Below are 144,179 nucleotides of genomic sequence, written 5' to 3' on the forward strand. Positions count from 1 at the left end.
GTTTTTTCCCCACTTTTTGCACTCCATTGAAGTCTATTGTAATATGCACGCTACCCCACATGCACAAAAAGCTTACTTATAGCACATTTAATATACATAGAGGTGAAAACTGTCACTTACTTTGCATTCTGCCGACTCCAGATAGCAGCCGTTGCTTTCCCAGCTTAAACATGTGCAGCACCTGAAAGAATCCCTGGTGCACAACAGCACATAAAAGTACAAAAGGTAATATCCAGAAAACAGAGGCACAGAAGCGTAGTAATGAAGACGGCAACAATCTTAGCTTTATTTACAGACTTGTCTAAAACTTACAATACACCGGACATGCTGAGGAAGAGTGTAGGTACAAACAACACAGATTCCTACGTCATATGATGCGTTTCATGCAGTTCTGGCGCTTTTTCAAAGATGATCAAATCAGCCAATAGGAATGCAAGGTACCCCATGTTTTAACGTGTACCTTGAATTCAATCCTCAGTGTGCAGCGGTGATCGCACAAAGAGGATCTCCACGCTAGATGACTCCACGGTCGACATCGGCTTGGTCCTGGATGAAAATAGAAGAAGATATCATCGCTTGGAAGACTTTACCCCTTGGAAGAAGACGTTCTCTGCTGGACTTCAGGAACGGTGAATACCTATTTGGGGGTATAGTTAGGATTTTTTATTTTTTTTATTTTTTTAGAATAGGGATTTTGGGCACTGTAAAAGAGCTGAATGTCCTTTGAAGGGCAATGGGTAGCTTAGGTTTTTTAGTGTTAGGTTTGTTTATTTTGGGGGGTTTGGTGGGTGGGGGGTTTACTCTTAGGGGGGGACTTAGAATTTTTTCCAATCTTGCCCATTGTTGGCTATTTTCTGTGTGTATTGTACAAGCACAAAAATAACTGTTTCCTTCCAAATCATCTTGGAATACTCATTACTCAAATATGATGAAGAAACCAGTTGTGCATTTTATCAAATATTTTTCCCTGTTTAATTTGAAAAGAAAAAAAGGATGCCAAATTCTGTTAAAAAGTATCAAGAAATGTAACTGTGATCACTTAAAATAGGACTCTACTATGTTACCAAGTATAGGCCGAACACATTTTTCAGCCTTAACTCGAACAGTGCCTATTGGGGGCTGAAAACAGGCCAAAAAAGATAAGACATATTGTTATTGACCCCTTAATTTCTGTATACCGAGCTCTCAATTAAAAAAAATATATGTTTATTATATATGATACATATTTTTGCTTTAAAATGTCAGCACCCCTAACAGGGTTTGCCTGATTGAAGAACAGTAAACATTATCTGTCTGTCTGTCTGTATGTCTGTCAGTCTGTCAATTTTGTGCTTTTTAGAAAAACTAATAAAATTTTAACATATGGTAAGGTAAATGCTACTTATCATACTACCCACCTGAATACAACTTCAATACATACACAGTTGGTCTCATTCATATCATGTGTCTCACATTTATACAAAGTTTGACTCATGTCACACATCACTTGGCAAACCACTTTGGCACACTTTCTTTGGCATATTTTACTTTTAACATTTAGTTATTCCAAACTTTAAATAGCATATTTAATTACAGTAATATTTTTTAGTAATATTTCAGTAAAGCATCTCATCATTCAGCTTTTACTATTGTACGTTTCTCTTAATACCAACTTGTCAGAAGTAGCACGCGTATTACAACTTAAAAGTAAACACGATAGTTTGAGCACAATTGAATTTAATTCACTTCGGAATAGCGTGTCCTCAGAGCTCTGGTTAACTGTTACGCTTGAATAAAAAGTGTTACAAAACACATAAAAATACATTTAAAAGTACAGTTACACTTATAATAATATCTAATAAAAATTATTTTTTAAACATTGCATTAAAAAGTTATAAACTCAAAGATATGAGGTCTCAAGTGTTATAAATAAAAAGGACTGCAAAAGGATTTATCACAGATATACATACATTTACATGTCTAAATCTGAATATATAAATATATATATATATATATATATATATATATATATATACAGTATATATATGTGAACATATGCGATTATGTATTAATATGTGTATATATATTTACAAACATATATATATATATATACATGCATATAAACTATATAAACACATACATACATATGTATACATATAAACATATACAGTATATAAGTGCTTTTTGAGCCCTTTACAGTCAAGTAGATAAAAACATGTAAAATCACATAGGAGAATATGTTCTAAGTATTTATAAATAGATATAGTCCTATATATATATATCTGTGTGTGTGTGTGTGTACCAAAATACCATCAGATATATGAAGAAATATGTATTTATCAATAAATAGAGAATATTTCACTATATGAAGAGCATTGGAATGTGAAATATTAATATTTTCATGTTGGGCTAGCGCACTTGAGTAAACGCGATCAGTTTTTCTTGCGAGTATGGTGTTAGTTTTTTTCCACTTTTCCCACTCCATTGACTTCTAAGGGGAAATACGGTAACATTTTCCCCCCAAGTTTGGCTTTTTGTGTGCGTCGGGTTAGTGCGTGACTTGTAATACGAGTGCTACCCGACATACCCAAAAACCACGACCGGGAGAGATAAATAGCGCTCCACTCCTAATCTAGCCCAGAATCAGCTGTGATTACAAACTCAAAAAAGTAAATAAGTATATAAGCACATTTTGTCTTTGGATCTGTATTATATATATATATATATATATATATATATATATATATATGTATATATATATATATATATATATATATATATATATATATATATATATATATATATACCAGTTCTGGGTTTGCTTTTCACAAGAAGCATTGCCTGATGTGAATGATGCCTTGCACAAAAGAGCTCTCAGAAGACCTACGATTAAGAATTGTTGACTTGCATAAGGCTGGAAAGGGTTATAAAAGTATCTCCAAAAGCCTTGCTGTTCATCAGTCCACGGTAAGACAAATTGTCTATACATGGAGAAAGTTCAGCACAGCTGCTACTCTCCCTAGAAGTGGCCGTCCTGTAAAGATGACTGCAAGAGCACAGCGCAGACTGCTCAATGAGGTGAAGAAGAATCCTAGAGTGTCAGTTAAAGACTTACAAAAGTCACTGGCAAATGCTAACATCCCTGTTAGCGAATCTACTATACGTAAAACACTAAACAAGAATGGATTTCATGGGAGGATACCACAGAGGAAGCCAATGCTGTCCAAACAAAACATTGCTGCACGTTTACATTTTGCACAAGAGCACCTGGATGTTCCACAGCAGTACTGGCAAAATATTCTGTGGACAGATGAAACCAAAGTTGAGTTGTTTGGAAGAAACACACAACACTATGTGTGGTGAAAAAGAGGCACAGCACACCAACATCAAAACCTCATCCCAACTGTGAACTTGTGAAGTATGGTGGTGGGGGCATCATGGTTTGGGGCTGCTTTGATGCATCAGGGCCTGGACGGATTGCTATCATCGAAGGAAAAATGAATTCCCAAGTTTATCAAGACATTTTGCAGGAGAACTTAAGGCCATCTGTCTACCAGCTGAAGCTCAACAGAAGATGGGTGTTGCAACAGGACAATGACCCAAAGCATAGAAGTAAATCAACAACAGGATGGCTTAAACAGAAGAAAATACGCCTTCTGAAGTGGCCCAGTCAGAGTCCTGACCTCAACCCGATTGAGATGCTGTGGCATGACTTCAAGAAAGCGATTCACACCAGACATCCCAAGAATATTGCTGAACTGAAACAGTTCTGTAAAGAGGAATGGTCAAGAATTACTCCTGACCATTGTGCACGTCTGATCTGCAACTACAGGAAACGTTTGGTTGAAGTTATTGCTGCCAAAGCAGGTTCAACCAGTTATTAAATCCAAGGGTTCACATACTTTTTCCACCTGCACTGTGAATGTTTACATGGTGTGTTCAATAAAAACATGGCAACATTTCATTCTTTGTGTGTTATTAGTTTAAGCAGACTGTGATTGTCTATTGTTGTGACTTAGATGATGATCAGATCACATTTTATGACCAATTTGTGCAGAAATCCATATCATTCCAAAGGGTTCACATACTTTTTCTTGCAACTGTGTATATATATATATATATATATATATATATATATATATATATATATATATATAGCAGTTGGTGTTTATGCACTCCCACCGACTTAGAACAACTGCCAGGATGCTCTGAAGGTATTTGTAAAAGTTCATGAATGAAGCACTCACTGGTCCAACAGCATCTGTGGCAAAAAAACTTTAATATATGTGACGTTTCGGGATAGAAGGAAGAGACTTGTTCTGTCCCGAAACGTCACATATATTAAAGTTTTTTTGCCACAGATGCTGTTGGACTAGTGAGTGCTTCATTCATGAACTTTTATATATATATATATATATATATATATATATATATATATATACATACAGTATATATATATATATATATATATATATATATATATATATATATATATATATATATATAGCCTCCTGTGGAGCACACAGTTCAAACAAGGCAGCTGCTCAGGGTGCAGCACTCAGTTCAAACATGGCAGCTGCCCGGGGGTTCCATTCCATAAATCCAAATATGCACTCCTGTTAGAGATTTAAAAGAAAGGGGGTACAACGTTACTTGTATATGTAAAATCCTGTGTTTCTCTAACAGGAGTAAATATAACTATATATATATATATATATATATATAACTGATTTCTAACTGGAATACAACTATGGACTCCCATAGAATACAGTATCTCTGGTTTAGTTTAACACAGGACAAAAAGAATCTGAGATATGAAAATTATTCTTTTATGAGAAACTTCCAGCTTCCACTTCTAAATGTAATGAGGCATTTCATGAAAACTAATTCCAAATCTGTCTTGTGTGTGTCTCACCAGCATGTTGGCAAAAAGAGCTGCACACAACACTAATTTATGTGTTTTTGGCGATCTTCACTCATTCTGGAAACACATAAAATAAAGTTTAGCCTTTGAATCTATTTGCATCACATTTTTTTAATTTAAATTCTTGTATTATTTCCACAGCCATGATAGAGATTTTAGGGACATACAGGTGCCTGCATATAATTATAAAGTAATATAAGTGTGTTAAATACAGCATAAAGCAAAGCAAAAAGTAAGAACATAAATACTTGTGTGGGTGTTTAAAAGAAATGATGAAATAATTTATTAGATAAGTAATAACAAAATATAAATTATAAAATGTGTTTATCATTAAGAAAAAATGAGTAAGTAGAAAAAATCTTTGTCAAGCATTATTTAAATTTCAGTTTTAAAAAGAGGCATTTTTGCTAATATAAAAGAAAATTTAAGCACTACTGACATCATTCTTGTGCAGCCTATACTTTTAATAGAGATTGTAATCGTGCTAAATAGCGCCCCTACTATTGAAAGTTATACGTTGCTCTTTAGTAAAAGTCAAAACTGCGCTAGAAAATATTTAGCACAACTTGAGACCTGAAGTGTAAGGTTTAAAAATGTTTTTCACAAAACACATTTAAAACATTAAAATTAATTATTTCACTTATTCATGAACTTTTTGGAAGGGCTCCAATGTGTGTGTATGTCAGCATACATATATATAAACATATATAGACATAGGGGCCTAGTTATCAACGCGTCTACTTTACCTGCCTTCGCCGGTCCAATACGCCCGCCTAAGCTCGCCTACCATCGCCGCCACGGACCTTCAAAATTTCGCCTAAGTTATCAAAAAAGCTGTCAAAAAGCCACTCACCAAGTACGGGGCGATGAGCAGCGGACTGTGATAGTTATCACTCATCCGATCTTGCTGCTCTTCGGCTTTTTCCCAGCTTTATTGATACCCCTGTCACTAAGCACCCACACTCAGTACACTGTTCTACCCCCTATACCGGCACCCCCAGAGCCCCCCGCAACTCAATAAAGTTATTAACCCCTAAACCGCCACTCCTAGACCCCGTCGCAACTCTTATAAATGTATTAACCCCTAAACCGCCGCTCCCGGACACCGCCGCCACCTACATTATACCTAGTAACCCCTATCCTGCCTCCCTATACCGCCGCCACCTATAATAAAGTTATTAACCCCTATCTTGCAGATCCCGGACCTCGCCGCAACTAAATAAATAGTTTAACCCCTAAACCGCTGCTCCCGGACCCCGCCGCAACCTATATTAAACTTATTAACCCCTAATCTGCCCCCCTACACCGTCGCCACCTATAATAAGTTTATTAACCCCTATCCTGCCCCCCCTACACCGCCGCCACTGTAATAAAATTATTAACCCCTAAACCTAAGTCTAACACTAACCCTAACACCCCCCTAACTTAAATATTAATTAAATAAATCTAAATAATATTTATCTTATTAAATAAATTAATCCTATTTAAAACTAAATATTTACCTTTAAAATAAACCCTAAGATAGCTACAATATAAATAATAATTATATTGTAGCTATCTTAGGATTTCTTTTTATTTTACAGGCATCTTTCAATTTATTTTAACTAGGTACAATAGCTATTAAATAGTTATTAAATATTTAATAGCTACCTAGCTAAAATAAAGAGAAACTTACCTGTAAAATAAAAACTAACCTAAGTTACAATTACACCTAAAACTACACTATACTTTAATAAATTATTCCTATTTAAAACTAAATACTTACCTGTAAAATAAACCCTAAGATAGCTAAAATATAAATAATAATTATATTGTAGCTATTTTAGGATTTATATTTATTTTACAGGTAACTTTGTATTTATTTTAGCTAGTTAGAATAGTTATTAAATAGTTATTAACTATTTAATAACTACCTAGCTAAAAGAAATACAAAATTACCTGTAAAATAAATCCTAACCTAAGTTACAATTAAACCTAACACTACACTATCATTAAATTAATTAAATAAATTAGTTACAAATAACTACAATTAAATTAAATAAACTAACTAAAGTACAAAAAATAAAAAGCTAAGTTACAAAAAATAAAAATAAAAAGTTACAGACATTTAAAAAATATTACAACAATTTTAAGCTACTTACACCTAATCTAAGCCCACTAATAAAATAACAAAGCCCCCCAAAATAAAAAAATGCCCTACCCTATTCTAAATTAAAAAGTTACCAGCTCTTTTACCTTACCAGCCCTTAAAAGGGCCTTTTGCGGGGCATGCCCCAAAGAATTCTGCTCTTTTGCCTGTAAAATAAAAATACAACCCCCCCAACATTAAAACCCACCACCCACATACCCCTAATCTAACCCAAACCCCCCTTAAATAAACCTAACACTACCCCCCTGAAGATCATCCTACCTTGAGTCGTCTTCAGCCAGCCGACCCCCGATGGAACCGAAGAGGAGATCCGGAGCGGCAGAAGTCATCATCCAGGCGGCGCTGAAGAAGTCTTCCATCCGATGAAGTCATCATCCAGGCGGCGCTGAAGAAGTCTTCCATCCGATAAAAGTCTTCATCCAGGTGGCGTCTTCAATCTTCATCCATCCGGAGCGGAGCCATCTTCAGACGAGCCGACGCGGAGCCATCCTCTTCTTCCCGACGACTAACGACGAATGGATATTCCTTTAAGGGACGTCATCCAAGATGGCGTCCCTTCAATTCCGATTGGCTGATAGGATTCTATCAGCCAATCGGAATTAAGGTAGGAAAAATCTGATTGGCTGATTGAATCAGCCAATCAGATTGAAGTTCAATCCGATTGGCTGATCCAATCAGCCAATCAGATTGAGCTCGCATTCTATTGGCTGATCGGAACAGCCAATAGAATGCGAGTTCAATCTGATTGGCTGATTAGATCAGCCAGTCGGATTGAACTTCAATCTGATTGGCTGATTCAATCAGCCAATCAGATTTTTCCTACCTTAATTCCAATTGGCTGATAGAATCCTATAAGCCAATCGGAATTGAAGGGACGCCATCTTGGATGACGTCCCTTAAAGGAACCGTCATTCGTCGTTAGTCGTCGGGAAGAAGAGGATGGCTCCGCGTCGGCTCGTCTGAAGATGGCTCCGCTCCGGATGGATTTTTCAGCTAATAGGAATGCAAGGGACGCCATCTTGGATCGCGTACCTTGCATTGAAGATTCAGTGTACGGCGGCGACCATATGAAAAGGATGCTCCGCGCCGGGTGTCTTCAAGATGGACTCGCTCCGTGCCGCCGGGATCAAGATAGAAGATGCCGCCTGGATGAAGATCCTTGGCTCTGCGGTTTTTAATTTTTGGGGGCTTTTTTAGTTTTTCAGATTAGGGATTTAATGGGTGGTTAAAGACCTGAATGCCCTTTTTAGAGCAATGCCCATACAAATGCCACTTTAGGGGCAAAGGGAAGTTTAGGATTTTTTAGTGTTAGTTTTTTTTTTATATTGGGGGGTTTGGTGGATGGGGCGGTTTACTGTTAGGGGGAACTTCATTTTTGTAAAGGTAAAAGAGCTATTTAACTTAGGGTAATGCACTACAAAAGGCCCTTTTAAGGGCTATTGGTAGTTTAGTATTAGATTAGGGGTGCTTTTATTTTGGGGGAGCTTTTTTATTTTCATAGGGATTAGGTTTAATTTTTTTATTTTTAAAAAAACTTGCGACTAGATTACGAGTTTTTCGTTTTGAGCTGTGCGGTGCTAACGAGCAGTTTTCTCTCACCGCTTACCTACAGCGCTGGTATTACAGGTTTTTACAAACCTGGCGTTAAAAGGCAAGAAGTGAGAGTTGAGCAAAATTTTGCTCCTTACCGCACTCCAATACCAGCGCTGCTTAAGTGAGCGGTGAGCTGGTCGTACGTGCTCGTGCATGATTTCCCCATAGGAATCAAAGGTGAGAAAAAGTCTAACACCTGCAAAAAAGCAGCGTAAAACTCAGTAACGCAGCCCCATTGATTCCTATGGGGAAACTAAAGTTATGTTTACACCTAACACCCTAACATGAACCCCGAGTCTAAACACCCCTAATCTTACACTTATTAACCCCTAATCTGCCGCCCCCGACATCGTCAACACCTACATTATATTTATTAACACCTAATCTGCCGCCCCCGACATCGCCGCCACATACATTATAGTTATGATATGAACCCCTAATCTGCTGCCCCCAACATCGCCGACACCTACATTATATTTATTAACCCCTAATCTGCCGCCCCCAACGTCGCCGCCACTATACTAAATGTATTAACCCCTAAACCTAATTCTAACCCTAACACCCCCGAACTTAAATATAATTTAAATACATCTAAATAAAATTACTATAATTAACTAAATTATTCCTATTTAAAACTAAATACTTACCTATAAAATAAACCCTAAGCTAGCTACAATATAACTAATAGTTACATTGTATCTAGCTTAGGGTTTATTTTTATTTTAAAGGCAAGTTTGTATTTATTTTAACTAGGTAGAATAGTTATTAAATAGTTATTACCTATTTAATAACTACCTAGCTAAAATAAAGACAAAAGTACCTGTAAAATAAAATAAAACCTAACCTAAGTTACAATAACACATAACACTACACTATAATTAAAAAAAATAACTAAATTAAATACAATTAAATAAATTAAATTAGGTAAAGTACAAAAAAACCCCACTAAATTACAGAAAATAATAAACAAATTACAGATATTTAAACTAATTACACCTAATCTAATAGCCCTATCAAAATAAAAAAGCCCCCCAAAATAAAAAAAACCTTAGCCTAAACTAAACTATACTATTAGCCCTTTAAAGGGCCTTTTGTGGAGCATTGACCCAAAGTAATCAGCTCTTTTACCATTTCTGAAGACCCGACATCCATCCTCAAGGAAGTGGCAGAAGTCTTCACCCAACCGGGCCGAAGTCCTCAACGAAGCCGGGAGAAGTCTCCATCCAAGCCGGGCGAAGTGGTCCTCCAGACGGGCAGAAGTCTTCATCCAGACGGCATCTTCTATCTTCATCCATCCGACGCGGAGTGGCTGCATCTTCAAGATATCCAGCGCGGAGCATCCTCTTCAAACGACGGCTTCTTACTGAATGACATTCCTTTAAGTGACGTCATCCCAGATGGCGTCCCTTAGATACCAATTGGCTGATAAAATTCTATCAGCCAATCGGAATTAAGGTAGAAAAAATCCTATTAGCTGATGCAATCAGCCAATAAGATTGAAGTTCAATCCTATTGGCTGATCCAATCAGCCAATAGGATTGAGCTTGCATTCTATTGGCTGTTCCAATCAGCCAATAGAATGCAAGCTCAATCCTATTGGCTGATTGCATCAGCCAATAGGATTTTTTCTACCTTAATTCCGATTGGCTGATAGAATTTAATCAGCCAATCAGAATCTAAGGGACGCTATCTTGGATGACGTCACTTAAAGGAACCGTCATTCAGTAAGAAGCCGTCATTTGAAGAGGATGCTCCGCGCCGGATGTCTTGAAGATGGAGCCGCTCCGCGTCGGATGGATGAAGATAGAAGATGCCGTCTGGATGAAGACTTCTCCCTGTCTGGAGGACCACTTCGCCCGACTTGGATGAAGACTTCTCCTGGCTTCGTTGAGGACTTCGGCCCGGTTGGATGAAGACTTCTGCCGCTTCCTTGAGGATGGATGTCTGGTCTTCAGAGCTGTAAGTCGATCTTCAGGGGGTTAGTGTTAGGTTTTTTTAAGGGTGTATTGGGCCGCAAAAGAGCTAACTGCCCTTTTAAGGGCAATGCCCATCCAAATGCCCTTTTCAGGGCAATGGGGAGCTTAGGTTTTTTTTAGATAGTATTTTATTTGGGGGGTTGGTTGTGTGGGTGGTGGGTTTTACTGTTTGGGGGGTTGTTTGTAAAAAAATGTTTACTGGTAAAAGAGCTGATTTCTTTGGGGCAATGCCCCGCAAAAGGCCCTTTTAAGGGCTATTGGTAGTTTAGTTTAGGCTAGGGTTTTTTTTTATTTTGGGGGGGCTTTTTAATTTTGATAGGGCTATTAGATTAGGTGTTATTAGTTTAAATATCTGTAATTTGTTTATTTTTTTTATGTAATTTAGTGTTTGTTTTTGTACTTTAGCTAATTTAATTTAATTTATTTAATTGTATTTAATTTAGTTAATTTATTTAATTATAGTGTAGTGTTAGGTGAAATTGTAACTTAGGTTAGGTTTTATATTACAGGTACTTTTGTATTTATTTTAGCTAGGTAGTTATTAAATAGTTAATAACTATTTAATAACTATTCTACCTAGTTAAAATAAATACAAACTTAGCTGTGAAATAAAAATAAACCCTAAGCTAGCTACAATGTAACTATTAGTTATATTGTAGCTAGCTTAGGGTTTATTTTATAGGTAAGTACTTAGTTTTAAATAGGAATAATTTAGTTAATGATAGTAATTTTTATTTAGATGTATTTAAATTATATTTAAGTTAGGGGGTGTTAGGGTTAGACTTAGATTTTTGGGTTAATACATTTAATATAGTGGCGGTGACATTGAGGGCGACAGATTAAGGGTTAATAAATGTAAGTAGGTTGCGGCGATGTTAGGGACAGCAGATTAGGGGTTAATAATAACTAGTGTTTGCGAGGCGGGAGTGCGGCGGTTTAGGGGTTAATATGTTTATTATAGTTGCGGCGATGTCCGGAGCTGCAGATTAGGGGTTAAAAAATTTATTATAGTGTTTGCAATGCGGGAGGGCCTCGGTTTAGGGGTTAATAGGTAGTTTATGGGTATTAGTGTACTTTTTAGCATTTTAGTTATGAGTTTTATGTTACGGCGTTGTACCATAAAACTCTTAACTACTGACTTTTAAATGCGTCAGGACTCTTGAAGGGGTAGGGTATACCGCTCACTTTCTGGCCTCCCAGGACAGGCTCGTATTATCGGTAGTGATGACGTGAATAGTTCGCCGGCAAATCGTTCCCGGCGAACATAGCATTTTCGCGTTCGCCGCGGCAGGCGAACATATGCTATGTTTGATCCGCCCCCTATTCGTCATCATTGAGTAAACTTTGACCCTGTATCTCACAGTCTGCAGACACATTCCAGCCAATCAGCAGCAGACCCTCCCTCCCAGACCCTCCCAGCTCCTGGACAGCAGCCATTTTAGATTCATTTGGAAGCTGCATTGTTAGTGAGAGGAGGGACAGTGTAGCTGCTGGTGATTTAATAGGGAAATTGATAGCTAGGCTAGTGTATTCAGTGTCCACTACAGTCCTGAAGGACTCATCTGATCTCTGCTGTAAGGACAGCACCCCAAAAAGCCCTTTGTAGGGCTAGAACATAATTTTTTATTTTTTTAATCTAATTGCAGTTGCCTGCCTGCCAAGCCACTTGCCCAGTGCCACCACTCATATCTGGGGTAACAGTAGTGTAAATTTAAAAAAAAAAAACTTTTTTGACTGTGAAACATCAGTCTGCTAGTGTAATCTAATTGCAGTTGCCTGCCTGCCAGCGTGTGTGCCAGGCCCACTTGCCCAGTGCCACCACTCATATCTGGTGTAACAGTAGTGTAAATTTAAAAAAAAAAACTTTTTTGACTGTAAAACATCAGTCTGCTTGTGTAATCTAATTGCAGTTGCCTGCCTGCCAGTGTGTGTGCCAGGCCCACTTGCCCAGTGCCACCACTCATATCTGGTGTAACAGTAGTGTAAATTTAAAAAAAAAAAAAAAATTTCGACTGTGAAACATCAGTCTGCTAGTGTAATCTAATTGCAGTTGCCTGCCTGCCAGCATGTGTGCCAAGCTCACAGCGTATACTGTGCCCACTTGCCCAGTGCCCCCACTCATATCTGGTGTAACAGTAGTGTAAATTTAAAAAAAAACACTTTTTTGACTGTGAAACATCAGTCTGCTTGTGTAATCTAATTGCATTTGCCTGACTGCCAGCGTGTGTGCCAGGCTCACAGCGTATAATGTGCCCACTTGCCCAGTGCCACCACTCATATCTGGTGTAACAGTAGTGTAAATTTAAAAACAAAAAACTTTTTGGACTGTGAAACATCAGTCTGCTTTTTTGTGTCAGGCTCACAACGTATACTGTGCCCACTTGCCCAGTGCCACCACTCATATCTTGTTTAATAGTAGTGTAAGTGTACATTTAAAAAAAAAAAAACTTTTTCGACTGTGAAACATCAGTCTGCTAGTGTAATCTAATTGCAGTTGCCTGCCTGCCAGCGTGTGTGCCAGGCTCACAGCGTATACTGTGCCCACTTGCCCAGTGCCCCCACTCATATCTGGTGTAACAGTAGTGTAAATTTAAAAAAAAAACTTTTTTGACTGTGAAACATCAGTCTGCTAGTGTAATCTAATTGCAGTGGCCTGCCTGCCTGCCAGCGTGTGTGCCAGGCCCACTTGCCCAGTGCCACCACTCATATCTGGTGTAACAGTAGTGTAAATTTAAAAAAAAACACTAACTTTTTTGACTGTGAAACATCAGTCTGCTAGTGTAATCTAATTGCAGTTGCCTGCCTGCCAGTGTGTGTGCCAGGCCCACTTGCCCAGTGCCACCACTCATATCTGGTGTAACAGTAGTGTAAATTTAAAAAAAAAAAAAAAATTTCAACTGTGAAACATCAGTCTGCTAGTGTAATCTAATTGCAGTTGCCTGCCTGCCATCGTGTGTGCCAGGCTCACAGCGTATACTGTACCCACTTGCCCAGTGCCCCCACTCATATCAGGTGTAACAGTAGTGTAAATTTAAAAACAAAAAACTTTTTGGACTGTGAAACATCAGTCTGCTTTTTTGTGTCAGGCTCACAACGTGTACTGTGCCCACTTGCCCAGTGCCACCACTTATATCTTGTTTAATAGTAGTGTAAGTGTACATTTAAAAAAATAAAAACTTTTTGGACTATGAAACATCAGTCTGCTTTTTTGTGTCAGGCTCACAGCGTATACTGTGTCCACTTGCCCAGTGCCACCACTCGTATCTTGTTTAATAGTAGTGTAACTGTACATTTAAAAACAAAAAAAAAACTTTTTGGACTGTGAAACATCAGTCTGCTTTTTTGTTTCAGGCTCATAGCTTATACTGGGGCCACTTGCCCAGTGCCACCACTAATATCTTATTTAATAGTAGTGTAAGTGTACATTTAAAAACAAAAACTTTTTGTACTGTGAAACATCAGTCTGCTTTTTTGTGTCAGGCTCACAGCGTATACTGTGCCCACTTGCCCAGTGCCACCACTCATATCTTGTTTAATAGTAGTGTGTGTACATTTAAAAAAATAAAAAACTTTTTGGACTGTGAAACATCAGTCTGCTTTTTGTGTCAGGCTCACAGCTTATACTGGGCCCACTTGCCCAGTGCCACCACTCATATCTTGTTTAAAAGTAGTGTAAGTGTACATTTAAAAAAAATAAAAACTTTTTGGACTGTGAAACATCAGTCTGCTTTTTTGTGTCAGGCTCACAGCATATACTGTGCCCACTTGCCCAGTGCCACCACTCATATCTTGTTTAATAGTAGTGTAAGTGTACATTTAAAAAAATAAAAACTTTTTGGACTGTGAAACATCAGTCTGCTTTTTTGTTTTAGGCTCACAGCTTATACTGGGCCCACTTGTCCAGTGCCACCACTCATATCTTGTTTAATAGTAGAGTAAGTGTACATTTTAAAAAAAAATGACAAGCAGAGGCAGGCCACCCCGCAGGTGCCGTCGTGGTTTGACTTTTTAACACAGGACACCCAATCTTCTATATCTTCCGCTCCGAACCTTGACGCACCATCCTCCTCCAGCTTATCTTCGGGCACCTCTCAAGTTACCACTCGCCCGCCTGCCACCACCACCAACACTAGCACCACAGCCGCTTCACTTGATCTGTCAGAGGAGTTTTTACACATCAGTTGGAAGAAATGAGTGATGCGCAACCATCATTGACAGAGGATGTAGATAACAGTGATATGTCTCAGTCAGGCAGCATTACAGACATGGACGTATGGTGTGATGATGATGTTGTACCCGCTGCTGCTTCCTTTGTTGATTTGTCAGATACAAGTGAAGTGGTTGATGATGACGATGCGTCCGTGGATGTCACGTGGGTGCCCGCTAGAAGAGAAGAAGAACAGGGGGAAAGTTCAGATGGGGAGACAGAGAGGAGGAGGAGGAGGAGGAGGAGGAGATGAGTTGGAAGCAGGGGATGGTCATCACAAGGAGCTAGTGGCACAGTCAGACAGTATGCATCGGCACCCGGGGTCAGCCAGACAGCAAGCCAATCAATGCATGCTGTTGCCACCAACAGCATGCATTGTTGCTGAGCAGTGTGGAATTTTTTGTGTGTGTCTGCCTCTGACAACAGCGATGCCATTTGCAACCTGTGCCAAAAGAAACTGAGTAGTGGGAAGTCTAACACCCACCTAGGTACAACTGATTTGCGAAGGCACATGATCGCACATCACAAACGCCTATGGGATCAACACATGAGTAGAAGCAGCACACAAACACAAAGCCGCCATCCTCCTCCTGGTCCAGCATCTTCAGCCACGTCAACCACTGCTGTCCTCATTGCCCCCTCTCAACCATCCGCCACTCCGTCTCTCTTCCGGAGCAGTTCCTGCTCATCTGCCCACAGTCAGGTGTCTGTCAAGGACATGTTTGAGCGTAAGAAGGCAATGTCACAAGTCACCCCCTTGCCCGGTGTCTGACAGCTGGCTTGTCTGAACTCTTAGCCCGCCAGCTTTTACCATACAAGCTGGTGGAGTCTGAGGCGTTCAAAAAATTTGTAGCTATTGGGACACCGCAGTGGAAGGTACCCGGCTGAAATTTCTTTGCACAAAAGGTAATCCCCAACCTGTACTCGATTGTGCGAAAGGAAGTAATGGCATGTCTGGCACACAGTGTTGGGGCAAGGGTCCATATGACCACTGATAGCTGGTCTGCAAAGCATGGTCAGGGCAGGTATATCACCTACACTGCGCATTGGGTAAACCTGCTGACGGCTGCCAAGCATGGAATGCGTGGCTCTGCAGAGGAGGAGTTCGTGACACCGCCACGACTTGCAGGCAGGCCTGCTGCCACCTCCTCTACTCCTCCTACTCCATCCTCTTCCATAACCTCCTCGGCTGAGTCCTCTTCTGCTGCTGCATCTTGCTCCACATCAACGGCACCCCCCAGCTCCGCAGGTACTATTCCACATCCCGGATACGGCAGTGTCACGCCGTCTTGTGGTTGACTTGCCTGAAAGCAGAGAGTCACACTGGACCAGCACTCCTGTCCGCCCTGAACGCACAGGTGGATCAGTGGCTGACTCCGCACCAACTGGAGATTGGCAAAGTGGTTTCTGACAACGGAAGTAATTTGGTGGCGGCATTGAAATTGGGCAAGTTGACACATGTGCCGTGCATGGCACATGTGTGTAATCTGATCGTTCAACGCTTTGTGCATAAGTACCCAAACTTACAGGACATCCTGAAGCAGGCCAGGAAGGTGTGTGGCCATTTGAGGTGTTCCAACACGGCCATGGCGCACTTTTCCGATATCCAGCGGCGAAACAACATGCCAGTGAGGCGCTTGATTTGCGACAGCCCGACACGGTGGAATTCAACACTCCTAATGTTCGACCGCCTGCTCCAACAAGAAAAAGACGTTAACGAGTATTTGTATGACCGGGGTGCTAGGACAGCCTCTGCGGAGCTGGGAATTTTTTTGCCACATTATTGGATGCTCATGCGCAATGCCTGTAGGCTCATTCGTCCTTTTGAGGAGGTGACAAACCTAGTCAGTCGCACCGAAGGCACCATCATTGACATCATACCATTTGTTTTCTTCCTGGAGCGTGCCCTGCGGAGAGTGCTGGATCAGGCCGTAGATGAGCGTGAAGAGGAAGAGGAAGAGTTGTGGTCACCATCACCACCAGAAACAGCCTTATCAGCATCGCTTGCTGGACCAGCGGCAATGCTGGAAGAGGATTGTGAGGAAGAGGAGTAGTCAGAGGAGGAATGTGGCTTTGAGGAGGAGGAGGAAGACCAACCACAACAGGCATCCCAGGGTGCTCGTTGTCACCTATCTGGTACCCGTGGTGTTGTACGTGGCTGGGGGGAAGAAGATACCTTCAGTGAGATCACTGAGGACGAGGAACGGGACATGAGTAGCTCGGCATCCAACCTTGTGCAAATGGGGTCTTTCATGCTGTCGTGCCTGTTGAGTGACCCTCGTATAAAAAAGCTGAAGGAGAACGACCTGTACTGGGTGTTCACGCTACTAGACCCCTGGTATAAGCATAAAGTGCCTGAAATGTTACCGAATTACCACAAGTCGGAAAGGATGCAGCAGTTCCAAAATAAATTAAAAAGTATGCTTTACACAGCGTATAAGGGTGATGTCACAGCACAACGGGAATCTAACAGGGGAAGAGGTGAAAGTAATCCTCCGACTCCCACGACCACACCGGCAAGGACAGGACGCTTTACAAACGTGTTGTTGATGGAGGACATGCAGAGCTTTTTAACTCCTATGCATCGCCACAGCCCTTCGGGGGCCACCCTCAGAGAACGACTCGACCGACAGGTAGCAGACTACCTAGCCTTAACTGCAGATCTCGACACTCTGAGGAGCGATGAACCCCTTGACTACTGGGTTTGCAGGCTTGACCTGTGGCCTGAGCTATCCCAATTTGTGATAGAACTTCTGGCCTGCCCCGCTTCAAGTGTCCTGTCAGAAAGGACCTTCAGTGCAGCAGGAGGTATTGTCAATTAGAAGAGAAGTCGCCTAGGTCAAAAAAGTCTATATTACCTCACCTTTATTAAGATGAATGAGGGATGGATCCCGAAGGGACTGACATTGGGCGATACATTCGAGTAAAAAAGGCCTGATGAGATGAGCTGCCTTGGGCTAAAAATGGTCCACACGGTGCTGTATTTTATCTTCGAATGCCAGATGACTTGCGTGACTTCTCCGCCACCAACTAGGGTTCAAGCCGCAATGTTTTAGGGCACTTTCTGCCTGGGAAACAAACATCAATTTTTCTGGCCACTGCTACAGCAGCGACTGCAACAATACCTAATTTTTCAGGCATGTGTACATGCCAATTTTTTTTTTTAAACTGATAGGAATAGTATTACTTAACACACCACTCCTATCTGGTGGCACATTAGATTGCACGCGCAGTGCCCCAAATTTGAAGTAGGAGGACCGACCAAGCATATTTTTCCATCTCCCGGTTCCTAAAATCCATGCCATATACACGTCCCCTGTCGCCGCAACTGCCTCTGGGAACCTTACCATGGGTCCCAGACCGCACGTCTTGTAATTCTCTGTCTGGGAAATTATCTATCTATCAAATCTATCTATTTATCTATCAAATCTATCTATCGTATCTATCAAATGTATCTATTGCATCTATTGATCTATCTATCTAATCTATCTATCTATCAAATCTATCTATCTCATGGCCGGACTGTTATCTGACAGCCACTTGTGTTTCGGCCAAATGTCCGTCTGCCAAATGTTTGTCGGCTAAAAGTCCAGCCACGATTGCAAGCGCAGTGCCCCAAATTTGAAGTAGGAGGAGCGACCAAGCATCTTTTTCCATCTCCCGGTTCCTAAAATCCATGCCATATACACATCCCCTGCAATTCCCAACCTGTACTCGATTGTGCAAAAGGAAGTAACCTTACCATGGGTCACAGTCCGCACGTCTTGTAATTCTCTCTCTGGGAAATTATCAAATCTATCTATTTATTTATCAAATCTATCTATCCATCTATCGTATCTATCAAATGTATCTATTGCATCTATCTAATCTATGTATCTATCTATCAAATCTATCAATCTCGTGGCCGGATCCTGTGGCTTACGGCTCCATTTTTAACGGCTCAATGGAAACGAGCCTCATATTGGCGATGTATAGTAAAGGTATCCCTGGAATAGAACTGTTGTGTGTCTAACCGCTAATCCTAATAATACCTAAACCGAAGTACCCACAATTGCAAACTAACACTACACTTATAAATATCCAAACCGCTACTAGCCCACCACAAGTACCTATCCTGTTAACCCCTAAACCACCACAAAACCACCACAAGTATCTATCCTATTAACACCTATGCCACCACATACCCACAGCAAGTAACTAAATATTAACCTCTATGCTGCCACATACCCTCCGCAAGTATCTATTAACCCCTATCCCGCCACATACCCCAAACTCAAAATAACTTAACACCTGAACTATTAATTATATTGTAGCTAGCTTAGGTTTTATTTCACAGGTAAGTCGGGGAGCGGCGGAATAAGGGTTAATACATTTTATTAGTGGCGACGATATCGGGAGCGGCAGATTAGTGGTTAATAACTTTAATATAGTGTTTTGCGATGTGGGAGGGCCTTGGTTTAGGGGTTAATAGGTAGTTTATGGGTGTTTAGTGTACTTTGTAACAATTTAGTTATGAGTTTTGTGTAACAGTTTTGTTGCGTAAAACTCATAACTACTGCTCTCAGACGAGACTTGTCATTATAGGGTGTAACGCAAGCTTTTTAGCCTCACTGCAAAACTCGTAATGGCAACGCTATGGAAGTCCCATGAAAAAACGTAATTTTTACGAGTGCGGGACTTACGTTGTGTTAAAGGCTAAAAGGCTTGCGGTACAGCTATACGGACAAGACTTATAATGGCTGCGTTACTGTTTTAACGCTGCAATGGCCATTTTTTCAGCGTTAAAACACAAACGCAAAACTCGTAATCTACCTATAAGTAAATAAAAACTAAATATTAAACCTAACTGGGATCAGATCTCTGGTTAATTTTTAAAAAGTACCCCAATTTACCCCAAAATAAAGGGTCTTTTAGTTTTGTAATAAATAAAATTACTGCACTAGGCAGTTTTTAGGGGTTAAAAGTGTCAGGTGTGAGGTGTTAGAAAAAAAGAAATGGCAATGAAAAGTGCCTTTACATTGCGGTTTATGGGAACTGTGTGTTCCCAGTAAATATATTTGTATATGCTTATATAGATATATAATTATGTGTTAATATGTGTATATAGATATATTAACACATAAATATTAATATAAATATATATATATATATATATACGTATCCAAACAAGAAATGCACTCACAGGAAAATTTGGGTCTCAGAAAACCAAAATTGATTTAATATTTCGGGGAAATTTGCATCCCCTTCATCAGAACCGATGAAGGTTAATAGCAAATTTCCCGAAACGTTAAATACATTTTGGTTTTCTGAGACCCAAATTATCCTATGAGTGCATTTCTTATTTGGAAACGTATTTGGATACATAATTGCACCCAGGTAGTTGTCCCTTGGTTGGTGGATGAGCTTTTTGGACGGTACACTGTATATACTGTATATATATATATATATATATATATATATATATATATATATATATATATTAAATAAAGAGAAAGATTATGTAAACCCTATCCAGCACTCTCACATTAAGTCTCAAATAATAAAAATGTAGAAGCTGCGAGTGTCTCAAAACGAACACACAAACTCAGATGTCAGGTATGATGCAACAAAGTAATTAAATTTCCAAAAAATGAAACAATGTGCATGAAAATAAATAAGGATAACACTATTCATCATGGATGACGAATAGTGTTATCCTTATTTATTTTCATGCACATTGTTTCATTTTTTGGAAATTAAATTACTTTGTTGCATCATACCTGACATCTGAGTTTGTGTGTTCGTTTTGAGACACTCGCAGCTCCTACATTTTTATTATTTGAGACTTAATGTGAGAGTGCTGGATAGGGTTTACATAATCTTTCTCTTTATTTAATTAATTTATTCTTAAACCTCTGTGCACCTGGGTTCTCATCTTAGCATTTAGGGTAGGTGGGCCCCAGATTACAGTCATCACAATCCTAGCTGGTATACTTAATCCATATATATATATATATATATATATATATACACATATATATATATATATATATATATATATATCTTCTTCAATCAAGGACTGCACTCATTGGATTTGGATACAACATTACTTCTTTATTGTGGTAACGTTTCGGGGTTCACAAACCCCTTCCTCAGACCTGGTCTGAGGAAGGAGTTTGTGAACCCCGAAACATTACCACAATAAAGAAGTCATTTTGTATCCAAATCCAGTGAGTGCAGTCCTTGATTGAAGAGGTTTGCTATTAAAATACTGACTTTGCACCCTGGTTGATGGCCCAGCAGAATTTAGAGTGCAGATACACATGGGAGATATATATATATATATATATATATATATATATATATATATATACACAAAAAATGAAGAAAGAATTCGATCCGTAGGTCAGATGAGTAAGTTAAAAACAACTTTATTTGTTATCCATTAAAAGTCCCTGGAGGGGTCCTGCAGCAAAGAAACATAGAGCACTGTGTACTCAAGCTGACATGTTTCGGCTGTGTGCCGTAATCATAGCTTGATTGAGTGCATCAGTGCTAACCATTTAAAAGACAATGTTATTTCTGATTGGTTAAAACATAATTACACATTTTCAATGTTAGAACTAAAGTGCTGAGTTAACCTCTTCCCTACCTGATTTGTTTTATGCTGCTGACCAACTACTATCTTTTATTGAAAAGTTGCATTGTTGCATTAAATATAAGTATATATATGGAAAGATGGGATAAATTATTTGAAGACTTGGACCTATTGCACTATATGACCGTCATTTAAAGAGGGTGAGAATAATTGGGTATTTTATTTTACGTTGATTTTAAACATTCTGTTTAGTGCATTACTACTGTTTTATGTATTCATTATGCCCCTCAATTGTAACACTAATTGATTGAGTACCGTACCTATAGTGAAATAAATTCTTTGTGTAGCTTTTATCTAGCTGCTTGAGAAACCTCTGATAAGTTTCACTAGACTGGTGACTTATTATACATTATGCTTACTACTTGATGTTATGAGATTTTTGGAAATTTGAAAATTTGAAGTACTTAAAGCTGGAATAGTAATAGTGTATGAATATGGATATAATTCTAAGATACTTTATTAATATGTTACTATTGCCAATAGTTTATTAGATCATATTCGGAGTTCAAACCCCTTGGCACTCTTGTTTGGAGCCTAAAGATCCAATACATCTCTCTTTTTCCCAAAATGAGATTCCTGTCCCCACCTCTTAAAGGGGTTTTGATTCTTTCAATGGCTTGCCATCTCAGAGTAGTACTGCTTTTATTGTGTGAGTCTTTGAAATGTCTGACCAAGGGGGTAGTTGCCTCTCCCATTTTGATGGTAGACAAATGATTGCGTATTCGGACATTTACCTCAGTTGAGGTGAGTCCTACATATTGCAACTTACATTCCACACAGGATAGGACATATATGACATAAGAGGATGTACAGTTTAGGCAGGAGGTTATTTTGAACACTTCACCTGTGACTTCTGAATGAAATTCATTCAAAATAATGGCTTTGTCACATGGTTTACATCTGGCCCTACCACATCTGTACATCCCCCTATGTCTTAACCAAGAACTTTCTTCATTGCCTGTTACCCTAGGCAATTCAGAGGGTGCCAAGTAATTTCCTATAGTTTTGCTTTTCCGATAAGAACATCTGAGGCCCCTATCCACACTGTCTACAAGCCTGTCATCAGCTTTGAGTAGATGGAAGTGTTTATTTATTATACCACAGATATTCTTATAATCTGTGCTATAATCTGTTACAAATGTAACTTTTCCTTCCTGAGTGGATGGATTGGAGGGTCTTACTGATCCCTGTAAGAGTGCCTTCCTATCCAGTCTGTCTACCTGTGACTTTGCTTGCTTGACAGTATATTTGGGGTAGCCCCTTTGCAAGAGTCTCTTCTCAAGATCTCTGCTTTGTGCCTGATAAGTGCTCTCATCCGTACAATTTCTTTTTGTTCTGATGAGTTCACCTTTAGCCACTGCCAGTGGAACTTGCTTAGGATGGCAACTCTTTGCATGAAGCAAAGTGTTTTTTGTAATCGGTTTCCGATAAGTACTTGTTCTGACTCTGCCATTTTCAGCAACTGTTAGGGTAAGATCTAGAAAGTGTATCTGACTAGTATTTGTTTCATGAGTAAACCTAAGGCCTATACTGTTGTTGTTCAGTTTGGCCATAAAGTCAGACATTTCATTGTCTGTACCCCGCCAGACAAACAAGAGATCATCTATGTATCGCCTATAAAAGGCGATACATGATTTATGATCATTTTCTTCTCCATAGATGTGGGACAGCTCTCACCAACCCATGAAAAGGTTGGCGTATGAGGGCGCAAATATATATATACAGTATATTTAAAATTGCTGGCCATCGATGCACGACTTACCTTCTTCGCTGCGCTAGTTCTCATGCCATGTCTCACGGCATGAGAATAAGTCTCCCATTGGAGCCTATAGAAGCGCACTCTCTAATGAGCACAAAGTTTCCATGCATCACAGGCCACTTAAGATACCAGCATACAATTGCGTGTGTTGGTTTTACAAGTGGAGCACAAATATTGCGCTCGCAAAAGCACAATCTGGCCCTGAATTTAAAAAAAAATTACAAAAAAATCTAAGTAACAAAAAAATAAAATAATAATCTACAGTATCCAAAATAAAAACCCCACTTTTATACCCAACACTAAACTACATGGCCCATAAAATAAAAAAAACACCCAAAACACTAAAATAAATTACAATAGCCCTATAAATGGTCTTTTTTAGGGCATTGCCCTAAAGTGATCAGCTCTTTTTCCCCCAAAAAAACAATGAAACCCCCCCTCTATAATACAAGTAACCCCAACCCCCTCAAAATAACAAAATCTACCTAAAAAAAAAACTAGCCTAGAAAAGAAAAGTTAAAATAAAAAACCCTATTCTTAAAAATAAAAAACCCACCCTAAAAAAGCCCTTATTAATCCTAAAAGTGGTACACACTGTTGGGTAATCCGGCCACTCTTGATCAGACGTTGGGCCCTCTTCTTCCCGGTTCCTGTCGCTGGGGCCCGTTTTCTCGGCAGGGGACACTTTTGGTGGCTCAATTCCGGCCTTTGCTGAGTTCCAGGACCCCAGTAAGGCCGGCGAGGTTTTGCCGGCCCTCTGGCGTTTACCTCATCTCCTTGACAAAATATGCATTGTCATGTACAATGTAGATTATTTAAAGGGACAGTATACACCAATTTTTATATAACTGTATGTAATAGACACTACTATAAAGAATAATATGCACAGATACTGATATAAAAATCCATTATAAAACCATTTAAAAGCTTACTTAGAAGCTTCCAGTTTAGCTCTGTTTAAAAGGTTACTGGAAAACCCACTGCAAGTGGGAAATAGCAGAGACTCCTCCCCCTTCCTTTCCAAATGAAAAGACCCTTTACACAAACAGAAGCAAGCTGGAGTAGGTATACGTCAGTATTCTCCTAAAACTTTGGGGCTTGGTTAAGAGTCTGAAAATCAGAGCAATGTTATTTAAAAATAAGCAAAACTATCCATTTAAAAAAAAAAAATAATAACTGTATGGGCTATATAAATGGATCATCTAAAACATATTTATGCAAAGAAAAATCTAGTGTATAATGTTCCTTTAAAGTATTGTAGAATAGATATCTTAAAGGTTATTTAATGGTTCCTTTGTATTGCTCCAAACAATAATATATATTTCAAAATATATCTTTATGTTTAAAATAATAGAAAGCATCATTAAATATATTTTACTTGAAATCCAGTCCCCCATTCCTTCCTGAAGGTAGCACGCCCCAAACAAGTGGTATCCCTTGGTGCCTCATGAAATTGCAGACAACATACTAAAAGGGCGACTTTATCCCTTGCACCCTTCTCGATCTGCACCCCTTTTAAGAAGCAGCGGACAGGGGCTCAATTGTGGTCCGGAACAGAGTTCGAGGAGCCTGGCCCTCCAGTGGTTGGCAGTCAGCGTTTTAGCGCACATTATTTAAACATTGACTATAACTTTAGTGACAAAGCTTTATAGTTATAATGGGGAGGTTTATAATTTATAGTATAATTTATTATAGCTAGTTATTTTCCAGGGGAGTGTAGGTTAGACATTACATAAGTATAGGCGGTATTATGGACTTAGCTGGGTGTCCTGGGGGGGTAGGTTAGGCGTGATGTAGGGGTAGGCAGTCAAGTATATATATATATATATAAATCTATATCTATCGATAGATAGATATGGATATCTGTATATATTCATTTCGATATATAGGTATAGATATATTTTAAAAAAAGATTTATATATAGCTGTAGAAATATCTGTTTAAAAATGAAAAAAAACATTTTCTTCTATGTGATGAACATAGGAATGTAAAGTATTCCTAATTTATATCCAAAGCTCAGACATTAGTACACCTGAGTCTTTTGCTCACACCCTACCTTTTCACTTTCAACTTGTAATTCATGCACTCGAGTAAAAAAAAATATAACATGCTGCTTGTAATCTGGCACATTATATTTTCAGTGGCACATATGCTATGTGTGACACCATGCGCAATTAGAGAGCATAATTTGTGTCAAATAAGTCACTGCTGACTCTGAGAAGGTCTGGTGAATGCTGGTCACAAGGCACCCACAGTATATGTGCCTATGCCAGCGAACAACAGTAATAACCTTTACTAGAAGCATTTTTGCTAATGGAAGTGTACTGCAAAAATGCTTCTATTTTATACTTTAAATTACCTTTCTATCCATTTAAGTTGAAAATGTATAGATTTGGAGTGAAACAAAAAGATAATGTATGTTTGTGTACAACCAGCACCTAGGTATGTATTAATAGATTGGTGGTAAGGACAGTAAAGTTTGGTTTGTTCAACACATGAATATATATATATATATATATATATATATATATATATATATATATATATATATATATATATATATATATATATATATATAAATTATAATATTTTCTTCTAGATGAAATTGAGGAAAATAATAAGTACAATGTCCCTCTAATAATATTTAGAATATTTGTGTAATGCCAAGAAATTACACTGCGTTGAAATCAGAATCCTACATTAAATAAATATAAAGTGCTTGAAAATTAGGTAAAATTGTAAAGGGGAAAATTGCTGTTCATCTTAAAGCTGAAGACCAATATCCTGAATATATTTTTGGATGAGAGTGATAGTGTTTGCAGGGTTTTGCCAAACTAGTCATTAGATGATGAATGATGATGAGGAAGACAAGTTTGGCAGCAAAAAGTGTAGAATGATTGCAGATTGGGAAAGATTGAATAAGAGTTATGCAATTTAAAAGGAAGTTGTAACTGTGCATGTTGGGCATCATGGCAAAGTAGTTTTTAAAGTCATTGTATTGTAGGGAATTGTCAAATGTTTATGAATTTAAAGGATATTAAAGTAATTTTAAAAGAAGGTATTTTCTAATGCCTTTTTATTTTAGAAAATTACTGTTCTAGTTTGTGGAAAATTATTTTTGTTCTTAAGCTTGTGAGGCATGTAACGGGATATGGGAGTAATTCATAACGACCAGTGAGAAATCTATGCCTAAGGATGAGTTGTTATTATTATTATTAGTATTATTATTATCGGTTATTTGTAGAGCGCCAACAGATTCTGCAGCCCTATAAACAAATGCGGAGTACAACAAAACAATTATAGGGATCAAATGGGTAGAAGGCCCTGCCAAGAGTCGCACTGTTGTAGTCAGCTCTTAAGAAGGTGATCTACAAACAGCTGGACTCTTAAGCTTACATGCTAAGGGGGTTCAGGGGATAGCAATGGAGGAGAGGAACTGGTATAAAGAAAGTTTAGTGTAGGTTGTATGCATCCCTGAACAGTAGAGTCTTTAGGGAGCGCTTGAAGCTTTCAAAACTAGGGGAGAGTCTTGTGGAGCGAGGCAGAGAGTTCCACAAGATGGGAGCCAGTCTGGAGAAGTTCTGTAAATGGGAGTGTGATGAGGTAACAAGAGAGGAGGAGAGTAGGAGGTCATGTTCAGAGCGAAGGGGACGGGAGGGAGAGTATCTGGAGAAAAGGTCTAAGATATAGGAGGGAGCAGTGCAGTTGAGGGCTTTCTATGTCAGAGTGAGAATTTTGTGTTTAATCCTAGAGGCAAGAGGAAGCCAGTGAAGGGATTGGCAGAGAGGTGCAGCATATGAAGAGCGACATGTAAGGAAGATGAACCTGTTTGTGAGTTTATAAGTTGTTTACAAACACACACATCCTGATTGTTTGTTTAAAAATCAGTTTAAGCAACTTTTAAGTTAACATTTGCTCATGTAAACATATTTTTAGTGGTGCTCTTTCATATGCAAGATATTTCAATTCCCTTTGAATATGTGAATCTTCAAAGAAAGTCTCAAAGACAACTTGCAGACAGTAAGCGTGGATAGTAGATAAAGGGTATGGCAGATGAAGATATATGACATACAGTGGGTATTGAAAAGAATCACCCTCCTTGAAAATAATCACATTTTTTTGCTTTGCAGTTGAAATAAAGACAAACACAGTTTTTGTTTATCCAGTTGTAATTACTCAGTGCAACTTCTACATCCAAGTGAAAGATATAACACCAACATGTCAGGCAAAAATAAAGACAATTCAAAAACAGAATCACTGAGTTGAAAAAAGGATCACCCCCTTGTGTCAATATTTTGTTGAACCACCTTTTGCTTTAATTACAGCCTTTAGTCTGTTGGGATATGTCTCTACTAACTTTGCACATCTAGACTGTGCAATATTTACCCACTCTTCTTTGCAGAACTACTCCAGTTCTGTTACATTTGATGGTGACCGTTTGTGAACTGCAGTCTTCAAGTCATGCCACAGATATTCAATGGGGTTTAAGTCTGGGCTCTGACTAGGCCATGCAAGGACATTCACCTTTTTCTCCTTCAACCACTATGTGGTCATTTTTGCTGTGTGCTTTGGGTCATTGTCATGTTGGAAGGAAAACCTTCCTATTGACAACTTCCTGGCAGAAGGCAGCCGATTTTTCTCAAGAATTTGATGGTATTTTGCCCCATCCATTATTCCTTCTATCCTGACAAGTGCTCCAGTGCCTGCTGCAGAGAAACACCCCCATAACAGGATATTACCACCTCCATATTTTACTGTAGGTATGGTGTTATTTGGATGGTGAGCTTTATTGGATTTCCTCAAGATATATTGTTTGGTGTTGAGGCCAAATAATTCAATTCTAGTCTATTCTGAACATAACACCTTTTTCCATGTGTCCTCAGAATCTCCTAGGTGTGTTATCGCAAAGCTCAGTCATGACTGAATGTGGCCTTTCTTGAGGAGTGACTTTTTTCTTGCAACCCCCCCATACAAGCCACATTTGTGGATAATTTGGGATATTGTTGTCATATGCACACATTACCATTCTTTGTCATAAATTCCTGTAACTGCTTCAGAGTTGCTGTGGGCCTTTGGTAGCCTATCTGACCAGTTTCCTCCTGGCTTTTTTATCCAATTTGGAGCAAAATCCTGATCCATAGAGGGTCTGTGTTGTACCAAATACCCCCCACTTCTTAATAATAGACTTTACTGTGCTTCTAGGCATTGATAAAGCTTTTGATATTTTCTTGTATCCATCTCCTGACTTGTGCCTGTCCACAACATTATCCTGGAGCTCTTTTGACAGTGCCTTGCCACCCATAGTTGATTGTTTGCTACAGTTGCACTACCAGGGACTGAGATGCTCCAGGAAAGTTATTTTCATGCTGAGCTAATCAATATGCTAATCAATATGCCCATAGCTGATCACAGTTGAAGGTCAAGTGGGGTGATCCTTCTTGCAACTCAGTGATTCTGTTTTTGAATTGTCTTTATTTTTGCCTGACATGTTGGTGTTATATCTGTCATTGGGATGTTATAAGTTGCACTGTGTAATTACAACTGGATAAACATAAACTGTGTCTATCTTTATTTCAGGCTGCAAAGCAACAACATGTGATTATTTTCAAGGGGGTGATTCTTTTCAATACCCACTGTATAGATAAATGGTTATTGTGACCAGGATATTGCTGGAAGGGAAAGCAAATGCTGGCTTATAGGTAACAGTAGGGTATCAAGGAGTGGAAAACAGAGAGGTAGTCGGTAGTTAAATTCAGAAAGCGTTAAAGTGACAAGAATGTCAAAATTGGTCAGATAAAAATGATGTAGCTTGCACGGTGACATTTAATGCATTTTTTTTATGACAAAGGAGACAAATTTATGAATGCATATTTTATTCATTTCTTGTTTAGGGCTAGATTACAAGTGGAGCGCTAATTAGCGCTTTGCTAGAGTAGTAATTGCTCTAGAAGTAAACTTTTTGTGTTCGTCGGGTTGCAAGTAAAAAGTTATCACTCTAGTGCTAACCCGACGAGCTCAAAAAGACGAAATTACACTATCACGCGCACAAAAACCTATTCCCCTATAGAAGTCAATGGAGAAAAAAAGGGGAAAAAACCATACTCATGCGCTTACCCAAACTACCATAAGTCCCAACTATACTATTAACCCCCAAACCACCAGCCCCCCACAGCAAAGTATCCCACTACACTATTAACCCCTAAACCCTAAGTCCCCCACCCGAAAGTAACCCATTACACTAGTAATGCCTAAACCACCAGCTCATAACGCAAAATTACCCTTCAACATCTAAACCCCCTGACCTAACATCCCTTAAGTTAACCCAAAATAGACTTACCATACCTTTTACCTAAAAAAAACTAACTACCTTTAAAACATAAAACAACACTAGCATTACAAAATAAAACAAACCCTAACATTACAAAAAATAATAAATAAATGACCAAAATTGAAAAAGAGTTGTGCCTATTCTAAAACCCCAAAATAAAAAATATCCTATTCTAAAACTAAACTACAAATAGCCCTTTAAAGGGCCTTTTGTAGGGCATCACCCTAAAGGAATCAAGCTCTCTTTGTGAAGAAAAAAAAACATACACCTTCTAACATTAACCCCTCACCCACTCTAAAAAGTGCCCTGAAAAGGGCATTTGACTGGGCATTTAGCTCTTTTGCTGCCCAGTGAAAAGAAATCCCTAATCTAAAAAAAACACCCCAAAAAAACAACAACTAATACTAGACCCCAAGATGGTACTCAACAAAGATGATGGCAGCGGCGCTCCATCTTCATTCTGGCAGTGTTCCTTCGTCATCCCGGCTGCGGTCCATCTTCTTTTTTTCATCCTGGCGGCAATGGTCTTCAACCATCTTCAGAGCTTCAACACAGGTCCTCTTCATGCAGTCACCTTTTATATTGGGGTACCCTTGCATTCCAATTGGATGATTTTAATGTTCATATTCAAATCAGCCAATAGAATGGTGTTTTTAAATTACACCAGACTAATCTAGCTGTGGTGATTGACAGCCCCTACTTTTGCATGAATGCAATGATAAATGTTGCCTACTCTCAACAATCATGGGCAGACAGCTTCCCTAATTGGGAACTTTGCTTGCCTGCATATTGATAAATAGACCCCGATACCTGCCTTTAAAATCTGCCAAGATTTTTAGGTTTACACAAAGAAAGATATAACCAAGGTGTCATGAGTCTCCTAGTTCCTATGTTGCTCCTCTGGCACACTGCAGGGATTTGGCTCAGGTGGTTATCTGGAGTCTTGCTGCTTACACTACCTGGAAGCAGTAAATAGTTCATTAATTATCACAGACTGTTTAAAACCTCTTGGCTAGACATCCCGTGTCCCCCGACATTGTTTCTTATTGTTTGTGCCTTTGGGGCCGATTTATCAAAGTGCAGCGGACCTGATCCGCTGTAGTGGATTTTCCAGCTTTTTGTTTGTGGCAGAAATAACGTACGTATTATGAGTTGAAAGTAAACTCGTTCGACTCGTTAGTTGAGTGGAAAACAGAGAGGTAGTCGGTAGTTAAATTCAGAAAGCGTTAAAGTGACAAGAATGTCAAAATTGGTCAGATAAAAATGATGTAGCTTGCACGGTGACATTTAATGCATTTTTTTTATGACAAAGGAGACAAATTTATGAATGCATATTTTATTCATTTCTTGTTTAGGGCTAGATTACAAGTGGAGCGCTAATTAGCGCTTTGCTAGAGTAGTAATTGCGCTAGAAGAAAACTTTTTGTGTTCGTCGGGTTGCAAGTAAAAAGTTATCACTCTAGTGCTAACCCGACGAGCGCAAAAAGACGAAATTACACTATCACGCGCACAAAAACCTATTCCCCTATAGAAGTCAATGGAGAAAAAAAGGGGAAAAAACCATACTCATGCGCTTACCCAAACTACCATAAGTCCCAACTACACTATTAACCCCCAAACCACCAGCCCCCCACAGCAAAGTATCCCACTACACTATTAAGCCCTAAACCCTAAGTCCCCCACCCAAAAGTAACCCATTACACTAGTAATGCCTAAACCACCAGCTCACAACGCAAAATTACCCTTCAACATCTAAACCCCCTGACCTAACATCCCTTAAGTTAACCCAAAATAGACTTACCCTACCTTTACCTAAAAAAAACTAACTACCTTTAAAAAATAAAACAACACTAGCATTACAAAATAAAACAAACCCTAACATTACAAAAAATAATAAATAAATGACCAAAATTGAAAAAGAGTTGTGCCTATTCTAAAACCCCCAAAATAAAAAAGATCCTATTCTAAAACAAAACTACAAATAGCCCTTTAAAGGGCCTTTTGTAGGGCATCACCCTAAAGGAATCAAGCTCTCTTTGTGAAGAAAAAAAAACATACACCTTCTAACATTAACCCCCCACCCCACCCACTCTAAAAAGTGCCCTGAAAAGGGCATTTGACTGGGCATTTAGCTCTTTTGCTGCCCAGTGAAAAGAAATCCCTAATCTAAAAAAAAACACCCAAAAAAACCAACAACTAATACTAGACTCCAAGATGGTACTCAACAAAGATTATGGCAGCGGCGCTCCATCTTCATCCTGGCAGTGGTCCTTCTTCATCCCTGCTGCGGTCCATCTTCTTTTTTTCATCCTGGCGGCAATGGTCTTCAACCATCTTCAGAGCTTCAACACAGGTCCTCTTCATGCAGTCACCTTTTATATTGGGGTACCCTTGCATTCCAATTGGATTATTTTAATGTTCATATTCGAATCAGCCAATAGAATGGTGTTTTTAAATTACACCAGACTAATCTAGCTGTGGTGATTGACAGCCCCTACTTTTGCATGAATGCAATGATAAATGTTGCCTACTCTCAACAATCATGGGCAGACAGCTTCCCTAATTGGGAACTTTGCTTGCCTGCATATTGATAAATAGACCCCAATACCTGCCTTTAAAATCTGCCAAGATTTTTAGGTTTACACAAAGAAAGATATAACCAAGGTGTCATGAGTTTCCTAGTTCCTATGTTGCTCCTCTGGCCCAGTGCAGGGATTTGGCTCAGGTGGTTATCTGGAGTCTTGCTACCTGGAAGCAGTAAATAGTTCATTAATTATCACAGACTGTTTAAAACCTCTTGGCTAGACATCCCGTGTCACACGACATTGTTTCTTATTGTTTGTGCCTTTGGGGCCGATTTATCAAAGTGCAGCAGACCTGATCCGCTGTAGTGCATTTTCCAGCTTTTTGTTTGTGACAGAAATAACGTACGTATTATGAGTTGAAAGTAAACTCGTTCGATTAAGCACAATCTAATTGAATGTGCTTCGGTTAGCGCGACTTCAGAGCTTGTGTAAAGGGTAGTGGTTTGTTAAAAAAAAAGATGGCACAAAAAACAACATATACACATGTAAAAGCACAGTTACACTCATTTAAACACTGAAAAAAAAATTATGAAAAAACAAACTGTTCATGTAAAATATATATCTATACCTATATCTCTGTAGGAATAGATATATAGATATATATAGAAACATTTAGAAATATGTATTTGCAATAAAAACATAATTTATGTAAGAACGTACCTGATAAATTAATTTCTTTCATATGGGCAAGAGTCCATGAGCTAGTGACGTATGGGATATACAATCCTACCAGGAGAGGCAAAGTTTCCCAAACCTCAAAATGCCTATAAATACACCCCTCACCACACCCACAATTCAGTTTAACGAATAGCCAAGTAGTGGGGTGATAAAGAAAGGAGTAAAAAGCATCAACAAAGGAATTTGGAAATAATTGTGCTTTATACAAAAAAATCATAACCACCATAAAAAGGGCGGGCCTCATGGACTCTTGCCAATATGAAAGAAATGAATCAGGTAATTTTTTACATAAATTATGTTTTCTTTCATGTAATTGGCAAGAGTCCATGAGCTAGTGACGTATGGGATATCAAATACCCAAGATGTGGAACTCCACGCAAGAGTCACTAGAGAGGGAGGGATAAAAATAAACAACAGCCATATGCTGAAAAATGAATCCACAACCCAAAATATAAGTTATTCTTATGAAGAAAAGAAAAACTTAAAATATCAGCAGAAAAATCAAACTGAAACAGCTGCCTGAGGAACTTTTCTACCAAAAACTGCTTCTGAAGAAGCAAATACATCAAAACGGTAGAATTTAGTAAATGTATGCAAAGAGGACCAAGTTGCCGCATTGCAAATCTGATCAACTGAAGCTTCATTCTTAAAAGCCCACGAAGTGGAGACTGATCTTGTAGAATGAGCTGTAATTCTCTGAGGCGAGGCCTGACCCGACTCCAAATAAGCTTGAAGAATCAAAAGCTTTAACCAAGAGGCCAAGGAAATAGCAGAAGCCTTCTGACCTTTCCTAGAACCAGAGAATTTAACAAATAGACTAGAAGTCTTTCTGAAATCTTTAGTAGCTTCAACATAATATTTAAAAGCTCTCACCAAATCCAAAGAATGTAAGGATTTTTCCAAAGAATTCTTAGGATTAGGACACAAGGAAGGGACAACAATTTCTCTAATAATGTTGTTAGAATTCACAACCTTAGGTAAGAACTTAAATGAAGTCAGCAAAAACCGCCTTATCCTGATGAAAAATTGGAAAAGGAGATTCACAAGAAAGAGCAGAAAGCTCAGAAAGTAGTTTAATGTCTAAAGAGTGCATAGGCTCAAATGGAGGAGCCTGTAACAGCCTCAAAACCAAATTAAAACTCCAAAGAGGAGAAATTAATTTAATGACAGGCTTAATACGAACTAAAGCCTGTACAAAACAGTGAATATCAGGAAGAGTAGCAATCTTTCTGTGAAATAAAACAGAAAGAGCAGAGATTTGTCCCTTCAAAGTACTTGCAGACAAACCTTTATCCAAACCATCCTGAATGAACTGTAAAACTATAGGAATTCTAAAAGAATGCCAAGAGAATTTATGAGAAGAACACCATGAAATGTAAGTCTTCCAAACTCGATAATAAATCTTCCTAGAGACAGATTTACGAGCTTGTAACATAGTATTAATTACTGAGTCAGAGAAACCTCTATGACTTAGCACTAAGCGTTCAATTCCATACCTTCAAATTTAATGATTTGAGATCCTGATGGAAAAACGGACCTTGAGACAGTAGGTCCGGCCTTAACGGAAGTGGCCAAGGTTGGCAACTGGACATCCGAACAAGATCCGCATACCAAAACCTGTGGGGCCATGCTTGAGCCACCAGCAACACAAATGATTGTTCCATGATGATTTTGGAGATCACTCTTGGAAGAAGAACTAGAGTCGGGAAGATATAAGCAGGTTGATAACACCAAGGAAGTGTCAGCGCATCCACTGCTTCCGCCTGAGAATCCCTGGACCTGGACAGGTATCTGGGAAGTTTCTTGTTTAGATGAGAAGCCATCAGATCTATTTCTGGAAGACCCCACATCTGAACAATCTGAGAAAACACATCCGGATGGAGAGACCACTCCCCTAGATGTAAAGTCTGACGGCTGAGATAAACCGCCTCCCAATTGTCTACACCTGGGATATGAACCGCAGAAATTAGACAGGAGCTGGATTCTGCCCAAACAAGTATCCAAGAAACTACTTTCATAGCTTGGAGACTGTGAGTCCCACCCTGATGATTGACATATGCCACCGTTGTGATATTGTCTGTCTGAAAACAAATGAACGGTTCTCTCTTCAACAGAGGCCAAAACTGAAGAGCTCTGAGAATTGCACGGAGTTCTAAAATATTGATTGGTAATCTCGCCTCTTGAGATTTCCAAACCCCTTGTGCTGTTAGAGATCCCCAGACAGCTCCCCAACCTAAAATATTCGCATCTGTTGTGATCACAGTCCAGGTTGGCCGAACAAAAGAGGCCCCTTGAACTAAATGTTGGTGATTTAACCACCACATCAGAGAGTGTCGTACATTGGGATTTAAGGATATTAATTGTGATATCCTTGTATAATCCCGGCACTATTGATTCAGCATACAAAGCTGGAGAGGTCTCATGTGAAAACGAGCAAAAGGAATTGCGTCCGATGCTGCAGTCATGAGGCCTAAAACTTCCATTCACATAGCCACTGAAAGGAATGACTGAGACTGAATGTGCCAACATGCTGCAACCAATTTCAAATGTCTCTTGTCTGTTAGAGACAGAGTCATGGACACTGAATCTATCTGGAAACCTAAAAAGGTGACCCTTGTCTGAGGAATCAAGAAACATTTTGGTAAATTGATCCTCCAACCATGTTTTCGAAGAAACAACACTAGTTGATTTGTGTGAGATTCTGCAGAACGTAAAGACTGAGCTAGTACCAAGATATCGTCCAAATAAGGAAACACTGCAATATCCTGTTCTCTGATTACAGACAGTAGGGCACCCAGAACCTTTGAAAAGATTCTTGGAGCTGTTGCTAGGCCAAATGGAAGAGCAACAAATTGGTAATGCTTGTCTAGAAAAGAGAATCTCAGGAACTGATCATATTCTGGATGAATCGGAATATGAAGGTAAGCATCCTGCAAGTCTATTGAAGACATATAATGTCCTTGCTGAACAAAAGGCAGAATAGTGCTTATAGTCACCATCTTGAAAGTTGGTACTCTTACATAACGATTCAAAATTTTCAGATCCAGAACTGGTCTGAATTAATTTTCTTTCTTTGGGACAATGAATAAATTTGAATAAAACCCCAGACCTTGTTCCTGAAAAGGAACCGGCATGATTACCCCTGAAACCTCCAGGTCTGAAACACACTTTTACTGGATTTACCAGGATGCGTGAGAGAAAAAATCTTCTCACAGGAGGTCTTACTCTGAATTCTATTTGGTACCCCTGAGAGACAATGCTCTGAATCCATTGATTTTGGACAGAATTTGCCCAAACATCCTTGAAAAACCTTAATCTGCCCGCTACAAGCTGAGCTGGAATGAAGGCCACACCTTCATGCGAACTTAGGGGCCGACTTTGGTTTCTTAAAAGGCTTGGATTTATTCCAATTTGAGGAAGGCTTCCAATTGGAAACAGTTTCCTTGGGGGAAGGATTAGGTTTGTGTTCTTTATTTTGACGAAAAGAACGAAAACGATTAGAAGCCTTAGATTTACCCTTAGGTTTTTATCCTGAGGCAAAAAAACTCCCTTCCCCCAAGTAACAGTTGAAATAATAGAATCCAACTGAGAACCAAATAAATTATTACCTTGGAAAGAAAGAGATAGTAATCTAGACTTAGATGTCATATCAGCATTCCAAGATTTAAGCCACAAAGCTCTTCTAGCTAAAATAGCTAAAGACATGGATCTAACATCAATTTTGATAATATCAAAAATTGCATCACAAATAAAATGATTAGCATGTTGTAATAAATGAACAATGCTATATAAGTCAGAATCCAATTCTTGCTGCGCTAAATTCTCCAACCAAAAAGTTGAAGCAGCTGCAACATCAGCCAAAGAAATTGCAGGCATAAGAAGATGACCTGAATATAAATAGGCTTTCCTTAGATAAGATTCAAGCTTCCTATCTAAAGGATCTTTAAAGGAAGTACTATCTTCAATAGGAATAGTGGTTCGTTTAGCAAGAATAGAAATAGCCCCATCAACTTTGGGGATCTTTTCCCAAAACTCTATTGAAATTGCTGGTAAAGGATACAATTTTTTTAAACCTTGTAGAAGGATTAAAATGAGTACCCGGCTTATTCCATTCCTTAGAAATCATATCAGAAATAGCATCAGGAATAGGAAAAACATCTAGAGTAACCACAGGAGGTTTAAAAACAGAATTTAAACGTTTACTGGTTTTAATATCAAGAGGACTAGCTTCCTCAATATCCAAAGTAATTAACACTTTTTTAAATAAATAAGTAGATTTGTCAGTGTCAATATCTGAGGAAGGATCTTCTGAATCAGATAGATCCTCATCAGAGGTGGATAACTCATTATGTTGTCGGTCATTTGAAATTTCATCAACTTTATGAAAAGTTTTAAAAGACCTCTTACGCTTATTAGAAGGTGGAAATGCAGACAAAGCCTCCTGAATAGAATCAGTAACAAATTCTTTAAAATTCATAGGTATATCATGTACATTAGAAGTTGAAGGAACTTCAACCGGCAATGTACTATTACTGATGGACACACTATCTGCATGTAAAAGTTTATCATGGCAACTATTATAAATGACATTAGGAGAAATAATATTCACAATTTTACAACAAATGCACTTAGCTTTGGTAGAACCGATGTCAGGCAGCAAAGTTCCAACAGATACTTCTGAGGCAGGATCAGATTGAGACATCTTGCAGAATGTAAAAGAAAAAACAACATATAAAATTATCAATTTCCTTATATGCCAGTTTCAGGAATGGGAAAAAATGCAAATAGCATAGCCCTCTAACATAGAAAAAGGCAAGAGGCAAACAGCAATGGGGCAAATAAATAATGAAAAAAATTTGGCGCCAAGTATGACGCACAACGTAACTTAAACTTTTTTTGCCGCCAACCATGTCCGGAAATGACACACTCACGTCACTAACAATGCAACCCTGTGTGAAACCTCTGCGTCAATTACGACGCTGGAAATGACGAACTTGCGTCAACGACGTGCCTTTTGCGCCAAAAAATTCTCGTGCCAAGAATGACGCAATAAAGTGTAGCATTTGGGCACCCGCGAGCCTAAGTCAGCCCGCAATTTGAAACAAAGTAGTCAATTGAAAAAGACTAAACCCCAGGTAAGAAAAATATTTCTTAATATTAACTTTCCCAAATATGAAACTGACAATCTGCAAAAGGAAATACATGAACCTGACTCATGGCAAATATAAGTACAATACATATATTTAGAACTTTATATAAATGCATAAAGTGCCAAAACCATAGCTGAGGTGTCTTAAGTAATAAAAGCATACTTACCAAACCAGTACTGAAACCTTTATCAGTAGAGGTAATGGTATATGAGAGTATATTGTCGATCTGAAAAGGGAGGTAGGAGATGAATCTCTATGAATGATAACAGAGAACCTATGAAATAGACCCCCGTCAGGAAAATCATTGCATTCAATAGGTGATACTCTCCACGTCCCTCTGACATTCGCTGTACTCTGAGAGGAATCGGGCTTCAAAATGCTGAGAAGCACATATCAACGTAGAAATCTAGCACAAACTTACTTCACCACCTCCATAGGAGGCAAAGTTTGTAAAACTGAATTGTGGGTGTGGTGAGGGGTGTATTTATAGGCATTTTGAGGTTTGGAAAACTTTGCCCCTCCTGGTAGGATTGTATATCCCATACGTCACTAGCTCATGGACTCTTGCCAATTACATGAAAGAAAAGGACATTATCCAGCAAATGAATAACATTGGAATGTGAAATATTCATAGTACATATACAGTAAAACACAAAGATACATATGAATATATATATAATATATATATATATATATATATATATATATATATATATATATATACTGTTCTATGTATTTTTAAATATATATTCCTATATATATATATATATATATATCACAAATAAAACATATTCTTCTATGTGGAGCGCATTGGAATGTGAAATGCGGGGCTAAGCACACTTGAATAAATGCGACTGGGTTAGTATGGTCTTTGCTCACGCGCTATTTTATTTTCAACTCATAATACAAGCGCAGCACGATGCAGGCTAAAAGCTTCTGTCTAGAGAAGATAACGCTCAAGTTTGCTGAAATTGCAATGCCTGTTATTTCTTATGGCAATTTCGCATTTTCTTGTGGGTCTGACAATGCTTTTAACATCAAGGCCTAAGTCAGAAATCACCTCAGAGAATAAGCTCCACTCACCTGACCTCACTACACACATTAGGTGGTGAGGTAGTATTTTTTTTTTAAATTATGTGGGACATTTTTAACAGTCGGCTGTGACCCCTAAAGGTTGAACATACCATGGTCGAGATTGGGAATCAATAAAATAAATAATTTTGTAAACCAGGTAAAACATTTTTTTTTAATATTTACATGAATATACAAAAAATATAACTACACAATAAACAAGAAAAATGTAATACTTACTGCATCTTTTGCTTTGTGCCCTTTGCATAAGAACATTCTCCTATAAAAGCTTTCCTGAAAGTTATATAATGTTTGTTATGCACCTTAACAACCATCTCTTGGTTGGTAATACTATTGTTAGCATTTAAACTTTGTGGCTATGTGTTGATTTAAAATTGGAATCCCAAGATATATGCATCATTAGCTGTTATTGGCTAGCAATTACCTTTACAATATCGTATTTAAATGCCCTTTAATCATTAACTGTCATTACAGCAGAACAATACATTGGCAGGACTAAATAAACCAGGTAAAACTGTGCAAAAGAACTTGTGGATAATCAGAATCCACAGCAAAGGGAAGACAAATTTCTGGAATCAAAGGAAAAAACATTAAAGGGCACATTTGGTGGGTGACATGCAGAGAATGTTACTGATACAAACAGACCCCACTGTTTTATGGCCACAAAACAAACTATTAGAGGAAAATCTCGGCTGAAAGCAATGAGACCCTCATCTGCAGAAAAGCCTTAGCTAATTCACTTCTAAATTATTACCCATCTCAAGAATGAGCAGTTCTGTTAAATTCAGCTTAATTTATAAGTAAGGTACTGCCATCTGAATCTATTAGCAGTTTGTCTATGTGACTTCTAATAGAAACTGCGTTGAATTGGTCTGTAGCCCAAAAAAGAATTGCTCTCTTACAGAGCATTATCCAGATAAGTACAAAAATAACTTCTGGCTGTCATTTGAGCTTTGGCGTCAATCCCTCACCCTTTATCTTCTGTCATTGTGCAACAGGACAGTAGAATATTCCTTTGAAAAAAGAGGAACTAGGTTTCTTTTTTTTTTTTCCTCAGGATATGTATATCCAACATTGTGACACTTTGAATGAGTTACATGCCCATTTTCATTGCAAGATAATACAAGAAAGCATCCTTAAAATCTAAAATGCGTTTTGAGCAATAAAATCTGGACACATTGGTTTTCTTTTAGATGACACATTGAGGAACGTCCTTCAAGTGTTCAGTTTAATAAAAATATACACCTAGATTACGAGTTTTGATCGCTATGGGGAAAGTAAAGAACGCAACAAAAGTTGCGTTATTTAACCCCCTATAGTGCTGCCATTACAAATTAAAAAAAACACGGCTTGTGCGGGCGATATGGCTGCGTTGAGCTCCATACCGCACCAAAAACAAGCAGTGTTTTTATGTTCTCGTACACACTTTCCCCATAGACATCAATAAGGGGAGAGCCGGCAAAAAAAAAAGCCTAACACCTGCGATCGCGGAAACAAAAGCTCCGTAATGCAGCCCCAGTGATGTCTATGGGGAAAACGAAAATACAGTTTAATCCTAACACCCTAACATAAACCCTGAGGGGCCCATTTATCAAAGACCGCTGCTCCATAACCCTGTCCGCCTGCTCTGATGAGGCGGACAGGAATTGCCGGAATTCAACCCGATTGAGTACGATCAGGTTATTTGACACCCCCTGCTGGTGGCTGCGAGTCTGCAGGGGGCGGCGTTGCACCAGCAGCTCTTGTGAGCTGCTGGTGCAATGCTGAATACGGAGAGCGTATTGCTCTCAGCATTCAGCGATGTCTGTTGGACCTGATCCGGATCAGGTCCGACAGACATTTGTTAAATATGCCTCTATGTCTAAATCTGCTGCCCCTGACATCGCTGATGCCTGCCTACAGTTATTAACCCCTAATCTGCCGCTCCCGATATCGCCGCCACCTAAATAAAACTATTAACCCTTAACCTGCTGCTCCCGATGTCGCTGCCACTATACTAAAGTTATTAACCCCTATTCCGCCGCACCCCAACATCGCTGCAACTATATTAAAGTTATTAGCCACTATTCCACCGCTCCCCAACATTGCCGCAACTAAATAAATTTATTAACCCCTAGACCTCTGGCCTCCCACATCACTACCACTAAATAAACCTATTATCCCCTAAACTGCCAACCCCCTACATCGCAAAAACCTAAATTAAACTATATTAACCCCTAAACCTAACCCTAACGTAACCCTAACCCTAACACCCCCTAACTATAACATAATTAAAATATAGCTAAATTAAAATTACAATTATTAACTAAATAAACCTATTAACTCTTAAAACGGCAGCCTAAATTAAACTATTAATCCCTAAACCTACACCTAACCCTAACACCCCGTAACTTTAACATAATTAAAATAGATCTAAATTAAATTTACAATTATTAACTAAATAAAACCTATTTAAAACTAAATACTTACCTGGGAAATAAAACCTAAGCTAGCTACAAAGTAACTAATAGTTACATTGTAGCTAGCTTATGTTTTATTTTTATGTTACAGGTAAGTTTGTATTTATTTTAACTAGGTAGACTAGTTAGTTTATAGTTATTAACTATTTACTAACTACCTAGCTAAAATAAATACAAACATGCCTGTGAAATAAAACCTAACCTGCCTTACACTAAAACCTAACATTACAAAAAATAAAAAAAACACTAAAATCACAAAAAATAAAAAAAACTACCATTACAGAAAAAAACGAAAATTATCAACAACAAAAATAAAGATTATTCCTATTCTAATACCCTTTTTTAAAAAACACCCCAAAATAAAAAAGTCAAATCTAGAATAAACTACCAAGGGCCCTTAAAAGGGTCTTTTGGGGGGCCCTTAAAAGGGCCTTTTGTAGGGCATTGCCCTGAGATATACAGCTCTTTTGCTCCAAAAAAAATACAAACCCACCCTGACACTATACAAACCCCCACCACCCAAACTACCAAGGGCCCTTAAAAGAGCCTTTTGTAGGGCATTGCCCTGAGATAAACAGCTCTTTTGTTCCAAAAAGAAATACAAATGCCCCCTAACACTATACAAACCCCCACCCCTCAAACTACCAAGGGTCCTTAAAAGAGCCTTTTGTAGGGCATTGCCCTGAGATAAACAGCTCTTTTGTTCCAAAAAGAAATACAAACGCCCCCTAACACTATACAAACCCCCACCCCTCAAACTACCAAGGGCCCTTAAAAGGGCCTTTTGTAGGGCATTGCCCTAAGTTAAACAGCTCTTTTGCTACAAAAAAAGCACCCCCTAAAAATATGCATTACACAAAATAAAAAACAAATTATCAAAAATTAAAAAAATATTCCTATTCTAATACCCATAAAGAAACACCCCAAAATAAAAAACCTAATTTAGAATAAACTACCAATGGCCCTTAAAAGGGCCTTTTGCAGGGCATTGCCCTAAAGATAGCAGCTCTTTTAGTGAAAAAAATTGCAAAGACCCACAAACATTACAAACCCCCACCCCCCCAGCCCACAAAATAAAAAAACTATCTAAAAAAGCTAAGCTGCCCATTGCCCTGAAAAGGGCATTTGTATTGGCATTGCCCTTAAACGAGCATTTAGCTCTTTTAATGCCTAGACCCTAAACTAAAAAAAAAAACACACAAAAACCCTTAACACTAACCCCCTGATGATCCACTTACAGTTTTTGAAGTCCCACTTGAACAATCTTCATCCCGGAATTGAAGTCCTGATCCAGGCGGTGAGAAGTCTTCATCCAGGCGGCCTCTTCAATCTTCATCCCGGCGGCGAAGTCCTGATCCAAGCGGCGAGAAGTCTTCATCCAGGCGGCCTCTTCAATCTTCATCCAGGCAGCATCTTCTATCTTGATCATGGAGGCGTGGAGCAGGTCCATCCTGAAGACATCCGGCACGGAGCATCCTCTTCATACTGTCCCTGCCGTACACTGAATCTTCAATGCAAGGGACACGATTCAAGATGGCGTCCCTTGCATTCCTATTGGCTGAAAATTTTGAATCAGCCAAAAGGAATTAGGGCTGCTAAAATCCTTTTGGCTGTTCAAATCAGTGGCCCCATACAAATGCCCTTTTCAGGGCAATGGGTAGCTTAGGTTTTTTAAGAATTAGGTTTTTTATTTTGGGGGGTTGGTTGGGTGGTGGGTTTTACTGTGGGGGGGGTCTTTGTGGGGGTTTTTACAGGTAAAAGATCTGATATCTTTGGGGCAATGCCCCACAAAAGGCCATTTTAAGGGCCATTGGTAGCTTATTGTAGTCTAGGGGTTTCTTTATTTTGGGTGGGCTTTTTTATTTTGATAGGGTTGTTAGATTAGGTGTAATTTGTTTTTATTTTGGAAAATTTTGTTTGTTATTTTCCGTAATTTAGTGTTTGTTATTTTTTGTAACTTAATATTTTTTTTGTTTTGGTATTTAGATACTTTGTAATTTTTAGAGTAGTGTTAGGACTTTTAATGTGTAGTTTAGTTTAATTTAATTGGTAGTTAGTTTAATTTTAGTTTAATAATTATATTAGTTTAATTGCTAGTTTAATCTTTGTTTTTTTTTAATTTGACAGGTAAATTTTAATTTAATTTAAGATAGGGAAATTGTAATTGTAATATTAGGGTTATGGTTAGGTTTAGGGGTTAATTAATATATTGCGATATGGGGGTCTTTCGGTTTAGGGGATAATAGTTAAATTAATATATTTTGTTGTGGGGGCTTTCGGTTAAGGGGTTAATAGGTTTATTATAGTGGCGGCGGTGTAGGGCTTAATAACTTTAGTATAGTTGGGGCGATGTGGGCGGACGGAAGATTAGGGGTTAATATTTAAATGGTGTTTGCGATGTCGGGAGCGGCAGATTAGGGGTTAATAAGTTTAAAATAGTGTTTGTAATGCGGGAAAGCCTCGGTTTAGGGGTTAATAGGTAGTTTATGGGTGTTAGTGTACTTTTTGAAACACTATAGTTATGAGTTTTATGTTACAGCTTTGTAGCGTAAAACTCATAACTACTGACTTTAGATGGCGTTACAGATCTTGTCATTTTAGGCTGTAACTCTCGCTTTTAAGCAAAACATTTTACCGCAAAACTCGTAATACCAGCGCTATGGGAATCCCATGAAAAAACGTCATTTTTAGGAGTGCGGTACTGACGTTGTGTTACAGGCTAAAAGGCTTGCAGTACACCTTTACCGACAAGACTTGTAATGGCTGCATTAGGGAAAATGATGCGTTATGGGCCACAATGCTGCTATTTGACTCAAAACGCAAAACTGATAATCTAGGTGATTATAGTTTACTAGTATATTCCAAACCATTCGAAGAGCTAAATTGCTTTCACAAACTAATTTTTATCTTTTTAAAACTGGGTAACCATTTAATTTTGAGAACATTCTAATTGTATTATCTCCTTCAGTATGTGCACACAATTCAAGAAAACATATCCTTTTCAATCATGGTTTTGCATGTTTTGTTTTGTTTTTTACACACATCATATACTGTATATATATATATATGTGTGTGTGTGTGTGTGTGTGAATGTATATATATATATATATATATATATATATATATATATATATATATATAAACCCCAAAATCCAGAATTACAAAATCCAAAATCATTCCAAAAAAACAGACTCTTTCATTGATTTTTTTTTTTTTTACAATTGATAGAAAATAAATTTTTCCCCACCAGCAAGTCACAATCTATTACCTTTCTGAATATAGCACTGTATTATCTTTCTGATGATACTATGAATAACATGTATTAAAAAGGATATAGAACTACCTTTAAGCTGCATGTATAAATGTTATTATGACATCTAAATATTAATAAACATAATGAATGGCATAAGCTATTGTTGTTTACACTTAGGGCCTCATATACAAAGCTGATGGTGTACAATGTTGCAACTTGCATGTGCAATGCTGCCTCTTCTCTCCCATACCAAATGAGTAAGAGAAGGGCCTGTCAATCACATAGATTCTTCTACTTTACTGATGCAATTTTATACAAATACTATACACATTTTCTGAAATCCAAACTAATCCAAAACGTTTCCAGTCCCAAGCACTTTGAATAGAGTGTGTTCTATCTCTCTCTCTCTCTCTCTCTCTCTCTCTCTCTCTCTCTCTCTCTCTCTATATATATATATATATATATATATATATATATATATACAAAACACGGAAAGGGACTGCACTCTCACAGGCCCATTTATCAAGCTCCGTACGGAGCTTGAAGGGCCGTGTTTCTGGCGAGTCTTCAGACTCGCCAGAAACACAAGTTATGAAGCAGCGGTCTAAAGACCGCTGCTCCATAACCCTGTCCGCCTGCTCTGAACAGGCGGACAGGAATCGCCGGACATCAACCTGATCGAATACGATCGGGTTGATTGACAGCTCCCTGCTGGCGGCCGATTGGTCGCGAGTCAGCAGGGGGCGGCGTTGCACCAGCAGCTCTTGTGAGCTGCTGGTGCAATGTTAAATGCGGAGAGCGTATTGCTCTCCGCATTTAGCGAGGTCTTGCGGACCTGATCCGCAGTGTCGGATCAGGTCCGCAAGCCCTTTGATAAATGGGCCTGTCAGACTGGACTGGGTACACATCCCATGGTTCTCAATGGCACTCACAGGAAGCTGTGCTGGCCCCAGAGTCACAGGCAGTTAACCCCAGATGCGGTAACTAACCCTTCAATTTTTGTTTTTAATCTTAGCTGAGATATTGCAAGCTCATGTTCAAAATTAATTGATCCTTGCTTATCCTATGTTTCCAATCACATTCGTAGCAACTTCAAAAACAGTAATTTTTTGTAAAATATTCAAATGTCTGTATTATTATGTAAAAGTAGTCTCACTGTATAGAGTGTGTTTGTCTTAAAAACATTGCAGACAGAAGAAGGCTAAGCCTGGCTCTTCAGACCATAATTCATCTTCAAGGCATAAGAGAAGCAGTTGGAAAGCAGCTTAAACTTATATAAAGTTAAATTAGTAGGTAGTGTTACTGATACAAGCCATCAGCAGCACAAATATACATATATATTTCATTTATTTTGAGGAGTAATAATTTTAACTACATGAACAAATCAAATAAATGTCTGTATCTTGTGTATTTATTGTTTTAATTGAATCAAATAATAGATTTTTAATTTTTAAATGAATACATTGAGATTTTACATGCATCCAAATATTAATGCACATGTCTAATGGTTATATTAATACAGAAGTTGACACAAAAAAATCCAGAACCAGAAATAATTTTGAAAAAAACAGCCACTGTAGCAATACAGGAAAAAACTGCCTCTTATCACACTTATTCTGGGGGCCTATGCTTATTTCCTACTTTCTTCCTTATAGACTGGTTTTACCCCTTATCTTGGCTCATTGAGTGAGATGGTAAATGTCTGAAAAGGGCCTTCTTACATATTTTGGTTTGTATTCTTTCAGGGATGTGTCTATATCCAAATCCTTTTGATTTTTAAATATGATTCAGCATGTTTTAGTTCTATCAAGGGCAAAATATGAAGTCTCCTGTATTGTCATGGAATTCATATAATTTACAGTAGTGTGCAAAAGATTTAAGCAGGTGTGAAAACATCCTGTAAAGTAAGAATGCTTAAAAAAAAATTAGAAATGTTAATAGTTTATTTTTTGACAATTAACAAAATGCAAAGTAAGTGAATAGAAGAAAAAACTGTGTGAGAAACAACCAAACTCTGCTAACATGATGATGTTACTGAAGACAATTTAAGGTAAAAAATCAAACACTATGGCAAGACTGATCACATCCTGATTACTTCCCTTCACAATCAGAAGGTGTCCAGCAGTGCCATGAGCTCAAAAAAGGCAGAAACCAGTAGAACCCTTGTACACCTATCTATTATCCGGGGAAGTCTGGTCAGAAGTGGTCTTCATGGAAGGCTTACAGCCAAAAAGCCATACCTCTAATGTGGAAACAAAAACACAAGAACTGGGGTGCAGATAAATGACAGCAGGTTCTCTGGAATAATGAGTCAAAATTTAAAATATTTGACTGTAGCAGAATGCTGTTTGATCACCAAAGTGCTGGAAAGCAGTACAAGAATTAGTGTCTGCAGGCAATAATGAAGCATGGTGGAGGTTCATTGCAGACTTTGATGCTACACTGTTGTAAATGGAGTTGGGGATTTGGTCGGAATGAATGGTCTACTCAATGTATCCATTATACAATACCATCTGGGAGGCATCTGATTGGCCCCAAATGTATTCTGCAGCATTATGACAGTCCCAAACATACAGTCAAGGTCATTAAGAGCAATCTTTAGCATAAAGAAGAACAAGTGGTCCTGGAAGTGATAATATGGCCCCCATGGAGTGCTAATTTCAACATCATCAAGTCAACTGAGGCTGTCCAAATCCACAAAAGAGCTGTGGTTACTTATTTTGCTCTCTCTCGCCCCTCTCTTTTGCTCTTTCTCTCCCCCCTCTTTTGCTCTCTCACACCCCTCTCTTTCACTCTCTCTCCCCCTCTCTCTTGCTCTCTCCCCTTTTGCTCTCTCTCTCCCTTCTCTTTTGCTCTCTCTCCACCTCTCTTTTGCTCTCTCCCCCCTCTCTTTTGCTGTCCCTGTCCCCTCTCTTTTGCTCTCCCCCCCTCTTTTGCGCTCTCTCAATCTCCCCCCTCTATTTTTCTCTCTCTCCCCTCTCTTTTGCTCTCTCTCCCCCCTCTCTTTTGCTATCTCTCTCCCCCCTCTTTTTTGCTCTCTCTCCCTCCTCTTTTTTGCTCTCTTTATCTCCCCCCTCTTTTTTGCTCTCTCTCCCCTCTCTTTTTTGCTCTCTCTCCCCCTCATTTTTGCTCTCTCTCTCCCCCCTCTCTTTTGATCTTTCTCCCCCTCTCTTTTGCTCTCTCTCCCCCTCTCTTTTGCTCTCTCTCCCCTTTTGCTCTCTCTCTCTCCCTTCTCTTTTGCTCTCTCTCGCACTTCTCTTTTGCTCTCTCCCCCCTCTCTTTTGCTCTCTCTCCCCTCTCTCTTTTGCTCTCTCCCCCCTCTTTTGCTCTCTCTCTCTCTCTCTCTCTCTCTCCCTCTATTTTTCTCTCTCTCCCCTCTCTTTTGCTCTCCCCCCTCTCTTTTTGCTCTCTCTCTCCCCTCTCCTTTGATCTTTCTCCCCCTCTCTTTTGCTCTCTCTCCCCCTCTCTTTTGCTCTCTCCCCTCCCTCTCTTTTGCTCTCTCCCCTTTTGCTCTCTCTCTCCCTTCTCTTTTGCTCTCTCTCCACCTCTCTTTTGCTCTCTCCCCCCTCTCTTTTGCTGTCCCTGTCCCCTCTCATTTGCTCTCTCCCCCCTCTTTTGCGCTCTCTCAATCTCCCCCCTCTATTTTTCTCTCTCTTCCCTCTCTTTTGCTATCTCTCTCCCCCCTCTTTTTTCCTCTCTCTCCCTTCTCTTTTTTGCTCTCTTTATCTCCCCCCTCTTTTTTTGCTCTCTCTCCCCTCTTTTTTGCTCTTTCTCCCCCTCTCTTTTGCTCTCTCTCCCCCTCTCTTTTGCTCTCTCTCCCCTTCTCTTTTGCTCTCTCTCTCTTCCCTTTTGGCTATCTCTCTCCCTTCTCTTTTGCTCTCTCTCCACCTCTCTTTTGCTCTCTCCTCCTTCTCTTTTGCTCTCTCTCCCTCTCTTTTGCTCTCTCTGTCCCCTCTCTTTTGCTCTTTCCCCCTCTTTTGCTCTCTCTCTCTCCCCCCTCTATTTTTCTCTCTCTCCCCTCTCTTTTACTCTCTCCCCCCCTCTCTTTTGCTATCTCTCTCCCCCTCTCTTTTGCTATCTCTCTCCCCCCTCTTTTTTGCTCTCTCTCTCCCCCCTTTTTTTGCTCTCTCTCTCCCCTCTCTTTTGCTCTTTCTCCCCCTCTCTTTTGCGCTCTCTCCTCCCTCTTTGGCTCTCTCTCCTCCCTCTTTGGCTCTCTCCTCCCTTTCTTTTGCGCTCTCTCCCCCCTCTCTTTTGTTCTCTCTCCCCCCTCTTTGGCTCTCTCCCCCTCTCTTTTGTTCTCTCTCCCCCCCTTTGGCTCTCTCCCCCCTCGTTTGCTCTCTCTCCCCTTTCTTTTGCACTCTCTCCCTCCTCTCTTTTGTTCTCCCCCCCCCTCTTTGGCTCTCTCCCCCCTTTCTTTTGCTCTCTCTCTCCCCCCTCTTTTGCTCTCTCTCCCCCCTCTTTTGCTCTCTCTCTCTCCCCCCTCTTTGGCTATCTATATCCCCCCTCTTTGGCTCTCTCCCCCCTCCCTTTTGCTCTCTCCCCCCTCTCTTTTGACCTCTCTCTCCCCTTTCTTTTGCTCTCTCTCCCCCTTTCTTTTGCTCTCTCTCCCTCATTTCTTTTGTTCTTGCCCCCCTCTCTTGCTCTCTCTTCCCCTCTCTGGCTCTCTCTTTCAAACCATTTTCTCTCTCTCTCATGGCCCGCCTGGCCATGCCCCCATCATGACACCCCACCCGGCCACGCCCCTTGCCATGTCTGGCCACACCCCCATTGTGACGCTCCCACCTGACACGCCCCCTGACACGCCGCTTTAGCCTTGCTCTGTTCTCTCTGCTGTCAGGATCCAAACGGCCAGGTATGTTTGTCCTCGTGCAGTCTCTACTGCGCATGACTGCATCTGACAAACATACTTGGCCGTTTATTATATAGGATAATGCTCAAACTTGCATGCTTGTATTGCCTGATGCTTTTAGGTTTTATCTTCATGTTTTTTCAGTGTAATTTTATGGTGGAGTGTGTCTTCAGTTATAGACCATTTCCTTTTATTGTTTCTTCTGTTGCAGTTGTGAATTCCACTAAATTATTTTATACAGCTTAAGAACATTCCATATTTGTCTCTGCAATGAAAACAGGGAATTGGGACTTATTTCCTGCCTAATATTTATGAAATATATGGTTTATTAACATGTGAATTCAGCATGCACAAAAAAAACAAAATCTGTCAAATTGTCATCTTTCAAGGTAAAGGGTACTTGTGCTACACATGTCTTTTTAAAGCATTAAATAATTGGGTTATTGTTAAGTTCTCAATCAATTTGTAATGGTGATTGATCGGAATTGATCTTTTTTCTTTATTGCTATATACTTCCAATCACATTCGTAGCAACTTCAAAAACAGTAATTTTTTGTAAAATATTCAAATGTCTGTATTATTATGTAAAAGTAGTCTCACTGTATAGAGTGTGTTTGTCTTAAAAACATTGCAGACAGAAGAAGGCTAAGCCTGGCTCTTCAGACCATAATTCATCTTCAAGGCATAAGAGAAGCAGTTGGAAAGCAGCTTAAACTTATATAAAGTTAAATTAGTAGGTAGTGTTACTGATACAAGCCATCAGCAGCACAAATATACATATATATTTCATTTATTTTGAGGAGTAATAATTTTAACTACATGAACAAATCAAATAAATGTCTGTATCTTGTGTATTTATTGTTTTAATTGAATCAAATAATAGATTTTTAATTTTTAAATGAATACATTGAGATTTTACATGCATCCAAATATTAATGCACATGTCTAATGGTTATATTAATACAGAAGTTGACACAAAAAAATCCAGAACCAGAAATAATTTTGAAAAAAACAGCCACTGTAGCAATACAGGAAAAAACTGCCTCTTATCACACTTATTCTGGGGGCCTATGCTTATTTCCTACTTTCTTCCTTATAGACTGGTTTTACCCCTTATCTTGGCTCATTGAGTGAGATGGTAAATGTCTGAAAAGGGCCTTCTTACATATTTTGGTTTGTATTCTTTCAGGGATGTGTCTATATCCAAATCCTTTTGATTTTTAAATATGATTCAGCATGTTTTAGTTCTATCAAGGGCAAAATATGAAGTCTCCTGTATTGTCATGGAATTCATATAATTTACAGTAGTGTGCAAAAGATTTAAGCAGGTGTGAAAACATCCTGTAAAGTAAGAATGCTTAAAAAAAAATTAGAAATGTTAATAGTTTATTTTTTGACAATTAACAAAATGCAAAGTAAGTGAATAGAAGAAAAAACTGTGTGAGAAACAACCAAACTCTGCTAACATGATGATGTTACTGAAGACAATTTAAGGTAAAAAATCAAACACTATGGCAAGACTGATCACATCCTGATTACTTCCCTTCACAATCAGAAGGTGTCCAGCAGTGCCATGAGCTCAAAAAAGGCAGAAACCAGTAGAACCCTTGTACACCTATCTATTATCCGGGGAAGTCTGGTCAGAAGTGGTCTTCATGGAAGGCTTACAGCCAAAAAGCCATACCTCTAATGTGGAAACAAAAACACAAGAACTGGGGTGCAGATAAATGACAGCAGGTTCTCTGGAATAATGAGTCAAAATTTAAAATATTTGACTGTAGCAGAATGCTGTTTGATCACCAAAGTGCTGGAAAGCAGTACAAGAATTAGTGTCTGCAGGCAATAATGAAGCATGGTGGAGGTTCATTGCAGACTTTGATGCTACACTGTTGTAAATGGAGTTGGGGATTTGGTCGGAATGAATGGTCTACTCAATGTATCCATTATACAATACCATCTGGGAGGCATCTGATTGGCCCCAAATGTATTCTGCAGCATTATGACAGTCCCAAACATACAGTCAAGGTCATTAAGAGCAATCTTTAGCATAAAGAAGAACAAGTGGTCCTGGAAGTGATAATATGGCCCCCATGGAGTGCTAATTTCAACATCATCAAGTCAACTGAGGCTGTCCAAATCCACAAAAGAGCTGTGGTTACTTATTTTGCTCTCTCTCGCCCCTCTCTTTTGCTCTTTCTCTCCCCCCTCTTTTGCTCTCTCACACCCCTCTCTTTCACTCTCTCTCCCCCTCTCTCTTGCTCTCTCCCCTTTTGCTCTCTCTCTCCCTTCTCTTTTGCTCTCTCTCCACCTCTCTTTTGCTCTCTCCCCCCTCTCTTTTGCTGTCCCTGTCCCCTCTCTTTTGCTCTCCCCCCCCTCTTTTGCGCTCTCTCAATCTCCCCCCTCTATTTTTCTCTCTCTCCCCTCTCTTTTGCTCTCTCTCCCCCCTCTCTTTTGCTATCTCTCTCCCCCCTCTCTTTTGCTCTCTCTCCCTCCTCTTTTTTGCTCTCTTTATCTCCCCCCTCTTTTTTGCTCTCTCTCCCCTCTCTTTTTTGCTCTCTCTCCCCCTCTTTTTTGCTCTCTCTCTCCCCCCCTCTCTTTTGATCTTTCTCCCCCTCTCTTTTGCTCTCTCTCCCCCTCTCTTTTGCTCTCTCTCCCCTTTTGCTCTCTCTCTCTCCCTTCTCTTTTGCTCTCTCTCGCACTTCTCTTTTGCTCTCTCCCCCCTCTCTTTTGCTCTCTCTCCCCTCTCTCTTTTGCTCTCTCCCCCCTCTTTTGCTCTCTCTCTCTCTCTCTCTCTCTCTCCCTCTATTTTTCTCTCTCTCCCCTCTCTTTTGCTCTCCCCCCTCTCTTTTTGCTCTCTCTCTCCCCTCTCCTTTGATCTTTCTCCCCCTCTCTTTTGCTCTCTCTCCCCCTCTCTTTTGCTCTCTCCCCTCCCTCTCTTTTGCTCTCTCCCCTTTTGCTCTCTCTCTCCCTTCTCTTTTGCTCTCTCTCCACCTCTCTTTTGCTCTCTCCCCCCTCTCTTTTGCTGTCCCTGTCCCCTCTCATTTGCTCTCTCCCCCCTCTTTTGCGCTCTCTCAATCTCCCCCCTCTATTTTTCTCTCTCTTCCCTCTCTTTTGCTATCTCTCTCCCCCCTCTTTTTTCCTCTCTCTCCCTTCTCTTTTTTGCTCTCTTTATCTCCCCCCTCTTTTTTTGCTCTCTCTCCCCTCTTTTTTGCTCTTTCTCCCCCTCTCTTTTGCTCTCTCTCCCCCTCTCTTTTGCTCTCTCTCCCCTTCTCTTTTGCTCTCTCTCTCTTCCCTTTTGGCTATCTCTCTCCCTTCTCTTTTGCTCTCTCTCCACCTCTCTTTTGCTCTCTCCTCCTTCTCTTTTGCTCTCTCTCCCTCTCTTTTGCTCTCTCTGTCCCCTCTCTTTTGCTCTTTCCCCCTCTTTTGCTCTCTCTCTCTCCCCCCTCTATTTTTCTCTCTCTCCCCTCTCTTTTACTCTCTCCCCCCCCTCTCTTTTGCTATCTCTCTCCCCCTCTCTTTTGCTATCTCTCTCCCCCCTCTTTTTTGCTCTCTCTCTCCCCCCTTTTTTTGCTCTCTCTCTCCCCTCTCTTTTGCTCTTTCTCCCCCTCTCTTTTGCGCTCTCTCCTCCCTCTTTGGCTCTCTCTCCTCCCTCTTTGGCTCTCTCCTCCCTTTCTTTTGCGCTCTCTCCCCCCTCTCTTTTGTTCTCTCTCCCCCCCTCTTTGGCTCTCTCCCCCTCTCTTTTGTTCTCTCTCCCCCCCTTTGGCTCTCTCCCCCCTCGTTTGCTCTCTCTCCCCTTTCTTTTGCACTCTCTCCCTCCTCTCTTTTGTTCTCCCCCCCCTCTTTGGCTCTCTCCCCCCTTTCTTTTGCTCTCTCTCTCCCCCCTCTTTTGCTCTCTCTCCCCCCTCTTTTGCTCTCTCTCTCTCCCCCCTCTTTGGCTATCTATATCCCCCCTCTTTGGCTCTCTCCCCCCTCCCTTTTGCTCTCTCCCCCCTCTCTTTTGACCTCTCTCTCCCCTTTCTTTTGCTCTCTCTCCCCCTTTCTTTTGCTCTCTCTCCCTCATTTCTTTTGTTCTTGCCCCCCTCTCTTGCTCTCTCTTCCCCTCTCTGGCTCTCTCTTTCAAACCATTTTCTCTCTCTCTCATGGCCCGCCTGGCCATGCCCCCATCATGACACCCCACCCGGCCACGCCCCTTGCCATGTCTGGCCACACCCCCATTGTGACGCTCCCACCTGACACGCCCCCTGACACGCCGCTTTAGCCTTGCTCTGTTCTCTCTGCTGTCAGGATCCAAACGGCCAGGTATGTTTGTCCTCGTGCAGTCTCTACTGCGCATGACTGCATCTGACAAACATACTTGGCCGTTTATTATATAGGATAATGCTCAAACTTGCATGCTTGTATTGCCTGATGCTTTTAGGTTTTATCTTCATGTTTTTTCAGTGTAATTTTATGGTGGAGTGTGTCTTCAGTTATAGACCATTTCCTTTTATTGTTTCTTCTGTTGCAGTTGTGAATTCCACTAAATTATTTTATACAGCTTAAGAACATTCCATATTTGTCTCTGCAATGAAAACAGGGAATTGGGACTTATTTCCTGCCTAATATTTATGAAATATATGGTTTATTAACATGTGAATTCAGCATGCACAAAAAAAACAAAATCTGTCAAATTGTCATCTTTCAAGGTAAAGGGTACTTGTGCTACACATGTCTTTTTAAAGCATTAAATAATTGGGTTATTGTTAAGTTCTCAATCAATTTGTAATGGTGATTGATCGGAATTGATCTTTTTTCTTTATTGCTATATACTTCAGTAACCAAATATGCTTCTAGTATAACATATGACATATTAACAAAGTGCGAGCGGACATGATACGATGTAGCGTATCATGTCCGCTACTCATCAATAAATGCTGACAGCATATGCTGTCGGCATTTATCATTGCACAAGCAGTTCACCAGAACTGCTTGTGCATTACCGCCCCCTGCAGAATTGCAGCCAATCGACTGATAGTAGGGGGTTTCAATCAACCCGATCGTATTCGATAGGGTTGATTTCTGTACCCCGCCTCAGAGCAGGTGAACAAGTTATGGAGCAGCGGTCTTTAGACCGCTGCTCCATAACTTCTGTTTCTGGTGAGCCTGAAGGCTCACCGTAAACAAGAGGCATCAAACTCCATTCGGAGTCTGATAATTCGGCCTCCTTGAATTAATTTGTGTCACAAGCTATTGCACACTTTTTGAGAAGATGTGATGTTTAAAAGCTGCTGCTGAATAACAGTGACTTACTAGAAGCTTTTTTGCTAATATATCTAAAGCATATTGCACAAATGATTCTATTTAAAATTGAAACCCATTCATGTACATTTTAGTTTTGATATTTTTATCTCATTAAGCACTAACAGTTCCCCACAAGCGAAAAGAGGTTTATCGCGTGTGTACAAATTGAAAGTTAACGCGATCGATTGAGCGCAATTGAAGTTAACGCATGTCGGGATAGCGCATCCTCAGAGCTCTGGTTAACTGTTTCACAAAAAAGTGTCCTAAAACACATCAAAAATACATTACAAGCTGTGCAGGGGGCACAATAAATAAAGTCAGGGAAAGGCAGACTGGGACAGAAGGCTTGGATTGCCCTGCTCCATGGATAGTTTACAATGTAAGATAATCATATGGAAATAAGATGGGTGTAACATTGATGGTTTTGTGTTGTTAAATATAAAATAACAGTGACAAGATGCCTTCAATGGTCTAAAGATCTGAAAGAGCTATTCAGCAAAAACTAACATATAAAGATTCTTGAAAAAATTGATTTTATTTTTAATATTAAACATCAATAAAAATGTCCATGTATATTTTTCAAGGACTTTTCACCACATTATTTTTTATAATAATTACTGACAACTTGCAAAAAAAAAGTCAATACCCTGAGTAAAGTAAAATCCATAAAACTTTCTCTCACAGCGTACAAATGTTTTATCCTTGGCTCTATAAACTATAACCACAAGGTATAGGCCTGATCTGTCTCAAATACTTGGCTCCCTTTTGTTTCCACCCATTGAATAGTCAGACAAATTATCGTTTTGATTAGTGTATGATCATTTATTACTTGTTTTTTTCTTTCTAATTTGTCATTGAAGCAATTTTGGAAATAAAGAAAACAAATACTAATCACAACGTTTTTTATGTTAAAGTTGCATTCCTGGCTGTCATAAAAGAAGACAAAGGGCTAAGATTCACAAGGCTTCCCTACAGCTTCTCAGTTCTCTCCATATTTTGCTGTTTTCTCTATTGTGTATTTCACTCAAGCTTACACACCGCTCAACTGTTAAAGTGAATGACCTCCACAGAATTGGGTTCATTGCTTTTTCTCCTCTTAATGGCATAATATATTTACATTTTGTATAGTTTTAAATACTATTTTTTAGGTACTTCCTTTTAAATACTTAAATATTAATCTCTGCCTTTTGCATTCTATGTTTCTGGATGCAGTTGCTATACAAACAATTCCAAGATATTACCATTCAATTATTCAACTTTTATGTATGTTTATTTTAATTACTGGCTTTCATGTGATGCCTATATTTATTCCACTAGAAGTAACTGAAATTAAGCTAATAATTTCTGCAATTCTCTCATGGGTATTCTGCATCCTATCAAGTGGTTCTTTAAGTACTTTCACATATTTCCTTTAGGATTTTTAAAAAAAGTATTTCTGGCCAAAAAGTAACCTAAAGGGGCTTTTCAGAAAATATGGAATGTGGCTCTATGGTACAATAGAAATAAAGCTTTATTAAAGACTTTGAGAAAGTTTATCTGCTAATTGGGTCAGTGTTGCTAATTTAAATCCTGATAGCTCCCAATATTATTGTAAAAAAAAGTTCAGAAGGTGTAATTTACAAATTTGGTCATATAACAGGGAGTAATAATTGTGATTGCAGCAGAAAAGTCAGTAGCGAATGACCAAATTAATACACATTATAAAAATCCCTACTGGTTAAAATACAAATATGTAGCTAGAGAAGAGTTGACATGCTCATCTGAACAGATCAGATCTTCAAAACCACTAGGGAAAGTTTACAAACAACCATGAACTAAATGTATTTCAGATAAGAAAAATAAAATCACATTCTAAAGATAACCTTTAGGTAACATAACATGCTACAGGGTCACTCTCTTTATAAAGCAAAGTTTTGAGCTGGATGTTATGAACATAATAGTATCTGTGTGTATATGGTAAGGGGTCTAAGCTTCTAGAAAATAATGGAGATGTGTCATAAGAAAATGCATAATGGGAGAAGGCAACTTAGATAACTTTAAAGGGACATAAACTTTTTTTAATTTTATTTAGATAGACACTGATGTTAGTGAGTACTGGCACCTATTACTTCAGGGTTTTTTAAGCAATAGTGCATATCTAAAAGGGTCTGATGATCAAAGGATTCTCCAACTTGGAGAGAAATTTTAATGCAGACTTCATTGGGGCTAAACTGACTGAATGCACAAAAGATAAAGGGCGGATATCTCAAGCACTGCAATATCTCTCTTGTTTCTGAATGTGAAGGATAGACAAGCCCAGTGCAATATAGCACTGCATGATATGAGAGTTTTCTTATTCTTACACTTTGTGCTTTGCATTTTTTTTTACATTTCAGATTGGGTTCTTTCAGTATTATTTAATTTAAGCTTTGCACTTTCTTTTTTATATTTTAATACATTTAGAAATTCTAATGTTTTGAAAGATTCTGGGTTACTTTAACAAATTAGGATAATATTTTGTAAATTTCTGTGTATCTTTTACAAACTTTATTGCACTTTGTATTTGCTCAATTGTAAACTAAAACTGAGATTTTCAGAAAGTGGGAGGGAAAGGGAAGCTTCAAGGGCTGTACAGGGAAATTCCAAGGGTATGTCTGAAGCTCTCAGAATTCATTTGAAATGATGTAAGAATTTTATACAAGCTGATCCAATTGATTTATCTCACCAGCTGTATGCAGGTGAAGTTTGCTCAAAATTCACAATACACTTATTTTAACACAAAAGTAATATATACTAAAATATAAACAAAACCTTTCAGTTTAATTTGTAATTGATACAAACGTTGCCTTTATAATAGCACTGGTGTTCTCCAGTTAAATTCTCTCACCCACTTGAAATTTTGTATCCCAGAGCGCTTTATTATTTTCAATAGAAGGTATCTCTCATCTCTCTGGGACTTCCAGGTTCCACCCTCCTTCTTAGAAAATTCAGTAAGTTCAGCCCCTGTGAAGTCTGCACTGTAATTTATCTCCAAACTGGAGAATTTTGATTATCTGTTTGATTATCGGCTATAGAAAGTAATACAGCTTTATGGGAAACTGAAGCTTACAGTTTTTCAACTTTATGTTAAATAGAAGAAATGCAAAATGAAATCTAATTTGTAAAAGATAATAAATACACAGTATGATCCTAATTTGTTTAGTTATACAAAAACTGTAAACTAATAATCACATTTGTAAAATCACAATCCTAAATACACTGCACTACAAATAAAATAGAAAGTGCCAAGCTTAAATGTAATAAACTTAATCTGAAGTGTAAAGTAATATAAAATGCAAAGCACAAAGTGTAAATCCAGCAGAACTCTCATGTCCTTCAGTGCTACATTGCACTGGGCTTGTCACGCCTTTACATACAGAAATGCAGGGAACGCCCCTTGTAGAAGTATAGCAAATTCTGCCTTTTAAGAATTTTACTAGGGATCTCGAAGTGCCAGAGGATAATTATAGATCCTATCACCTGTGCAGAAAACTTTTGATAATCAGGTCCTAAGTGTCGTTTGTCTAAAAAAGTTTATTCTGCAGTTTCTCTCATCAATCGAATACTAAATCCTGTAATAAACTGATTCAATTTTAATGAATACTTATGCTGTGACTAGACAGGTTAAATAGTCAATACTATCAATACAAATCTATAATTCTGCTTATGTATCTCAAATACAGAAAGAGGGCTAAGCATGAAAAATGAAGACAATGATATATGTATTTTCAGTTGAAATTTTCTTTTTGCCAAAGCTATCATTTTAAGTGACATTAAAACAACTATTTTCAATCAGGTAAAAAATATGTTATGAGTAGTGAAAGTAATTGTTAGGAATATTGAGCTAACTTTTTGTGCAAAAGCTCAAATCAGATTTCTTTCTAATTCTGATCTTTATAATCAGGCTAGACCTGCTGACCTGCGGTCATTGTCGTATCCTTGTTAGTTGCAGATGCAATACTGCAATATATAGTGATTCTTTTATTATCTAAAGCTTATATAATTGGCTCATGATTTCATATTAAAGGGGCATAAACGTCAATATTAAACGTACGGGATTCATATAACTTCCCAATTTACTTCTATCAAATTGACTTCATTCATTTGGTATCCATAGTTCAAGTGAATACATAGGCAGTGTTTGCATGCCATATGGAAAATAATTCTGACTTTCCTTTGTATGAAGCTGCCTGGCTGCCATATAGGTGCAGTATTCCCTCATCCTCTCTATTCAAGCCCACAAAAAGCAGATCAGCAGTACCACTGGCAACATAAGTTAAGAGGTATTATATATCAGATACTTCATATGGGCATTAGGTTGGAGAAATGGGGGATTGGGTGTAAGAATATGATCAGAGTTCTGGTTTGGATATATTGAAGAGATAAATGGACCTAGAAGGGCTATACTGTTCTGATCTGATGTATACATTGGTCACTTTGTTGGCATCATGGAGGTTGCAGAAGTCATGCATCTAATTTGTTCTCTCACTTGGCAAAATAGTGGGCAAAATGGTGGTTGCAGTGACCGTGCATCTGATCTATGGTATCAATGGAATATGTAGCTGACATCACAGGGCCTGCTCCAATGAAGAGGCTATATAGGTATATCTGATCTGAGGCTTCAGCTGAGCATAAAGTTGGGATAATGGAATCTAATCAACTATAGTTGATATACATCTGATCTCAGATTGTAAAGTAGTAAAGTCAGTTGCAGAGAGATGCAGTATCTCACAAAAGTGTGTACACCCCTCACATTTTTGTAAATCTTTTATTATATCTTTTCATGTGACAACACTGAAGAAATAACACTTTGCTAAAATGTAAAGTAGTGCGTGTACAGCCTGTATAACAGTGTAAATTTGATGTCCCCTCAAAATAACTCAACACACAGCCATTAATGTCTAAACCGTTGGCAACAAAAGTGAGTACACCCCTAAGTGGAAATGTCCAAATTTGGCCAAATTAGACATTTTCCCTCCCGGTGTCATGTGACTCGTTAGTGTTACAAGGTATCAGGTGTGAATGGAGAGCAGGTGTGTTAAATTTTGTGTTATCGCTCTCACACTCTCTCATACTGGTCACTGGAAGTTCAACATAGCACCTCATGGCAAAGAAATCTCTGAGGATCTGAAAAAAATAATTGTTGCTCTACATAAAAATAGCCTAGGCTATAAAAAGATTCCCAAGACCCTGAAACTGAGCTGCAGCACGGTGGGCAAGACCATACCGTGGTTTTACAGGACAGGTTCCACTCAGAACAGGCCTCACCATGGTCGATCAAAGAAGTGCTCAGCATCATATCCAGAGCTTGTCTTTGGGAAATAGATATATGAGTACTGCCAGCATTGCTGCAGAGGTTGAAGTGGTGGGGGCTCAGCCTGTCAGTGCTCAGACCATATGCCACACACTCCATCAAATTGGTCTGCATGGCTGTTGTCCCAGAAGGAAGTCTCTTCTAAAGATTATGCACAAGAAGGCCTGCAAACAGTTTGCTGAAGACAAGCAGACTAAGGACTTGGATTACTGGAACCATGCCCTGTGGTCAGATGAGACCAAGATAAACTTATTTGTTCAGATGGTGTCAAGCGTGTGTGGCGGGAACCAGGTGAGGAGTACAAAGACAAGTGTGTCTTGCCTACAGTCAAGCATGGTGGTGGGAGTGTCATGGTCTGGGTCTGCATGAGTGTTGCCAGCACTAGGGAGCTACAGATTATTGAGGGAACCATGAATGCCAACATGTACTGTGACATACTGAAGCAGAGCATGATCCCCTCCCTTCGGAGACTGGACCGCAGGGCAGCATTCCAACATAATAACGAACCCAAACACACCTCCAAGATGAACACTGCCTTGCTAAAGAAGCTGAGGGAAAAGGTGATGGACTGGCCAAGCATGTCTCCAGAAGTAAACCCTATTGAGCATCTGTGGGGCATCCTCAAATGATAGGTGGGGAAGCGCAAGGTATCTAACATCCACCAGCTCCATGATGTTGTCATGGAGGAGTGGAAGAGGACTCCAGTGGCAACCTGAGAAGCACTGGTGAACTATATGCCCAAGAGGGTTAAGGCAGTGCTGGAAAATAATGGTGGCCACACAAAATATTGACACTTTGGGCCCAATTTGGACATTGCCATTTAGGGGTGTACTCACTTTTGTTGCCAACAGTTTAGACATTAATGGCTGTGTGTTGAGTTATTTTAAGGGGACAGCAAATTTACACTGTTATATAGGCTGTACACCCACTACTTTACATTGTAGCAAAGTGTCATTTCTTCAGTGTTGTCACATGAAAAGATATAATAAAATATTTACAAAAATGTGAGGGGTGTACTCACTTTTGTGAGATACTGTATATATTTTTAATTAAAATTAAGCTCATGCAACAGTACAAATGTTGTGTTAATTTCCTTAACGCAATACAGGGTATATGCTCTTATTCTAACAAACTTGCAAGTTAAAGGTCTAGTGGGTAAATTGTGAGTTTAAGTTCTGCTGAATAATTTTTAATTCATGATATGCCTGTTTTAATAATAATTTTTTCTGGATAAATAAAAATACATAAAACTATACTGTGTGCTAAGAATAAACAGTTGTCTTGTAGCTTAACATTGAGATGAATGACTTGTTGGCAACAAAGTAAGCTCAAGTCCTGTTTAACACCTCTGATTTCTATGCATATGTTTTAATTCATTATCAGTGCCTCTGATTATTCTATAACTGTCTGTCTGTCTGTCTGTCTGTCTGTCTATCTATCTATCTATCTATTTCCCTGAATAGTCTCATATCTCACACATTTTTGTCTTTCTTACCCCTCTTATAACTTCCCTCTATACCATATATACGAATGAAAGAATGGCCTGGGCATTTTGTCTGTATCATGCACACCAGAGGGGATTATCATAAATGTTTCCATGGTAGCCCATATTTCATTGTTGGGCTTCTTGTAGACATGTACCTGAAGCTTTAAAGGAATATGAAACTGAAAAAAATACTTTTGTGGTACAGACAGAGCAAACCATTTTTAAAATGTTTCCAATTTACTTCTGTTATCAAATTTGTTTCATTCCCATTATATTCTGTGTTGAAGAGATACCTAGGTAGGCATCTGGAACACTACATAGCAGGCAATAGTGTTGCCATCTAGTGTTCTTGAAAATGGATATCATTCCTGCAAAACTGCTTCTATATAGTGCTCCAGAAATGGGCTGGCTCCTAAGCATACGTATCTCCTTTTCATGACAAGATACCAAGAGAACTAAGGGAAATTGATAATAGAAGTAAATTAGAAAGTTGTTTAAAATCACACGCTCTATCTGAATCATGAGATAAACTTTTCGGGTTTCATATACCTTTAAAAAGGATTCATTAAGTCTAAGCTCAGAAGATAAGAAAAAAAGTAAACTATGTTTTTTTTATCTGTAGCCATATTTATTTTTCTCCCAGCATGCACATTAATAACAATTGGTCATTATGACTTTGCTGGGTCTTACGTTCACTCCCTTATATCTGTATTTTTGCAGATAGTCATTCACAGCTCCTCTCTGCTACTGATGTGGGATGTTGTTGACATTTCTGCATTAGCTTGCTTTTGTCAGTCCTGGCAGGCTAAGCAATTCTATCTTAAGGGCTGTTCTTTATTAAATTTGCAAGGTACAAAACTGTGACTGACAAATATTCTCTATACTTATCCGAATGCATAAATAATAGATCTCTATCTGCAGCAGTACAGATTAGCAGAGAGGTCAAGTTTGAAATGCAGTCATTTTCATACAGTTTGCTCTAAGATCTTCAGAAACATTTAAATATATTCCGATGAGAACAATTTTTAGCATCCTTTGATAGGTATCCAGAATGTTAACATTATTTCTGAGGGAAGCAAAGAATTTCTCTGGTTGGCATGTGTCTTATTAAACTTTGCAACTGAATCTGTTATGTGCTTTTATTTGCTATCTGTGACATAATTCCCCCATCTCCTCCTCCTCCTTTTTTTTTTAAGGCCATTATGTATGATAAATAAAACAATGCAATGAAAACACAGAAATCTCTCATCAATGTCTTTGTGAAAAGGGCTCGGATAAATGAGTCTAAGAATCAAAGGCAGATTACATGGCTGACCATGTATCATCCACTATGTATTGAACATCGCCTTTGTAAAGACAGAGCAGCAATAAAAAGTGGTATTGTATGCTATGAAAGGCTGTGTGGGTCTGTGCATGACTAATCTGTCTTTCTGCATTATTTTATTCAATCTTCTCTGACTTTATGCCTTTGACATTTTTGCTACACTCAGTAAATTTGAATGAATAGGCAATTTTAAAGAATTTTTTTCTTCATAGGGTTTCAGAGGAGTCATAAGCAGACTGAATCTTTGTTCTGACTTAACAGTTTAAATATTTCTTTTGTGTGGCGTGCATAGCAATACACAGGGAAAATAAAAACAACCATTACCTGATATTTTATTAAACAATATATCCTACATGTATGAGCTGCAAAAACAATAAAAGTCTAAAAGAGGAAACACAGTAACCTACATTTTGGGATCTACCTTTTAACTTGGCTAATGGAACAGATTAAGTGTATTGTTGTTCAACTTAACAAAGAGACCCAGACATAATTTTTCTGCATTGATGGTTCAGAAAGGATTGAAAACTAAAGGCAATATTGATAAGCTCGTTCATAGTAAAGAAAATGCAGAAATATTACATAGAGATTATATATTAAGACAGTAAATTAAATCATTTTTGAATACAATTGAAGAGATAGGCATTTAAGGCTGCCATTTTTTACATAAATGTTGGCGACCTGAAACTGCTCATCCTATTAATCATTAAGCAACAGAAACAGATATTGCTCCGACACTAGGAATGGCCAAATGTTTCCATTATTGCTTTGATATATTTTACTGAATGTTTCATATGACATTAGTTTGCCACCCTATGACTTGGAAAAACAATGTTTCTTTAAAGGGATATTGTGACTTAAAGGGATAATGAACCCAATTTTAAGCAACTTTCTAATTTACTCCAATTATCAATTTTTCTTCATTCTCTTGGTATCTTTATTTGAAAAAGCAGGAATGTAAGTGTATCAGCCAGACAATCTTTGGTTCAGCACCTGGGTAGGGCTTGCTGATTGGTAGCTAAATGTAGTCACCAATCAACAAGCGCTATCCAGGGTGCTGAACCAAAAATGGGCCAACTCCTATGCTTACATTCCTGCTTTTTCAAATAAAGATATCAAGAGAACAAAATCAAAGTGATAATAGGAGTAAATTAGAAAGTTGCTTAAAATTGTATGCTCTACCTGAATCATGAAATATTTTTTTTTTTTTAGGTTCAACAAAAATGTTAGGGGTGTACTCACTTTTGTGAGATACTGTATGTATATAATTATATATACATATATACATTTATCGGCCACTTTATTAGGTACACCTGTTCAATTGCTTGGTAACACAAATTGCTAAACAGCCAATCACATGGCAGCAACTCAATGCATTTAGGAATCTAGACGTGGTGAAGACGACTTGCTGAAGTTCAAAACAAGCATCAGCATGGGAAATTAATGGGATTTAAGTGACTTTGAACGTGGCATGGTTGTTGTTGCCAGAGAGGCTGGTCTGAGTATTTAAAAAACTGCTGATCTACTGGGATTTCCATGCCCAACCATCTCTCCAGAGAATGGTCCAAAAAAGAGAAAATATCCAGTGAGCAGCAGTTGCGTGGACGAAAATGGCTTTAGATGTCAGAGGAGAATGGGCAGACTGGTTTGAGATGATGGTAAGGCAACAGTAACTCAAATAACCACTTGTTACAACCAAGGTATGCATAATACCATCTCTGAATGCACAACACATCGAACCTTGAAGCGGATGGGCTACAGCAGCAGAAGACAACACCGGGTTCCACTCCTGTCAGTTAAGAACAGGAAACTGAGGCTACAATTTGCACAGGCTCACTAAAAATGGACAATAGAAGATTGGAAAAATGTTGCCTGGTCTGATGAGTCTTAATTTCAGCTGCAGCATTCAGATGGTAGGGTCCGAATTTAGCATAAACAACATGAAAGCATGGATCCATCCTGCCTTGTATCAATGGTTCAGGCTGGTGATGGTGGTGGTGTAATGGTGTGGGGGATATTTTCTTGGCAAAATTTGAGCCCCTTAGTACTAATTTAGCATAATTTAAATGACACAGTCTACCTGAGTATTGTTGCAGACCATGTCCATCCCGTTATGACTACAGTGTACCCATCTTCTGATCGCTACTTCCAGCAGGATAATGCACCATGTCACAAAGCTCAAATCATCTCAAACTGGTTTCTTAAACATGACAATCAGTTCATTGTACTCCAATGGCCTCCACAGTCACCAGATCTCAATCAAATAGAGCACCTGTGGGATGTGGTGGAATGGGAGATTTGCATCATAGATGTGCAGCCAACATTGTTATTGTAATAAATTTCTGTATATATTTGCACACATAGAATGTCTGGCAGATAGCTAGATTAAAAGTAAATTGGAAGAGTTAGTTACAGCATTTGGCCAAATGGTGATATGCAGATCACTTTAAGGTTGCTTCCTCCCTGGGTTCCTAACCTACAGATGCATGCATTCAACCAAAAACACTGAGATACAAACAAGGATAACACAGGCCCTTTCTAATTTCCCTAGATACATACAAAATTTGGATATGAACTACACTTTCAAACCAGACTGGGTAGACATCCCAAGACTTGCAAAACTCACAGCCCTGTGTTCTCACCTGAACACCCAGCCAGCTGCACATCTTTCAGTGACTTACGCAGTTAACCCCAGACAAGCCTGGGTGCAAAGCCCAAATGGAAAATTACAAAACAAATTTATCAACGCAACACTTAGAAAGTCTGGCACTCTCTTGAAAGCACACAGCTAGGTTAAAAGCAAAATGGAAGAGTTAGTTACAGCAGTTGGCCAAAAGGTGATGGTCCCAGGATTATGTCAAAGTCTTTTCATCTCTGGGTCCCTAACCTACAGCCCCACAATGCATGCCTTAAATCAAACACACTGGGATACAAACAAGGGTGACACAGGCTCTTTGTAATTTCCCTAGATACATAGAAAAATTGAAAATGGACTGCACTCTGAAAATGAACTGGGTACACATTCTATGACCCTGCAAAACTCACAACTAAAATTATGAACACAAAACATAGAAAGTCTGACACTTTCTTGAAAGTGCAGTTTCAAAAGGTAATAACACGCTCTTGATGATAAAAATTAACATTTATTGGAACATTAAAAATTTACCAAGCCACCAAGTACAAAAAAGTCTGTGAGGAGCGCAACACAACGGCTTACGCGTTTCAGGAATGTCCCATAATCATAGCCTAACTTGTGCATATCCTAACTAATCTTAAAAACACTTTACAAGTAACTGATTGGTTAAAAACTCTGCAAGATAAAGGGGAGGATCTGGATAAAAGGGGGGGGGGGGCGCTTCTCTACAGAAAACACCTGTATGCTTAGCACGTCTCATCTAATACATATACATCACAGGCTGTTAACTGTTTAAATGGAGAAACAAACATGGATAGAATAGGTTTACATAGTATCGCTACAAGAGGAGACAGAAATGACATACAAATTGCAATTCTGCCATAGTGGAGTAACATGTGATGGTCAAATGAAATTTACAATAATGTTTAAAATTGCTAAATATATCTACACTGCAATGTGTGCAAATAGTTAAGTACATAGACAAAACAGCACAAGAATATTAGCATACAAGTAAAGTTAAAATTGTATGAACACATCATATAAAATGTACAATGATCAACAATAATACAATGTATTGTGTATAATAATATGATATATGACCTAAAAACATGTGCATAGTTGGTTGACATTCTAAAGAGTATGGGCATAGTTAAGCTACTATTAATGGATGTGTAATATCCATAAAGTGTGCAGTATGGGTACCTATACAATTTGTGTGAACAATGGAATTGTGAAAAAATACATAATGCAAAATAAAAAAGATAACTACTTAAAGGGACAATACACATGCTCATATTAATGGGTATACCTGATAATTTATTTATGCTATCCTAAAAATATGTTTCACCCAGTGTATCCTCTCTCAAAATTAAGACAGAAATGGAGAAACAACACGGAATAAATGGGGCAGAAGTGGATAGTGTCAATTATGCAAAAATGACAGCTTCTGAAGATAAAGCTGATCACCCCCAATAATTGATGATATCAAACCTATAAACCGAAATGACTTGCTATACTCTAAAAAAGTTAACGTATCAACTGATAATAATATAAGATTCATCAACACGTTTAATTGTCAGTGGCAAAATATAAGAGATATCCTATCCCAAAATTGGCATCTGTTGTCTTTAGATGAGAACATTGTTGAAAAAATAGGAAAAAAACCTTTGTTGACTGCAAAAAAATCTCCTAACTTAAAGGATAAGTTAGTTAAAAGTAGATTTGTTAGGTCTGAACCTGAAAGGAATTGGTTAAATAAATACCAACAGGTTAAAGGAAACTTTCCTTGTGGACATTGTGTGCATTGTCCATACATGCTAAAATGTAAATCCTTCTCAGCAATACTGAAAAACAATTTGAAATTAGATGCTTTTCAAATTGTAACTCTGTTGGACTTGTGTATCTCTTACAATGCGCCTGTCCCCTGTTCTATGTAGGGAAAATGAAACGAATGTTCAAGGACAGGGTACAGGAGCATAGAGATGACATTCTCTATGAAAGAGACACGAGTGTGGCTCGACGTTTTAGGGATGTCCACAATAGTAGTACTGTCTCTTTAAAATTTATAGGAATTGATAAAGGAATAAAAAATGATAGAGGAGGAGACAATAATAAATGCCTTTTAAATAAAGAAGCAAGATGGACATATATGCTAAAAACAATATCCCCCTTTGGTCTGAATGAAAGAATTGAGTATGTGTCCTTTTTGGGTTAAAAATAATATCAATAAGGGGGGCGGAGTCTGGCCGTCCTGGTGAATGGCTGCTAGACTCTGAAGCTCTGTGCCAGTGTCAGACTCCTTCAATATAATCATAAGATGAGAGACAGCACACAGGGAGAAGAGGTATGTTAAATGCCACTACTCGAACATATAAGCAGCACAGTGAACAAGAGGAGCCCTCACTATCAGCGCAGGTGAATATTTCAATAAGAGCAATACCTACAAACTGAGCAACGCATGGCGTGTTAACACTATATGGCCTTAAAGTTTAAAGATTCAATGACTCTGTGGATAATATCTTACTGCGTCACAGACGACAGGCAGAATTAATAACTCGGGAGGGACCTGCCACAATAAGTATGCAAATAGCTACACCGCTAATACATAACGCTATAACAGGCCCAGGCCGGGACATAGAAGTTTGCTAATAGCTCTCACTTCTAAGGGGCTCTTCAGAATGTAATCCATTTAAAGGCTTGTTGGCATAACCTACCATATAAGCGGGTACCTTTGGAGCAATATCGGAAACACCTGTCATTAAAATACTTGGCCATTCTAACAGAAAATAACAGATCTGCAATCACTGAATATTGCTTTCTTCCTCTGTTCCTTCACAAATATCATGTCTAGAATGTCTGCTAGGCCTGATAAGGTGCAGAAAGCGCAACCATCTAACATTAAACCTGTAAGCAGCTTTTTTCAGGGATCACTATCCCCTAATCAGTCCTTAACGGATCAACCGCTAAATACAAAGGTCAGTTCTAATGAGTCATCTTTAATTACAACCATGTCTGACGACTGTATAAAAGAGCTCAGAGACAACATTGCTAATATGCCTACAAAGGCAGATTTTGACACACTTAAGTCATTGATTACCTCTGAGTTGGTAAATATGAAAAAGGACATTAAAGACTTGGGACACCGTATGGAATATGTAGAAGACTCCCAGGACTCATTGAGCACTATGTATGACAATCTATCTACTTATGCCAACGTCTCCAATTCGCAAATTGAAACTCTGCAAGATAAAGGGGAGGATCTGGATAATAGGGGGAGGCAGAATAACATACGCATAAGGGGCATCCCGGAGGCTATTACATTCAAGGACCTGCAGCAATATATAAAAGGCTTTTTCAAATTTCTACTTCAAAACCCACATGCTCCTTACATGGAGTTGGAAAGAGCTCACAGGGCCCTCAGGCCTCCGCCTCCCTCTGGTTCTCCACCCAGAGATGTTATTTTAAAGTTTCTGCGCTTTACCGACAAAGAAAAGCTATGGCAACAAGCTAGAAAATCTCAAAATCTTATGTATTTAGATCATTCACTTCAAGTATATCTGGACTTAAGCCCAACCACAGTTCAAAAACGCAAGGAGGTACGCTTCATCACCAAAGCTTTGCAGGAAAGATCTATAAAATATAAATGGGGCTTCCCGTTTAGCCTGCATATCTCGCATGAGGGTCACTCATACACCTACAAGTCGCCTGAGGATCTGGAGCTGATATCTAAAGCATTGAACATCAAATTCCAAGTACCTCGAGCCATGGATGTATCACTAAAAGGTTACAACCCTGAGACTCAAACTACAAGCAAGACCAAGAGCTCCACCTGGACAAAAGTTTACTACAAGAAAGGCAACGCTAAAGAACCTACACCAAAAGTGGATCTGAACACAGACTCTGTGACCTGAGCACTACTCCTTCTTCCAGATTGGGTGAGATCTTCTCAGTTATAGATACTATTGCAACCATAGGACATACTGATAACTGTTAAAATAAGTCTATACAATGATAGTTCCTATATGCTTGATCTGCACTGAGTGATTTATTTCAGGGACAGTGGAAATCGCTTCACTGATAGAAGCGGAACCTGACTTGACTTTCCAAACAGCCCAAGGGGCGCTGAATCTCTTTAACATAACAAATTGGTCCTTGAGTTTTAAATCAACATATGTTTATACAGGACCTTTCTAGTGACATGCTACTAATGTTCAATTTTCTCTTGTCTTATTAACTATGTTCACAAGTTTTGTAGTCTGTGCTGAGAATTCCTCCTTCCATTCGTCATGTTTCGTGACGTATTTAATGTTTTTCATGTTTTTTGTTATTATTGTTATGTACTTTTGTGTTATTGTACGTTGAATTTTGTGTTTTGTTCTACAGTAGTTCCAAAATGTCTTGATAAGGTATTTAATCAAGTATTACCCACTTTTACAAATGTTGATACATCCCCATGTTCATCAATATACCCACAGAAGTCCCTGCTGTACACTGGGTCTAGCCTCTGCATATTAATAACATTGACAGTTAGTCTCACCAACCATCACCCAAATGGCTCAGTCCAGTAAATGTTTAAATTTTATAACAACCAAGACTAAAGGGTTAAACTGCCCACATAAACGTAACATAACTATTAGTGACATTATACGCCGTAAGGGCGATGTAATCTTTATGCAGGAGACACATTTTGTGTCAGGTAGAGAGCCAAAAACATTTTCGTATAAGTTTGGGGACACATACTATGCCTCAAACTCAGCAAAAACTAATGGGGTAGCCATATTAATTAGGAGGGGGATCCCCTTTACTCTTATTAAGAAATACAGGGATAAAGCAGGACGCTTCCTCATTCTAATAGGCAAATTGGTAAACACAATCGTCACTTTGATAAATATATATGCTCCCAATTTAAAACAGGACGTATTTTTTAAACACCTTACTAACGTGACTCTAGAGCTGGCAAAGGGAGTTATTATTATGGGCGGAGACTTTAACCTCACCTTAAATCCAAGTTGGGATAACTCAAATAGCTTGTCCTCTGTCCCCCACAAAGTTATCAATTCAGTGAAACAAAATCTCAAAGATCTAACCTTGCATGATGCATGGAGGATTATACACCAAGACTCTAGGGAATACACTTTTTACTCCAACCCACACCGTAGACACTCTAGACTTGATTACTTTATGTTGGATGTCACTAATGTCGCTTGAGTAACTAAGATAGAGATTACCCCTAATGCGTGGTCCAACCACGCTATGGTTGTATGTTCTTTAGAATGGCCACATACCCCTATACATCAATATACATGGAGAATGAACGATACTCTGTTGTTTGACCCGATTGACTCTGAACGAATTGGTAAAGTTATAGAAGAGTACTTCCTTTTTAACAATGACGATGACTTGGACAGTAACCTAACTTGGGAGGCACACAAAGCGGTTGTTAGGGGAGAGATGATTAGCATCGGATCACACCGAGATAAACAAGCCAGAAAGCTAATGGATGACACACTTAACGAGCTTAACAATCTAGAAACACAAAGAAGATCGAGCCCAACAGATCCCATAATATCACAGAACATTGTTAACTGCAAGGCACGAATTAACGACATGTTACACGCAGAATGTAAGAAATATGCCCTTAGACTACAACAGACATACTTTGAAAATGATAATAAGAGTAGCTCCCTCTTTGCAAGAAAATTGAAACGGAAAGCAAATAAAAAATTTGTTCTCTCTATTAAAAGTAATAGAGGGAAGAAGGTACACACCTCTCAACAAATTGCCAACGCCTTCAGGGAATACTATATAAAATTATATAATCTAGCTCCTACATCCCAGAATTCTCCGACAGAGCGGAGACATAAATCTACCCTAATAGAAAAATACCTAGATAACATTACCCTCCCACAAATTAGCTCAGACCAACGGGCCTCCTTGAATAAGCCATTTGGGCAAACGTAGATTCTTGAAGTTATTAAACACCTTCCTAATGGCAAGGCTCCTGGACCTGATGGCTATTCTAATAGCTACTATAAGACCTATAAAACACTGCTGGCACCACATTTACAAAAGCTTTTTAATAAGATATCAGATTCTGGCCCTTTTTCACCCACAGCATTAGAAGCACACATAGTGGTTTTACCTAAGCCTGGGAAAACCCCGGACCGTGTAGAAAACTTTAGGCCTATTTCCCTACTTAACTCAGATCTCAAGATCTATGCGAAAATTGTGGCAAATAGGTTGTCCCATGTGTTACCAAGTATTATAAATGGTGACCACGTTGGTTTTATACAGAACAGAGAGGCGTGCGACAATACTGTAAGGGCTTTACATATTCTAAACTATGTCAATGAAAATAACAAACCATAAGTGATAGTGTCAACGGACGCGGAAAAAGCATTCGACTGCGGCTGTTGGCACTTCATGAGAGCCACATTGGAGAGGTTCAGGTTGGGATCACATTTCATATCTAAAATCATGGCCCTATACAGCTCCCTGATAGCCAAAATTAGAGTTAATGGTATACTGTTTGCCCCGTTCCAGATATCTAATGGCACTAGGCAGGGTTGCCCTCTGTCCCCGCTCCTCTTTGCGTGTTTTATAGAGACATTGGCTAGTACTATTAGAAATAATGAAGAAATCTCCGGGATTCAAATACATAATACCACCCATAAATTACTTTTATATGCGGATGATGTTCTTTTCTTCTTGTCAGACCCTATCTCTTCGGTCCCCAGATTGATGACTGAATTTGACACATTTTTTCATGCCTCAAACTTCCTCATCAACACCACTAAATCGGAGATGCTCACAGTTCACTGTGAGGCTGATTACCTACAGCGCTTATCAAAGATATGCCCCTTCCGTATACAAGTTAAAAATCTAAAGTACTTAGGTATCTTTATAGCAACATCCAACCAGGAAATGTTTAAAGCTAATTACGATGCTATGCAGAGGACCATCACGGCTAACCTCTCTTCCTGGAGATCTAAAGGCATCTCATTATTGGGCTGGATAAATTCAGTCAAAATGAACATACTCCCCAGGATGTTATATCTGTTACAAACACTCCCCATCCCTCTACCTAAGGGCTTTATAACATCTTTACAGAATAAAATTTTTGATTTTATATAAAACAATAAATAAAAAGAAAGCGAGAATTAATAAAACCTTAATGTGTTTACCTGTGACTGAGGGAAGCTTAGGAGTCCCTAACTTAAAAAAATATAGACAGGCCGTTTTCTTACAGAGAGTTGTGGACTGGTTTAGGAACTACGGGACTAAGAGGTGGGTGGCATTGGAGCATGACATAGCAGGAAAATCACATCTGGGAACGATATGCTGGCAATTAACACCACATTTATCTATAGACTTCAAACAGAACACCATATTAACGGAAACCTTAACAACGTGGAAGGAGATATTAAGGAAATACCCGAATATCACTTCACAATTTTCCCCACTCACCCCTCTTACAGAAAACTCTGAACTCCCCATAGGCCTCCTAAAAAAATTCAACACATAGACAACCCTCTAAGAGCGCTACTGTTGTTACATTTGGGTAACGAGACGATACTTTTTAATCTAACTGAGTTGACAGAGAGAGGCTTGACCTGCTTCAGTAATTGGTTTTCTCTTCAACAATGCCATTCGTACATATTTAAGCATCCTGAGAGACTTAATCTGCTTAGAACCCTCACACCCTTTGAGTCCCTGTGTCAATCTACCTCCCCCACTAGAAAGACGTTATCCTTAATATATACAATGCTACAAAAATAATATCAATAAAAATCTACATTTTTTCAACAATTGATAAGATGGATAATATTTATAAAATGGCCACTTTTGATTTCAAACTTGTTAACTGAGTGATGTATACATTCATAATATAATTAACTATCCGTAATTAATAAAGTTTATGAACAAATAAATGAAATTAAAAACAACTAATCTTTTATACAATATTTTAAGTGTCTATGAGCCCTAATTTTGGTCGAAAGATGCCAGCGCATTATAAATAGTTTAATAGTGTTTTTCTAAACTCACGATGTATGTTTAGCTAGTTAGGCTAATATTATATATGTTGATTGGAGATGTTTGCTAGAAATTCAGCATGTATCTGTGTTTTGATACTGCAATTAATTTGTTGCTTTTGTTAGTATTCTCTTTTGTTGCTTTTATTTACATGGTAACATTGTAGCCTAAACGATGAAAGTCACTGAATGTAAGATGTGTAACTAAAGCAAAGGGAGGTGTGATAAAAGAAACTTGCGTGATTGGAAAGCAAGTACACACCTCAGTTACTCCCCCAACAAACAGCAACAAATAAAAGATGAAGAGTTCGCAAGTGATTGACAGTCCTGACGAGGCCCCTACCGCACAGCATTGTGGGGCGAAACGCGCGTCGACACAGTCATTCAAACACAAGTAGCAAGTGTGGGCACCTGAATCAACAAACGGTGTTGCCCAATATCAAGTCCGGAAGCGATTTGGCGGAGGCGACTTAAGCTTACCAAGTTCAACTTGCGTCTCACGGAACAAGGAGACGAAACAGAATGAGTTGGGTGAGATTGGATGTCGGAGGCATGGTCCCGGTCCGTTGCTAATATGCCTCATGAGACGCCGTAATACCTGGACACTGCTACTTCTTTCACAACAACAAGGATAAGGTTGTATGTTTCTTTTGCACACCAATTGCCACATTGTATGGATATGCAAGTCTTTAAGAAGCTTTTACCTCGGTTGTCAGCTATTTAAGGTCACTTTAAAATCAAGCGATAGTGACCATAATGGCCTAAAAATTTTTTCAAATATACATCTACAGGGGGAGAAAGTCTTTGCATCAAGGACTGTTTATATGCTTTGAGGACTGTTCCGGTCAGAATGAACAGTTTTCTTGTGCTGAATGTCCACCTAAATTGCTTGATAATATTGATAGTTGTCTTGTGGTTTCTAGTGCTTTAAGTATTTGTTTGTACTAATACTAGGCTATCCACTGCAGTGGTTTATGTTTGTGATGGATCAGTATGAATTACCTTATTCCTACTAAATGTTGGTTTTAGTAATAAATTTATTGCATTTCAATTTGACCGATATGTGTCTGTGTTTCACTGTTTGATATAATATTTCAGCCTAACATCTACATACTAGATCAAGGAATAGTAATATTTGAGTGCTGAATTCCCCTACTTTATTCACAGCATCTCATATAGCTCTACTGTGTATATATATATATATATATTTTCCTCTTTGAAAAATGTTTGAATCTATATTATAATAAGGGGTTTGCACCAGGTCAAGGATTTGCAATCTTGACTAATTTAAATATCAGAAAACAATACCTTTTTTTCTTAAAGGTTTCTGACTGTTTTCTCCAAATTTTAAATTAAAATTATATTTATATATATATATATATATATATATATATATATATATATATATATATCAAGGTTTAGCACAAGAACTCACTGGACTTGAAGAAGGTGAAATAAAAAGTATTTATTCCATAGACAAACAATAGTGCAAAGTGAATCAAACATTTATACCTATTGAAACCCCACCCACTGTGTAAAAAACTGCCAACTGTAGCAACCATTTGACACAAAAAATATAGTGTTACTAGTACAGTTTAGCTCATCATGTGCTTGTATGATAAAGTGAAACAATAAATATAGTGCTAACATAAGGGGACATAAATCAGATCATCAATGTAGATATTCGATCCTTAGTAGTGATACATCACAGTACATATCATGTAATAAACCTCTGTGTCTGTTACCCCTAAAAGTGGTCAGGGCTGGATCCAGAATATGCGCACTAACCTCATCATGTGCGTAAGCAAAAAATATATTAGATAAGTACAAAAACCCTTACCTCTCATGTATAGTATTAGCATGTAAGCGTCTCTCGCTTCATCTTGCATTACGCCGTATTGGCGATGTTGCTACTCACTGCGTGTGACCGTGACGTCACATGACACACCCTGGCTACAGACTGATCACTGTCAATAGCTGCCCGAATAGCGCTCCTTTGATTGGTCATGCATTTCTTTATATCATCTGTCTTTTTACTGATGTAAAACAGTCCAAAAATGCAACTAAGCATGTATATCACACATTTTGTAGTGCAGGTAAGATAATGGATTGGTGTGCGGATGTCTAAAGTCACTCCCTTGTATCATAGAATGACACGTCGTGCAACTAGGGTACCTGAATGAGCTAAGTTTTTTAAGTTTCAACCAAGTCTCATTTTTTTAACAATGTTGAGAGTCAGTATGTATCAGAAGGTATCAGAAGGTTTTTACCATGTTTAAATCCTATCCTTGGTGGTGCATGTTTATCATAGGGTAATGTGGCGTCACTGTTAACAACATGCCAATCTTTCATCAATGTCTTAGACATCGTCCTTAAAGGAACAGTCAACACCAGAATGTTTGATGTTTTAAAATATAGATAATCCCTTAATTACCAATTCCCCAGTTTTGCATAATTAACACAGTTATAAATATACACGTTTTACCTCGCATTTTAGCCAATCAGAGCTGACTCCATGGTATATTCACGTGCATGAGCTCAATGTTATCTATATAAAACACGTGAACTAATGCCCTCTAGTGGTGAAAAATGCATTTAGATCAGAGGCGGCCTTCAAGGTCTAAGAAATTAGCATATGAACCTCCCAGTATTTAGCTTTCATCTAAGAATACCAAGAGACCAAAGCAAAATTGGTGATAAAAGTAAATTGGAAAGTTGTTTAAAATTACATGCCCTATTTCAATCATGAAAGTTTTTTTTGGACTTGACTGTCCCTTTAACTGAGGGGAATAAATGGTGGTGAAAGTCACTTGTAGTGTTTCATTCTTAGGGGATTTGTATTGTATCAATTCCTGCTGTGTGATGTCACATACTGTTCTCTTGGCCAACACTATGTCCTCATTATTATAACCTCTCGAGGCAAACTTTTGTTCCATCTGTTGCAATTGAAGTGTACGGCAATAATTAGATGTATTGTTGCATGCTACCCTAAGCATTTGTGCTCGGAGAATAGCTCTGAGGAACAGTCGAGGATGACAGCTGTCAGTGTGAAGAATAGAATTGCGGTCAGATTCTTTCTGATAGAGGGTAGTGTTAAGGCCTTCACCTTCTTTATAAATGCGTAAATGCAAAAATTCTATGGACTCTTTATTAGCCGTCACTTTTAGTTTAACAGGGCAAGTTTATTCAATGTCTCGACCCAAGTATTCAACTCCTCCTGTGCTCCCCTCCATATGAGGAGGATGTTATTGATGTATCTGTGATAGAATAAGATCTCAGGACGTTCATATACTTGCAATACATCAACCTCTATGTGTTCCATATAAAGATTGGTGAATGCCGGTGCCATATTGGAGCCCATCGCTGTCCCCCTGAGTTGGAGATAGCAAAAATTCTCAAATCTGAAATGATTGTTCTGCAGGCATATCCTCAACAACTCAATGATAAACTCCGATCGGGGACCAACATATGGATATCTCAGTAAGGTTCTCAGGATCACCTAAATGCCTTCCTCTTGAAGGATCATGGTGTACAGAATATTGACATCCATGGATGTCAATAGATCATCCAGTCTGATGTCTGTCACCTTTGTCAAAGTCTTAATAAGGGCCCAGGAGTCTCTCAAATAGGATTTCATGTTGGTCACAGACTAGTAGGAAGTGTAAGGAGCGCCTAAGAGAAAGGCCAGGCCAATATAAAGAGATATAAAAAGTGAATGAACTTACCAACAATAGCTAGGAAGATAAAATATAAAATTTAAATTTTAAAATATGAAATCTATTAAATAGTAAAATATAAAAATTAAAATCTATTTAATAGTACATAGAACCACATTAGTGACACATATGAAAACAAAGTATATGGATCCATAGTACTGATTAATACAAGATAAAACAATGACAAATATTATAATGATAATAGGATAAAAGCAATGAGGGCAATGACAAAATCAATAAAATCAGATAAAAATAATTATAAGATGAAAATAATTATAATTGGGGTAGAATGTTGTGTGGCCCCTGAGATCAAGGGTATAAGACTTCTTTTTCAAGAAGTCTTGAAAAAGGCCCTATTGGTGGGCCGAAACGCGTTGGCATATATGGTGAGCTATATTCTTATCAATTTGAGCTTATTATAAACAATACTGCTCTATGTTGTACTTTTTCTTTTTTCCACAGGTTTTGGAGTTTTTTGTTCATTAGTGATTTGATTCACACCGGTGATTACCTTCACATAGCCCTACTTTTTGGCACTTTTACACAATTTTTGCAGTGTATTACAGCATAGTGTTTATTTTTTATTTTTATTTTTATTTTTACGTCTTGGAGGACTTACATACATTTTTTGGATTAGTTGGATCACTAGTTTTGGAACACCTGGAATATTTGACTTATTTTGGAACACTTATTTGTGGAATAAATGGAACATTTCACTATTTCACTCTAGATCCACAGGGACTTCTAACACTACTTTGGATTATATGTATTTTGTGTATTTTATTACAATATTTGCTGGATTTGACTGATTGTATTGTCACCTAACACCATTCTTGTTAACATTTGGACACTTTTTTAACACATTTATTTCTGGACACACTTTTTTCACACGTTTTATTATTTTTTTATTATTTTTCACATTATACCCTTGATCTCAGGGGCCACACAACATTCTACCCCAATTATAATTATTTTCATCTTATAATTATTTTTATCTGATTTTATTGATTTTGTCATTGCCCTCATTGCTTTTATCCTATTATCATTATAATATTTGTCATTGTTTTATCTTGTATTAATCAGTACTATGGATCCATATACTTTGTTTTAATATGTGTCACTAATGTGGTTCTATGTACTATTAAATAGATTTTAATTTTTATATTTTACTATTTAATAGATTTCATATTTTAAAATTTAAATTTTATATTTTATCTTCCTAGCTATTGTTGGTAAGTTCATTCACTTTTTATATCTCTTTATATTGGCCTGGCCTTTCTCTTAGGCGCTCCTTACACTTCCTACTAGTCTGTTTATACTCTATGGGTAACTAGAGACCCATTGGTTATAGGAGCTTAGGTCCCTGAGTTAGCGCCGTTAGATTGTTATTATTTGCTTTCATGTTGGTCACCATAGGTTGTAGCATATGTTCCACAAATGTAGCTAGAGGATGAAGAAGTGATCCTCTGGCAGATACAATTGGACGTCCAGGTGGGGATTTTTATATCCTTATGGATTTTAGGTAATGTGTACATGATGGGTCTTATTGGGTAGTCCACTGTTAGCCAATCCTTGGTAGTTTTGTCTATCCAACCATTATTATATGTTCCCTGGATCACTGCATCAATCTGTCTCTTGAAGCTAAGTCTAGGATCTCCTGGCAGCAGCCTGTAAGTACTGACGTCTGATAATTGTTTGATGATTTCTTCTTTGTAAGCTTTGTAATTCTAAATAACAACAGCACCACCCTTATCCGATGCATGTATAATAATCTCCTGATTCTTAGATAGACTCTCACTGCTCAACTGCAGATCTTTCTTCCAATGACATAATGTGCCTGAACTTCACATTCCTACACTGGGTCAGATCCTGTTGTACGAGTCATGTATAGGTACGGATACTGGGGTTGTTGGTAGCTGGGTGAAATGTACTCAGTCTTTTGAAAGGGTATACCCTCTCTTCCTTTGGAGTAGCTTGAAAATAAGTCACCCAATTTGAGCTGACGCTGGAATTTCATAGTGTCAATAAATAGTGAATATTCATCCAGTCGAGCTGTTGACACAAAAGCCTCCTCTCCTTGTATGTGGTCTCCTCCTCTCCATCTTTGGGCAGATCTTGTGTTGACCCCTAAAAAAGATAGGGTTGCTGTTGAGTTTTGTGGATTTTTCCCCTGGGGGTCTGTAATTTCAGTGTCAGACCCAGAACTGGAATCAACAGTATTAAGACTATGATGAGTGTATACTCTCTGTCTCCTCTATCTCCTGGGGTAATACCTCATAAGTTCTTCTGGTCACAAGGTCCAGAGGTAAACACGTTTGTCTTTGTAGTCATCCATGACATATCCTAATTTCTTATTCTTGAAGGCCACCAATGTCATATTGTATTGTTTTAGTTGTGCAGTCAATTTATTAACCCAATTTTCAATAGTGTCCTGTAGTAGTGTGGGTTCATTGTCTGTTTCAAACTGAAGTAGCTCTGTTCTTACCGATTGTAGTAGTGCTCTGACCTCCTCTACCACCAGGAGCATCAGATCTAATGAATATTTCTTTAACACAGCGCACCATCGCTTGCAAAACTCTGGATTAGATCTCCCAATGGTGGGCACATTTTTAATACGAAAGCCCATCTGTATCAGCCTTTTTCTATGGCATTCAGATAATATACTGTAGGTACTGTGTAGTTGCAGATCTATTTCTTTCTTCTTAAATTTCAATTTGTGCAAAAACAAGGTCTCTGCTGTGTCTCATTGTAAACTAGTAGGTAATTCTGTTTCAAATAAAATGCTGGCAGCATTTCCCTCTGTTAGTGTGAGGGTGTCAGCACCTTCAATTTCTGATGGGATAATTGGAGCAGCTTGAGATAGGGTAGTGGATTCCATCCTGACTTAGGTAATTGATGATCAAAAAAGTCCCCAAAAATGTATTCTGTTATTCTGTAGGTACTTGTAAGTCATACTATCACTTGCTCATATTATCTATTTATCATATGGCTACAATGTTGCTTTAAGTACTCACACTGTTACATCCTTCTAACTAGTTTTTATACACTAAAGTCATTCAGGGAGCGTGTCGTGTGACATCACGGTCACACGTATTGAGTAGCAACATTGCCGATACGGCGTAAGGCAAGATGAAGCGAGAGACGCTTACATGCTAATACTTTACATGAGAGGTAAGGGTTTTCTGTACTTATCTATTATATTTTATGCTTATGCAGATGATGCGGTTAGTGCTCATACTCTGGATCCAGCCCTGACCACTTTTAGGGTTAACACTTAGACACAGAGGTTTAATGCTATTTTATTTATTCCAATTACTTTTGAGGTACTACTAGCACTGTTTTTGCCATCCAGCTGGTCCTATTGCAAGAGTTTAGTGATGACTACAGCAGTGTTATTTTTATACTTTTTCTCATTAAATAAGATTTGGTTCAGGTGACAATCTAAACAGTACCACATTAAGTAGTATATATATATATATATATATATATATATATATATATATATATGCAGTGGGGCATTCTAGGGGTTTAGGGGCCAGGTGCAGTGGGGGTTCTAATGGTTTAGGGGTTAAGTGCAGTGGGGGATTAGTATTTAGAGGGTACTGAAAGGTAGGGTCTGGAGGTACAGTGCAGTGGAGGGTCTAACAGAGGATCACATGTTGTAGGCTGTAGTGTAGGAGTTAATCGTGGTGAGGGACCTGGCAGTTTAAGAGTTAATCACTGAGAAGGATAATTTTTTTATGTATACATATATGGCGGTCAAAGAGTTCCTTAATGAGCGGAATAGGGTAAGCATTCTTAATGGTAAGACGATTAAGACCCCTATAATCGATACATGGTCTTAACTCACCACCCTTTTTCTTCACAAAGATGAAGCCAGCACCTGCAGGAGAGCAGGATTTGCGGATGATCCCCCGCGACAGAGCATCAGCAACATAGTCCTCCATAGCACAATTCTCTGCAACAGACAGAGGGTACACCCGGCCCCGGCTTGCAGGTCTATGACACAATCGTAAGACCGGTGAGGAGGCAACGTACCGGCACGCACCTTGTCAAAAACGTCTAGGAACTCTCAGTACTCCTCTGGCAATTGAGATACTGAAGAAGTGCACAAGACTTTAATTGGTTTCCGAAGACAAGTGGAAATACATTGCAGGGACCACGACAAAATTTTGGACTTGCGCCAGTCGAGACTGGGATTGTGCTTTTGGAGCCAGGGTTAACCCAGCACAACCAGAAAATGCGGAGAGTTTATCACCTGGAACTGGAGGGTTTCAAAATGGAGAGCCCGAACAGCCATGGACAACGGAGCAGTTTCGTGAGTAACGAGTGAGGGCTGAAGGGGCCTGCCATCAATGGCCTCAATAGCAAGCGGAACGGACCGAGGCAAAACAGGAATGGAGTGCTTTGATACAAAAGCATTGTCAATGAAATAGCCCACAGCACCGGAGTCAACAAGAGCCTGAGTGACTATGGAGGGGTCCACCCAGGAAAGGACAACCATGACCAAAGGTTTCTCCTTAAGCGGTTCAGGGATGAGGATAAACCACCCAAGGTCTGCCCCCAACAGGACCTTAGGTGTGAGCGTTTTCCGGCCGTGTAGGACAAGACTTCAAAAGGTGGCCCTGTAACCCACAATAGAGGCAGAGCCTCTCCCTCTTCCTAAAGGCCCACTCCACCACGGAGAGACGCGTGAATCCCAACTGCATTGGCTCAGCAGTACCTGGTGACTCGGGACTAGGAGGCATGGGAGGAAAGGGAGGCATGGGTGGGAACGAACACATAGGAGACAACGGAACAGGAGGCTTCCGCAAGCGCTCCTTGAAAGAGGGCGTCTCTCTGAGTTTGATGTCAATTAGGATCAAAAAAGACACCAATGCCTCGAGATCCTCTGGTAAATCTCTGGCAGCAACTTCGTCTTTAATCGCATCAGAGAGCCCATGAAAGAAGGCAGCAACAAGGGCTTCATTGTTCCAACCTATCTCTGCGGCAAGCGTACGGAACTCAATAGCATACTGAGCAACAGATCTTGTACCTTGCTGAATGGACATGAGTCATTTAGCAGCAGAGGAGGAGCGAGCCGGAACATCAAATACCCTTCGAAAGGAGGCCACAAATTCAGGGTAATTTGAAATCACAGGTTTATTTGTCTCCCACAAGGGATTAGCCCAGGCAAGAGCTGTGTCAGAGAGTACGAGATGAGAAATCCCATCTTAGCTCTGTCAGAGGGAAACGCCTGAGGTAACATCTCAAAGTAAATGCCCTCCTGGTTCAAAAACCCTCTGCACTGAATAGGATCGCCTCCATATCACTGAGGTAGAGGTGCAGAACCAGACATGCTCCTGGTAGGCATAGGTGCAGCAGCGGAAACAGAAGCAGCCATAACTTGCGGGACACTTTGGTCCAAATGTGCAGTGCGAGTCAGCAGGGTTTGCAGGGCTAGTGCAAATTGATCCAAGCGGTGATCCTGTACATCCATCCTGGAAATGATGACAGGTAAAGGTGGATTATTAGCACCATCAGGATTCATGGCCTTTGCGTAATGTCAGGGTGCCAGGAATCAGACTGAGACGAAAAGTGCAAAAGTAATCACACCTTTATTAATAGCAAAAAATAATAAAAAGTCCACAAGTCAAATAACAAGCCAGGAGTCAAAACCAGAACTGGTAGTCAGATGAGCCGAGTCAGGAGCCAAAGCGAATAGTCAGACGAGCCGGAATCAGCAACAAGTAAAACAGCAGAGCCAGGAACAAGCCAGGGATCAGGAACCAGGAAGGACGTCAGGCAGCCAGGTAATACACAGGAACTCTCACAAACAGGTCTGAGACAACGCAAAGGCAAAGCATACTGAACAGAGGCCCTTTAAATAATAAGTGATGACATCACAATTCTGAGACTGCATCCTGTCTCACATGGATGATGCACACCAGTCTGGCCATAAAATGAAGTGCAGGAAATGAGCAGCATCCCCCACAATGCACCATAGTCAGGAAGAGAGGTGAGTAAAATGGCTGCCAGCAGCACATGGCAAACAAAACAGGGAAAAAACCCTGACAACATAGCAGAATATGTTTTATTTATTCATAAATACATATTTCTACATATATCTGATGGTATTTTGGTACAATATATATCTATACCTATATATATATATGATTATATATACTAGAACAAGCTGGGGCCAGCACTCAGTAACAATAAGAACAATATGCAGCTTCCAGGGTGCTCCATGCAGAGGATATACACACTTATAACAACAAAGGCAAAGGCACTCACCGTATGAAATAAAGTCGTCAAGTTTAATTACTGTGACGTTTCGGGGTGGTGTATGTCTGTCTGATGAAGGGGCACCACCCCGAAACGTCACGGTAATTAAACTTGACTACTTTATTTCATATGGTGAGTGCCTTTGCCTTTGTTGTTATAAGTATGATTATATATAGGTATAGATATATATATATATATATATATATATATATATATATATATATATATATACACGTATTTATGTGTGTACATTTGTATTTATGTATTTATATGTGTATTTATGTATTTACAGACATATGTGCACATTTAAAAACATAAGTATAGATTTATACATATATTGACATATATAGAAGGGCATTGGAACCCTTTGCAGTCAAGTAGATGAAAACATGTGCCCGCACCCTGGTTGATGCTGAAAGAGGTGAGCTTTCTACTTACAACTATATATATAAATGTCTATTTATAAATACTTAGAAGATACTCCCCTATGTGAAGAAATATTTATGGTAAATACATAGTTAAACACATTTTTATCTACCTGACTGCAAAGGGTTCCAATGGACTTCTTTATATATCATTATATGTATACATATATACTTATGGGTTTAAATGTGCATATATGTCTGTAAATACATAAATACACATATAAATACATAAATACAAATGTACACATAAATACGTGTATATATATATATATATATATATATATACACACACGTATACATATTTAGACATGTATATGTATGTATCTCTATGTTAAAGCCCTTTGCCTGCCTTTTTTTTTCTAACACCTGAGACCTCATATCTTTGAGCCCTTATAACTGTTTTAAAATAATTTTTATTAGATAGTGTTATTATGAGTGTAACTGTACTTTTAAATCTATTTTCGATGTGTTTTGTGACACTTTTTTCTTTAGTGTAACAGTTAACCAGAGCTCTATCCCAGTGCGCATTAATTTCAATTGCGCTCAAACGATCGGGTTTATTTTCAACCTGTAATATGCACTTGCAAACAGGCGCGATAAACTCAATATCGCTTGTGCGCAACTGTTAGTGTGCAACTCGTAATCTAGCCCTTAATTGGAAAAAATATTTACATTACCTAGGTTTTTAGTAATGGACATTTTTGTAGCAACATTTTTTCTGCACGAGAATACTGGTGTGTTAAAGCAGTCACATGCATCAGACGAAAATTTAAACAACTTGCAATCCAAGAATATCAATTGAGCTCTGCAGAAAAGTATTATTTTTTTTTACAAGAATTATGTATTTCTCTCTCTCTTAAAACCAGCGACTTGTCCTCCAAAAGCGACACTGTAGCTATTGGTGATTATGTTTCAAGGAGAAAAATGGGAATAAATAGGTGGTTTTCTGCCATTTAAAAGGAGCTTCCGCAACTGGCATTATTATAAAATAGATTAGACAAAAACCCTTCAGATCATGTGGTTACCGTGGAAACATTATGAGATTAAAATATATTTAAGACACTTAGATGTGGTGTTTTTTTTTTTTTTTTTTTTTTTGTTTTGTTTTTAATAAAGTCATCAATCATTTGAATTTAACTATAAGCTCATTTTACCTCCATGAAATTAATGAAAAAAATACAACATATTGGAGGGCAAACTAGAAACTTCTCAGAATTCAGTAATATAAAACAACAAAAATATTATATTCCCTTTTTAACCTTTAGCATTAGAATATTTTTTAAGATGATAGTGATGTGTAATCATAGACAAATAATTAACATTTAAAAATATTTATGAGCCAGAAGCAAACTTTTAGGAGGTATACTTTTTAGTGTTTTTTTTCTCCCATTAAAGGGATATAAAAAGCAAAAAAAAAAAAAAAAATGCTTAAAAATACTAGAGCAGATCTCTGGTTAAGTTTCTAAAAGTGCCCCAAGTGTCCTCAAAATAGAGGGTATTTTAGTTTTTTATTAAAAATCTAGGCAGTTTTAAAGGGTTAAAAGTGGCAGGTGTGGGTGGTTAGAAAAAAAGTGCCTTTACATTGCAGTCTATGGGAAATGTGTGTTCCCTGTAAATATTTATGTATATGTTAATATGTGTATATATACACATATTAACACATAAATATATATGTATATAATCGTATACATAGATATTTTAAATTTGCTGCCATTGCTGCGCTACTTACTCCCTTCGATGCGCAAGGTTCTCATGCCGTATTTTAAAACCAAAGAAAGAAATAGGGGTGATTCTGGGCTGCGACCAGATTTTTTTATGCTTCAGCCTTCAGGATTAATCTTTCTAAAATTGGTTTCTATGCTGATAAACATAATGGGCTAGATTAGAAACGTTAGTGCGAGCGAGATATAAGAATATCGCAAACACATTAATTTGTGCACTTATTACAAGTTGAAAGTAAACATGTTCTCTTAATCACAATAAGACTTAACCTGCGTCAGGTTAGTGCTACTGAAGATCTTGGGTAAAGGGTTATGGATAAAAAGTTGCACCAAAAACAACATAAATACATTAAAACAGTTACACTCATAAGGGTTCAAAGGTATATGGTATATGGCCATGTATTTGACTGCAAAGGGCTATAATATATATATATATATATATATATATATATATATATATATATATATATATATGTGTGTGTGTGTGTGTGAACTATTTACATATATATATGTATATATATATATATATATATATATATATATATATATATGTGTGTGTGTGTGTGTGTGTGTGTGTGTGTTTAAATAAAAATTCTATAATAATATTTAATAAGCTTTACTGTGTATTTACTATAAATATTTAACAATCCAATGTTCTTCACACACAGGACAATGTAATTTTTATATTTTAAATACACACACATATATATATATATATATATATATATATATATATATATATATATATATATATATATAAAATATATATATATGTGTATATATATATATATATATATATATATACGCAGTGGGTATTGAAAAGAATCACCCCCTTGAAAATAATCACATTTTGTTGCTTTGCAGCCTGAAATAAAGACAGACACAGTTTTTGCTTATCCAGTTGTAATTACTCAGTGCAACTTATAACATCCAAGTGAAAGATATAACACAAGTCAGGCAAAAATAAAGACAATTCAAAAACAGAATCACTGAGTTGGAAAAAGGATCACCCCCTCCTAAAATTAATTGTAAACTCAATCAGGTGTAGCTAATCACCTTCTCAACTACACACACAAAGCCATCTGACCTTCAACTGTGATCAGCTGTGGGCATATTGTTTAGCTCAGCATGAAAATAGCTTTCCTGGAGCATCTCAGTCCCTGGTAGTGCAACTGAAGCAAATAATCAACTATGGGTGCAAGGCACTGTCAAAAGATCTCTTGTGGACAGGCACAAGTCAGAAGATGGATACAAGAAAAGACCAAAGGCATTATCAATGCCTAGAAGCACAGTGAAGTCTATTATTAAGAAGTGGAAGGTATTTGGTACAACACAGACCTTCTCTGGATCAGGATGTCGCTCCAAACTGGATGAAAGTGCCAGGAGGAAACTGGTCAGAGAGGCTACCAAGATGCCCATAGCAACTCTAAAGCAGTTGCAGGAATTTATGACAAAGAGTGGTCATTCTGTGCATGTGACAACAGTATCACAAATTATTCACAAATATGGCTTGTATTAGAGGATTGCAAGAAAAAAGCTCAATAAAGGCCACATGCAGTAATGACTGAGATTTGCCATAACACACCTAGGAGATTCTGAGGCCACATGGAAAAAGTTGTTATGGTCAGATGAGACTAAAATTAAATTATTAGGCCTCAACACCAAACGATATGTCTGGAGGAAATCCAATACAGCTCACCATCCAAATAATACCATACCTACAGTAAAGCATGGAGGTGGTAATATCCTGTTATGTGGGTGTTTCTCTGCAGCAGGCACTGGAGCACTTGTCAGGATAGAAGCAATAATGGATGGGGCAAAATACCATCAAATTCTTGAGGAAAATATGCTGCCCTCTGCCAGGAAGTTTCAGGGATAAGCACAGACAAAGGCTGTAGTGGACATTTTCCAAAGTACAGACCTTAGTGAAGGACACCAAGGTACATTTAAATTAAAAACATTATTTTATAGTGCTTGGAGTTATTATACTGATGCAGATACCACTGATCCTATAATCAGCCCTCCTCTGGCTATACCCATGAGCCAGTGTCACTACTGTGTCTTTGTATAGTGCTTGGTGTTATTAAACTGTTGCAGATACCACTGATCCTATAACCAGCCCTCCTCTGGCTATACCCATGAGCCAGTGTCACTACTGTGTCATTATATAGCGTTGGGTGTTATTATACTGATGGAGATACCACTGATCCTATAGGCTATAACCAGCCTTCCTCTGCCTATACCCATGTGCTAGTGTCACTACTGTGTCATTATATAGTGCTAGTTGTTATTATACTGATGCAGATATCACTGATCCTATAACCAGCCCTCCTCTGGCTATAGCCATGAGCCAGTGTCACTACTGTGTCATTATATAGTGCTGGGTGTCATTATACTGATGCAGATACCACGGACCCTATAACCAGCCCTTGTCTGGCTATACGCATGTGCCAGTGTCACTACTGTGTCTTTGTATAGAGGTGGGTGTTATTATACAGATGCATATACACATCCAGTATTTCACTCAGGCTTTATTTATTCCATAACTTATAACCCAACATCACTAGCAGTCTCTTGACAAGCCACTAACGTTATTCACACTACATATTTTTTTTAATTCCTATTATTTAATCAGAAAGAAAAGATATACTAAGGTTGTGGCGGACACTGCAAGGGCTAGTCACGGAGATCAGTGTCCGTGTACGGACACCTTGCCTATCCCTGGGAAGTTGTCAATGGGAAGAAGGTTTACCTTCTAACATGACAATGACCCAAAGTACACAGCAAAAATGACCACACAGTGGTTGAAGGAGAAAAGGTGAATGTATTTGCATGGCCTAGTCAGAGCAAGACTTAAACCCCATTGAATATCTGTGGCATGACTTGAAGACTGCAGTCCACAAACGGTCACCATCAAATGTAACAGAACTGGAGCAGTTCTGCAAAGAAGAGTGGGCAAATATTGCACAGTCTAGATGTGCAAAGTTAGTAGAGACATTTCCCAAAAGACTAAAGGCTGTAATTAAAGCAAAAGGTGGTTCAACAAAATACTGACACAAAGGGGTGATCCTTTTTCCAACTCAGTGATTCTGTTTTGGAATTGTCTTTATTTTGCCTGAAATGTTGGTGTTATATCTTTCACTTGGATGTTATAAGTTGCACTGGGTAATTACAAATGGATAAACAAAAACTGGGACTGTTTTTTTTTCAGGCTGCAAAGCAACAAAATTTAATTATTTTCAATCTTTTCAATACCCACTGTATATATTCTATGTGCAGAACATTGGAATGTAAAATATGTGTAACTTGCTTTGGGTTTCTCGCTTTGGCCACGATGATGGAAAGTGCTATGAGGCATTGAAATATTCTAAAGGATCCAAGTTCCCGACATAGCGCCATAACAGAGAGGCGTTTACTATATATGCCACTGGTCGGCGATGCTAGCTATAGACAACACCCAGCATCGCCGCCCATATTGGCGATGTATAATGAAAAGATCTTTGAAATAGAACTGCTGTGCCTAACCACTAATCTTAATACCCCTAAACTGAAGTAAGTGTAGGCGGTCATTGGAAGGTTATCGAGGTGGAGCAGGAGGAGTTAAGGTTAGGCGTGATGTAGTTATAGGCGTTCAGGGGTAGTTAGCGGGTAGGGGTAGTTAGCGGGGCATGCTAGTGGGAGTAGGCTGCACTTTGATTCGGACACATCAACATCAGATCGATATGTTTAAATCAGCGAAGTGTAGTTTGCTAGGAGGGTAGTGGCCATGTTTGCTTTGCCAGCTATAAGCTGTCGAAACTACATCTCCTGAGGTGGTTAGAGTATTAAAAGTTAGGTCCCACCGGCAACATTTGCAGTGTGCCTACATGGCCACAGCAAAATGGCACCGAGCAGCGATGTTGGTGATGCAAGTAGTGACGTTACGCTCCCATTGACTTCTATCGGAGAGACATCACCGCTCGCCAGCACTGCTCGGCCATGTCCCTTATTTAGAATATCTTGACAGACTGTGAAGCTGACGAGGACAGTAAGGCAGTTTCTCAACTGTCTGCAGTTGCTTTGAATATCGGGGCCTTTATGTCTAATGGTGTGTCGGGTAAGCGCACATGAAAAATTTGTTATCTTAAGGCGTTTATTGAAATATTAAACATAAAATATTAAAAATTATTAATAATTACTAAATTATTAATAATGTAATAAAAAATTCTAAATAATCAATAGAAAATATACTGTATATATATTTTTATTTTATTTTATTGTATCTATAATCATTCTAAATTATTATTAATATTTTTCAATATTTTATATTTAAATAACGCGCCTTAAGATAACTAATTTTTAATGTGAGCTCACTCAACACCACCTTAGACCTAAAGTGAAAAACCTGAAGCGCGTTACACATATTTTAGATTCCAAAGCTCTTAACACAGAAAAATAATAAGAATTTTTATTATTAAATATTTATTTCTATATATATTTGATGATGTTATGTTGGCAAAACATGTTATAGGTATATACAGATTTTTATATATATATATATATATATATATATATATATATATATATATATATATATATATATATATATATATATACTGTATATATATATCTAAATATATATATATATATATATATATATATGTATTAAAAAATTAAAATAAAATTGTCTTGTATGTAAAGAACATTGAAATGTGAAATATTAATAACTCCTGTCTGGTTAGCGTGCAAGCTATAAGTGTTCTTCTGTGCTCTACATTGAAGTCTATGGGAAGCATAAGTAAGCACGGTCAGGATATCCAAGGTTCTTAAGCTGGCACGCATCGAGCTTTGTTCGCTCCAAAAAGTTTTACTTCCAACTTGTAATACACAAGCTAACCCATGCGTGCAAAAATATTACTTCTAGCAGTGTTAACGCTCAAGCAGGAGCGCTAAACAGCACGCCATTTGTAATCTAGCCCAATATATTTCACAAAAGCTCTTTTGAATGAAGTTGCTATTTTAAAGATCAGAGTCAGCTATAATATACTGGAGAATATTTATGGCTACGGCCTTCTCAATAACCTCCCAGCAGAGTACTTTTAGGGCTTTGTCTTAACAAAGTACCTGGAGTGCACTACATCTCTCTTCAATTATTACCTTCCCTGCCTGCTACTGGTATATATCTGCACTCACCATGGAGACAAGTAATTATATTTTATCTGAGATCGATAAAATGTTAGACTGCTACCGAGAAGCATTTATTGACACCCTGAATGCTACCTTTAGCCCACCCAATATCAATGGCTTCATTAAATATAACTGCCCTAGTCTAGTAGATGAGTATAACAGCAGTTGTGGTGCTTTGAGGCCCCAGAATCCACCACCTTTCTCTAAAAGGTGACAGACAAGATATGGCAGTCATTTGTGTGGACCAGTGTGAGACAGGGTGCTCTCTGGTGTAGACTATAAAGGGGAGTAGCATCACAGAGGTATATGCGACTGATCCTGTTGTTAGCTTAAATGATTCGGGAGCTGAATTCCCAGTAATTATTAGTTCTCTTAGACCTTAAATTTGGTAAAAATTTGAACATCTGATCTAATACTAAGGGCCGATTCTAAAAATCTTTATGGGCTGGTGAGATTCTATAAGAATGCTCGCCAGTACTTCTATTCCCCTAGTGGAAATCTATAAAGCTACTTTTTACCCTGAAAACAAGTGTGTCTCCCTAAAGGGCATATACTGTATTGACGTATGGGAAAGAGATGCATACATTACAAAAGTGCACACTTAAAATCATAATCTATACTATAATTGTGTTTGTAATGTCCGTCACCATCGGCAGTTGGGTACGCATACTCAAAGGAATGTTGGATGCGCGCACAGCCACCTCGCGGTGAGACAGCTTCAGGAGCTCCAACTCTCAGCTGTAACATAACAGCTGAGAGCTGGAGCTCCTGAAGCTTCAGGCATCTGCTGCATATGGAGTTGGAGCGCGATTGGTGCTCTGCCTCCATATGAGGCCAGATGCCTGAACGTTATAGATGGTGACACTGTGTGTGTCACTATCTGTAATGATCTGCTGGTGCCGGCGGGAGGTGTGGGCGGCTCAGCAGGGAAGGTGAGGCAGTGGGAGTGCCCTAATAAAAAATAAAAAGGACAGGGGGAGAGAGAGCAAAAGAGAGGGGAGAGAGAGCAAAAGAGAGGGAAGAGAGAGAGCAAAATAGACGGGAGAGAGAGAGCAAAGGAGATGGGGGAGAGGGAGAGCAAAAGAGAGGGGAGGGAGAGAAAAAGAGATGGAGAGAGAGGGAGACCAAAAGAGAGGGGGGAAAGAGAAAAATAGGGGGGGAGAGAGAGAGAGCAAAATAGAGGGTAGAGAGAGAGCAAAAGAGAGATGAGAGAACGAACAAAAGAAAGGGGAGAGAGAGCAAAAGAGAGGGGAGAGAGAGAGCAAAAGAGAGGGGGAGAGAAAGAGCAAATGAGAGGAGAGAAAGAGAGCAAAAGAGAGGGGAGAGAGAGAAAAAGAGAGGGGAGAGAGAGAGCAAAAGAGAGGGGAGAGAGAGCAAATGATAGGGGAGAGAGAGAGAGCAAAATAGAAGGAAGAGAGAGCAAAATAGAGGGGAGAGAGAGAGCAAAAGAGAGGGGGGAGAGGGAGAGCAAAAGAGAGGGGAGGGAGATAAAAAGAGAGGGAGAGAGAGGGAGACCAAAAGAGAGGGGGAGAGAGAAAAAGAGGGGGAGAGAGAGATCAAAAGAGAGGGTAGGGAGAGAGCAAAACAGAGATGAGAGAGCGAACAAAAGAAAGGGGAGAGAGAGAGCAAAAGAGAGGGGAGAGAGAGAGCAAAAGAGAGGGGAGAGAGAGAGCAAAAGAGAAGGGAGAGAGAGAGCAAAAGAGAGGGGAGAGAGAGTGCAAAAGAGAGGGGAGAGAGAGCAAAAGAGAGGGGAGAGAGAGAGCAAAAGAGAGGGGAGAGAGCAAAAGTAAGCTGTATCCAGGTGGATTCTTTCACCACCCAGGCATTTTCTGAATCCATCTGGATGCAGTGTAAATGGCAGGGTGGTTCCGTCACCACAATAGACTGCCCTCTGGGGAGGCTTTCCCACGAGTTTAAAATTAATAAAAAATGAATAATTGAGCCATTTGCACAAAAATACTCAGGTAAATATTTTATTGTTAAGATGCATCAAAAATCATAACAAAATTGTTCAATTATTAAAAACATAAAATCTGTATGTAAATTACACAGAAATATATTGTATTAAATATACACAACATAAATAATAATTTAAGTAGACTGGATGTGCAAAAAACAAATAAAAATATGTAATTATTAGTACTAAATACAAATCATAATTGTTTTTTCGCAAAATAGACTGAACGGCTCAATAGGCGCTCATGAAATTTTCTCTCAAATCCCTGCGTAATTCTGTAAAATAATTTACCCTACATATGTGTTATCAAAATACTTAAAACAAATTACTCTGGAAGGAAAACCTATGCATACAAAAATAAGAGTTAATTTAAGGTACCGCGCACTGAAAACAGCATCATTTGATTTGTATTAGACATAATATTAAAGTTTAAAATACTCTGGGGTCTCTCTCTGTACTTTGTCCTCCAATGCAAACATTTACATAGCAGAGAGCTCTCATTATTCCTTTTGGAGACATCTCGCCACTCGCAGAGACAGCCCCTTTTATGATAGAATTTAATGAGGGCTGCCCCTGCGAGTGTTGAAGTGCAAAAACATGTCTAGACAGGCAACTTTTTTAATGAATCGGCATCTAAATCTTGTTGGCAAAGAGTTCAGATTTGGATTATTATGGATCATGGTGGGATTTTATTCCAAGAGTTTAGTTTTTGAAAGACAAGTTTTTACATTAGACTTATTTATCCTACCACTCTAATATTTATTTATAGCAAATATTAACATTTATATTATTGAATGTAACCTTTGAATATTACAATCTAAAGTTGATTTTCTTAGATTTACATTGAAGTTTAGATTGGAGGAACAAAGACTGATTTGGGTGGATTAAGATGTTGCGCACACAAAATAAAAAGCCCAAATATATTTCCAGAAGCATTCTCCTATCTTTGAATAGTATGAATCCCCTAAAAAGCATGAAAAGAAGACAGGCCAATATCACTGCAGGACAGTCAAATATCTAGCGCAGAGTCACAACCCACAAATAGTTAATGACTGAATCCTAAAAAAATAACAGTTACTGTTTTAATACCTGAGTACTTTTTCTTGCCAGTCACAATCAGGGTGTTAGGTTTGCACTGGGAAGCTGGTAACATTACAGACAGAGGTGTAGACTCTGCTAGTAACTAAACCATTAAAGGGATACTAAATCCAATTTTCTTTCCGGATTCAGATAGGGCATGCAATTTTGAGCAACTTTCTAATTTACTCCTATTATCAATTTTTCTTCGTTCTCTTGCTATCTTTATTTTAAAAGCAGGAATGTAAATCTTAGCAGCCAGCCTATTTTAGGTTCAGCACCATGAATAGTGCTTGCTTATTGGAGGCTTACATTTACCCACCAATAAGCAAGCATAACCCAGGTTCTCAACCAAAAATGGGCTGGCTCCTATGCATACCATTCCTGCTTTTTAAATAAAGATATCAAGCGAACGAAGAAAAATTGATATTAGGAGTAAATGAGAAAGTTGCTTAAAATTGCATGCTCTATCTGAATCATGAAAGAAAAAATTTGGGTTTAGTGTCCATTATCTTTCGCTCCCTTGTACATTTTTGAAAAGTCTGTTCAAATGAAATCCTTGAATTTTATAGCTTGCATATAAAAAACAGTTAGGCTGCTTTCTACTCACTGGTTCAGGCCTGCCTATTTACTCCAGAGTGGGGTATAATGCAAATGTGTGTGTGCAGTTATAGGAGTTTTTACCTTTTAGCAAAACATAGGGGGCACTAGAGGCTCTTATTTAAGTCTGAAGCCTGAAAAGTGAGTATAATTCAATGAGATAAACATACTTGTGACCTTGTGACAATATGAGCTAGATTACAAGTGAAGCACTAATTTATTGCACGCCCACAAACAGGTAAGTGGTTGGTTATTGCTACCGTGAGCGCTTTTACATTGTGGTCTATGGGAACTGTGTGTTCCCAGTAAATATATATGTATATGCTTATGCACATATATAGTTATATGTTAATATGTTATGGAATAGAGATGGCACAGGTCCTGTGGAATTCTTATTAAATTTCTTTTGTCTGACTCTGCAGATCTCTAATGGTAAGAGAAAAGGGCTTGATGTGTTTGTAATCACTAAATGATAAGAGTGCTGTATACTCACTCCATAAGTGCTGTATGTTCAGCCCGTCTTGTGAGGAAAGCGTTTAAACAACACACAGCCAAACTGTGAATAGAAGGATATTCTATTGATGAAATAGTAGAATATTCTGTGTATAAAACAAATAGTAACTTACTCCATTGGAGATCGAAATCCAGCACAGTCACAGCAAAACAGCACTAAAAGGCAAAAAATTTAAATAAAAGCAAAGCTTTATTGTAGCTCAACGCGTTTCAACGATTAAACCCGTCTTTTTCAAGAGCAAATTAAAAATCAAGTGTACAATTGCTATGCTGTGACTAACGTTTCGATCTTATATACAGTTTACAAATGTTCCAATTTACGTTTTTTAGGGAAAAAGGACTCCTAATAAAAACAATCAAAACACCAAATTGTATATTTGTTTGAGACTAGAAGAAAGACTTATTAATAGTAAAAATATACAAGTAAAAATAAGTACATAATAAACTTTCTGGTGTCAAACAAAACAAATATCCAACCCGCTTTTGCAAGAATTAAAAATGGGATCCATTGGGATCATGTCTTTTCAAAGTCCTCAATCGAGTAGTCTTATGTAGCTAGTTCCATCCCAGGTCCGATATTGACACCTGACTTTCACCGATCCTGGAAGAGAAGAAAGGAGTGTGTCTTTGATTTAATAATAGCAGTTCCACAGAGTTCGAAATTGGAGCTTGGCTGTCCAGTCATTATGAGTTTATATATCCTTATTCATAAGTGCTCTGATGCAAAAAAAAAGGCCTCTATAAAAATTGACAAAAAAGATGAATAAACAGTATTTGTATCTTAACGTGCATGTAATAAAAATCCATATTAGTGTATTGCAAACATTGATACATAATAGCATTACAAGAATTTACAAAACGTAAGATATCCTTCGGTATATATTATAAGAAAGACATTATTAACCAGGAAATTATTATCTGTGCTAAAATATGTTAAAGTGCTAAATATTATTTGTATACAAAAGAATAATCATTAGTTATATAATAGAATGAAGATAACTTAGTGTTCCAATTTTGAAAGACACACCCCTCTCTTCTCTTCCATAATCGGGTGAAATCCCTTGTGATGGGTGGATCAAGTCACGTGTCAATATCGGATCTGGGATAGAACTAGCTACATATAACTACTCGATTGAGGACTTTGAAAAGACATAATCCCATTGGATAGTTTTTCATTCTTGCAAAAGCAGGTTGGATATTTGTTTTGTTTGACACCAGAAAGTTTATTATGTACTTATTTTTACTTTACTATTAATAAGTCTTTCTTCTAGTCTCAAACAAATATAAAATTTGGTGTTTTGATTGTTTTTTATTGTGAGTCCTTTTTCCCTAAAAACCGGAAATTCGAACATTTGTAAACTGTATATAAGGTCAAAACGTTAGTCACAGCACAGCAATTGTACACTTGATTTTGAATTTGCTCTTGAAAAAGACGGTTTGAATCGTTGAAACGCGTTGAGCTACATTAAAGCTTTGCTTTTATTTAAACTTTTTGCTTTTTAGTGCTGTTTTGCTGTGTTACTATTTCTTTTATACACAGAATATTCTACTATTTCATCAATAGAATATCCTTGTATTCACAGCTTGGCTGTTTGTTGTTTAAAGGCTTTCCTCACAAGACGGGCTGAACATACAGAACTTATGAAGTGAGTATACTGCACTCTTATCATTTAGTGATTACAAACACATCAAGCCCTTTTCTCTTACCATTAGAGATCTGCAGAGTCAGACAAAAGAAATGTAATAAGAAATCCAGAGGACCTGCGCCATCTCTATTCCATAACGATATCTATTACAGTCCTTTGGGATAGACTGCAAGAAGGCAGCGGTCCACTACATAAGGAGAGTATTGTTCTTATGTAATTTGCATACAGATTCTTGTAATATTTTCTGTGCATTGTTTGTGGTATATATGTTAATATGTGTATATACACATACAAACACATAAATATATATATATATAATTATAGACATATATATTTAATATTGCTGCCAATGCATCAGAACTTGCAGGCATCAGAACATGCGCTGGTGTTACTCAGTGGAGTGCAAATATCGCTTTCACAAAAGCGATATTTAGCGCTCCACTTGTAATCTGGCCCTATATTTATATTTAAAAAAAAAATTCTCAACATGTAAAGGAAAACTCTGCATAATGGATGCAGTATCCAAAACCTATTGGGCAGACTGATTTGTCACATTCTGACAGAAAAGGTTTGATTTAGTTGGCTTAGATGGTTCCAAATGATGATCTAGCATTGAGATTTTATAATTCATATATATTGTGTATATATAATGTGTATCTCCTGCTGAATTAAATATGTCAGTATGACAAGACGGCTGCCGTTGAGCTCTGCTCACCCATGCATGTTCTAATCACAATTTGACACTCAGGGTGGGAATGGCATGACATTAAAGTCATCTCTTACACATCTCACCATATCTTGTATTTTAAAATCTTGGTTTGTGTTCCCATTTTAACCACCGATATTCACAAATCTATACTAAACCTCATGAGCTAGACAAAAGGATGCAATGTATTGCAACCCTGTCTGGCAGCTGAGGGGTTAAATCTACTTAACACTCATGTACAAAGAAACATACAAGCTCTGCTTAATGCAAGCCATTATGTTTTTAACTTCTAAGATATAAATGTCAGAGATTTTTTTTTACAATTTATAAATCCCCAAAAAAGGGACACAAAAACTTGAAATTGAAAAGCAGATTAATTAATTTCAAAGGCATGTACACAATACACATGCATTAGCAAAATTGCTTCTAGCAAAAGTTATGTCTGTTTTAATGATCGATTTTTACTATGCACAAAGTATATGTATCTATGCCCAGTAAAATCTGTTGGTAACTTAAAGGGACATAATACTCATATGCTAAATCACTTGAAACTGATGCAGTATAACTGTAAAAAACTGACAGGAAAATATCACCTGAGCATCTCCATGTAAAAAAAGAAGATATTTTACCTTACATTTTCCTCAGCTCAGCAGAGTAAGTTCTGTGTAAAAAGTTATACTCAGCTGCTGCCCAGCTGTAGGTAAAAAAAAGAAAGAAGAAGAAATGAACAGCAGACAATCAGCATCAGCAGTGCTGAGGTCATGAACTCTTTTACTGTGATCTCATGAGATTTCACTTAACTCTCATGAGATTTCACAGTAAACTTCCTTAAACTGAATAGGGAAATAAAATGAGTGTGCACATAAGCTCACTCCCTTAGCTGTCCCGGGACAGACATACTGATTTGCTGCTTAGAAGTCCTTTACAATGGGATGTGGCTACTGAGGAATTTTTGAGGTATCTTTCTTTTTTACATAGAGATGTTCAGGTGATATTTTCTAATCACCTTTTAACAACTATGCTGCATCACTTTCAAGTGTTTCAACATTTGGGTATCATGGCCCTTTAAAGAAACAGTCAAGTCAAAATGAAAATTTAATGATTCAGATAGGGCATGTAATTTTAAACCACTTTCCAATTTACTTTTATCATCAAATTTGCTTTGTTATGTTAGTGGAAAGCTAAACATAGGTAGGCTCATATGCTAATTTATAAGCTCTTGAAGGCCACCTCTTATCTGAATGCATTTGACAGTTTTTCACAGCTAGAGGGCATTAGTTTATGTGTGCCATAGAGATAGTATTGTGCTCATGCCCATGGAGTTACTTATGAGAGGCACTGATTGACTAAAATGCAAATCTGTCAAATTAACTGAAATAAGGGGACAGCCTGAAGAGGCTTAGATACAAGGTAATCACATATGTAAAAAGTGTATAAACATAACCGTGTTGGTTCTGCAAAACTGGGGAATGGGTAATAATGGGATTATCTATCTTTTTAAACAATAACAATTCTGGAGTAGACTGTCCCTTTAAATTCATCAGTAATAATAAAAATTAAGAAATTGCTGACACAGTATATGCTCCCTGCACATGTGTGGTGTTTAATTGCACATGCAAAGAGCATATTAACATATACCAAGGCTCTGCTCAAAGTAAAGCTATCACTGAAAAAGCAATAGCCTTCCCTAGAAGCATTTTGCTAATGCATACTTATTAATGTATTTTTATTATTATTATTATTATTTATTTATAATGCAATTTATTACAGTGCGTTTTGTGATACAAGATGTTAATTACAGGAAAACTTCATAGAGATTCATTTTTATAGAAGCACTTTTTAGAGAAGAATTTATCAAGTTGCACTTTTGATGCAGCATCACTTGGTGAAATTTAAATGGGCATGAAACCCAAACATGTTCTTTCAGATTCAGATAGAGCATACAAGTTGTAAACAACTTTCCAATTTACTTCTATTATCAATTTTGCTTTATTCTCTTGGTATCTTTTCTTGAAGGAGCAGCAATGCATTACTGGGATCTAGCTGAACACATCAGTAAGCCAACCACAAGAGGCATATATGAGCAGCCACTAAGCAGCAGCTAGTTCCCTTTTTAAATTTGTAGTTACAGGTTCACTCATGTGTTCACAATGGCATCTATTTATCAAAGCGTCAACTTTCTTGAATTCAATGGCACCAATACGCTCGCCTAACATCGCTGCCGCGGACCTGAATATGTTCTCCAAAATTACCAAAAAAGCTGCACACCAAGTACGGGGCAATGAGCAACAGACTGTTGTTAACTAACAGTCATCGATCTCGCTGCTTTTCAGCTTTTTCACAGCTTTATTGGTACCCTGTCACTAAACCTTCTAACGATACTCCTAACGCGTGTATTTCACACGCAGAACCCTGCCCGCGTTAGACAGTCTCCCATAGAGATTAATGGAAAATCAAAAAAACACGCTTTTTTCACCTAACACTCGATCTCGCGAGAAATACGCACAGCTCGGTCATATGACGCATACCACATCATGCAGAACAATAACACGCCGCAAATGTCACAACAACAATCACTCAACAAAGCACAGAAGCATTACACATTCACAAGCGGGGGGAATTTTAATAAAATTAAATACAGGGAATACGCATATACTTTCAGATGCGGAAATACGCAAAATAACAACAAGGAAAATACAAATAATACATACACTAGCAAAATAATCGCATTCAATATCACTATATATTAGGACAAACATACATATACAACACTTCACTAATACCACACCATCGCAAATTCACATTTAAACATAATACTATTGGACAATGTTATAGAAAACGAGCACTATGACATCATCGCATTCTACACATTCCACAAATACTAACTCCAAATGAGCATGCGCAAATTCACACACCTAATACACATTGCACAAATATTAATTGCTAATAAAGCACACCTGAACACAATTTACAACGGAAATCGGTACATCATTAAACATTTACACAGGGTATATAAGCACCACACAAGCATGGCTTCTTTGACTGTGTTGCTGGTGGGTCTTTGGAGATTGGAGGTTTAAGATTAGAGAGTTTGTGCATTATTGTGAGTTAGTGTGAGAGAGTCAGTTGTTAGTGGGAGTGGGAGTTAGTGGTAGTGGGAGAGAGTCAGTTAGTGGGAGCGTGAGTGAGTTAGTGGGAGTTGTTAGTGAGTGGTAGTGTGAGTTATTGAGAGTTAGTGGGAGTTATTGAGAGTTAGTGGTAGTGTGAGTTAGTGAGAATTAGTAGTAGTGTGAGTTAGTGAGAATTAGTAGTAGTGAGAGTTAGTGAGAATTAGTAGTAGTGTGAGTTAGTGAGAATTAGTAGTAGTGTGAGTTAGCGAGTGATTTTTCTGTACACTTAACACATTTACACGCAAACACATTCAATACATACATACACTTATCAATAACACTACATACACTCCATACCCCATACCCCCTCATACTACACTCCATACCCCATTCCCTGTAGTCCCATTCCCTTTCATCCCATTTACTCTTATCCCATACCCCATCCCCATCCCATACCCATCCCCTAGTTACATTTAGTTTACATATCCTCCTTTCAGTCTTCTTCTTCTTTTTGTTTATTTAAATACTCCTTACCCTCTTTGTTTTTTTAGATCCCTCTCACACTTTCAGCACTTATTTTGTCTTTTTAGTTCTTTATTTTGACCCCCTTTCATTTCATCACACTCACTTTTTGTTTGATTATTTGGGGTTTAGTTTAGGGAACAGATGGAGGGCAGGCAGGGGAGAGGTAGAGGGGGGAGGAGAGGGAGGGGGAGAGGAACAGGGCAGGAAGGGGGGCAGGAAGCGGGGGTGGAAGCGGTGGGTGGACCCAGCCACTTGGTTCAAGATGAACAAGTGGCTGGGCCCAGTGGCGGACAGAGTAGGGCTTCACAGTCCGGGAAACAGAGGGCATCGTCACAGGGGAAGGCCAAGGCGACTAGGGAGGCGAGGTTTTCGATGGAGGAGAAGGAGGCCCTCGTCGAGGCCTATATGACCAGGTATAGGAGGCTGCAGCATCAGAAGACCACCCCGACTGAGAAGAGGAAGCTCTGGCATGAGATAAGGAATGCAGTCAATGCAGTGGGTGGACGGAATAGAGATCGATACCGGGACTGCAAGATGGATCTCAAGAAAAAGTTAAGCCTGGAGGCCCGACATTCCGCAGGAACCGGTGGCGGCCCTGCACTGGAAATCGAGTACTGCCGATGGGAGGAAATGTTGCGTCCCAGCATCTCCGAGGTGGATGTAGTCGGTATCGGAGGAATTGATACCGGGAACCTGCCATTCTCATCTGACGGTAAGCTCATTTAATAATAAATTCACATACGAATGTATTTCAAGGGACACTATACGCAAACCTTTACTTTCATGATTAAGGTAGAGAATACAATTTGACAAAACATTCAAATTTACTTATTACCTAATTTGATTCATTCTTTAGATATACTTTAATGAAGAAATAGCCATGCACACGGTGAACCAATCACAGGAGGCAGCTATATTCAGCTAACAATCAGCATCTTCTAAGCATATTTAGATATGCTTTTCAGCATAGAATATCCAGAGAATGAAGCTAATTAGATAAGAAAAGTACATTAGAAAGTTGATTATAATTGTATGCTTCGAAATCATGAAAGATAAAACATTTGGTTTCATGTCCCTTTAAGGATCAGATTAATGCTATAACGTTGTTTACAGGCATTCACAATTACTTTGCGGTTACATCAGTATCTAGGCTATAGGTTAGGTGTGCATTTAAACAGACTGAAAACAAACGCTAAAACATTCAGATTGACCAGAGATATCACAAACACGGTTTAGAAAATGCGCAAATAGTATTGATTGTTAGATTTCAAAGTGGATTAATGAGGCTGCATTTGTAATTGTATCGTAAGCTAAGTCATTTAAAGCTTTATTTGGAAATATGCTAATATATACATTTATTTCTTTTTCTAATATACAGAGTCTGGGGAGGAGGCAGCACAGCAAATACAGGCTCCTCCTGTTCCCCGGGATGAGAGTGGTGCGGATCAATCTCCACCTCGGAGGGAAGATGCCCCCCGTGACAAAGAGGCCACGGAAGCAGAGGAAGAGGCCCCGGAACCAGAGGAAGAGGCCGCGGAACCAGAGGCCCCTCAAGGACCCGCACCCCGCCGTGCACGGGCACCCCGCCAAGCACAACAAGAGGAATTAGCGGAGGTGCGGGTTCTACTAGACTACATAGACCAGATGCGTAACTCCCGGATACAAAATATAGAAGGCCGAACTCGAATTCTTGAAGGACAAAACAAAATAATTGAAGGCCAAAACCAAATAATAAACATACTTACTAGAATAGAAGAAGGGCAAAACAGAACCTTTAATCTACACCAAGAGATGTTTAATTTTTTCCGGGAGGCGCATGCTGGTCTGCCTCCTGGTCCGCCTCCTGCTGCTGGGCCTCCTGCTGCTGGGCCTCCTGCTGCTGGGCCATCTTCTCCTGCCGGGCCATCTTCTCCTGCCGGGCCATCTTCTCCTGCCAGGCCATCTTCTCCTGCCGGGCCATCTTCTCCTGCCGGGCCATCTCCTCCTGCCGAGCCATCTCCTCCTCCTCACCTTGGTCGTCCCAGTACTCTTCCTTCCACTCTTCCCACAACATATCCAATGAGAACTCGTCGGAGTCGGCAGTTGACCCTCCCAGAGCCTCAGCCCCGTGGGAAGAGGGGAAGGAAGAGGAAGTAAGTATTTGTTTTCATGTTTAATGTTATTTTTATTTAATGTGTAATGGATAGGTATGTAATGATGTGGTTTTCATACACTTGTGGACCACACTCTGTATATAATCTACTTCTATGGGACCGGGTCCATGGAGGCAGATTGTTTGCAGAGTGTGGGTTATAAGTGTGTGAAAACCACATCACATACCTATCCTTGTTCATGATATTGATTGGTTTCTGTGATGTGATGTCCAAACTGTTTCCCGAATCGCAAACAAAATTACCATTACAATTATCCATGATGGCCTATTACTGTTTGAATGCCAATAACACAGCTTAAAGGGACAGTCAGAAAATTATTGATTACAAAGAAAACACTGTATTACGCATTATCAAGTTGGAAACAACAAAACATGGAGAAATAAGTGTGACTTATGTGCTTACCCTTGTATCTATGACTATGAAAAATGACCACTTATTTGCTGTTCTGACATAACAACATTTTAGACATCAATGATCAATACATGGTAAATAATATGCTGTATGAGCACAAGGTTTTAGATAAACAAATGCTATCCAAATGCCCTCTAGTGGTCAAATTGCATAATGATTACATGCACTCTTCAAGCTCTAAGAAATGAGCACACGAACCTCATAGGTTTAGCTAGCAAATTAAAATAAACACAGACAAATGATTAATTGGTCAGAAACCTTTGATATCATTGATATTACAAAATTGACTTTTATAATAATGCAAAACATTATTTGTTTTCTAAACTGTCCCTTTAACAAAATTACATATGCTAACATATATTTGCAGATTGTTGGTATATCTACATGTACTTGTTCAAACAATAAATATTGAAATCAGATTTATATTGACGTGTTAAATAAAGTCTATTTTCTTAAAGAGACATTATTGTGTTAATTTATTTTTATAAAGACATTTGTTTTAACAATGAATATGGTTTAAAGTCCTTTTAGGAGTGAAAATATGCTAACAATAATATATTTGGAGATTAACCAATGTGGAACTCATACATGATACAAAAATAAACATTTGCATTAAAGGGACAGTATACTATATTTTTAACATAACTGTATGTAATAGACACTACTAGAAACAACAAGATTAACATATACTGATATCAATATTACAAAGCTTTAAACACTTTCAAAGAAAATCGGGTTAGCTCTATTGAAAATATAGATGAACCCCCATTACAACCGTAAAACAAGACAATACCCCATCATTAACATATGAAAAGACCCTTTACACAAACAGGAGAAAGCTGGAGATGGTACTCACATGAAACTCAGAGGCTTGGCGAGGAGTCTGAAAATTACTTACATTTTCTTTGAACAGAAGCAAAATGAAACGTGTATTTGTTAAACAATGGACTATCTAACTAGAGACAAAATAAAAAGTTTTGATTTATAATGTGAGTGTCTAATGAACCTTTAATAAAATATACGACGAAATTACATTTAGAAGAAGTCGGCATCATATATTTAGCATATGATAAACATAAATGCATATTGATTACTTTATTCTAACACAATAGCACATATTTATGAATTAGATATCTTTAACATTAAACACAACAGTCATTTTTCATAAAAAGGAACATATTGTTGACCAACATATTAAACAACATGGACTATAGAGATTTGCACTTGCCTCAAAATATCTTATGCATGAAAACATTTTGCTTTCGTTCGTTTATTCAACCAGACATCCAGCAAAAGAGAATGTGGTGGTCTTTATCAGCTATGGGTCAACAATGTAACATGATGCAAACAATCCATATTCGCAATGTTTTTAAACTTGGCTTCATTCACAAACGTGTTTAACGTGCACAAACAAATATTGCGGGACTACGTAATACAATCAGACGTTTTTTTACCTTTGCATGTGACGTCTTAATTAACATGGCGCTTCCTTGATCACGTAAGAACGCAATCCAATAAAAGGCACATTCTTGATCACGTAAGAACGCAAACAAAAAAAAAGGCGCATCCTTGATCGCGTAAAAACGCCATCCAATAAAAGGTGCATCCGTCAGTCAATACAAGGAATCATTGGACAGCCTGGCAGGTGACGTCTTAAGCAACATGGCGCATCCACGATCGCAGAAAAACCGCAGCCAATACAAGGACTCAGTTGACAGCTTGGCATATCACTAAGAAACGTATTTATATTTTTGTAACTAGTATGTGTCTAGATTGCTATCTAGGAATGTCACGAAATCATGAATCATCTTTTCGGACTTGACTGTCCCTTTAACTATAGCTATGGTGTATATCTTTAACATTTAAAATATACACATGAGAAATACATATGCCATTGATGTTTTAAGATATGTTTAGATTGTTTGGGAATAACAATAATGACACATATATTGATCAAACGTGTCATTTATTCAAGTTGAAATATGGTCAGACTACCTATAGCCATATATGGGAGGAGAAGTATTTTTTAACAATATTTTGAAAAACATATTCCTCATCTAAAATATGCGCATTACACACAGAGATTGATTTGGTTACACTTTTACAGTAAGATAGAATAGAAAATGAAATACATGTGCTGTCAACATTACAATAAGATTGTTTATTATTAAGATTATATGTCCTTGTTCATGTAAAAAGGACAAAAACGCTTTAGAAATGGAAATACATTCATTAACAATTGTGCTCACCATCACTTAAAGGGACATGATTTTTATTTATAAAAAGAGGATACACAGAGACAATACTATTTCAATAAAATGAACACTTTACAGGGATTATATCATTGTATCAATCCTCAGATCATTTGTTAAAGGTGCATCAATTCATGCAGAGTTTATAAATACACACATGGATGTGAAATTTGAAATATACATATATAAAAATCTATATACACATATATAAAATAATTACTATGCTAATCATAATCATGCAATGATAAAGCTTTTAGAAAAAAATATAAAGACAAAAATAAAAATTACATTGGAGATGTTAATCTTAAAGTCATTTACAATTGTATTACATATATGATTCAGGAAACAACATTATTTTTGTTAGGTCCCTTTAAGGATCAACCAGATAAAATAGAGATTTCAATCAATGACATGAATAAGGAGGACAAAGAATCGTGCAATGACATGTCTTTTATTAGTATGTCAGAAAACAACAACGTTTATAAATAATATGGTAAAGATCAGGAAAATTGGAGCCATATGACAAGGTAACAGAGTGCATCACAGTCCATGAAGAGAGTTGCCAAGGGCCACCATAGCCCCATTGGAGCCATATGACAAGGTAACAGAGTGCATCACAGTCCATGAAGAGAGTTGCCAAGGGCCACCATAGCCCCATTGTAGATATATGACAAGGTAACAGAGTGCATCACAGTCCATGAAGAGAGTTGCCAAGGGCCACCATAGCCCCATTGGAGCCATATGACAAGGTAACAGAGTGCATCACAGTCCATGAAGAGAGTTGCCAAGGGCCACCATAGCCCCATTGGAGCCATATGAAAAGGTAACAGAGTGCATCACAGTCCATGAAGAGAGTTGCCAAGGGCCACCATAGCCCCATTGTAGATATATGACAAGGTAACAGAGTGCATCACAGTCCATGAAGAGAGTTGCCAAGGGCCACCATAGCCCCATTGGAGCCATATGACAAGGTAACAGAGTGCATCACAGTCCATGAAGAGAGTTGCCAAGGGCCACCATAGCCCCATTGGAGCCATATGACAAGGTAACAGAGTGCATCACAGTCCATGAAGAGAGTTGCCAAGGGCCACCATAGCCCCATTGGAGCCATATGACAAGGTAACAGAGTGCATCACAGTCCATGAAGAGAGTTGCCAAGGGCCACCATAGCCCCATTGGAGCCATATGACAAGGTAACAGAGTGCATCACAGTCCATGAAGAGAGTTGCCAAGGGTCACCATAGCCCCATTGGAGCCATATGACAAGGTAACAGAGTGCATCACAGTCCATGAAGAGAGTTGCCAAGGGCCACCATAGCCCCATTGGAGCCATATGACAAGGTAACAGAGTGCATCACAGTCCATGAAGAGAGTTGCCAAGGGCCACCATAGCCCCATTGTAGATATATGACAAGGTAACAGAGTGCATCACAGTCCATGAAGAGAGTTGCCAAGGGCCACCATAGCCCCATTGTAGATATATGACAAGGTAACAGAGTGCATCACAGTCCATGAAGAGAGTTGCCAAGGGCCAGCATAGCCCCATTGGAGCCATATGACAAGGTAACAGAGTGCATCACAGTCCATGAAGAGAGTTGCCAAGGGCCACCATAGCCCCATTGGAGCCATATGACAAGGTAACAGAGTGCATCACAGTCCATGAAGAGAGTTGCCAAGGGCCACCATAGCCCCATTGGAGCCATATGACAAGGTAACAGAGTGCATCACAGTCCATGTGCATGTCCAGCTCCAGATTCAGGCCTTGAATTTAATTGCATGATCTGACGCAGAGTCAAATGCTGAACCCGGAGCTGGGCCTGCATGGTGTCGTTCATCCCTCTCAGGACAGCTGCGTTCCTCAACACGGCCTGCTCTACACGTGCTATACCTTCTAGCATGAGCCATGTTGAGTCACAGCCTAAAATAAAGAAAAAATAAAATATTAAGGATAATTACACAACAGAAGAAAAAATAAGCAAAGATACATTGTCATCATAAAGACAAATCATTCTTTACATCAATTTGTTGAAATTGATTCTTTACACATTAAATATGTTATTCAGACAGACCAAAATCATTAAAAGGACAGTTTACTCAAACATGTTGTCCCCTTTAATTGGTTTTCGATGATCCACTTATACAGCTTGAGTGTATAAAATCTTGTTAAAGGATTTACATTGTACTTACATTAGCAATTTAAATATTTTAATTATACTGTGGTAGGTACACCTATCCTTAAACATTTTGGCGTTGAGGACAAGCTGTGTAAACATAGCAACCTGAAGAAATTACATTCCCACTGGGTTAGACAAGAGATAATGTATCAACATTTGTACATAAATTGTTGGATCCAAGTAGTGGTGATTGGTATATGTAGTGATATCAAATTAAAGGGACACTGAACCTAAATATTTAATTGACTGATTCAGATAGAGCATGACATTACAAATATTAAAAAATTACACATATTCTTTAAATGTTAGAATTCTCTAGCTAGATTTTGAATGCAAGAATGTAGGTTTATAGGGCAGGCCATATTTGTTTATCAACTTTGGTTGTCCCTGCTGGTTGATGGATACATTCATAAAGAAATTATGTCCACAATTATTTTCAATTTAAAATTAATTCTAGGCATTTCTTTGTTTCAATAAAGATAGCAAGAGAATGAAGAATAATTCATAAGAGTAGTAAATTATAAATTTGATTAACATTGCATGCTATATTTGAATCAGAATAGAAACAATTTGCCTTCAGTGTACCTTTAAGTATCTTATAATGTGGATTTTGAATGATACTTACAGCTGTGCCTGGGAAAGGACAATCTGACACCCAGGACAATGAAGGTTGAGACAGGGGGGAGGGATGGGATTGGGTTGGGGAGGGATGAGCTGCTGCTCCGGGGTAGGCCGTACAGCTGGGGAGTGGTGAGTTGGGGTCTGGGCAGCTGGAGTAGCTGTACGGGCCAAAATACGGGGAAAGCGGCGAAGGGGGACGAAGGGCCGTTTTTTGGGAGGGACAGGATAGGAAAAATGGGAAGGGCCGGCAGGGGTCTGGGCCTGGGCAGGGGTCTGGGCCTGGGCAGGGGTCTGGGCCTGGGCAGGGTTCTGGGCCTGGGCAGGGTTCTGGGCCTGGGCAGGGGTCTGGGCCTGGGCAGGGGTCTGGGCCTGGGCCTGGGCAGGGGTCTGTGACTGGCCAGGGGACTGGGCAGGGGAGGAAAACAGATGACCAGAGGTGGAGGATCCATCTGAAATAAATAATACAAATATATTAACATCTCATACATCATGAAATCAAATCAACGCATTTAAAATTGATTATGTTTTCAATATACTTAGAAGTGTGTTTTTTTCTAAACAATTATGAAATGAGGATATGGTATGCATATAGGCACTCAGATGAATATCAATGACTGTCTGTACAATTATAACATTATTATTGTGGTTTGGCCTGGAATATGCATGTGACATAATGATGGCATGAATTAGAAATAAAAAAAATACAAAAAAACATCCAAGCATATTTTCATGCTGCCTGATATAGAAAGGGGGCAGTAGTGTATTTGAACAGACAAATAATATTCCTTTTTAAAGTGCAAAAGCTGTAGACTTTGAATGTCTTCAATAAAATTATTTCCAATAAAGCAACATGTTGTAAACATGATAGATATATTTCACATACCATCAGACTTCAAGGCAGCCTCTTCCTCCTCCGTCTCACATGTTAAATCAATCTCTGTAAAACATAACATGTTGTGTACACGTTAAGATCAGATATTATAACATATGTTACTGTTGCTCAAAGACACACATCAATGTTGCATTAAAGATATACACACCCAAAGTTATGATGTACATCATTTTGATGGAGCATACAAATGACATTAGATTTGTTATTCTCAATGATTCAGATTTTCGATGTATTGTTTGTATTAATTTTAAAATCATAAAAGCATAGTACATAGAACATTTAAGATTTCTCATGTGTGTATCACTTGATGACTGTTGTCAAAAATGAACATGGAAACAAACATATGCTATACATCTTCTGAATAACAAAGGGTGTAGACTAAGAAAGTTTTAATTATTAATCTTTCAATATTCCAAGAAAATTAATATATAATCAGAGGAGTAAATTATATGTTTGTTTCAAATGTTATGCTTCATGAGAATCATGCTCATAATATTGATTACCAATACACCTTCAATGACATATAAATGAGTCAATGGACTTACCAGAAGACCGCAAAGGCGGCTCTGTGTCAGTGCTGGATTCCTCTGGACTCCCCACACCAACTCTCTCTATGAATGATATAGATATATATTAGTGAACACATTTGGGATAGCACTAAATCACATCTGTAGCGATTTTTAAGAATAATCAACTTGAAAATGTGAAGAATAGAGCAGTCATTATCCAAAAAAATGCTTGATTGAATCAAGGGGATTCTGTTAAAAATGATGTATTGAACATATGTTTAATTTCTGACTATATTAGACATCAAACTCATCTCATACGATGCTATTGCATATCTAAATATACCCATTGATCAATGTTCTTAAAAGAATACACACAAACCACATTTTGAATAACAGCTGTTGACAAATATAAACAAAGACATGTGGCACATCGAGCCATTTGTGCAATGTACAGTAATCTTGTTTAGGACACAACACATATTTATCACAATACAAAACCAAATTGATTAGTACAAATATGTAATCATGGTGCTGTTAGAGTATGCTGATATCTATAAAGTAACTCCAACAGTGAATATGTGAATTATATATCATTTTTGTCTAATCCAAAGAATGTAAAGATGAATGAATCTATTGTTTATTAAAGGGACACTGACATGATTTATTCCAATCATTGATTTCACTGTTCAAACTGTTCCAAATGATTTTACATTGACTCCTATTATAATTGGAATGTTGCTACATTTTAATCTTAAAGGCAGATAAGCAATATTGGATTCAATAAATATTGTTTGTTGAAGGTATCCACCAATCATCAATCAAAACCCAGGTTGGTCAACCAAAATTGAGCTGCAGATAAACGTACATTCTTGATTTTAAAATACATTTAGCAATAGAATATTTCACATATGATTATAGTATTATATTTAAATGTTGATTAATATTGCATGCTCTATCTGAATGACAACATTAATAATTTTAGCTCAGTGTCCCTTTAATATCAAAATATATTGATTTGACAATGTTGGTGTTAACAAATTCTCTACTCCATATGTTGATGTAATGAATGGGATTGAGCATGCGATTCCAATCTAATATGTTATTTAAGGATATCCTAAGAATTATTTAATTTTCATCTATTAAAGGGACATGAAGCTCTAAATGTGTAATTGTATACTTTTTGAAACTATGTACTACTGTTATCTGAACACATGATTTTAACTTTAGTAAAAATGCCAATTTATGCATAAAAAAAACAGCCGGATAATACCAGTAATGCATTGTTTAACCTAAACCAAAATCCATTTTTTTTTTAAGAACTAAAACAATAGACTGAACCAATGTAGCTCATAAAATGTTTAAACAAAACAATAAAATCACGTTTAAAAATCATTCTATGTAAAATTTAGTTGGCATGTCCCTTAAATGACGTGATCAATTTTAAAAATGGAATCTATATTTTTAAAATCTAAACATATGCAAAAGTGTGTGTATTTTTTAAAAATGTATACAAATAAGATTAAGCAATACACAAGGGAAGAATATAAATTGGACATTCAAAGAATCTTACATTAAAATTAAGACATCCAGAATAGATGGGATATCTTAAATTCCAAACAAAATCAGAGTAGTCTTACAATGTAATCTTATTTTTTGGTTTTATTTATTCTTATTTGCAAAAAGTTTTAAAATCCATTTTGCAGATACATATAAATATTGAACAATGTGGATTTAGTATGTAATGTTCTGTCCATGTTTCTAAAACAAATGTCAATTAAAATGAGACATACCATACTGTGACAAGCCCTGGCTTGAGGATCCAGCACCAACATCCAGATCTGTAATATATTAAATGAGGATTGGATATCATTAATACAAATCATGCCATGTTTAAAATCTTTACATTATTAGCAAATCAATTAAAAACTATTAATCCTTTGGTAGTCCCATGAGTTAATTGTTTCCTCAATTAAATTCATGATAAATATATCCTGTACTCTTATTTTCAATCAGTTGTGTTGTTTACTGTAGCTTAAATTATTTTTTTGTGTTATTTAATTCTCATCAATTGATGGGCATATGTTATAATTTATTTGGATTCTGCTTTTTTTCTTTTTTTATTATGTATAATATTGAAAATAAGAATACTGTATTCTTCACATATATAATAATTCACATTTCATTTTGACCAACATGTGTAAAGCAATGCCACTTACAGCAAACCCATGTTAACGTGTATGCGCAATTCCATTTTCGCGATCATTGCGCAATGATTCCAAGCGGAATTACGCATCCGTCATTTGACCAACATGTATAAAGCAATGCCACTTACAGCAAACCCATGTTAACGTGTATGCGCAATTCCATTTTCGCGATCATTGCGCAATGATTCCAAGCGGAATTACGCATCCGTCATTTGACCAACATGTATAAAGCAATGCCACTTACAGCAAACCCATGTTAACGTGTATGCGCAATTCCATTTTCGCGATCATTGCACAATGATTCCAAGCGGAATTACGCATCCGTCATTTGACCAACATGTATAAAGCAATGCCACTTACAGCAAACCCATGTTAACGTGTATGCGCAATTCCATTTTCGCGATCATTGCGCAATGATTCCAAGCGGAATTACGCATCCGTCATTTGACCAACATGTATAAAGCAATGCCACTTACAGCAAACCCATATTTACGTGTATGCGCAATTCCATTTTCGCTCTGTGACGCATATTCTGTAGAGCGCAAGAAACATCATTCCTATTTCATGTGTCACTAATCTAAAATCAGATATCTAAACATCATATGTAGTGTATGTTGTGAGATCTGTATAGGTTTAGTATCTGACTATATACACATTTTTTAAAAATAAATCAAATATTAAGATATTATATGAAGTTGGATAGTTACCTGGTTCAGATTCTCCATCAGCTCCTCCCAGGCCACCGGACGGAGAAGCAGCTGCCCTGGCCCCCGCGTCAGGACTTTCAGATCCCGCAGCTGGGAGGGAAGAAGAGGAGGCAGAGGATGGCGAAGATCTAAATCTTTTGGGGACCCGGAGATTGAGGAGCTCGCATAAAGTCACCTCATAAGGGAGTAGGTATAGTTTCCGCGGGGCCTTTCTTTGGCCCCCTCTTTTACGGGCTTGTACCCAGTCCCTTATGAGGTTGACTTTTTTTGTTAAGCGCAACCTCATATCTCCGAATCTCCTCATGATTTGATCCTGGCTCCTCTGGACGTCACACACCAATTGAACCACATTGGTGATAGACTCCCAGAGGGCCTTCTTAACAGGCGCATCTGTCGAGCTCCTCTTGTTCCCAAACAGCTGGGGATAAAAGTCCTTGACGGCGTGGACCAGTGCAGCGCTCTCCTGCTTGGTGAACCTGGGAGGTTTCATGCCTGCTGGGTTGTATAATAATCTAATAATTATAATAATAATAATATATATCTACGCCTGCAGGCATTAGAGAACTGACAAAGATAGCAACGTGTAATTGACTTTTATATGGTGAAGTAAACATGAGATGCCCCATGGGACAAGTTATCTGTACATCTGATTGGATAAAAGTTTGAAATATTGTTAGAATGTCTGTGAGACCATCCTGACTCAAGTTGTGTTTGTGTGATGAACTCTGATTGGCCGTTCCTTAATGTTTCATATCTTAGTAACTTCCTTACACATACCTCCTGGTGGTGCTGTTACTTCATTTTTCATGTAGACTTATTTGTAACTCATGGGCCTGTCATGCGGATATGTGTGACGCAGATTTAATATCCGTGATCCGTTAAATATTAATGTTTAAATTCTCTTTAAAATCTAATACTGTCACATTATTAAATGTTGTATACATTTTTCGGTTTAATAACGGTCTGTTTCTTTAATACAAATACACATTTAATATTGTATGTCTTTATTGTTAATAAAATCAATTTGTTGACTTATTGTGAAGTATTGATATTGCTCTATTAAATGTATTTCATAATGTACATTGATTGTGTGCTATTGCGTGACATTAGACTCTAATGTTTAAAGATGCAAATCTGGTGTTTCAAGATCCGTTTCCCACGCAATATTTCTGAATGTTCAAATTCAGGTTATAATGTCAGTAACTTGGATAATCTGTTTATAAATGTTAAACTACAGGTTTGTTTGTTAATAGTAAATAAACCTCGAGCTTGTATTTGTCTGAACTGCTCATATATGTTATTGTGCAATGGCGTCTTTATTTTTAAATAGACATTACAAACAAACAATTGTATCAAATGATCTGTAGAGATAGAAAATTGTTTAGACTTTAAAATTTAAATCAATTTATCTTAGTATTTAGATATCCTCAACAGAAGAAATTTAAATGCACATGGTTGAGCCAATCACATAAGGCATCTCTGTGCATCCACCAATCTTCATCTACTGAGCCTATCTCGATATGCTTTTCAAGCAAAGTATGTCAAGATAAGAAGAAAAGTAAATACACTCTTTAAATCTCTTAAAGGGACACTGTCCAAACAAATTTAGCGTTCGTGATTCAGATTGAGCATGAAATGTTAAGCAACTTTATAATTTAATCCGATTCTCAAATTTTAAGAATTATCTTGTTATCTTTCTTTGCAAATCAATAATGATATTTTAGATTACGGACAATTGTTGCAAAATACCTGGGTTGTCCTTGATGATTGTTGGATAAATTAATCCAACCAAAAAAAACAAGTTCTGTCCAGAGTACTGAAGCAAATAAATTATCTATTTAATGCCTTATTTTTAAAGTAATGATAGCAACATCACGAGGAACATTCATAATATGAGACAGTTTTTTAAGTTGCTTAAAATAGAATACTCATTCAGAATGTATAAATCATTAATTTTTTAACTGTCTCCCTTTAAGTATATTTTGAGTTCATGTCCCTTTAAAGAGACATTTCACGGAGGCGGAGCCTGGTGGAGCTGAAAAATGGCAGCTTAGCTGGAGAGCTCTGTGCAGGTTAATAGCTACTAAGGCAATTATTAGGTAGCAGAGAGGTGACTCATAGTAAAGAAGGGGCCACTGACTGGTGGGAACACCTGAGCATCAATGCGGCTGGGAGGAGAGTGACATTGTGGCTCACACACCGCAGATCTGAGAGGAGTCGGGCTAGACGCCATTCACACAGGCCACGTAGAGCTCCTAATGCCGTGGCTCCTGCAACTGCCATAATCCTGAGGAGAAGAAAGGGGGTCAACACAGACATGCTGTCGGCATAGTAGTGTGCCAAGTGTGGAGAAGAAGGCAAGGGCAGATGTGAGGACCACACAAGCAGAGGTGATAGTCGGCGCCTGCAGCTCCTAAGCAGCAGAACTTCAGGTAAACATGGAGGGCTGACAAAAACCGGCCTGTGAATTTTAAGGCTAGAGACTTACAAGTTTTTGAGGCCCTAAGGCAGAATAGCACAGCGGGTTACAAAGGATTGTACTTGAGAATTTTAAATAGAGGCTTATGGCACACAATGAATCAAGATTGAAAAGCGCAGGTTCTCTATTTTCTCAGGGAGGCCCACAAGCTGAAATTCATAGCAGCATATTACATTTATTTTATGTATAGAGACTGTTTATAGCAATCACTAGGCCACGGGCCTTTTAGGATGGCACAGATAATTGCATAACTGGGCTAAGGATAACATCCTAAAGATACATAGATGAAGACATGTTTAAATATAGGCATCAGCTAACTAAGAAAATGTTATACATGTCACAGCAGAAGGAGATCTGAGAGATGCATTATATATTACATGTGCCAGCTCCTTCATCCTCCATATACCTGGCGATGTTATGAAGATTATCTAGGGGCCTATACCTCATGTGAACCATAGCTTCTCCCTTATATATCAAATCTGACTCTTTCATCCGGGGACATTCCTGACACTTTTTCAAGATATCCTGTGAGGAGCTGATCTCCCTGGGCAGGTTAAAAGCTAAAGGACAGATAACGGTGGGCAGCCTGCTCCTAGTTTGAAATTTTAGACCCTGGAATACTGTGTACCTTCTGGGTAGGCAAGGGGAAGTCAAAATGGCGGTCAGGAAAAATACCAAACTGTCCTCACTAAACAAGCAATCCACACCTAATCTCTTTTTTAAGCCTCAGAGGGGAGATAAATTATCTGACACACAATCACAACATTCAGAGGAGGAGGGGGAAGTGGATGAGAGATCCAAAGAAAAAATTAGTGATTCTAGTCCAGTCACTAAAGCAGATCTGATGCATTTGGTCTCTAAGAAGGACATTAATGAAAATTTTGAAAAGCTGTTAGAAAAGATGGAGAGTCTTCAGAATTCTGTGACTAGCAGCTTAGCAGAATTGAAACAGGAAGTAGTGGATTTGGGCTCACGAGTAAATTCTTTAGAAGAAAGTGGAGATTCTATGGTAGAGGGTTTGAATGCAGTAACGGACACGGTCACTTCTCAACAAAAGGAAATTGAAGACATATATGATAAGCTGGAGGACCTAGAGAACCGCAGCCGAAGATCCAATTTAAGATTAAAGGGAGTTCCAGAGTCAATAGGTCCTAGAGAGTTAAACCCATACCTTCTCAGTCTTTTTCAAAGTATTACTGCCTCAGTAGGAGAGGATAAATTCCATATGGAGAGGGCACATAGGGCATTGCGCCCCAAACCCAAGGGGGAAAACCCCCCCAGGGATGTTATTATAAAGATGTTTCGCTTTCAAGAAAAGGAGGAAATTCTCGCTGCTGCGAGGAAAAATCCTACGTTTAAACATCAAGGGAACATCATTCAGTTTTTTTAAGATCTTTGCCTCAGGACCCTACAAAGAAGATGTTCACTCCGGCCTCTCACCTCCTTACTGAGGAAAAACCAAGTCCCATACCGGTGGGGCTTCCCCTTTGCGCTACACATAACATGGGAAAATAGATCATTCTTCATTAAAGAACCCCACGAGATCCCGGAGGCTGAGATTGGACCCTCCGGCTCTATTGCAACAGGAGACAAATCCGGATCAAAGTCTACAAGGGGGAAAGCCACGCCAAAAGCAATGCTCCAAGATTCCGGAGAAGAAGCGGAAAACTTGAACTACCTTAAACCAACTGAGGACTTCTACAATCGGAAAGATTGAGTGTTTTCTGGGACATAAGCTGTGCAATGCAGTGGACTTATCCTTTATCATTTCCAGCCCATAGATCTGCTTAACGAGGGACAGATAAGTATAACTCTGTTATGATGATTGTATGTGTTTTGTTATCCCACTTTCAGGAGACATAGCATAGGGGATTTGGAAACAAAAGTAGAAGAATAAGTTTTGTGGAAAGGATGTGTTTTCTCTTTTTTTCGTTACAGGTTGAACCCAGAGACACTTCAATACAATGATTGTTAGTGTTTGTAATGTTCATAAGACCCGAGAGTTTTACTTATAGGAATAGGCCAGAAGAGGCCTCTAACTGTTGATATCATTGTCGCTTTTGTTGTGATTGTTGTAAATTTCTTGTTCAGCTCTGCTTCCTCTTCCATGCTCGTTTACTCCATAAACATGCGATAGGGGTATTGCCATGATAAGTAAGAGATGTAAATAACTGCACTAAGGAAAAACATGTTGTGGACTTTGGACAAGAGCATCAAAGTTTACAGTTATGTGTTTTATGTTTACTGTTTTTTAACTGTTTTTTTTTTTCAAACCAGGTGTTTCCTACCAGGGAGGGAGGTAGGAAAAAAGGGAGGGGTCGAGAGGTCTGGGCGATGCCAATCTCAAAGGTAACAGGGGGGAGAAATGTCTTTCAGGGCACTTACAAACTGCTTGAGTTGAGGCACACAGCGAAGCAAGGGAGTGGTACACTGTGTTACATAAATGACCCATAAGATAAGACTCATTTCACATAATGTTAGGGGCTTGAACTCAGACACTAAGAGACGCATTGCACTCACTCATTACCTGAAAGAAAAGGCAAGTATCATATTTCTCCAAGAGACACATTTTATATCACAGACAGTCCCGAAATATTGGTCACACCAGTTCCCCCATCACTTCCACTCTACGACGGACTCAAAAAAAAGAGGGGTCTTAATTTTGTTGCATAAATCCTTAGATTTTATACTTGATAGTGAAATAAAAGACAAAGAAGGCAGGTACGTGATAGTTAGAGGCACAATTCAGAATACTAGAGTTACTCTCTGTAATATATACGCACCGAACGAAACACAGAATGCCTTCTTTGGGACAATCTCACAACTTCTAACCCAATGGTCTCAAGATAGAATTATATTAGCGGGGGATTTTAATGTAGTTATGGCTCCATTTTCAGGGGGAGAATCCGGGGGTTTAACAAGTAAACAGCACCGACATAACTCTATTGTTAAATCAATCAGGGAATCACTAGGTACACACAACCTTATCGACTCTTGGGAGGCGATGGGTAATTCTAAACACGATTACACTTATTTCTCACCAGCACATAATTCCTACTCAACACTGGACTATATTTATGTGAGTCAAATTCTGACCCCTAATCTAGTTTCAGCCGCCACACAGCCATGTGTGTGGTCGTATCACTCACTAGTGCTCTTGGATCTATCGGGCATATTGAATTACTTACGCCCCAGATCGTGGACATATAATCCAACACTACTTAAGAGACCTGAAATATATGAGAGGGTACAAGTAGCAATGAGGGAATATTGGCAGTTAAATGTAGGATCTACATGCAATCCACTGATGACATGGGCAGCACATAAATCGGTCCTACGGGGCCTACTAATTAAGGAAAAATCAATAGCGACGAGACACTCTGCACAGGTAGTTAGAACACTTCAGAAAGAGGTTGAAACACTTGAGATAGAACACAAACGCACCCTAGCCAAGGGGGTATATAAATCCCTCCAGTCCAAGAGACAGGAGTTATCCAAGATCTTAAATGAGTCCTCAATCCGAGCGGCATTGAGACTGAAAGCACACTATTATGTGTACGCCAATAAGCCGGATAAATATCTTGCATATAAATTAAGGGAAATAATTAAATCCTTTGCTATACTCTCTATTCATAGACACAATGGGACCTCCACTTCCAACCCTCATGAAATAACTGAAACTTTTGCTCAATTTTATGAAAACCTTTATGATGGGAAAAAGGTTCCCCCGGGGGATCTTGGTCGGCAGACAGAGGAGTTTTTCAAACAGGCTAAGTTACCGATCATTCAGGAGGCAGATCTGGCAAAACTCAATGCAGACATTTCAGCTATGGAAATATTATCAGTAATTAAAGACCTTAAGTCAGGCAAAGCGGCTGGCCCAGATGGCCTTACAGGGGAATATTACAAATCATTTAAGAAAGAGCTGCTACCCCACCTATTAACCTTTTGTAACGGAATATTGGCGGGAGGGGAGTTACCTAAAGACATATTACAAGCTAAGATAGTGGTAATACCCAAGGAGGGGAAAAATCTGAAATATTGTGGTAATTATAGACCTATATCTCTAATTAACACGGATCTTAAGATCTTCACGAAGATCATGGCAAATAGACTTAAATTATTCCTACCCTCACTGATACATAAGGACCAAGTGGGGTTTATTAAAGATAGAGAAGCCCCTGACAATGTCAGGAGAACTCTGACCCTGGTTGACTACCTATCACAGACCAAGACGCCATCCATACTCCTGTCACTTGACGCGGAAAAGGCGTTCGATAGGGTGGATTGGAAGTTTATGTTTAGGGTATTAGATAAAATGGGATTCAAGGGGGCCTTTATAAAAGCACTTACAACTATATATTCCAGACCAACGGCAGTAGTGGGGGCAGCAGGATATAACTCAAGGCTTATAGATATTTTAAATGGGACTCGTCAAGGGTGTCCACTCTCTCCGCTATTATTTGCCATTAGCATTGAACTACTGGCAGCTTTCATTAGGCAATCAATAGATATAAGGGGGGTGGAGATAACAGGGGAAGAATATAAACTGACACTATTTGCTGACGATGTGTTGCTGACTTTATCCAGACCATTGGTATCATTGACTAACTTGTATAGTGTTCTGGGGAAATTCTCAGAAATTTTTGGATATAAGATTAACCTCGATAAATGCGAGGCTTTGCCGATCTGCCTTCCGCCACACACAAAAAAAAACGGTTGAACTGAATTTCAATCTAACATGGGCAAAGAGCCATATTACATATTTGGGGATTAAATTAAACAGTACTTTTTCAGACTCATACAGACTAAACTATCTACCCATATATAAAACCATCAGGAGGGACCTAAACAACTGGAAAAAAGGTAGATTTTCGTGGTATGGGAGACTATCAGCTATTAAAATGAACGTTCTCCCCAGATTGTTGTACCTTTTTAGGGCCTTGCCGATTGGGATTCCCCGGGCGGACTTAAACACTTTACAAACTGATATATCTTGCTTTCTGAGAGCAGATGGGAAAGCTAGGATTGCTTCACAACTGCTGAAACAACATAGACAGCTGGGGGGAGTGGGGGTGCCAAACCTGGCGGAATACTATCAAGCCGCTAGGTTGTCGCAATCCATCATCCTTGAGAAAAACCTACGAGAGCTCTCTTGGCCAAAAATTGAAGCAGATATGGCGGGTTGTGAGAGCCCGTCCGATTTGCTGTGGGACCCAACATTGAAGCCGAAATCACACACTTACAGATCACCAGTAACAATGGAGACTATACACAATTGGCATAAGGTCACCAAACAGTTGGGATTGATTACTTCGCAATCCATATTCCTACCCTTGAAGTTTTTATTACCCTTGGACCTCAGAAAGGTAGTGGGGAAGTGGGAAAATAAAGGATTGTATAGGGTGGCAGATTTTCTAGACAAAACCATGATTCTCACCTTTAATCAGATCAGAGACAAAATCCAACCATACACTTTACATTGGTTTCTTTACTTACAGATAACCTCATCTATAACTAAATATACCCTTAATAGAAGAGACCAACCCCTGTCCTCTCTAGAACGAATATGCAGCACACAGTCCAGAGGGAAACATATGATTTCACAGATATACTTATTGCTACAAGAACGGAAAATTACCCTCAAATCTTCCCTTATGGAAAGATGGGAGAATGATACAGGGGAGACAAGGGAAAGGGGAGTCTGGGAGTCTGGGAGAAAATTCTATTTGAAACTAGTAAGGGAATGATCAGTGCAGATATGAGGGAAAATTGTTTGAAGGTAGCCTTTTGGTGGTATCTTACGCCAGAGCGGACAGCCCATATTCCCCCTCTAAGCACGGTAGCATGTTATAGAGGCTGTGGGGCGAGGGGGTCCTATAGACACATGTGGTGGGACTGCCCAAAAGTACGCCCACTATGGACAAGACTCTCGAAATTACTCTGTGACACACTAGACGAGAACATTGAGTTAACTATAACTCAAGGTCTTTTGAATGAACGGGTAAGAAGGTTAAATTCAGTGACCAACACCTTTATTAAAACTCTGTGTACATGCTTACGTGTCTGTATAGCTAGACATTGGAAGGTGGGGGCCCCGAACTGGTCAGAAGTGTTAGATAAGATAAAAGATACCTATACAATGTCAGAACTAGTGGCATGGTCTCAAGGGACTACTGATCACTTTCAGAAAGTATGGTTTTATTGGATTCTAGGGGGGAACTCATAACCTACTATTACCCATGAAGAAAAAGAGAAGGGGGAGGCGACTTGAAAGGGTGGGGATAAGAGGAACAGACGGAGATTCATTTCTTTAGTTCTCTATAACCCAGAGTACGACAGATACTTTTGGCATTACACTGAGAGATAACCGCTAGACCTGTTAGATGCTAAAATGATTTAGAGGAAACACCTGGTATGGGGGGCGGGGGGGAGGGGGGTATGTTCATTAATTGTTCATTAATTGTTAAAATAACAGATATAGAAGTTATAATTTTACGTTCTGTGTACTTTATATAATGATCATTTGTTATATGTGCAGAAAGCTATCTGTATCTTTCTTTGAGATAAACAAGTGTTCTGTAACTCATTCCCAATTGATTGTACTTTAATTGCATTATATTTGCTAAATTAGTATAACATATGAGTAAAGCATATTTAGATTAACTTCTGGATTGTTTTACACACTGACTGAAATATATATTGTAAAGGATGTATTTCGCAGTCTTCAGCTTAGAGGGACATTAAGCTATATGTTATGTATGCATTTTGGATAAGATTATAATATTTGAACAACTTAATATGTTTTGGTATTCAATCATTAGATTGTAATTATATATATTCTTGGATTAAATACATATCTACATAGGCTATTTTGATGCTGATTGTTGGTTGCACATAGATGCCTTATGTAATTGACTAAGATATGTGCATTGATGTATGTTTTTCAAAGTATATTTAAAGACTGAATGTAATTCTATAGCACTTTCTAAATATGTTTAAATTCTTTTATGAATTTTTTAAAAATCAATACAATATAATTTGTGAATGTCCCTTTAAGGACCAAAACATTTGGAATGTTGATTTAACATTTTCAAAATAAACTAAAGGGGAATGAAAATTATATATAGATATGTGATGTCTAACCCAAGAGGTAAGATTTTAAAAACTACATAATATTAATAACTATAGTTAAATGTCCCTTTAAATGACTCCACTAGAAAATAAAATCTATTAACCTGGCATCCAATAACTAGCTTGTGAAAAATATGAAGTTAAATGACCTACCATTTATAAATGTAAAAATTAAATAATTTAATAAAATAATGTTTTGAGATACCTAAGGAAGATACAAGATCTTATAAAATTAATTTTACATTCAACAACACTGTCACTTTAATGTAATTGAACCACTTCCCCTTCTTAAAAGTGAAACAAAATAATTTATGTCAAATTTTGACTACATATCCGAAATTATTTTAACATCTAAGAATTTCAAAAGAAAAGCATCGATGGATCTCACTCCCCAATTAATTTAAAAAAGATAGTTTAATTTAATATTCTCTGAATCAGTGTATTTTCTAAAATTAATGCATTATTTGATCTTATGCATGTGCTTGTCAAATAGACAACTACCAGTCATGGGAGTCAAATTGTTTTTTATTGACAGATTATATGGATATTTATTATAATCTGTTCAAAAGAGTGTATTTAATAATAAAATGTTTATTATTACCATTTAAAAAATTAAAAGTTTCTGAAACAAAAACAAAAAAATATTCCTGGAAGTCATCAGATGACAATCTGAAATTAAAAAACAATTTTTTAACAAAGTTAATACACACGTTGTCAAATATTCATAAAATACATTTACAATCATCTTGTGTCTATGCTCTAACTTTGTTCAACATTTTATCAAGATATTTATTAATTAAATTTAAAAATAAATAAAATAAACATACACCATTATATTGTGTAATAAAAATTAAATTTAAATATCTGAATTTCTAATTATACATAATAATGTATATCACATTTCAACAATATATATGTATGCTGAACATAAATGTAATATTTCATGTCCATTCAAATACCTCTATATCAACTATAATATGTATTCCTTTTTCTGATTGTGATCCCTAAATATCTAATTATGAACTAAATATGACTAATGTATGTAAGCTACTAATATTCGACATTCTTCCTGTGATTCTTAACTAGCATGCATTGGTACACCAACCTGGATAATGCATGGTCTTTGAAAGTCAATTCAGGGGTAAACAGTTGATCTTCAATAGGTGTCTTATTCATCAGTTCATAAAATAGAGGACTGAAATACCATCTAAAAAAGTAAAATCATCTAAGTGTCTGATTGTGATCCCTAAATATCTAATTATGAACTAAATATGACTAATGTATGTAAGCTACTAATATTCAACATTCTTCCTGTGATTCTTAACTAGCATGCATTGGTACACCAACCTGGATAATGCATGGTCTTTGAAAGTCAATTCAGGGGTAAACAGTTGATCTTCAATAGGTGTCTTATTCATCAGTTCATAAAATAGAGGACTGAAATACCATCTAAAAAAGTAAAATCATCTAAGTGTCTGATTGTGATCCCTAAATATCTAATTATGAACTAAATATGACTAATGTATGTAAGCTACTAATATTCAACATTCTTCCTGTGATTCTTAACTAGCATGCATTGGTACACCAACCTGGATAATGCATGGTCTTTGAAAGTCAATTCAGGGGTAAACAGTTGATCTTCAATAGGTGCCTTATTCATCCTTTCAAAAATAGAGGACTGTGAAATACCATCTGAAAATTAGAAAATAATCTAAGTGTCTCCAATAGGATGCCTCCACAGCCTTATTCTATCAAATAGTTGGCACTTACCATGTGAACATGTCTTTGTATGTTTTTCAAGGTCAGCAGATTGGAAAGATAATGCCAGACATGATCCCATTGGTATACTTCAATTTCAATCTTGGCTTTTTCCACTGTCAGTCTGGGCAACTTCACGGTCAGGCTTCTAATTCTTCCCTTTCAGTCTTTAGATTAAGTCAGCTCCCTAATGGCAGAAAAAGTTTCATAAAAATTACTACAAGTGTGTGAATCAGTTCTGTACCCCTCTACCACCCCCCATTTCAGAATAAATTTCTGTCACTAGCTTACTAAGCGTGTGTAGCATCTTGTGTTATGTTCTATCAAGTGTGAAGATGAGTCATATTGAGCAGAACGAACCTCTAATGTGTGACATTGAACCATAGTCATGCTAGAGGATAGTTATGCTAGAGGATCCCTTTCTGAGTATGTACATTTTAAGTAATGTGTAAACTAAATACTAGTTTTGAAAATGTATGCCATATGATGTATTTGTGTACAATTCATGGCAGCAACAGTCCATACATTTATACTTACTAGCTGATGTCCTCTTTAAAAACCAGGTGGCAAAGACTCGCTACAGGACCCAATGCCCAGAGCATCACCTATATTAATAAATTAAACACATTTTTAGCATTTGAAGAACAATCATAACCTGTTTGCACAATTCTCTACTTGTCATTTCCCTAGAGTTCACATTTATTGACAATACTCCAGTCTAACTTCTATTATTTAACGTCTAAAGTGGTGGTTGATGATGTCTGCTCTGACATTGAGCCCCTCGTCCCGGAATGGCCCCTCTAGAACAGGATCATCCTCCTCATCTCTGAGGAGGTTTCGTTGCGCCTGGATGCCCTGCAGCATCCCAGCCCGCCGTGCAATATTATGCAGGACACTACAGGCTACAACGATCTTAGCCACCTTCTTTGGGTTGTACTGGAGGGCTCCTCCCGACCGGTCAAGGCACCTGAACCTCATCTTCAGGAGCCCGAACATTCGTTCAACCACCGCCCTGGTTCTCTTATGAGCCCTATTGTAGCGCTCCTCAGACACATCAGTCGGGCTACGCAAGGGGGTAATAAGCCAAGGCCGGCTCATGTACCCAGAATCACCTATAAATTATGAACAGAACATAATTCAAACTGAATCCTCAAAATATTATTTTGATTCCAATAAAAGTTTTTGTACACGATAATCCACTAACAAATGTTTATTTTTGAAAAGAATAATCTAGTTCAATCTTATTCTCTATCTTCCCATTTCAGCTAAGACATGCTACATATGCGTATTTCTCCTAAACCAAACCTTGTGTAAAATGCAAACTAAATGGTTACATTGCATTCTCTATCTGAGCATTTAAGGTAAGACATGCTACATATCTGCATTGAACTAAAAGTAGAAATTAGCGGAAAGAGACAATGACATGGTTAAATTGCATTAGCTAATATCTTCCCATTTCAGCTAAGACATGCTACATATGCGTATTTCTCCTAAACCAAACCTTGTGTAAAATGCAAACTAAATGGTTACATTGCATTCTCTATCTGAGCATTTAAGGTAAGACATGCTACATATCTGCATTGAACTAAAAGTAGAAATTAGCGGAAAGAGACAATGACATGGTTAAATTGCATTAGCTAATATCTTCCCATTTCAGCTAATACATGCTACATATGCGTATTTCTCCTAAACCAAACCTTGTGTAAAATGCAAACTAAATGGTTACATTGCATTCTCTATCTGAGCATTTAAGGTAAGACATGCTACATATCTGCATTGAACTAAAAGTAGACATTAGCGGAAAGAGACAATGACATGGTTAAATTGCATTAGCTAATATCTTCCCATTTCAGCTAAGACATGCTACATATGCGTATTTCTCCTAAACCAAAACTTGTGTAAAATGCAAACTAAATGGTTACATTGCATTCTCTGAGCATTTAAGGTAAGACATGCTACATATCTGCATTGAACTAAAAGTAGACATTAGCGGAAAAATAAAATTAATGGTTAAATTGCATCCTATAGCTGAACATTACGCTAACATTTTAAAACTACAGTGGCAATTGTCAAACTAATTAACCATGTTGTGCACAAATACTCACCAACGAGATAACCAGGGGGCATTTGTCTTTCCTCAAACGGTCTCCACAGGGACAACAGAGAGAGGATGCGGGCATCATGACTAGCCCCTCCAAAATTCGCACACACATGCATAATCCTCATCTGTGCGTCACAAACATACTGCACGTTGAGGCTATGAAAATGTTTGCGATTTCTGAAGGGCAAGTCATCAATTGGAGCACGCAGCGCAATGTGGGTACAATCTATGGCTCCCAAGACATTGGGCAATTGAGCAATATCAAAGAATTCCCGCTTCAGGTGCCTCCAATCACCATCATTCTGTGGGAATCCTATGTATTGCTTACTGATACGTACCATGGCGTCCAGAAAGTTATCAAACACCACAGAGAATGTACCTTGAGCCAGGCAATGCATGTACAGTTCTCCGGATTGAAAACTCCCGGAGGCCAGGACGTATAGACAACTTAGCATCTTACTCATGGTGGGAACAGCAGTCCTTATTCTTATACGTGGCTCCAAATGAGGTTTAAGAAGATCGTAAAGGCCAATGAGCTGTTCGCGATTGAGCCGATACTTATCATAAACCTCAAAGTCGCTCATGTTTTCCAAGGTGGGTCTCACCCTGTAGACAGGAGGACCTCGAACCAGACGACCCCTTCGTCTCAGTCTGAGCCTTCGAGGCTGCCTGATTCGACCAACAGCTAGTTCGCCAATAGCAGCACCAGCAGCGTCTACCATGTCATCGTCATCCATCTTTCAAAACAGCGTAACAAGGTATGCACTTGATCTGATGTGGATCACAAGTGATGCTTTGGCCATGTTGTTTGGTGGATTTATAGTACAATTAGTCCAATGGTATTGAGTTTGTAATGATTGCTGATTGTATTCACTTGTTTGTATGTGAGCGGCGCGAATGCTTTCACAGTGGGCGTTTTTTTGTTGTTTGCTGAAATGTTGTTTTCCCACAATGAATCTCAATGTGAAAGTGTCAAATATCACACATACAGTGCATGTTTGTAATGTTTGATCATATGCGTAATCAATATTTCTTAAACGCGATCTTATAGTAACAAGCACACGTCCAGGCTAACATGAATGAAAGTGCATAGTTGTGTATAATGTGCATCGAATGTGATCGATCAATGTTGCTGCAACATTGTTTGTAAACGATAAAGTAACATCTGCCATCTGTAGTATTGTATATATAAGTGATTGCCGAGGTGTCAATATTGTACTCGTCCATTTAAAATGGCACTAATACTGAAGAACTTCCGGCTGTCATCTGTAGTATTGTATATATAAGTGATTGCCGAGCTGTCAATATTCTATGCGTCCCTTAAAAATCGCAATAATAATTCCGAACTTCCCGTCTGCCATCTGTAGTATTGTATATATAAGTGATTGCTGAGCTGTCAATATTGTATGCGTCCCTTTCAAATCGCACTAATGCTGAATAACTTCCGGCTGTCATCTGTATTATTGTAGATATAAGTGATTGCCGAGCTATCAATATTGTATGCGTCCCATTCAAATGGCACTAATACTGAATAACTTCCGGCTGTCATCTGTAGTATTATATATATAAGTGATTTGCGATCTGACAATATTTATTAATTGTCCCATTCAAATCTCCCTAATAATGCTGTTCCAAACTGTTATTTACGTATATGTTGTATTGTAGTATTGAGTGTTAAAGTTCAGAAAGGGGCGGTACAGTCGTGAATCTGTGATGTGTATGGTTGAATCTTCTAATGACGTCATCATATTATTAACCTGCCTATGTAGTTCAGAAATCCTCATTGTGTTGTTGTATTGTGCTACATTGTTATTGTGTGCGGAATAAAATCTAAATGTGTGCTTTGTGGTTGCGTGATGGGTGATGCGTGTTATGTACATCTACGTATATATTGTGATTGTGTCCCACATATGCTGACTTCTATATAGCGGTCTGGCATTGTTGTTCCTTCCCATAAAGTGACATCTGTAATCTGGTGTAATGATGTTCTTCTTGTACGTAATTCCTAATGGTTTATTGTGACGGAATCATGATGTTAAAAGTACATTAAAATCCATATGTTCTGTTTTGTGATTCCTATAGAGAATGTAATGTGTTTTCCCCCCATCATTTGAATGCACATGTATGAGTGAATGGTAAAAGTAATGAATGTGCATCCATGACTGATCATGTGTTAAGCCTATGTAGATATGCTGTTGCTGCAAGCATATGAGTTGAATAAATGAAATGCAATAATAAAGGTAAATGAGAATTGTTTCCCATTGTGTACTGTTTGTGAATCCTGAAAAGTTTAAATTATTTTTGTGTCCGTTTAAATGTAATATTTTGCAAAAAAAAAGTTTGTTACTAGTGATGTTGATTTCTAGTTGATGTAATATAAAAGTCTGAAACAATTTAATGGTGTTGTGAATATTCAATAAGTACAATCCATAAGTCCACCATAGGGAAATAGTCATTTCTTGATCTATTTATCATAGCTGGGTCTAACGCAGAAAAGCATGTATTTTCTAGCGCTGGTATTTGGAGTTTTTCGGTCTACGCTATTTGCGTGCGTTAGGGAAATCTGTGTTTCACGTGCACGAGCACGTCTTCCCCATAGAAGTCAATGGAGGCTCTAAAATTTGGTAATTTTTTTTTTCAAAGACTGGTTTTCCTCGTAAAGTGAGTGATGTCATGAGCTTGCGTGAAAAAGTAACTAAATCGTGTTCATTTTGTAATAAATAACTTTTTTTGGTATGTCATGTGGTGTATATTGTTTGTATGCATCGATGAGTGTATATTTGTGATAATCTTATTAGTTAGATGTAGGTATATGAAGGTCTTTTCCCGTGTGTCAATGTAAGTCAATGGGAAAATGGATTTGTGTTGTTTTTTTTCTAACACCCGAGATCTCGCAACTTTGATCCTTTGTATTTTGATGAAAAATTATTAAATCTGAAAAATAAATATAGTGTAGTGTTTGTATGAGTGTAAGTGTACTTTGTGTAATATTTGCTTTGTGATTCGTGGATGTTTATTTTGTCGGTATATGTTAACTAATGGGTTTGAGCTGTCGGTAGAGATTTGTGCGTTGGGTGATTTTTTAGTGTCGGTAACTGAACTCTAAATACCGGAGTCCGTAAGAAACCAGCGTTAGGAGCCTCTAACGCTGGTTTTCACGGCTAACGCCAAACTCCAAATCTAGGCCTAAGATAGCTAACATTTACATTGTAGCTATCTTAGGATTTATTTTAATTTTACAGGCAACTTTGTATTTATTTTAACTAGCTACAATAGTTATTAAATAGTTATTAACTATTTAATAACTACCTAGTTAACATAAATACAAAAGTACCTGTAAAATAAAACCTAACCTAAGTTACAATTACACCTAACACTACACTATAATTAAATTAATTACCTACATTAACTACAATTAACTGCAAATAAATCAAATTAAATAAAATTATCTAAAGTACAAAAAACCCCCACTAAATTACAGAAAATAATAAAATAATTACAAGATTTTTAAACTAATTACACCTAATCTAATCCCCCTAACAAAATAAAAAAGCCCTCCAAAATAAAAAAAGCCCTAGGCTTTTTGCGGGGCATTGCCCTAAAGTAATCAGCTCTTTTACCTGAAAAAAAGTACAATAACCCCCCCAACATTAAAACCCACCACCCACACACCCAACCCTATTCTAAAACCCACCCAATCCCCCTTTAAAAAACCTAACACTAACCCCTTGAAGATCACCCTACCTTGAGACGCCTTAACCCAACCGGGCTGAAGTCCTCAACGAAGCCGGGCGAAGTGGTCCTCCAGACGGGCAGAAGTCTTCATCCAAGCCGGGCAGAAGAGGTCCTCCAGACGGGCAAAAGTCTTCATCCAGACGGCATCTTCTATCTTCATCCATCCAGCGTGGAGCGGGTCCATCTTCAAGACATGCGACGCGGAGCATCCTCTTCCATCAACATCGACTGTAGAATGAAGGTTCATTTAAATGACGTCATCCAAGATGGCGTCCCTTCAATTCCGATTGGCTGATAGAATTCTATCAGCCAATCGGAATTAAGGTAGGGAAATTCCTATTGGTTGATGCAATCAGCCAATAGGATTGAAGTTCAATCCTATTGGCTGTTCCAATCAGCCAATAGAATGCAAGCTCAATCCTATTGGCTGATTACATCAACCAATAGGATTTTTCCTACCTTAATTCCGATTGGCTGATAGAATTCTATCAGCCAATCGGAATTGAAGGGATGCCATCTTGGATGACGTCATTTAAAGGAACCTTCATTCTACAGTCGACGTCAATGGAAGAGGATGCTCCGCATCGTATGTCTTGAAGATGGACCCACTCCGCGCCGGATGGATGAAGATAGAAGATGCCGTCTGGATGAAGACTTCTGCCCATCTGGAGGACCTCTTCTGCCCGGCTTGGATGAAGACTTATGCCCGTCTGGAGGACCACTTCGCCCGGCTTCGTTGAGGACTTCAGCCCGGTTGGGTGAAGACATCTCAAGGTAGGGTGATCTTCAAGGGGTTAGTGTTAGTTTTTTTTAAGGGGGGATTGGGTGGGTTTTAGAGTAGGGTTGGGTGTGTGGGTGGTGGGTTTTAATGTTGGGGGGTATTGTACTTTTTTTTTCAAGTAAAAGAGCTGATTACTTTGGGGCAATGCCCCGCAAAAAGCCCTTTTAAGGGCTATTTGTAATTTAGTGTAGGGTAGGGCTTTTTTATTTTGTTAGGGGGATTAGATTAGGTGTAATTAGTTTAAAAATCTTGTAAATATTTTATTATTTTCTGTAATTTAGTGTTTGTTTTTTTGTACTTTAGATAATTTTATTTAATTTTATTTAATTGTAGTTAATTGTAGTCAATGCAGGTAATTAATTTAATTATAGTGTAGTGTTAGGTGTAATTGTAACTTAGGTTAGGTTTTATTTTACAGGTACTTTTGTATTTATTTTAACTAAGTAGTTATTAAATAGTTAATTACTATTTAATAACTATTGTAGCTAGTTAAAATAAATACAAAGTTGCTTGTAAAATAAAAATAAACACTAAGCTAGCTACATTGTAACTATTAGTTATATTGTAGCTATCTTAGGGTTTATTTTATAGGTAAGTATTTAGTTTTAAATAGGAATAATTTATTTCGATTTATTTAAATTACATTTAAGTTAGGGGGTGTTAGGATTAGTGTTAGACTTAGGTTTAGGGGTTAATACATTTAATATTGTGGCGGCGGTGTGGGGGGGCAGATTAGGGGTTAATAAATATAATGTAGGGGGCGGCAGTGTAGGGGGGGCAGATTAGGGGTTAATAAATATAATGTAGGTGGCGGTGGGCTCCGGGACTGGCGATTTAGGGGTTAAACACTTTATTTAGTTGCGGCGGTGTCCAGGAGCAGCAGTTTAGGGGTTAATAAGTATAATGTAGGTGATGGCGGTGTCGGGGTGGCAGATTAGGGGTTAATAAGTATAATGTAGGTGGCGGCAGTGTCGGGGCGGCAGATTAGGGGTTAATAAGTACAGTATAATGTAGGTGGCGGCGGTGTAGGGGGGGCAGATTAGGGGTGTTTAGACTCGGGGTACATGTTAGGGTGTTAGGTGTAAATGTTACCATAGGAATCAATGGGATATCGGGCAGCAGCGAACATAAGCTTTCACTGCTTTCAGACTCCCATTGATTCCTATGGTATCCGCGGCCTCCAGGGCTGCGGATTGAAAACCAGGTACACTGGGCCGGAAAAGTGCAGAGCGTATTTGATAACTAGCAAAAGTAGTCAGATTGTGCCGAACTTGCATTCGGAACATCTGGAGTGACGTAAGCATCGATCTGTGTCGGACTGAGTCCGGCGGATCGTATATTACGTCACTAAATTCTACTTTTGTTGGTCTGTAGGGTTTGATAACTAAGGCAAATCAGGCTCGCCACAAATACGCTGCGGAATTCCAGCATATTTGCGGTTAATGGCTTGATAAATAGATGACAATGTGTTAGAAGCTGCAAATGCAGCTTGATAAAAAAATTACTATAAGCATCATTCATACTTTCAGGTGGTTCAGATAGCCATTAAGTCCAATACTGCTGAAAGATGTCTTTAAGAGTTTTAGCAAGTATGGGATTTCATGTTCGTAAACTCATATCTCAAAGGCTTTTAATTAGATTGGAAAGCAAAGCAACCAGAAGAAACATGGCCTTAAATTATCTGAAAAAGAAGCTTATTGTATGGATAATAACTGCTTAGAACTTAATATATCCTTGGCAAGCTGTGTTAATCTTTTCAGTCAGGTGACTAGTATGACTGGAATCTACCCCAGCAGCTAATGGTATCTTGCTGAGAATTTTTGTCCACAACAATATTGTGGCGAACAAAATATTACAGCCACAATGTTGCATCAGCCTGATAATGGCTGCAGCATTATCGCCCGCATAGCAATGTCACAGACAACATCACAGGAGAGGATGAGATCCAGTGAATACCTTGAATGCATTGCATTCCTCTCTTGCATATAATTAGTCATAAAGAAGCTTAACCCCAACCTCTAAACTAAAATTTACCCTAAATCTAAACCCTTGCCTAAACCTAATCTGTAACATAACACCAAACTCTAGACTAATATACGCTAAGCCTAACCTTAACACGTAACCTAACTCTAGTTTTTAACCGAAACCTTATCCTAATCTAACCCTAGCCTAAATCTAATCTGTAACATAACCCCAAACTCTAGACTAAACCTTACCCTAAGTCTAACCTTAAACCGTAATCAAAACCTTACTCTAAACCTAATCCTAGCCTAAACCTTTTTTTTTATAATCTTTATTTTAGTTGTCAGGTTGAAAAACAAGAAGAGTAAATACATTTAGCCATACAAGGCTGTGTAAATTTTGTGCATAATTAAAAAAGAAATTCCCATAATAATTACATCAATATCCTGACATTTTATACATTTTATATTAACAATAAACAAATCGAGAACATCTAGCTTGTTCTTGAACAAGATGAAATCATACCTATATACAGGAAGATTAAATTGCGAGATGAGAGGGGATGGAAGTAAAAGAGAAAAAATAAAAATAAGTATAAACTGTGTAGAGACAGGAAATAACTGAATAATATTCATCCATTTATTAAAAAAATCTTGTATTTGTTTATTATGTAGATTTGAAATATTGTGTTGTTCAAAAATTGTGTTGTTCAATAAATGATCTAAAAGAAGGCATTTTTTTATTTTTATTATTTATTATTCTCAATATTAGGTTACAAGCCACTAGGATTATCGTGTTAACTAAATCCTGGTTCTGTTCTTCTATATTTAGGAGAAAAATATTTCTTGGAATAAGGAGAGAATGAACCAACGTGGATTTATTTAGCCAGAAATTTATTTTCTGCCAAAATTGTCTTATTTTAGGGCAATACCAAAAACAATGAAGTAGATCTGCTCCAGGCATTTATAGCAGAGACCTAACTGTCCTGGTGTCCATTTAGCTAACCTCTTAATCAAAATATAAGCATTCTTAATAAGCTTTAAGTGCGATTCCTTCCAGGAGGAATCCTAGCCTAAACCTAATCTGTAACATAACCCCAAACTCTAGAATAAACCTTACCCTAACCCTAGCCTAAACCATAACCTAATCCTAGTATCTAACTCTAAATTTATCCTAAACCTAATCTTAGCCTAAACCTAATCTGTAACATAACCCCAAACTCTAGAATAAACCTTACCCTAACCCTAGCCTAAACCATAACCTAATCCTAGTATCTAACCCTAAATTTATCCTAAACCTAATCTTAGCCTAAACCTAATCTGTAACATAACCCCAAACTCTAGAATAAACCTTACCCTAACCCTAGCCTAAAAAATAACCTAATCCTAGTATCTAACCCTAAATTTATCCTAAACCTAATCTTAGCCTAAACCTAATCTGTAACATAACCCCAAACTCTAGAATAAACCTTACCCTAACCCTAGCCTAAACTATAACCTAATCCTAGTATCTAACCCTAGATTTATCCTAAACCTAATCTTAGCCTAAACCTAATCTGTAACATAACCCCAAACTCTAGACTAAACCTTACCCTAAAGAAAAAATTAAACAATAATACACTGTGCACAATGCTATACACATATAAACCTGTTGCATATAAAACTGTTGTATATAAAATTATAGGAAAGTCCTCTGTGTTTAAATGTTCAGAAATGGGTAGATCTTCTTATCCTTTGACATGGAGTAGAGCTACATTAGCTATAAGTATTGCGCTCATTAAAGATGAAGCTCAGGTAAAAATGATTCCCAATTTATTGCCACAATGTATAAAAACAATACACTCTGGTCTGGTTACTCTTTAAAGACACATACTGTATACCATTACAGCTTGAAACATACAAACTGCTACATTGTGTTGTTCACCATTGCGAATGAGCAAGCAGAGTGTTCCCCGTATCTGCGGCCTTCAAGCTTCTGTTTGCTGCGTGGTGAAGCCGAACATCATAGGCAAGAATTGCATTGCTGGAATATTTGAGTAGCTTCTCTTATGATCATATTCTAACTTTACACCTTTCATAGCTATAAGCTCTATTGTAATATAAGAAAAAACAGATTAAAATTAGTGTATACTACATTTATGTAGATAACTCTCTCAAGATGCGTCTTACCGGCTCTGCTCCTTGCTCCGCACCCCCCCCCCCCGACATAATTTATTTTAATTTTAATTTAATTTTAAAATTATATGTGCTTTGTTATGTAAATATTCAAGCATTAGCACTTTGCTTCAGGTTCTGAACTTTAGCCCTTGAAGGCCACCTCTTAACTCTTAACTGCATTTTGACAGCTTTTTTACAGTTAGACAGCGCTAGTTCATGTGGGCCATATAGCTAACATTGTGCTCACTCCCGTGGAGTTACCTAGGAGTCAGCGCTGATTAGTTAAAATGCAAGTCTGTCAAAAGAACTAAAATAATAGGGCAGTCTGCAGAAGCATAGATACAAGGTAATCACAGAGGTAAAAAGTATATTAATATAACTGAGTTGGTTATGCAAAACTGGGGAATCGGTAATAAAGGGATTATTTATCTTTTTAAACAATAACAATTCTAGAGTAGACTATCCCTTTAACTCACCACTTGAAATTGGTTAATTTTTTTGGAGTTATTACCTTTATGTGTTGTTATTGCAAAACTACCAATTCTTTATTTTTATTTTTATAAAATTTCGGTTATACATATGTTAACAGACACTTCAATATCTCAGCTCAGGTTTGTCCTAGCTCTTTGGAACAAATAGATTTCATTAAAATGTACATGTACATATATTTTGCATATTCTTGATCCTTAAACTTAGAAATTAAAGGGACAGTCTAGTCCAAAATAAACTTTCATGATTCAGATAGGCCATTCCAATCTAAACATCTTTCAAATTTACTTTTCTCACCAATTTTCCTTTGTTATCTTGGTATTCTTAGTTGAAAGCTAAACCTAGGAGGTTCATATGCTAATTTCTTAGACCTTGAAGGCCACCTCTTATCTGAATGCATTTTGACAGTTTTTCACCACTAGAGGGTGTTAGTTAATGTGTGTCATATAGATAACACTATGCTCACGCATGTGGAGTTATCTAGGAGTCAGCAATGATTGGCTAAAATGCAAGTCTATCAAAAGAACTAAAATAAAGGGGGCAGTTTGGGGGTAGCTGTGTTTAATGGTTATGCAAAACTAGGGAATGGGTAATTAATGGAGTATCTATCTTTTAAAACAATAACAATTCTGGTGTAAACTGTCCCTTTAAGTTCTGATGTAATGATGAAAATTGTTGAAAGTCCACTTTAAGGGGCCGATTTATCATGTATCTGGCGGACATGATCCGTTTTAACGATCATATCCGCCAGACATCGATAAATGCCGACAGCGCATTGCACAAGCATTCCTTGTGAAATGCTTGTGCAATGCTGCCCCCTGCAGATTTACGGCCAATCGGGGGTATCAATCATCCCGAGAGTATGCTATCTTAAGACCGCTGCTTCTTAACTTATTTTTCCAGCGAGCTTGAAGGCTTGTGTGGAAACAGCTGCATATAGCAGCATTCGGGTCATAATAAAATGGCCCCTTAGGGTTAATTTATAATGGGAAGGGTTTGAGTCTCAGTCCTAAATTTTTTAGGGGGTACCTATGTATGTATATTGTGAATGCAAAACATTTCAGGTTGAAAATTCTCTTTTTCTTTTTTTTTTCTTTTTAATGGGGTTGAGAAAGTGCAATTTTTAAACATGTACCCTTATTTTCAGGTTGATTATATCTGGTAAGCATAACCGATAATAAAAATGAGCTGTGTTTTACACTATTTATGTTTATGATTGACATACAATAACTTATGCCTCTCAATGAGCTCTAAAATGTTGCTACGCTTGATATTGGCAACAATGAAGCATGATCCATCATGTTGGTAAAGGCACAAACATAACATTAGGGCAAGAACACTTGTCACTACATGTCTGGGCATGTCCAAACCTGCAAGTGTATGGACACAGCTTGTCAGTGTGTTGGCTGCAATCTTGTGAGTTAGATGCTAGAAGATGAAGTGTGTTAGTTTCAAGTGATGTGGGAATAGATATTATCCAAATATGGAAATACAGTGTTCACTTGGGTGTTTTACAAATACAGGGAGTGCAGAATTATTAGGCAAGTTGTATTTTTGAGGATTAACTTTATTATTGAACAACAACCATGTTTTCAATGAACCCAAAAAACTCATTAATATCAAAGCTGAATAGTTTTGGAAGTAGTTTTTAGTTTGTTTTTAGTTATAGCTATTTTAGGGGGATATCTGTGTGTGCAGGTGACTATTACTGTGCATAATTATTAGGCAACTTAACAAAAAACAAATATATACCCATTTCAATTATTTATTTTTCCCAGTGAAACCAATATAACATCTCAACATTCACAAATATACATTTCTGACATTCAAAAACAAAACAAAAACAAATCGGTGACCAATATAGCCACCTTTCTTTGCAAGGACACTCAAAAGCCTGCCACCCATGGATTCTGTCAGTGTTTTGATCTGTTCACCATCAACATTGCATGCAGCAGCAACCACAGCCTCCCAGACACTGTTCAGAGAGGTGTACTGTTTTCCCTCCTTGTAAATCTCACATTTGATGATGGACCACAGGTTCTCAATGGGGTTCAGATCAGGTGAACAAGGAGGCCATGTCATTAGATTTTCTTCTTTTATACCCTTTCTTGCCAGCCACGCTGTGGAGTACTTGGACGCGTGTGATGGAGCATTGTCCTGCATGAAAATCATGTTTTTCTTGAAGGATGCAGACTTCTTCCTGTACCACTGCTTGAAGAAGGTGTCTTCCAGAAACTGGCAGTAGGACTGGGAGTTGAGCTTTACTCCATCCTCAACCCGAAAAGGCCCCACAAGCTCATCTTTGATGATACCAGCCCAAACCAGTACTCCACCTCCACCTTGCTGGCGTCTGAGTCGGACTGGAGCTCTCTGCCCTTTACCAATCCAGCCACGGGCCCATCCATCTGGCCCATCAAGACTCACTCTCATTTCATCAGTCCATAAAACCTTAGCAAAATCAGTCTTGAGATATTTCTTGGCCCAGTCTTGACGTTTCAGCTTGTGTGTCTTGTTCAGTGGTGGTCGTCTTTCAGTCTTTCTTACCTTGGCCATGTCTCTGAGTATTGCACACCTTGTGCTTTTGGGCACTCCAGTGATGTTGCAGCTCTGAAATATGGCCAAACTGGTGGCAAGTGGCATCTTGGCAGCTGCACGCTTGACTTTTCTCAGTTCATGGGCAGTTATTTTGCGCCTTGGTTTTTCCACACGCTTCTTGCGACCCTGTTGACTATTTTGAATGAAACGCTTGATTGTTCGATGATCACGCTTCAGAAGCTTTGCAATTTTAAGAGTGCTGCATCCCTCTGCAAGATATCTCACTATTTTTTACTTTTCTGAGCCTGTCAAGTCCTTCTTTTGACCCATTTTGCCAAAGGAAAGGAAGTTGCCTAATAATTATGCACACCTGATATAGGGTGTTGATGTCATTAGACCACACCCCTTCTCATTACAGAGATGCACATCACCTAATATGCTTAATTGGTAGTAGGCTTTCGAGCCTATACAGCTTGGAGTAAGACAACATGCATAAAGAGGATGATGTGGTCAAAATACTCATTTGCCTAATAATTCTGCACTCCCTGTAAACAGTATCATAAACAGAGTTATGGCGTTGTTTCTCCTGTGATAAAAGCAGTAAGTGACTACAGCTCAGAAGAAAAGGAGTTACTGTATTAAAGGGTAGGATGTGATGTTACATCATCTTGTAAGTACCATGAAAACAAATTTCTATTCAAATATCATCACCTATATGGTAACAGTTTTTGTAATCTCTTTGAATGTCACAACAAACCTATTAAAATAGGACTATGATAAATTCAATTAGAGGACATATAAAAGGAAAATAACTATTCTCTAAAACTTGTCCCTGGTAGGTTGCTGTGTCCCACCTACTACAAAAACATGTTTGTGATTGAAAAATAAACATGTATAGAGCAGAGAGAGGACTATGTATTACCTGAATATTTTCTTCAGAAGGTTGACTCAGCTTGTGCTGCTCTTGAAGTATCCCCCGCATCCAATACTAGGAAGATAAGTGCAGGTAAAAGACAAAGACCTAGATTTGGAGTTTGGCGGTAGCCGTGAAAACCAGCGTTAGAGGCTCCTAACGCTGGTTTTAGGCTACCGCCGGTATTTAGAGTCACTCAAAATAGGGTCTAACGCTCACTTTTCAGCCGCGACTTTTCCATACCGCAGATCCCCTTACGTCAATTGCGTATCCTATCTTTTCAATGGGATCTTCCTAACTCCGGTATTTAGAGTCGTTTCTGAAGTGAGCGTTAGACATCTAACGACAAAACTCCAGCCGCAGGAAAAAAGTCAGTAGTTAAGAGCTTTCTGGGCTAGCGCCGGTTTATAAAGCTCTTAACTACTGTGCTCTAAAGTACACTAACACCCATAAACTACCTATGTACCCCTAAACCGAGGTCCCCCCACATCGCCGACACTCGATTAAATTTTTTTAACCCCTAATCTGCCGACCGCCACCTACGTTATCCTTATGTAGCCCTAATCTGCTGCCCCTAACACCGCCGACCCCTATATTATATTTATTAACCCCTAATCTGCCCCCCACAACGTCGCCTCCACCTGCCTACACTTATTAACCCCTAATCTGCCGAGCGGACCTGAGCGCTACTATAATAAAGTTATTAACCCCTAATCCGCCTCACTAACCCTATAATAAATAGTATTAACCCCTAATCTGCCCTCCCTAACATCGCCGACACCTAACTTCAATTATTAACCCCTAATCTGCCGACCGGAGCTCACCGCTATTCTAATAAATGGATTAACCCCTAAAGCTAAGTCTAACCCTAATACTAACACCCCCCTAAATTAAATATAATTTAAATCTAACGAAATAAATTAACTCTTATTAAATAAATTATTCCTATTTAAAGATAAATACTTACCTGTAAAATAAATCCTAATATAGCTACAATATAAATTATATTTATATTATAGCTATTTTAGGATTTATATTTATTTTACAGGTAACTTTGTATTTATTTTAACCAGGTACAATAGCTATTAAATAGTTAAGAACTATTTAATAGCTAAAATAGTTAAAATAATTACAAATTTACCTGTAAAATAAATCCTAACCTAAGTTACAATTAAAAATAACACTACACTATCATTAAATTAATTAAATAAAATACCTACAATTACCTACAATTAACCTAACACTACACTATCAATAAATTAATTAAATACAATTCCTACAAATAAATACAATTAAATAAACTTGCTAAAGTACAAAAAAATAAAAAAGAACTAAGTTACAAAAAATAAAAAAGATATCTACAAACATAAGAAAAATATTACAACAATTTTAAACTAATTACACCTACTCTAAGCCCCCTAATAAAACAGCAAAGCCCCCAAAATAAAAAATGCCCTACCCTATTCTAAATTACTAAAGTTAAAAGCTCTTTTACCTTACCAGCCCTGAACAGGGCCCTTTGCGGGGCATGCCCCAAGAAGTTCAGCTCTTTTGCCTGTAAAAAAAAACATACAATACCCCCCCCCCAACATTACAACCCACCACCCACATACCCCTAATCTAACCCAAACCCCCCTTAAATAAACCTAACACTAAGCCCCTGAAGATCATCCTACCTTGTCTTCACCTCACCAGGTATCACCGATCCGTCCTGGCTCCAAAATCTTCATCCAACCCAAGCGGGGGTTGGCGATCCATCATCCGGTGCCTGAAGAGGTCCAGAAGAGGCTCCAAAGTCTTCATCCTATCCGGGAAGAAGAGGCGATCCGGACCGGCAACCATCTTGATCCAAGCGGCATCTTCTATCTTCATCCGATGACGACCGGCTCCATCCTGAAGACCTCCACCGCGGACCCATCTTCTTCCGGCGACGTCCAACTGCAGAATGACGGTTCCTTTAAGGGACGTCATCCAAGATGGCGTCCCTCGAATTCCGATTGGCTGATAGGATTCTATCAGCCAATCGGAATTAAGGTAGGAATATTCTGATTGGCTGATGGAATCAGCCAATCAGAATCAAGTTCAATCCGATTGGCTGATCCAATCAGCCAATCAGATTGAGCTTGCATTCTATTGGCTGATCGGAACAGCCAATAGAATGCGAGCTCAATCTGAATGGCTGATTGGATCAGCCAATCGGATTGAACTTGATTCTGATTGGCTGATTCCATCAGCCAATCAGAATATTCCTACCTTAATTCCGATTGGCTGATAGAATCCTATCAGCCAATCGGAATTCGAGGGACGCCATCTTGGATGACGTCCCTTAAAGGAACCGTCATTCGGCTAGTAGGCGTCGGGAGAAGAGGATGTTCCGCGTCGGAGGTCTGCAAGATGGATCCGGAAGAAAGAAGATTGAAGATGCCGTTGATAGAAGACTTCATCCGGATCATGGACCTCTTCAGCTCCCGCTTGGATGAAGACTTCATCCGGATCATGGACCTCTTCAGCTCCCGCTTGGATGAAGACTTCAGCCGGATCATGGACCTCTTCAGCCCCCCGCTTGGGCTTGGATCAGGACATCGGAGGAGCTCTTCAGGACGGATTGGTGAACCTGGCAGGGTGAAGATAAGGTAGGAAGATCTTCAGGGGCTTAGTGTTAGGTTTATTTAAGGGGGTTTGGGTTAGATTAAGGGGATGTGGGTGGTGGGTTGTAATTGTATGTTTTTTTTTACAGGCAAAAGAGCTGAATTCTTTGGGGCATGCCCCGCAAAGGGCCCTGTTCAGGGATGGTAAGGTAAAAGAGCTTTGAACTGTAGTAATTTAGAATAGGGTAGGGCATTTTTTTATTTTGGGGGGCTTTGTTATTTTATTAGGGGGCTTAGAGTAGGTGTAATTAGTTTAAAATTGTTGTAATATTTTTCTTATGTTTGTAAATATTTTTTTATTTTTTGTAACTGTTATTTTTTTTTTTGTACTTTAGCTAGTTTATTTAATTGTATTTATTTGTAACAATTGTATTTAATTAATTTATTGATAGTGTAGTGTTAGGTTAATTGTAGGTAGTTTATTTAATTAATTTATTGATAGTCTAGTGTTAGGTTTATTTGTAACTTAGGTTAGGATTTATTTTACAGGTAATTTTGTAATTATTTTAACTAGGTAGCTATTAAATAGTTCTTAACTATTTAATAGCTATTGTACCTGGTTAAAATAAATACAAAGTTACCTGTAAAATAAATATTAATCCTAAAATAGCTATAATATAAATATAATTTATATTGTAGCTATATTAGGATTTATTTTACAGGTAAGTATTTATCTTTAAATAGGAATAATTTATTTAATAAGAGTTAATTTATTTCGTTAGATTTAAATTATATTTAACTTAGGGGGGTGTTAGTATTAGGGTTAGACTTAGCTTTAGGGGTTAATACATTTATTAGAATAGCGGTGAGCTCCGGTCGGCAGCTTAGGGGTTAATAATTGAAGTTAGGTGTCGGCGATGTTAGGGAGGGCAGATTAGGGGTTAATACTATTTATGATAGGGTTAGTGAGGCGGATTAGGGGTTAATAACTTTATTATAGTAGCGCTCAGGTCCGCTCGGCAGATTAGGGGTTAATAAGTGTAGGCAGGTGGAGGCGACGTTGTGGGGGGCAGATTAGGGGTTAATAAATATAATATAGGGGTCGGCGATGTTAGGGCAGCAGATTAGGGGTACATAGGGATAATGTAAGTAGCGGCGGTTTACGGAGCGGCAGATTAGGGGTTAATAATAATATGCAGGGGTCGGCGGCAGATTAGGGGTTAATAAGTGTAAGGTTAGGGGTGTTTAGACTCGGGGTACATGTTAGAGTGTTAAGTGCAGACGTAGGAAGGGTTACCGCATAGCAAACAATGGGGCTGCGTTAGCAGCTGAACGCGGCTTTTTTGCAGGTGTTAGGTTTTTTTTCAGCTCAAACAGCCCCATTGTTTCCTATGGGGGAATCGTGCACGAGCACGTTTTTGAGGCTGGCCGCGTCCGTAAGCAACTCTGGTATCGAGAGTTGAAGCTGCGTTAAAAATGCTCTACGCTCCTTTTTTGGAGCCTAACGCAGCCTTTATGTGGACTCTCGATACCAGAGTTATTTTTATGGTGCGGCCAGTAAAACGCGGGCGTTAGTTTTTCGGCTCGTTACTGACAAAACTCCAAATCTAGCCGAAAGTGTTTTGAGAGCTTAAGTAGGAAGGATTTCTGAAACTTTGAAAATAAATCTGTTTAATGAGACAATGCTAGTACAATATAACAGAGCCAAAACTCTGTCAAAAGAAGAATATGACAGGTTAATTAAGGCTCTTAAAGAAACGGGTGCCATAGCAAACAAAGAAGACAAAGTTTAAATTCTTAGGCTCCGATGATAGAAAGTGTTGCGAGGATCCAACGCAATCTCGAGAATGCCGGCAAAATATTCATATGCCGGCATTCCTGTTTAAAACTAGCATCGCTGAGAGGCGCTTTACTATATATTGCAATGTGTGGCAATGCTGGCGAAATATTTTAAGCAGCATGTAGTGATTGCTTTTTACAATATTGTAGAATGCACCATTTTTTTTACTTTTAGATAAATGCATAACTGTTGCTGACATCTCCATAGAATCTTGCAATGTCATTTTTCATATAAAATATTGAATTAAAGCTTGTCTGCTCAAAACGAGAAGCTGAAAAGTCTGTTATGCATAATGACTTTTTGCTAATTCTCTCTAGACTACAGAAAGTGGCCTTTAAAACTGCCCGTAATCCTATTGTGGACAAAGGGGCGTTGTAGACACCTCCAACTGTCAAGGGGATGAATTACTATTTGAAATTCTAACAATACAATTAATCTAGGGATTAGAAAACAAGACCAGTATGGAACATTTCAAAGACCTGATGAAAAAAAGCCCTATGTTGGAATAATTATGGTCTTACGCTATACAAGTGGAGCATATAGAGACACAAATGAATGCTTGTTAACACAGAGTACAAATATACCATCAATTGAATAACATGAAAATTGTCAAGAAAGATTCAGATATCTGTGGTTTATTTATTATAGTAT

The sequence above is a fragment of the Bombina bombina genome, chromosome 1, assembly GCF_027579735.1.
Source record: "Bombina bombina isolate aBomBom1 chromosome 1, aBomBom1.pri, whole genome shotgun sequence".
NCBI lineage: Eukaryota > Metazoa > Chordata > Amphibia > Anura > Bombinatoridae > Bombina > Bombina bombina.